The sequence below is a fragment of the Harpia harpyja genome, chromosome 20, assembly GCF_026419915.1.
Source record: "Harpia harpyja isolate bHarHar1 chromosome 20, bHarHar1 primary haplotype, whole genome shotgun sequence".
NCBI lineage: Eukaryota > Metazoa > Chordata > Aves > Accipitriformes > Accipitridae > Harpia > Harpia harpyja.
In genome coordinates, this window is record NC_068959.1 from 4,651,954 (window position 1) to 4,796,132 (window position 144,179).

General features: G+C 40.4%; 1 protein-coding gene across 2 annotated transcripts; it reads right to left on the reverse strand.

Moving 5' to 3' along the window:
• Nucleotides 1-10,017: 10,017 nt before the first annotated feature.
• TRPC7 (transient receptor potential cation channel subfamily C member 7) lies at nt 10,018-90,435 on the reverse strand. 2 transcript variants are annotated; one of them, XM_052772125.1, is made up of 13 exons: nt 89,942-90,435; nt 81,394-82,171; nt 58,880-59,062; nt 42,390-42,554; nt 36,238-36,454; nt 30,531-30,764; nt 28,353-28,617; nt 21,735-21,930; nt 18,684-18,905; nt 15,622-15,702; nt 12,475-12,528; nt 11,068-11,143; nt 10,018-10,323 (listed from the first exon to the last, which is right to left on the reverse strand). In XM_052772125.1, coding segments are annotated over exons 1-13 (2,616 nt in total). In that variant the 5' UTR covers nt 89,944-90,435; the 3' UTR covers nt 10,018-10,180. The 2 variants fall into 2 exon arrangements, with proteins under 2 accessions (XP_052628085.1, XP_052628086.1); XM_052772126.1 differs by lacking the exon at nt 12,475-12,528.
• Between the last annotated feature and the right edge of the window lie 53,744 nt (nt 90,436-144,179).

Sequence of the window (144,179 nt, forward strand, 5' to 3'; positions counted from 1 at the left end):
TTCAAACTTGGAAAAAATTAAATTTGTAAAGCAACGCTACCAGAGGAAGGCAAAACCCAGGTGCTGTACTAGGGTTGCCTATGTCCATAGTGTAATAGAGTAAAATATAAATTCACAGAGATGTTTTCCAGCCCGCTCTGCCCAAACTAACGTGCTTGTTTAGTACTTGTACTGAAGTGCCTGGTAAGCGCAGAGGGGTGTGCTTGATTGCTTTTAATGGGCACACTCAGTGGGATGGCTTTCAGCAGCATTTGCTGCCTGAGTAGTGAGGAATTGTCACAAGGTCTGTCCAGCTGTGGAATACTGCAAGGGTCTTGTTGGCTACCGCCACTGCTTTATGATTCCTGACTTTACTCCTCAAACCTCAAGCAAAAAGCTTTCTGCAGGGAACACCTCCCATAGCGTTATGGAGGCTGCTGCAAAGTGCCCCCCCCCGGTGCCAGGACAGACGGGAGGACTGGGCATCCACGCTGCCCTGCTGCGTACCTTATACGGGGCCCACTCGCATATCGCAGAAGCTTCAACTGAGAAAAATACCACCTGAAACTCGGTTTGTCCACTACACACCGATTTACATAACTAAACTTTGTGCTAAAATACAGACTGAGTAATAGCGATTGGTTGTTTTTTTTTTTTTTTCCCTGAATGCAATTTTTATTAGCTGTGAAATCAAGGCCTTTCCCTAGCTGGAAGTATGTGAGCAACCTTCATGTATAGGAAGGTTGTAGTGGTATAGCAGAAAAATAAAACTATTAGAAGCTCTTGAGGCATAAATTCAAACCCTCATTAATCTCTGTGGGCTGCATCTTAAATCTGAATTTTTATAGAACGTGGGTGGTATTTTCAAAGCGAGTTGCTGGAATTGGGTGGCTTAGAGGATTGACTTAGATGATAACAATGTGTTTCTGAACCGCAGTCCTCTGCCTGAACAAGATGCAGGCTGTGGTTTATGCTGTGTACGTCACTGATACACGGTTGTGCCCGTGGCGTGGGGGTGGCTCCAGGTCCCTGCAACTCTAGTGCTGGAGAGCAGAAGGGCTGTGGGGAGCACATGAAGCCGTAGGAGTGACAAACAGAGCTGTTGATAGACTAGTTTTGATTTTTCCGATATTCAGTAATGCGGTTATGGCATGCTTTTTATGTGTCTTTGCTTTATTCTTTTCTTCAAGAAACAGTTGAACTTCCTTATCTGGGACAACTCGCCTTTTTTGCTGTGAAACCCCAATTAAAATTGAAGTGTACGGTGGATGTGTCATCCCAATAATTCTGTATCATTCCTGTCTTTCACCCAGCCCTCAGAGGAGTCCCTTACCACTGACATCTTGGGATCACTGGAGACCTAAATGTCAGGAATGAGGTTACGCTGGCTTCGGCCCAGGAGAGACACACTTGAGTCTCAAGCTTTTGCCTGTCTCTTAATTGCATCTGGGAGCATCGAGTTTGTTGGTTTAAGCTGTCATAACGCAAAGGTTTCTGACTCACCACTGCCAGAAGAATAGCAAGAAATAAACTACTGTACTTATGGAAGTTTAGGTTATGACTGAAGTGTTGTCTTTAATCAAGGACAGACTTTGTGCCTAGAAAGAGTAAAGGCTAAAGGCTAAATTCCAGCTCCAAGAAGGATGCATGCTGGAGGGATTCCCTATTAGAATTTGAAAAGAGCTGTCACTGACTCTGCTGTCACAAGTGTCTTGGTACCTCAGATCTAGGAATTTTCCACATTTTGTTAGCCATGCTACTAAAATTTGAAGGATGGATGAAGAAAACCCTGCTTATTATGTGAGATGATAGCAGAAACACGATTTTGTTTCCAAGTTTATGGCAGTTTGGTTTTGGCTTAGGTAGGTATGGATTGGAGGAGAACCTAATCTTCATATTTTTTAAATAAATGTAAATAGCTGACTCCTCACTTTGGGGAAGCAGCACGTGGTGATTTGGCCACGGTAGGTCCTAAACACAAAGTTCAGCTGAAGGGAAAATTTTGCTTATGGAGCTTTTTATCTTTACTTTGTGCAGGTGTGAATGAGTGCGAGATACTGAAAGATGTGGTCCCCTGGGAGCAAGGTAGACATTTACCCGAAAAAAATGTAAGCCAATACAAAGAAGAAAACCTATCCGAGTAAATCAAAGTCAGCTGAAGAAATATTGCCTTTCCTTCTAACAAGAAAGCAGCAGTTCAACATTTCTTTGGTGTAATAATACAGTTTAATAAGAGCCAGATCCTTGTGGCTTTATGCGTTGTTAAAGCATGTAGGCAGGTTGCTATAATGAGCTGAAGAAAAACCCTGCAGAAAGAGGATTTTTATTTTTTTTTTCCTCCTGTAGCTTTGGTCTTACTTCAGAGCATCACAGAGGCTGAGCTGTGCATTAGTTGTTCGTGAGCACAGCCTGCCGGCTCCCACCACAACCAGCAGCCACGGGCAGGAGTCTCCTCCATCACCCCCCCCCCAAGTTTGTGTTTGAGTTTGGGAATCCTTTGGGTTGTGTTTTCCCCTTGGGAATGGACGTGCTCGCTGAAATCCCTATGCGATACCCACAGCCTTTACTCCGAAGCATGGAAAATATATAGGGAAACACCTTGCAGCTCTCTGCAGGGACAGGAGGTTTGAACTTTTATGGTTAAAAGCCAGAAAAAACTCCTGAAACAATAGAAAATAAGTAGTTTCTTTCTCTCCTCTCAGACTGCCAGGCTACTTGGAGGTCTTAGGGATTGTGGGGTTATTGCAGGCTGTGGCATCACTCGACATTACCAGGCAAAATTATTCCTGTTAACTTATGATGTTCTCTCTGAGCTATCCCCAGCATTTAGGTTCAGGGCTGGCTTTTAGCAGGTTCTATAGGTATATATCTATGCCTCGTTGAAACCCCTGACTTAGCTCTGAGCTAGCTAGTGTGTCTACACAGCTTGGGGAAAAGGTGTTCAGAGACAGCAGTTCATGCTGTGTGGCTGTAACTCCAGTTGAGGAAGGGCTATTATTTTAATTTACGCCTGCTGACATCCGTCTGTAACACTTTTTCCCTTAATTTCATTGTAGTTCAAGTCGCACCTTTTCCTCCTCCTCATTTTCCCCTTAGGAAGGCTGCAGAACACAAACCCCACAAATATTTTTTTTAAAAGTTAAAAAAAATGAAATCCCAGAGTGTACGTGCTATAATTTATGCAAAAGGCTGATCAGGCACAGCCAGGAGATGTACACCACAGTCTTCATGCTACAGCTCAGCTGTAGTGGGTGCAAATCTCCTGCTCTCATTCCCTTGGCTTTCCTGCCTGCAGACTCCTGCTCCCACGCTATTCCGCTGGAGGTTTGTGGTTCAGATCCATAACATCATCTCTTCCATCCTCCCCTTTATGAGAGCTGTGGCTGGTTTGCTCCAGGACCCCGTTCCTCTCTGCAGCTCGTGTGCCTGCGATGGGCTACCTCTGCTGTCACGCACCCGCACCGCATTTTCCACGACACCTATTGCAGTAGAAATGGTGACTGTGGAGCATCATGAAAAATGTGGTTCTGGTGCGATGCCTAGACGGTGGCAGGGACTGAGTCAGGTGTTATTAGGTTCACATCATATGGTTTAGAGTGTTTAATAAGTACAAAAGTCTCCCTCGAGTTGTGTCTTTTTACTCTGCGGTGAATATTGCTTCTGATGAGGTACCTGTTATTCGTTCACTGTCGTACTTCAATCTCAATACTCTTGCTTTGCAGACATCAGATACTGCCAGAAAGCCATGAGCTGGGGTACTGCTCTTAGATGTGCTTAGTGACTCCCCCTCAAATGAAATCAGTGGCATCTCTTTAGCTAAAGGCTTGCCTAAGTGTTACTTCTACAGGCTTCAGGTTTGATGGCCCTGAGAGCTGTGACATGGATATGGTGTCCCTGTGGATTTTGGGGGAAAAAAGACCAAAATAAAAGTAACTAAGCTGTGAGCTCACTTGCCTGGCTGCAAATGCAGAGCCGGAAAGATGAGTGTGGTCTTCTGAGTAGCTTGCTGAAGCACTGTCTGTTTGTCCTGGCTGGCTGCAGGAATGACTGATAAAATCAGTCAGTGCTGTTTCTAAATGCATGTGCCCAACGACCTTCCTTATAGGGTGACTGCACTTCTGTTATATGTGTTTAGGAATCATCATGCAGATTTGGCCCGAAGCATGTTATTGCACAGAAAACACTTTTGCATAAAATCAGCTTTTTAATTTGGTGGAAGCTTTCATCTTCAAATGAAAACCTTGGAGTGAGTTATCACAATCCCTGCGGCACAATCCTTGCAGTCAGAAGTGGTGCTGGGTACCAGTATAACAATACTGGGGGACCTGCTCCGAGCGGTGAGCATGGCTGCAGTGCACGATGCTGTCAGCCGCTGGGGTACAAGAAGAGGTTTCCTTTCGGGATTTGTTTGCTTGTTTTCAAAAGCAACGTGCTATGGAGCCTGTGTGCCACCCGTTTGGATGTACAAGAGAACAACCTTCATCCTAAGGAAGATCTCAGCCGTCAGTCTCCCGGTTCCTCGACACGCGGGCACGCTGTGACACCCAGAGCTGTGCCCACCGCAGGGGCAGGTGCCGGAGGAGACCCCGGTGTTGGGGCCAGTGACTGCCACACGGAAAGTCATCTCAGCACCAGATCCCCCCCCACACTCCTGCTGTGTGAGCCCTAATTAAACCCTTGCAGCAGAAGAAGTAATCATTAGTAAGGGAATTAAATATTAGTCTGTATTATAGTAAACATTAGTTACATATTAACAAGCTCGTTAGCTATTCATTAACCTTTTAAGCCCTTCCAAACCCCATTTATCACACTGCAGGTTTGTGTTAAATATCTGTCTCGAATGACCTTAAGCGAGTGCCCTTTTGCTTGCTATTAAAGGCATTACAAATTCCAGAACCAGTTTAGTTATTTTGCCCCTTTGGTTATTATCTCCCTTTCTATTTGGCTTTATTTAAGTTCAGCTATAGTGAAGACTTATCTCATTATTGATATGGAGCCATTAAAACCTCCCAGAGATTGAAGGAATCGCTTCCCAAAATGATGTATGGTAACTGAGGCAATGCTTCTTTTTTCCCATTGTTGCTCTTGTGCCGCTTGCATCGGGCATTGGCAGAGCTTATCCCTCATACTGGAATATGTGCCCTTCAAAGGTGCAGAACAGGGACCAAGAGAGGGCGAAGCTAATGGGTATATGTAGCCCCAAATAAAATTCAGAGCCACAATCTCATTTTTGGCCCCTAACTTCCAGCTCATTAAGGCAAATCCCTGAATTTCTCTGCACCTCCCTTCTCTCACTGGAAGCGAGGGCTATTTCTCCTGTGCCCTCTCTACCCTTTTTTTACTAAAAATGTGAGTAAGTTCCTTAAGGCCGTAGTTTGTGCACGCTGGCATCCAGCATCAGGTCTCCCACCTGCAGGGTTTACAGCCCAGTCCCTGGCAAGGTAAAATGATGGGCACGAACCAAGTGAGAGAAGAAAGGGAGCAATGGGACCTGCTGACTGCAACATCTAACTCTGTAGTGGTGAGAGATTTGTGGCCAAAGCAAGGGCAGAGCTGCTTTTAGGGGTCAGGCTGGGTCACAAAGCAAGTATTTGTAATGTCTAGATAGAGGAAACATCTATCCTCCCCATCTGAAAGCCATCTTGCAGGACAGTCCTGGCAGCCTTGGCTATGAAGTTGTGCCTTTCCTTCCCCTACCTGTTGGTTAGTCAGGGAAGCAAATGCAAGCCAAATTAGGAATGACAAGACCTGTTTGCCAGGTCCCTGCTTGCAGCGAGAGGTTCTCTGTGACACGGTGCTGCCCACGATGCCCAGGGCTGGAGCCCAGACCCAGCCGTGGTGTGGGCAGAGATCTGCTGCCGGCTGGAGATGTGTTTGAAACCCTGTCCGTGCTGCTCGGGTCTCCTGTGTTTGTGGTGTCCTGGCTTGTCCTTGCTGAGTGATCTTTAATTTCTTCCATCTTTTAATTAGGGCAATTTCTTTTGGCCTGCTGGAAATGTTTTTCTCATGAAGATTAATTAAAAATAAAGCCTAGCTCTGACAATTTAATGTGCTGTGAGCTCTGGTCAGGATGCAGGCAGTATTCTAAGCCATTATTCATGGCACGGTCCTTGCTTCTTACTTACTTTTAAACCATGTTTTGTGGGAACTGGGGACAGTAGTCCTTAGTCGTTCTCTGTAAAGTTACAGGCAGAATTAGTCCAGCTGTGAGAGCAAAGCCGTGTATGAAACATCACCTCCACCCTGTGGGCTGCAAAGCCCATCCCATGCTGCTGAAAGTGGTGGCAAGACGCCAGATGCCCTCGGGCAGCTCCTTTGCTTCAGGTTTTGCACCTCTGGTCAGCAGGGGTTCCTGGCTTAAAACCTGGCAGTTCAGCTATTTCGAGTCACGTTAATGCTTTCTGCTGTTTGCGCCCTTTTGTTAGCAGCAGCTGACTGGTTTGGTCTCTGCAAGGTGTGAAACAATTGTCTGGAGACTTGGGCAGTCAAGAAATCAATATTGGCTCGTTAATGGCTTTGTTCTGATCTTCCTCAGGGTGGCTATTTAAGTTCCAGTTTGATTGGCCTGTGACATTTGCAGAATTAGGACGATCTTTTGGAGAATATTCACCCTTGTGAAGGATGACTTCAGGTTAGTTTCATCTTTGCCTGACCCCTCTGTAACATATTTCCTATCAAAAGTAATGATTCTGTATCTACAAAGAGTTTGGGAAAAGTTCCATTCCTTCACAGTATGAATTTGTCCAAGGAATATTAAATCCTATATTTCAAAGCCCAAAGTAAGAGCTTTTACAGACTGGATCCGATCTAACTCGGCAGGTGGGTAGGTGTGACACTGGCCTGCCATGAGGTCCCACTGGTGATGGGAGAGGGCACCTGCACATCTCAGGTCTAATCCAATCTGGGACCCACCTACTTGGATTTTTCCTCTTCAAACTCTCTAAGTTCTTTCAGGGATCTTTTAGCAAGGCTTCTTAATTTTAATCTCTTATAAACAGAGCTTGGAGAATAAACCATGAATTTAACATAGTTTCTGCTGATAGCACATTAATACATGGTGTGCAGCTTCCTTGGGTGTGTTCCTGGGACCAGATGAGAAAAGCGCTCTGATGAAGTGGGATTTTGCTTGTCATGAATATTTATATAAGAAGTCTCCGTGCCTTGATAGTTCCTGGAATGTAAATGCAAAAGGGGAGGAAGCAGATTTTTTTAACAGTACTTTTTATACATCTTTTAGTCTACTTTAAAGTCCCAGAAAATACTATGCTCTTTCATAGCAAATTCCTGAATGCAGAGCAGCATGCTAACTAGCTGATTTGATGCTAACTAGTTGATTTGATTTAGCTGTGGCAGGACTGCACTGCTTCCCTTATATAGATGCTATAAGGGCAGCAGGCAGTAGCTGATGGGGCACAACTATACCTGGGCTCATGTAATTCAGCAAAGCTATTCACAGTACGGTGTTATTTGTGCTGACCGGAGCATGTACTGACTGCAATATTCAGCAGCAGGAGGACATCCCTGTTGGCATTGCTGGACTTTAGGACAGGCCTGTTGCTGAGCTGCGTTTAAATGTAGAAAATGTAAGCGCATCATAGCGTTTCTGCTTAACCTTCTTGTGCTACTTGGCATGCAATATCGTGAGAAATGGAAATTATGGTGGTTATTGTATGTTGTACCTAGAATAATTCTGCTTAAATTCCTAGGGGATGCTAAAACACTGAATGGGAAGGGTAAAGCAATGCTTTGATCAGGAGCTAGGTGTAGAGCTGTAATGAAATAAATTTTTAAGACAGTGCTTGTGGCAGCAGAGCTGGTTTTCCAAATTGAAAAAAGTTTTACACGGTGGTTGCAAAGGGGGGGGAGGGGGAGAAGCAGTATTACCATGAAAGATATTCCTTCTTCTTATGGGGAAAACTGAATATTTTAAATTAGCAGCATTTTCTGGTTTAAGTAGTGGAAGAGAGCCCAAAGCAATGAGTTATCATTCTTGCAAATATCATTACCTGCAGTGTCTGTCTTTTACCCTGGCATTTGGTACTCTCTGCTGAACGTGGACATTTAAGTGTTTCATCACAACACTACAGTGCAAGAACTATCATGCAAAGCAACAGCTTTCCCACATTTGCAAGCAAGACCTATGGGAAATGCTTCCCTGTGCTGGAGCACTGTAAAGTACCATTGCCCAGACCAGGTAATCGGGGGCAAATGCCGTTTCGGTTGTTTTGCCAACTAAAGCCTGTAAACTTCAATGTTGCTCATTTGACTTTTGATTGCACACTCAGTACCAACGCTAGGCTTGTCTGAAGCCAGCCAAGCTGAATTTCTATTCTTAGAAGGTAATTTTACAAACACAATAAGGATACAATCATTTCAAATCAAGCACCACAAATAAGGAGTCATTTTTGCAGGCTATAGTTGCTCACAGAACCTTTAATTTCTTAGTTTTATTCCCTTTAAATGTATTTGAGTTTAAGTTTTGTTTTTTGACTCAGGCTTCAGAACTCCTATGGCAAAATTGCTTCATATAATGTTTTCATTGTTCACGCATCGCAGAAAAGCAAAAAAAAAAGTCCCTGTATTGGATAGTCAAAAGATCAGGCAAATATTTCACTCAGTGTACAACAAAATATTATGAGGTAATTTTATTTTTTTTCGCGTTTTTAGGTAAAAATATTACAGTATACAAGATAATCTTATTAAAGGTAAAAATACAGTATTTTGCTTTTTTCTCTAAACAGATCTACGTACAGTACACTTTTTTATTTTGTTTTCTTTTTTTTGTACAAATATAACTATTATTCTGTTAGGATATCTGTATTCTCATCTGGCACTTAAGAACTGATCACAGGTCACCTTCTGGTTCTGCTTGTTTTTCTCAGCTGATACCTAAATGTCATGTTCATCTTATAGGTGTCTCTTGTAAACAAACAGTACAGTTCAGTGGCTCCCAAGTAGTAAGGTGTGCTTTAAGTAGTTGAAATCATGTAGCTAAACGTAAAAACCCAAGCAATCCAAGTTTGCAGTTGTGTTGCGCAGACTCATCTCTTTCCAGTCAGAAAAGTGCAATCCAAGTACTTGTATTACTGCAGCCTTTAAAACAGTTTTAATCCCTTCCTGGTCCTTTGTAAGAGCCAAATAGATAAACCAATAATTTCTACAATGATTTTTCCTTTTCTTTGTCAGAATGTTCTCGGTGCAATTGAAGCCTTTTCGTATTGATTTAAAGGTTTGAAACTACTGGGCTATGTTCTTTGTGATTTATCTCACCCTACTGCTTGCTGTTTAACCTCCGGAATCCAAAAAGCTGAGCTCAGTTGCATCGCTGTCACTGCATTAATGTTGTTCCTTGAACTGAACACATTAGCACAATACATGTTATTTCTGGGTATTCCTGGGAAGTGAGTTTTACATCATTATGAATATTTCAGTACACTGTTGTTGAAGCTGGGATCATCTAAGGATAAAAGAGAGGCTAGGTGTGTACAAAGAGACTATATCCATTAGTGGACTAGCTAATATAGCTGGAAAAGGTGGAGAGGAGTTTTTGGCTGGGAATGCCTTTATCAGGTTGTAGCGGAGGGGTCAAAGGATGCTTTACCCAACAAGCTTGGTCCATTTTTTCCAATGCTGTTATCCAGTCTAAAAGGTAGATGACCTCTACCTGCCATAATTTGCCTTGGTAATTTTGGCAGATCATTTCTCATTTGTTTAACTCATTAACCACAGTGCTCTTCAAAGTTATCTTCACGGATGCCCGCGTAAACATAAAAGGAGAGTACACACCCAAGGATAGGAATTTGTAAAATTTTTCTGGGAATATGCTTGGCACATTTTTTTTTCTTCAGGTTTCACCCAATTCTGATCAGTACAGTCTCAGTTGGTGTAAATGAGCACAGTTGCATCGTCTTCACTAGAGTCAGATGGGTGAAGATCTGGCTTTTTACCTTTAACTAGAGGTGCCTTCCCTATGGTGCATCTATTTCTCATGTCAAAGGGCATGTAGTTTTACCAGTAAGTCACTTGTTTAACTGGTAACTCACCAAGCACAGGAGTAATGGAAAGTGCTCCTACCAACACTTGCTAGCTAGCAAAAGTTGAGTGTGAGGTACCCATCTTTTGCACGGTTTTTGCCCTACTAAGATGCTGGTTGAGACTGAATAATGTTTAGAAAACCAGTTGCCTTTCTCCGTGTTCACCATCAAATGTCCTTATTTAAGTTCTTCCCAAATTTGTCGCTCAGCTGCTGTATTAGTCTTGCCAGCTCACCAGTAGCTTGTGACTTTTCCTCTAAGAGTTCATAGCGGAGACTAGAAATATCTTGCTTAATCTCTTTAAGTTCTCCTAAAAGGAGGAAAATATTCTTGTTAGCAATATGGAACCAAATAATTAACCTCTATGGTTTTAAGATCTGAGAAAGCGTTAATTTCAATGACCTTGGTCATGAATGTGTGTGGAGCTCCATATGATGTCCCTGCATTTATGCACTTAATATTTGACTTATAAGAAATAACCTGTACTTGCAGTAGTGGTACTGACAGCAATAGCAAGTATGTATGGAAAGTTCATCTTTTTTCTCAAGTCTGTTATCTCTCCACATGCAGATCCCCACCTACACAGGGCATTTGCAGGAGGGTAGCAGCTAAGAGGTGTTAGAAAGAGGTTCTTTTCCATCTGCATATAAATCCTACATGATACCATGGCTGTACAAATCCTTATCCAGTTCAAAAAAAGTCCTTGGGGCAGGAATGGGCAGTACAGTCAGAAATTGCTTTACTTAGACCCCAAGACAAGGTTAGGTGTTGGCAATATCGTGGGTGTTGTAAAGCAAGGAGAGGTAGAACTATAGGGCAAAGCAGGATTATGTAAAGACAGATCCTATGATATATGTCTTCTCCTAAGGAAAATTAAGGACCCAGAATTTAAAGAGCATAAAAGTGGCTCAGTTACCACTGCTCACCTTAGCGTGAGCATGAGCATGCTCTCTCTCTCCAGAGGACATTATCTAAGCTCAACCCTCCTACTGGCTGTATCAATAGCAATAACATTACATGCTCTAATCTGTGTCAATTATAAAAATCCACTTGCCTTCATTAACCTCATCATTTTCTCGGTCAACCTGAGCCTTCAGTACATACCGCTTAATCAGACGTTTCATTATTTTCTGAAAAGAGAACAGAAACACTTATCTTAATGTGAGCTTATCCACATTGCCTTAATTCTAGACTCATTAGGAGCAATTCAAACACCTGACTTCACTATGGATAAAACCTGGCTTCAGATGATGCAAAGAGAATTTTTTATTGACTTCCCATTTATTTTATACTTCATGTTATGAACTTTGTACTACAATAGTTGATTGACAGCCATTCCATAATAAGCCCACATACGAGGCACTTTGGGGTAATTTGTGGGATGCACATGAATGTAGAGTATGTCCCACAGACAGAAAAAAAACACAGATGAACCAATAGCAAGCTAAGAAATGGGATCCGGAGCCTTCCTTTAGCATGTTGCTGTTTAATGTATCAATAAAAGATACTTTACAGGAAGAAATAAATGGTTAATTAATGATGTTAGCAACCTCACTCATGATGATGAACTAAACATCTGACCTGAGGTTAATAGAAAGACTCTGTTTGCCTTGCAATTGGGGTTTTAGGAGAGAAAACAAATTTAGTGAAGGACAGAGAAAAGACAGTTTGAACAGAAGTGGAGAACTTGGCTTAAGGGAGAGAAGTTTCTTAGGGAAATGGCAGATTTTAAGGGACATGCACAGAGGAAAAAATAGACCCATGTAGACCTATAAAATGGGAGATGGTTGTTAGTAAGGAACAGTGTATATGGAAATAGAAGAAGATGACTATGGATACGAGCTTGCAATGTGATATTGTTCCAAAAATGCATAAATTACATTTATCTAGAAGGAAAGTAACTTTGCAGTCTTGGGCTACGCACTGGGTTACAGCTGAAGGCCTGTGTCATTGCCAGTTCTTCACTACAGAAAAGACACTCATCAATGAGGAGAAAAAAAAAAAATCTTAACTATGATAAACATAAAAAGGGTTGCTCTGTCAGAGGCAAATTTAGGTGCATCCTCTGCAAACAGAGGAGAGCTCAGTGAGCATCCAAGAACAGATACACAAATGTCTTTCATCAACCAGATGGCCACTGTTAAGGGAAAAGCCTCTCCCAGCATGGGCTCACTTATTCACAGAGCCATCATATGTCTCTGCTTTGAACATCACTGAAAAAATGCTGCACAGAGTGTGAAATATGAATTAAGAAATCAGTACACCTGCTCTTTTTTCTTAGTAGCCAAATATGGATTATAGCAGCGCAAAAGGCATGTGAACATCAAAGAAGGATCCAGTCATTTGTATATGTCATGCAGCCATGGAATATGGGATGTCTAAGACTGTCCTTGTATCAAAGAGGCATCTGGCTAACCGGGTGAGTCATTAAGGCAACAGAGATGAGGCAGAGCGCACGTACGGTGTGTTGAAGATGGCCAAGGTAGTAGAATCCAGAGGGAGGTAGGGTTGTCACCTGAGAAAACATAAATGAAGTAATGTTTGGGGAAAGTAGGGAAATCCTGGATCGAAAAAGAAATTATTTTTTCAGAATAGACGACAGAGGAAATTTAGACTAAACCAAGGAATCATCACACAGTGAATGCTCTTATTACCTGGAAAAATGTGATAACATAACATCTATCTACTCCAGTTCCCATAGAGCTTGTATTTCTGAGGGACGCTACTCAAATGCTATCCTTATTAACCACTATGTGTGATGGAAGTCACTCATTTAAGGCTGCCTAGTCTATCAAATACATGTTGTAGTCAGATTTGTCCACAGAAACTAAATACTAAAAATGTGACCACTTTTTAACAAGAGTCTACTTAGCCACTTAGTAGACATCTCTGCCAATAGCTTTAGGAAAGTAATTAATTTTTGCCTTAATATTGCACCGTGGCTTCTAAGCTTTCTTCTCCTCTTCTCCCCAGTACTGCTCCTTTTAGCTACAGTGGGTGAAATAGCCTCTCGGCAAAATAATCCTGGTTCCTGCAAGGAAATACTGAACAAAACTTACAGAAGTCTCGTGGTAATGAATGCTAAACTTGAAACAATTCAAATACGTCTGATTTCTATAAAATACTGTTCCTCCATTCTCTAAAAGTTAATTGAAATTCTTCAGGTCTTAGAATCTTTTATACTATGCAACACTCAACTACTGAGTGTTGGTCTTAAAATGGTCTTAAAAGAATAGGTTCTAGGAACAGGTCAGGCGTTTGTAAATTATAACTCTGCACTGAACTAAATCTTTTAAATGTATTTATTGGCACAACCTCCAAGCTCTGCATTTGTCATCAGCTATCTGAATACCTCCTATACCTTCTAGCACAGAGGGAAATGAGAAGAAAAGGACAGATTTGTGGCCAAGGGACTGAAGTTTGACTCATGAGATGTGGGGCTCAATTTCTCATTCAACCATAGGCTTTTGGGTCTGATAAGTCCTGCTGGACCTCAGTTCCTTGTCCTTAATGTGGAGGCCATGATGTCTTCCCACTTCACTATTTATAGTGTTTTATTCTGGACTTCACTTACATGCACTGTTGAAGAACACATTGTTCCAGACCTTAATACTGCTGTTCAAGTCACAGGTTTCTTCTTGATGCGGTGTTTGTGGGCACTGCAGATGTCATTTGACGTGAGTGTGGGAGGTCCCAGGGCAGCACTAGTGGGAGGAAATGCTTTGTACCTTCATGTCCCTGGCCAAAATCAGACGCAAGTCAACAGTGATCAGAGGGGGCAGCTACTCACTGGGGCATCAGATCTCAAATGTGGTGATCTCAAATGCACACATTATCAGTTAGGCAGCAGAAGAGCTCGAGAGTGAAGCGAGCAAAGGAATTTCCTTATTTCTCACCTCTTTGCTATTTTGTTTCTCCAAACAGCAAAGAAATATACTGCTTAGCCTTTAAAAGTAAAAACTATTCCTTCTATTTTTTTTTTTCCCTGACAAATCCTTTCATGAGTTGTTGATAGCATGGCAGACTGCAGTGCTGAAGGTGGGAAAAACTTGTGAGCTTAGCACAGCATTTTAGCAATGCTCCATCTCAAAGTCTCAGCTCAAGGGGGTTTGATAAAGGTATCCTTTTGCCTGGACTAGTTTATTCCCAGATCACAGAGGCTGTGTGTTGACTTGTTCTCCCTCCTTTTCAAATGATTGCATGTTTAGGTTCTGTATATTGTTATCCCTTAAGAGCACTGTCTGTATGTAGTCCAAGTACACAGGCTGCAGAAAAGCTACTGCTTCAGAGGTTTTCCCAGTAGTAGAAGAAAGCTTGCTGGCCAGATTATCAAACTGTTTGTTCTTCTTTATATTTAGATAATCAAGACTATTACACTCTCCTTATATGATCTGGGCAATTTCTTCCTGCAGCGACTGAAACTTTCTAAGATCATTTGAAGACAAACGTAGTAAGAGCATTATTAAAGCAGAATAACAGGTAGTTATCTTTTTCTATCTATTTTTCACAGCTGCCTTTAGCTTTTTCAACCTTGGAAATGAGGGTCTAATTTACCACAAACATTAGGCAGTCTCATTTAGAATTAATAGCTCCAGGAAGAGAATGAGTCCAGCAGAGGCTGACACATCTTTCCATTACCTGTGGGTTTGAATGGACAGGAAAATGCCAGAAACGCTGAAATGCTATTTTGAGCAGGACACAATCATCTCTTCCCTTTGCCTTTGATGGTATCAAGCCAACTAACTCCAGATGCCAGAGTGAATGTATCCCATTTCTAACTTAGATTTTTAGATACTCCTCCTATCCTGGCACAAAAGCCTGAACAACTTTTAAAACCAGTAGAAACTTATTACTGGTCTGTTGTACAGCCTTGGAGCCCATTGTGCTGGATACTATACCAACACAAGACAAATTACTTCTAGATTTGCCATTGCACACATTTTATTCAACTTAACTGCTACTTTCCTAAACTCTTTAATGTCGGTTCCTTCAGACACATCACTTGCTGTCAGATTCCTTTTCACTTTATGGTAAAAAATAAGGAAAAAATCCCGTGGGGTACATTTTGCTTGTTGTGTTACTCTACTACACGTGTTTGCACAAGAAATAATACATCTGCTGGCATGAACGCTCCAGCTGAGACAGACAGTTGTGTTAGTTCGTGCGATGGCTGGGGTACCCTGTGCCACCGCTCCAGCCACAGGTATTTTTGAACTGTACCACATTGCAGGTTTAGCTTGGTAGGACAAGTCACTGCCAGAGAATGCACGTGGAAATGTTAATGCAAAGGCTGGAGAGATGATGCTATGTCATGACAAATGAAATGCTGTTGATGCAAGACTGGAGGATCAAAGCTTGAATGATATTTCTTGTATTAAATTAAATACCCTCGAGTGGAATTAATTAGTGTGACAAATGCTAACACCATGTGTATTTCCATGGGTGATAGGTTGTCTTTGTCTCTGAAGTGCCCCAGCACGGTCCTGTGCCCGTGCCTGGTGTGTCACGGGATAGCATTAACTGGAAGAAAACGAACATGACCCTTGCAGGTAAGAGCTGTTCACAGACAGATCTCTTCCCTGGCTCTTGCTTTCAATGATGTGATTACCTGATATCTTGTGGGCTTGTTATAAGCGTTCTTCCCAGAAAAAATGTCTGTATTTCGAGCGCTAGAGTGAAAACGAACTTTCTGAAATTATAAAACATCATGATATAATTAAATCAATGATAGTTTCTCATACCCAGACAGCCCCAAACTAAACAGAGCTTTATAAAAACAGTAGGAAATGGTTTAATTTATGAGTAGAATAAACCCCAGCACATTCAGGTCTAAAAAAGTAAACTTTTGAAAGACAGAAAAGGGTCAAAACCCACAAGTTACTGAAAAAAATGGACTATAAATTGGCTAGACAAGAATGGTATTCTCACACGAGTTTTAGACAAGGTGTTAAGTGGCACAAAACTTGTTAATCTAAAATAGATCGGTGATTATCAATTTAGAACACAATTTAAGGAAGGAAGAAGAATAAATGCTTATGTTTACAGAGAACAAATCAATGTGGTACAAAAACAAATTTTGAAACAGAATTGATTTTCATCGGTCCTTTTCAAAGAGCAGTACAGTACACTACTTCTTCAGCTCAACAAAAATATGCTTTTTTTTTTTTTTAGATAGAGCAGTATTTTTTATCAGAGGACATCACAGCTACTAATTTTGTGCTCTAGAAGCTTCCAAGGAGAATTTTCTGAAGACTACACACAGTATTTGTAACAGATTTCTTTGACTCTGTTATCTACCTCTGAACATTTTGGTTCAAGTGCTAATGAAAAAAGGAATTAATTCATATCATAGACCCAAAGGACCCAACACATATCGTAGGCCTCTGAACCTCTATGCAAGTGTATGTACAGGGAAAGCCCTGGTTAAGGGTTTTGCTTCCCTGACTGGACCAGAGATCCTGAGAAATAGGTGATTTTTTTTTTTAAAGTTATTATTATTATTTTAAAATCGGGATGCTGATAATGGTTGGACTAAAAGTCTGATGTAATCATGTAATTATTTTTTTTATTTCTCACTCATCAGGTGTGCCATGGTTTTACAGAGACTGTTTTGAAGATGATCTGTGAACAAAATCAACAGGCAAGCAAGAAATGACTGATACCTTTAATTGTTTATGTCAAAGCCATGGTTACCATGAATTTTGCATGAGTTCCATGAAAAAGGGCAAGCCAGACACTTTCACTCATGTGGCTTGGGGAACAAGGGGCTTGGAGAAAATTTTATTACTTTAGTTTGTGCTTTGAAGCAGAAATTAAATTTCAAACAAAGCAAGCTTTGTGTGGTTAGATTCAAATACCATTTAAAAATACTATTTTTTTTAATCATTATTTGAGATAGTTAAAGGACAAACATGTCTTTTATTTCAAGATTCCACTGTTCTAGTGGGTCTTTAAGTAATCAATAGTAGTGTTAAATGAATTTATAGAGTAAAATGCCTCCAATGCTTGTCTATCTTGGCAATGCTCACTGTGTTGGGTAGTTAAATTAATTGCTAGCATGGAGTAGACCCCATGGATACGCTTCTCCCTTCAATTTAGGCTCTGGCAGAAACTGAATGAACATTGGACCTGAGCAGTCCTCTTAAATTTGTGGGATCATGATCTCCTCCAAGGCCATGGGCATTGCCTGGAGCCAGATGGTTCACTACGAGTTGTGTTGCTCAGCTGTTTGCTCCTTCAAAGAGAGCCAGGAGATCCAGATGAAGCCCAAAAGCAGGCTGCACATTACAAAGGTGAACTGTGTAAAGCCTCCTCCAACCTCCCTTTCCTTCTCCTCTGTCTCTCTTATTACACCTCCTCTCTTTTGCAGGCTTAAAACTGGGGGTTGGCTGCCCAGCCTCAGTTGGAGAGTCCCAGTGTCACCCACTTCTTCCCTCTCCTGTGCAGTGCCACGCAGCTGGGGTTTTAAAACCTGGATGGATGAGTCTGAGACCAGGCTGAGGGAATAGCAACATGCCCCAGAAAGGCTGGCCAGCCTGCCAAGGAGCCACACTGGCCTCTCACGTGCAGTGACTGTAGGAAATGAGAGACAACACATTTCAGAGGACTTTTCCTTTCCCCCAGGAATGGGTTCCCAGTGTTGTTCTCTTGTTTCAAACCCAGCTTGAGCTGAGAAAATTAAATAAAGGCCAGGATGCTTTTAAGCAAAGCTGCCTCCTCCCATCTTTGAATCCACTGAATCTGATGATGGCAGCTGAGTGCCTGTGGCTTAGTTCCTGTGAACATTTTGGGTGTTTTCTTCTCCAACGTAAAGCAGGTGGAATTGCCCTGTGAGTGGGATGATGTTTGTGACAGATTTATGTGCTAGGAATGCTTCATCCCAGTGACGCTCAGCGCTGTGTTGTAGATGATAATTTCTGCAGGCAACATCATTTTCTCTAATTTCTTTGGCATTTTCCCACAGGGGAGCAAAGCTAATTCTGTTGGGAAGGGTCTGGATGCTAACCATATTCTTGCATCTCTCTTGCTTTGTCACGCAGACACTCGCTAGTGCTGAGGAAAGCGTACTGCTGTATAGCCAGTATTTCCAAAGCAAATTTCTATTTCGAATGACCAAAGGGGCGGAGGCTGAGGCAGGATCTACTCATTAGTGGCTACACATCACTAGGCAGATGTAAGTAGAGAGGTTGTTAATTATAGCTTTAGGTATCTATGAGGTGTTATTAAGCACTGCTTGGAAACTTGTTCCCAAACCTGGAATGGTAGTAAATGTAATGACAGTAAAATTAATTTGGAAATCACTTAAAGGGACGTGGATGTTTTGAAAAGGCAAAAGGCCTGCTGGGTAGATGAGGAGTCAGACAAGTTGGGATCCTGTTTGTGCCTCTGCTTCTGCCCTTCATCTTTGACCTTGCTTATTTGACATTGGGAAACTCCCTTATAAAAGTGCCTGCTTTTATAAAATTTGCTTTTTTCCAGGTGTCCAGACAGTGCCTAGTATAATGAGACCACAAGTCTGGGAGGACCCTCTAGGTGCAATGTAATAAAAGTGACATGCCATGATGAGGCTGAACTGTCTCTGATCTACTTGTGTACCATGGAACCCCCTCCAGAAGGTTCCTGGCACAAATCCTTTCTACAAAGAAGGCGAAAAGTGAAGATACAACATACCCGTTGTTTGGAATTCAGCATCCCCATCTCAAGATCATTTTCACAGTTTTTGGCCTTAGATTTGCAGAGTTTTATGAGGCACATTTTCATTCTCAGTATGAGATAATAAAATGATTTAGGGCTTGGCACTAGATTAAAAGGAGCAGGTAAAGTCCTTCCTTCGTCAAAGTAGGATAGCCAGAGCTTGGCACGTGCAAACTTCCACTCCACATCTGCATCCTCCTTGGGAAGGGAAGAGAAAAAAAGAACACCCAAATGCATGATTAGTAAATAGGAAGGAATTTACCTGTGAGAAGGACAAACATACAGGTAGGATTTAACTAGAATCAGATTTCTGTTTGCCAAATGAAGACCTTTGCGCACAATGTGTCTTTGTAGGTGGTTTTGTGATAACCTCAAACTAAGGAAAATTTGAACAAAACCATGGATAAACAGAGAGTAGAAGTCCTCCAAATACTAGACTATTTCCTGTTTCCTTGGCTATGAAAGGGGTTGTCTTTCAGTAACGATCTGGTGCTTGTGCTATGCTGATAAAAGAATATGTCAGAACATACACAGAGTCATGGAAACCAGAAAAACTGTTACATGCACAACAACAGCAAAGACTGTCTCTGATTAACTAACTGTTACCACTGCATTTGTCAGGAATCCCCCATAGAAAAAGCCAGGTTGCTGATTTCTTCTACCATTAGCTGATTTCCTCATGAATCCTGTTTGCATTCACCATCACATATCCCTAGATCACTACACCTTAATTCTCTTACTATTCACCTCAGTGGATGAAGGTGGAGAAAAAAGGCCATCACTCAGTGCCTGTGAACCTCCTTTACGAACTGTCAGGGTGTGCCAGGATCACTTCCATGTACAAGGGCAAGCTTAGCACATACTTGATGGATCTGCTTGGCATTTGTATGGGAGGATGGTCAGGGCCGTGTATCAGGATCATTTATCAGGCAAAAGAAAGGATGAGATACAGCTGCTCTACAGCTGTTTTCATTGTGGTTTATACAGAGGCCAGCAGCATCAATAGAAGCGTGGGTCTGCCAACACCCCGTACTCATGTACATCTGTGTTCTGCTGAAATTAATAACCTCTGATTAGCCCGTATCTCTGACACCCAGTCAAAAACTGGCATAACACAATTGAGATTAATTCTGTCACAGTTACAGCAATATGTCTCCACCAATGGAATAGCATTCACTTCTGCCACTTGGTCTTATTGTTTGGGGTTACACCTCACAGAAGCCTTAAGCTAAATTACAGTAGAAATCACTTGTGAACAGTTTTAATGCTTTTCTCTTAAGCAGGTAAGTAGCTACTGGTGGAAGTAGGTTTGGTTTCTGGCTGGCAAAAGGATTTTTTCTTTCCATAAATGCAAAGTTGGCAGGAAGCACTAATACTTGAGGCATAAACAGAAGAAAAACAGAAGTAGCTCAAGAGAGATGTCCAATGGAAAGCATGAGAATATGGTCTTGTCACTACAGCTGACAGTAAAACACGTTCCCAGTGACCATAATGGAATTTAATTCCTAAGTAATGACCAGCCTCTGTTGTTATTGACCTTGATGTCACCAGATAAACACATTGGCAAAAGGGACTTGCTCTGCAGTCAGTAGGATGACTCTGTCTTTAACCTCCCTGCTCCTGAGGATTGAAAGGAACTGGTATGAGATTTATTAGTTTTTCTCAGTCCTCAGGTAAGAGGATCTGAGCCAAATAGCTCACACTTGTTTTGCTTGCTGATAGTTACAAGTAGTCTTTAACAAAGTTTTGAAAATTTCCACGCAATCAAGAAGGATGATAAAGCATTTTTCCAGGAAAATGGTCATCACAAAGTTTAGACTAGAAAGTTAATATAGGCCGCTTATTCTGGTATTTTTAGAGATTTTTCTTCTGAAACTTTCAAGAGTATCTCTACCTACTACAATAAACTAGAAAATGCAGTAAGAGGCTGAGACCCCTTCAGAAGTAAATCTTGTTTCAGTAGAAGAGGATTCGGGAAGATGCTTGATCTTAAGTGATTAGAAACCTTTGGGGAAATGACTCTGTCGTCTGCATGCAGGAAAGCTTCTGGGGCAGAGAACATATGTAAGGTCTCTCTGACATTTAGATTTAGTTACAGCATGCACAAGATAGAGTTATATTTGCACTACAGTACATGGATGAACAAGACACTACAGCGAGAAAATATTTTCAGCTCTGGCCTTTTGCAGTGTCAGCTTCTGAGGGGAGATTACAACAAATAATTAATACAAACCCAGCTACAGAAACTTGACATTTAACGAATCAGAAAAAAGACGTGACTCAGCATATACATTATCCAAATAATTTTTTTTTCTGCTTTTATATATATTAGCAGGGAGTTGTTTATGTCCAAAGCATTTAGCAAATCCAGTCTGCTAATAGAAATACTACTGAACAAGGTTGGGTAAACCCTGCAAACGCCTTTCTGCAGAAACCTATTCATATTTCTTGAGGGCTATGTTCATGTCCTTTAAAAGTTGCAGTTATGTTTTACAGACCTATACACTCCTCAGAAAAATCTGTATCAAGGTTGTATGCCTGGTATTTGGAAAATATGGATTTTTTAAAATATGCATACATGAGTTTCAGACTTAGATGGGCTTGGGCGTTTAACCAGTAGAGAACAGGGCAAGAAAGTCAGATGAAATATTAGTCAATCTATCATAAGCAAACAATGCAGCTAAGGTAACACACATGGATAAACGATCATAACTGACAAAGGTCATAAAAAATATCACAAACTGCTTTCAATAAATACATGTAAAGGAAATTGGGTTTACTCACAGACGGTCATTAAAAAACAAGGAAGTTGAAGTTGTTCTAGAAATGATTCATTGTTAATTATTAATTCAATCCTAATTTAGGGAGGACAGACACAGCCTTAAGTCTTACAAAGTGTAAGATCTGAGTTTCTACAGCACTCTAATCTTGCAGATGGAATAAGCTACAGCTTCCTTGTTTTTTTAACATTTTCATTATTGGTGATAATTAAGTACATTAAGTTTGTAATCTAATTTCTTATCTTACCTCAATTTCTTGATAGGAGTTGTTGATCATGGCTATTAGCATATTAAGCAGCACCACCACCATAGTCACATTATATACTCCATAGAGTACATATCCAATATTCTCAATGAATTTATGATCGTACTTCAGCACCACAGATATCACTTCAGATAAGCCAAATATTGACCAGAATAAGGTTTTAAAACTTTCTTCTACCCTAAAAGCAAAACAAACAATCACTTTATAGAGTTGACACCAGGTTAGCCAGGCCAAATGCTAATAATGAAAGTGGCAATCCACCAACATAAATATGATGCCTTGGCACACTTATTGTAAGCCATTATCCAGCACCCAGGGATGTAGCAAATCATATTTCCTGATTTGATAAAGAAATATGATTTCTGATTAATACTATAAAGTTAGAGTGACCCCTCATTTGCTCCATCTGTTCTTCTCAGGTACACTATTTGTCACTTGGATTTTGTGTCCCTATTAAGGACTTCTCCATGGACAACTTGCAGTTTGAAACTTTTTGCATAGGGCTTTTTAATTCTACTTACGCTTTTCTCATCCAGAGAAGACAGGCAGAGGTTATCTGGGAAAGGGAAGAAGGAACCTAGTTTGACCTCCTTATATGATGTTGTTTCCAGGGCAGAAGGGAAGCACTACTTGTTACCCGGGAAAAGTGACTGAAAAGTTCTGATTAGTGGCATTAATATAACGAGCACACAGTGCAAATATAGTCAACCCATAGTCTGATTTTTCTTCCCATCCTGCTCTGGTGCTGCAAACAAGTCAGACACCCAAGCATTTGGAGCAAAAATCTGAAATTAAGGAGCGGTAGAAGATGTTGCAGAGAGGCATTTTGATATGGTTATTGCCCTTGCTTGAAAGTAGAAAGGAACCAGAGGAAAAGAAAAAGGTTGCAAACAGGAAAAAAAGAGGAGAATAAGCCAATGACAGAGAGAAGTGTGGCTGGAAAGGATGCGGCCAGACTGACAGGCCAAAAAGAGAGTCTGATGCAGAGGAGTCGAAGCTGTAATTGGCAGGAGGGGAGCAGCCACAGCTGAAAAGGAAGGAAGGAAGGAGGAGGAGGGACGCTGGTACGTTTTGGAAACAGTTTGCTTAATTTTTAATTTAGAAACACTTTTGCCTTCACTGAGCAATCCTTAGCATGTTAACGGTTACTTACCTCCACTCTCTCCCTGCCTGCCAGGAGGTAAATGCCTTCTAAGAAAACAATGCCATTTACAAATTATTTTGATGAAATGTTTTTTACTAGGGTGGCAGCCTAATCCTGCTAAATCTCTGCCTAAAACCAGATCATAGACACAAACTACAACATATCCTAAGGGAACAAAAAGCTTTACATCAACTCCAGTATCGATTACACCATGCATAAAAGCAAAAGAAATTAGTTTCACCCCTTTGAAAGGCTAGTGCAGACCACTGGGCAATTCCTTTCTGCCACAGCAAATTGATATTTATCTCCCATCATAACTTATGGTATTCCACATGCCATTTAGAAGTAGTAGTAAGACTGCAGTAAATATTTAGGTTTTATTTTCAGCCAATATAACTGCATTGACTTGTGGGGAGTAACCCTGAGCGGTGTTTCACATAGATGTTGCACAACTTATTCATTTAAAATGTGGCTTTCTATTGGGTCTCCATATCAGGGACATAGAGTCACTGATCCCATGTTCACTCCCCCTTGCTGCTTTGCCTGAGGCTGGGACAGCATGCAAAGATCCACTTGTGGGATGAGCTACGACTGCGCTGCAAACAAGTGCCATCACTTTTCCACTTGCTGGACATTTCCTCTCCTGTAACACTCTGCTTTTGTCTCCTGTCCTCATCTGCAGCCAAAGGTTACTGGCGTTAATGTGTCAGATGATAGACACCCTTTGCTTTTATGGTAGCAATCTGGCCAGTGCTTATTCTGTAAATGTTGTACTTTCCACTTAAAGAACACATGTAACTCCAAAAATCTCTGGCTTTGAAACCCACCACCTAAAAGTCACTTATCAAACTAATAAAAACCATAACCCCCAGCCTTGATCCCAGCGGCACCCTGCTATTAACCTTCCTTTTTTAATTTGGAAAGGTTCCCTTAGTTTTCCACCCTCCCAGCAGATTTTAATACAACCTGTCAACTCTGCTCCTTTTCCGCAGCTTAAGCATTAACCTTTGTTCTGGCGTCCTGTCAGATTCTCCTTCAAAAGTTAATTAAGGACTGCGAGCGGCCCTGACCTCCCTGAGCACTGCAGAGGAGGCAGGCAATTGCTCCAGTGCAAACGTCCATAGTCCTTATTCCCAGGGTCAGGTGAGGGACCAGCACCCACGGTGGTGGGACTGGAAAGGTGGTGTGAGAGGTGGACCTCACCCGTAGCACCCCAAAATGGTGCTTAGCAATGCCCCCAGGCAGACACAGGTCTCCCTCTCGTAGAGGAAACATTTCTAAGGAAATTTTGTACTAGTCCATCCCTACCCTCCAAAAAGGCTGGATGGCTCTTTCCTTCTCCCTTTTAGATTACTGCCAAATTGCACGCGATTTGGCACAGGTCACAGGGAACATCAGTTGGCTGGGTTTTTTTGTTTGGTTTTTTTTTTGAGAACGTCTCACTAAAACACGAGATGAGGATGTCTGGAGCCAAGTTTCAAAGATTCCAAGATGTTGATGTGCCTCGTTGTTGCCAGCTAAGCAATTTACCCCCTTCCTGCAAGGTCAGCTGGTGTTTTATCCTTCTGAAAGGCAGACAAATGAAGGAATGGAGGAAGGCAGGAGTTCTGCCCAGACCGACAGCTCCTGGCAGCAGCGGGATCTGGCAGTGGCAGATTGACTGATGCTCCTTGTGGAGATGGGTACCTGCACTCTCCCTCTGCCATGGTAGAGCCAACAGTTGCAGTGAGGAGAGAGCAGAGATTGTTTTTGTTTCTATACAGGCAGGCTTGTAAAAGTTAAACAAAGTTTAAAAAGTTAAATATTTTGCATCAAGGAAGAAAACAGACCATAGGCAATCATCGAGTTGCAGATTTTCCTCACTTTTGTAAACAGCAGTGTGCTGTTCATCAAAAAAGATCATGGCAAGGCTATGATTTCATGCCAATCTTGTGTCCTCCTCTTTAAGAAAGCTTAAGGCATCCTTTCTGACTGAGTTATTTCCTTAAACTGATTGGTTGAGACACAACACTGCCAAAAAAGCAATGCAGTCAATATAATCTACAAAAAGATCATATTTTGACAAAAAGTAAAATGAGAAGAAAAAAGCCTTCAAGCCTCGAAGAAGCAACATTGGCACTGAAGAGTGAGTCACATCTCTCTTTGGGGAGAGTGAGACAGAAAACCTCGCGTGGTAGCCTTCAGCCTGATTTGCGATGCAGAAAGCAAGATGAATGCAATCAGTCTTGCCTCCATTTCGATTTTGTTTGCATAGCATGTTCTTAATTACAGGCTCTTTCAAGAGCTGTGTTCTGTACACAGCATACAATAAACAGATAAACATAGCTGCGGTCGGTTGCAACTGTCGTGGAAATGGTCTACTTTTCAGCATTGAAGACCTTCAAAAAATTTTGGAAAGTATAGCACGGTTAGCTAAATAATCTCTGTATTTAACTGTGTGAAATAAAGTCCACTACATCTTTATTTCCTTTGCATCCAGAACATTAGAATGGAAGAAGTGACAGAAACTTTGCATGGTAACTCATTTCAGAGGCCACTGGGGTGCTACGTGCTTGCTCTGTAGATGATAGCAACACAAGCGAAACTGAGCACAAGATTTCAAAAGTGCAATAGCAAGGGAAGGCGAAAGCTAAGTTGCACCAAACATTCACTGATGATTACCATTAGAACTAAGCAAGCAATTCCCTCTTAGTGTTGTCTGGACAAATGTACGCTCTTTTTTCTGCCTATGTACTGTCCTGGGAAGCTGTGGTTTTCTTAAATATGTAATTCAAAGTTATTTCAGTGAGTAGCTCTTTGTCTGTGAGGTTTCTCACTGAGGCTATCCAGTGAGCTGTCAATTCATTGCCCTTTGAAACTGGCCACAATCAATTACTGCACAAATCCAGCAGGTCTTTTTCTGTCATGACTAGCCAAGTGATCTCTGAGGATCAGGTCCCATAGTCAAATAGTCATATTTTTGAGTATAAAACTTGCTTACTGTAAAATTTCACCCATCCTCATTAGAAGTCACAAACAAGCCCACCAGGAAATGCATTCAGTGAAGTCACTGAAGTCACAGAACGGTTATGAGGACACCAAAGTAAGCATTATTTTTCTTTGCCCCAGTGATTTTTCACAATAGTCAAGCTACTTAGTTATAATATTGAAATTTTCCTTCCTTTCATGAATAAGTTAATGGCAGCAGGAGCCCACCATGTTCAGCAAGGCTCACAGGCAGCTCACGAAAAATAGAGAAGGAAATGTTGCTAGAATTGGTAGCTGCCCATCTGCCAATATAACCTTGTCATTAGCTTATTGAAATTGTTTGAGACTGTATATCTCAGGGTTTCTAGCTTGTTGAGCGAGATGTCTGAGAAGGATTTTCTGGATGAATGTTAATCTATTCTCTTTGTTTCATATGATGAAAGGGCTCATTTTCACTGATCATCATTTGACACTCCCATGTGTTTAAATAATCAGAAGAAAGTAAGTCCATTTTAAATCTCTTCCAAATTCTTAAAAGGAAAATTTATGCTCATGGAGAATTTGCTTCATAACAACATGAAGTCCCTCCAGGATAAGTAGTCACCAGGCTGAAGTTAAGGAGGAAGAGCACTGCCTTTTGACAAGACTCACGAATCCAGACATCCCTTGGGCATTTAAGCAATCTCTACCAGTGAGCAGTCATCATTTTAGTCAATGTTTGCTCATTATTTCCATCAAAAGATAGTAACTACTGGAAGATCCACTTAGGCAATGAGTGCTAATGAGAGAGTTACTGCACGGCATTGCATCAGAGAGTGGAATTCTTCAGTGACGTGCTCTAGCAACGTGCCTGGGGGATACCATAACTGAAGGTTACTGTGCCACCAGGCAATCAAGGATGGTATCGACTCAACTTCTCATTAAGCCTTGTGCTTCAAGGGCATTTCCTTCTCTTCAAATAAGAAGCAAGTCACATCCCACACACTCAATTTTCTTCTACCTTACTACCGAGCACGGATAAACGCAATTGCATCTGGCCTCATAAATCCTTCCATTAAAATGTATCCTGAGGTTAGAGGAGAGGTCTAGAAGGCATATTTGGCTCAATTAGAGAAAGTAAACATTATGTTACAGGATACATGTCTCACAAGAGGGTGGTATGATAAAACTGGCTCCTGTGCATTTGGAAGGAAACAGCCACTCGCAGGACAGAAATTATGCTGAAAAGGTCATTTCTCCTAGAGGAGCTACGAGCTAAGCCACCAGCTCACCATGTGACACGTTAGAGAAATGACACCTCAGATGCCGGCTGTCTGCTCTGCATCTGGTAAACACCGTGGGCTCACGCATTACAAGCGTGGCGTGGCTGGCTGGAAGTCAGACCACAGCAAAGGGAAACCATTATGCCAGGCTTTCCTCTTCCTTCACAGACAGGTGTGTGGGGAGGGAAAGTCCCCACCATGTCCCTAAGACAAGTCACGGTGGGTTTGCGAGACACAAAGCTGACTGCCGCGGTGCTATGCTGGTGCCACATCGCAGTGCAAGGGAGGAGGTTTTCCTGTGGATGTTTGGGACACCTCCCTCAGAGGATGCTTGGGGGACATCCCTCAGACACAGCAAGACACCCAGGCTCTCCCCTCCTCTGAAAGCTCCTTCGGGACCTCAGCTGTCCCCCTCAGGGCTGGGTCTTGGGTTCCCGGGGTCCCAGAGAATCAAGATTGCATTTTCTCCTACCTTTGAGCTGTAGGCTTTCCCCTTTCAAAAGCAGCCTCAGTCCGAACCTCATTCCAGAAGCATTTGCCAACCTTTTTCTCTTCCCAACATCCCTGACAAGGTGGAGGCAGGACATAAGCACAGCCACCGCCGCAGGGCTCTGCGGCCACCCAGCAAGCGCTGGCAGGTGAGCACGACCCAGGCAGACCCACTGCCCTGCGTGGGCAGTAACCTGGCTTGATGCTCTGTACAGCTTTCACATGGTCTCTGCCAAAAAGTTCCCTGTCGGGATTTAAAAAACACAGCCTAGGCATCCTGGTTTGTTTTGCTTTTTTGAGCATCACAACTAGCATCTGGCTCTGCAGATGTGTACCTAATAATCACAGCTGTGCTCAGGTGGTATCCTAAAACAGACCCCACGTAAGCAAAATCCTCCCTTATTTTACACACACTTCGGCTTACAGCTTTAAGAACAATAATCTTAGGTCTAACCTCTTCTCCACTGCTTTTCTGGACTCATTAAACTGAACATCTCACAAAATATTTTCCTGATCTGTTATCTTGATTTCCAGAAATAATAGCTATTTCTGAACTACGCAACTCCCTGTGCTCAGGTCTTGAGCTGGCTACCAGGGCTGGAGGCTGTGCTACAAGTTTCCCAGGCAAAGTCTGGGTGTGACTTCCCCATGCAACTGGAGTAGAAACTATCTGACAGCAGCAACAGACCAAAATGGATTGAGCCCTGCAAAAGCAGCCGCTTTTCCATAGGTACTCACGTTGTAAACGCAGGGTTGTATTTTGCACCAAGGTAGTAAGAGTAAAGGTTGAACATTCCAATCATGAAGGCCAGGAACACCATGATGAAGATGACCATGAACTTGAAGATATCCTTCACAGTCCTCCCCAAAGAGATCTGCAGGGGGCCGAAGCTTTCGTTGGCTGGAAGAATGTAAGCAATGCGGGAGAAGCTGAGTACCACAGCTATTGCATACAGTCCTTCTGAAATGATCTGAGGATCCGAGGGAAGCCACTTGTTCCTGGCTAAAACAATACATGTACACTAGGTATTAGTAACAAAAAGTGTTAGATGGAAGTTATGACGATAAATGACCCCTTTTCAAGACTGAATCTTGGGTTTGGCTGGGAGTTAAAGAAAAAAAAGCTTTGGAACAACTGGTCACTGAAGTCCTCAGCATGCTGTACAAGTATGGGCGAGAAGAATTGTATTTTTCACATGGTAAAGATGAGAAATGAGCAAGTCACTGGGATGTACCAAAGTCACACAGCAAATAAATAGCATGGCTTTAAACAAATCTGATATTTTCCTTTTCCTAGTCAAACATCAACTGTGCTGTGCCTTTTCCATCTGAAGTCCTTGAGATGGAGAACCAAAACCACAACCCAGTGGACTTCGGCTATAAATTTGGATACATGGCACTGTGTCAATATTTGGAAAGGAAGCATGAGGGAGACTGAGATCTCTATCCCTACCATTAGATAAGAAAGTTAGGATCTGTTCAGATAAAGCAGATATAACCATCAAGTGTATCATCTTCATGTCATCTGAAAATTAAAACCAATTCTTGCAGTATAGTCACTCTAATATTTTTACTTTATAAAGCTTCTTGATACCAGATATGCATCATTTATTTAATCTACTGAAAATTTGAACATTGTTATTAATATGGCTTATAAGTGTCCTTGCATCAACTGAACTTCTTGATGAAAAGATTGTGACTCAGAGCTAAAACATGTGACATCTTTAAGGACACAGCAGTAAACTTAGGCATTATTTTCAGTAATCTGAACCAAAGGAAAAGCAGCAGATGGAGGAATTCGCAGGATCTGGTTGCGACATTCTGTTCCAGACCCTCTGCACCTTTGTATCATGAACTCGCTTTAAATGGGTCAGCGGCAAACCGGCGAGAGGCAAACCCCAACATCACCTCAGAGGCCTCTTGCTTGCCTGGGCAGGGAGAGGGAAGCTTACCTTCAGATGGGACACACCAAGCAGGAACCTGAGCTGGTGTGACCGGCTCACGGACCCACCAGTGAACATGTGGTCGTGCACCCTGGTGTGGGCTCAGGGCGTGTGTCTCTGGTGCTGAATGGTGCACATCTACAGTGGGTGAAGTCTGCTGCCCCAGATCTTCCTCTCCAGCCCAAGCCCATTGCTAGAATAACTACCTCACGACCCTAGGGAGCAAATGGCACTCCTCTGTGCCCAGGTCTCTAGCTCCTGCAGCCGCTCCATGAGCCAAATTCCCCGTGGATTTTGCTCAGGATTACATCTAAAGCTTGCAAAAGCATGCAATGAATCCAGTCCCCACACTGGGGTGCAAAGCTCTATTCATTTGTGAATATCAAAGAAAAACCATTTCAGCCATCAAAAATAATGTTGTCAAGGTTATGCTACTGCTTGCACTTCCAAATGTTAGCACTTACAGATGGTATAGGCTTTCCAAAAATAAAGTTTTTCTCTTGGAGGAGCAGCAGCTTATGGGTGTAATTGGTGTTTCTATTTCCATTATACAGGTGTCGGATGTAACAAAGGTGCAAAGTGTGCCAACAGTTAGAAATGCAGCTCCAGATCCTATGTTTGTTCACACATCTCCCCCCTCTCACATTTGGAAAACGAAGCAGGTTCATTCGTCTGTAATTTAAGTTATATTCTGCTCACTCCTAGTTCCTGATTATTTGTTGCTCAAGCTATTTTGTCAGGATGTGATTGACCTGAATGTAGCCTTAGCACAAGATCAGAGACTGAATGAGGCTCAGATCTCAATTCCTTTCTGACTGCTTAGGAAGATGGCTGGAATGGGTAGATCTGAGAAGAATAATTTGGTTTAATTAGAAAAAACCTACATATATATCACAAAAAGAAAGCTGCTCTCAGCACTGCCACACATTAGCCTAAAAGAACAGGAAGCATTAGATAGCAAAAAGCATCTTACCATAAGTAAAGTAAGCAACTTCAGGGGGAAGGGTGACATTATTGAGGTCATCATCTTGAACGTACTGATCTACGTACTGTTGTGCTTCAGTTGCTTTGAGAAAAGCCATGAACCTGGCGGTGAACGATGCCACGAAGATGGACAGCATCCCGAAGTCCAGCAGGTTCCAGAGATGCACGACGTATTCGCGTGGACCCTCTTCCCAGATCTCCTTGCACTCTGACCATATCATGCCTGCGGAAAGGCCAGAGCACGTTTAACCGGCAAACACAGAGGGTGCTTTTTGTATTCCAACAGACACATTTCCTGGCTAACAGTGGCTTCTAAGACAGAAGCAAATAACTCTTCAATTAAACTGAATTTCTTAAGAATGGCTCGTGTCATCTTTTCTTAAAAATTATTAAAAACTTTAAGCTTAGATGTCCTTTTGTGCATATGAGGTAGAAGTTTCCAAATTTTCCTATATGAGTCAATGGTAGAGTAGATTTCTGGTGATGTCAGAGAAAGCACAGTTCAGAAATACTGAAGACATTAGAAAATCCTACTGCTGATCTGTTTGGAAAAAATGTAGATTTCCTCTCCTGTCCCCCAAATCTCCTTGCTAAACTGTGCCACTGAAGATGGTATTGCTTGCTCTGCTCGTGTTTTCCTCCTTCCCTAAAATAATGGGTGGGTCCATTTTGAGAATGGAAACAGATCTTTGCGAGAGAAAATTGGATCCAGGAGTAAATACAGTATGATTAGAGAAAAGGGAAGGCAGAAGTTCTGCCCTTGAAGTTTTATATATTAAATAATAATGAATTTCCATACATGAAAATCTGATCTACCACTTTGAAAACGCTGAGTTTAGCCTGAATTTAGGATCTTTCTGCCAATAGACTTACAGATAAACCTAAACGCCAAACTCAGAAAATTCAAACGTTTTGACATTCATGTTCTACTGGGGAGTGCTGGGGAGGACAGGTAAGTTCAGTGGGCAAACTGGAGCTAAGAGCTCAGGTCAAATTCACCAACTTGGCCAATTTTCAATCACAGCAGGGCTCCAGGGCCAAAATCTTGCTTCTGAATAGCTAAAATATTGGAATATTTAACCCACTGATAAATATTTCCTGCACTTTACCCAATTCTGTTTCCATAGCAGCAGCAAAATTCACGTTTAATCAAGCAGGAGCAGTGCCTGCCAATTTCCATGTGGCCTCCTGCAACCTTGTCCTTTTTGTGAACTCTTCTCCATCCTCTTTACTGGAAGCTCTCGTGGTATGGCATGTAAATGCATTTGCCTGGCTACTTCAGAGACTCCTGGAAGCACATGGTGTGCCAAGAGGCGCAGTTGAAGGCTGGGTTATAGGGAAGGAAACAAGACAGTGTGAATCTAGCCGGAGGGTGGGGGAATGAAGAACTACCGCTGTCAGTCCTTGTGCACAGGGAAGGATTTGAGAGAAAAAGGAAAACTAAGCTATCGATACTGCTGTCGGCCAAGGCACAGCTAGCCTGTGACCTCCAGAGCCCTGGAATCTCCAGGCAGGTACTTGGAGACGTACCCTGATATAGGTTATGCCCTGTATAGATCTCTTGGGAGAGAGCCTGAGGTCTGCTGAGCGCTGAGCAGAGCCAGAGGGAGGGCAGGCGAGGAGCCTCCCAGCTTTTCTCCTCGAGTCTGCGGGTGCTTGGCAGAGTAAAAGCAGGAACTTCATTCTAAGCCGTCATTCACCAGGAGTAACATTTAATAATAAATAGCCTAAGGGAGAAGGTGGAAGAATTGGTTTCTCAGGAACTGTCCTGGAGCAAGGATGAAATATTAAAGAAACATTTCTAGCTTCAAAAAAAAAGTATCCCAGAAGTGATAGAGAGGAGACATTAGCCCTACGCATTATGTATGCGTGTCAAATAAAAGTACCAAAGCACTTCAGGAAATACCACATGCGTGGTAACATTGCCTACCAAAGCACTTGTTCACTCATGCCCAGAAATGTCTTTTCTGGTTTAAATATTAACTCTCCCATCCAAATTTTTTTCTAATCTTGGTCACTTAATATACCTAAGTCACAGATTAATGAAGTAAGAGATGTCTAAAACTGAGTAGACTGACTAAAATTAGAATCACTCCATGAAAGTATCACACTATTGGCCTATAATTCACATCATTCTTTTTGCCAACTGTGTGGCAATCATTTTTTATCCATACATATGGAAAAATGTCTATTCAGGACAAGTAGAAAAGTTACAGTAATTATTCGGTCAGTACTGCTGGGTAATTGTATATACATTGTGAGAGAGTAATTCAAAGCTTCTCCTTAAGTAAAAATACTGAGAAGAGAAAAAGCAGCTAAAATTCAGGGGCTGGGACGTAAGATGGGATCTAAGATATAAGGGAAGGCAACTAGGCAAAGCAGATTTGCCAGGATGTGATGACATTTCAATGTGGTGTTTCTGAGGCCCCCAATGGCTCTGGGAGAGGTCGTTTCCCTGAGTTTGATGGACAGAGAGGTGGGATATGAGCAGCTTCTGCTCTCCACCTTCTGCATGTCCCTTGTACCTGTTCTCCCACAGCAGGGATAATCAGAAATGTCACCTTGATGGGCATTTCTGGTTTCAGCAGGGGAAGAAGAGTCAAGCTACAGGCACAGCCTGTCTGGAAGAAAAATGGAAGCGTGCAACAAGTGCTGTTCACCAGCTGTGCACAAAAAGGAACAGTTTGTCAGATTTTTATATCCACTGGCCTGGTACATAAATCACGAGCAGCTGATGTTGCAGAGCTGCCTTTGAGCCTTCCTGGATCCACCAAAGGCTGATGGATTAAGAGACAGAGTTGTGCTCAGATTGTATCTACTCAGAGCTTAAGTGCTACCTCAGCTGCTTTTGCAGTGGGGATTTTGTATCTCTAAATTAAGCCTCCCTGCTTCCAGTGCACGCTTTCCTCCATATTGCTCATGAGGAAAATCCCAGCCTTCCTCACTTGAAGGCAAGAGATGGGAAGACCTGGCCACAGCAGGAGAGGCAGCCAAGGCATACAATGAGCCATAGATGCATGAGCTGACATTGCCGTGCCCCATGTACAAAGGGGCAAGTTCTCCTCTCAGAGCATCACGGTATTTCTCTGCGCTAACAAACAGGTTTATAATCTGCAACCCTTGGATGTTCATTTGTAACGAAGAGGAGTGAGACCAAAAAGGCATTCTCCCACCTAAAATGCTATCTGGCTGTTCCTGGCGATGTTAAATGGGCTGCCAACACTACCTAGCTGATCCAGTGATGCTCTACAGCCATTTCAGAGGTGCAGGCTAATGGAAAGTAAAGCCTCTGATATGGATTTTTGGAGCAGGATGAAGTGTTTGCCTGGTTGAAAGTCATTGCCTCTGCGTGGGTTTATTCCATTACTTGCCTGCATTACAAATAGTTGGGAGCAGGAGATGGCAATGGTATCTTTTTGCATAATTCCAGTCTGAAATTCTCCTTCTGGTAGTTTTCTCTTAAAATATATACATGTGGATCAATTTTCATATCTCCAGCAAGATTAACTGCAGGAACTGCTATCACAGGTTGTGCTCACTCGTGGCCATACTATGCTATGCTAATGTATCACATTATCCTCAAATAATGCTATTCTGAACGTGCATCATAATTTTATCGTTGCGAGCCAGAAAACTCAGCCAATTTTCTCCCCCAGAATGAACCAAGATCAGGGACCTGTAAACTAATTTCTCAAAAATGGTCTCCTATGGTTGGAACAAGTAATGTGTCACCAGCATTCATCACTGCTGCCACAGTATGAAGGAGAAAAGAGAAAGAACAGAAAGAGAAGGAAAGGATTTACAAGCTGAGAATAAATAAAATTACACTTTTTGATTGTACTACGAATCGAAATGTAGGTAGCACACCTACACTGTTGAGTCTGAAGACAGCAACTTCAGGTGTTGCCAAGTAATTTTAAATATAGCTATGTATATTTAGTACACAGGAGTGAGATTCATTATACTTTAACATGTATTTACTGTCTACTTACATTTGCCTCTTTGGAAAAGCATGTCTTGGCAACTTAACCTGTGATATTTATGTATAGCATTTACTTTTATTTAATTATATTTCTACTTACATATAGGTATTTATAATACCCATAAGTTTTTTGCACCAAAAGGCTGGGCAGTCCACCACCCTTAGTGCTTTCACAGTCCTTAAAGTTCAGGGTCACATAAAGGGCTCAACAAGCGCCCAAGCCCCCGTGTCAGCTGTCTGGAGGCCACATGCACCAAACTTGCACCTTAGTATTGCTGAAACATTATTTGAAGCTTTATGTAGGCAGACAGGTAAAACGGCCAGAGAAGATTGTCAGTGCTGATGTAGGCAGTCATTAGAAAATCTCATTATATTCAGAAGTCTGTACAATGAATCACCTTTCTTCTCCCAGAAAAGTGAAAACCTTAGCTTTAAATGAAATGTTTTCTTCTTCATCTCTCAGGAACTCACTGGGCAGACAGATACCTACTTCTTGTAAGGAAAGAATACCTAGTCTAAAATCTAATCATCTTGTTCAACTGCTTTAATATCATTTTAAAAATATATCTTACAGACTTACTCTATCCAGTCTGGCATCTCTTCTGTATTTTCTAGCCTAATATCCTGTATGGGATTCTGATTATTGCGGGGACAGGGAACAAAGAAATGGTGGCCAGGAAGTCATCAGATAGAGCAGCCCTATCCTATTTTTCAGGGGGGTTTAATGCCATCAGTACTTATGGAACAGTGGAATTATTTGCTGCAAGAAAAGAATCAAAATCATGGTGGTGAGTAAAAATAGATACAGAAGAGGTAGACAAAGACTCTGCAGAGTTGATAAGCTCAGTTTCCCAATAAATCCTTCTGAGCTTGTTTACATTAGTGGTTCAAGGTAGATGACCTACCAGGAATGAATTATGCCCATAAGAAAAGTAATACATCTGAATTTGCCTAAAACTCCTTGGAATTTTAACTTGTGCATGTGACATACTTTTGCACTTGAAGCATTCATCCACATGAATCGCTACTTTATAATTCTTGGATAACTTAATTTCTTTTAAAAGATTTGAGTGCTGTGCTGTCCTCTCACCAGTAACAACTTCCTACTATGAATTTCATAAAATCCAACTCTTATTTACCTAGCAGTTTTCATCACTAGATCTCAGAGTGCATTACGAAAAAGTAAGTAACAATATACCCATTTTGCAGATGAAGAAACTGAGGTTCAGCAAATTATAACAGGATCTCATGGCAGGGTAGTAAAACTGGCTGGTGGTCACCTGTGTCCCAATGGACACACTTCTTTCTGCTCGCTTTAGATAGAGCAATGTCCTATAGTGAAGCTGTAAGTTTCTATGACTATATTACCTTCTTTAAGATGCAATGATTAAACCAACAGAGGCAGACAGACAACATCTCTAGCATTCACCATGGGAAGTGGAAAATCAAGAGTGAGGATTTGTTAAGCATCACTCAATATTTTCAAAAGCAGTGACCAAGATCAAAGCCTTCTTTGATCTTGTTTTAATCAAAATACTGCCATCAACTGCTAATTTAGCCTCAAGATGGGGGTTTTTGTTTGTTTGTTGGGGGGGGGGGTGGTGGTGGTGTTTGGTTTGGCATTTTTTTCCTTTGTCTTGTCACTGTCTATCATGCTATTCCTAGTCATGTTGAATTTCCCTGGAGGACTTGTAGATATTTTGGTTTTGCTTACCCAATACCCACTTCATGATCAGCAATTCTGTCCACGAGAACTGAGTTGTTTTGACTCTAAATATTTGTTTTGGATGATCCGTGATCGTCTCGTTGGGGAGATTTTTTACTCCTTCAAACCGATCTGAAGCATTCACTACTAACAGTCCGAGGAAGATTGTGAAAGAAACTGCATGTGCCACAAACTTCATGAAAGGACTTCGGAGGGTCCGTCCCAACTGCAAAGAAACATACACAAGACATAAGATTTTTTCCCTTATCCACCTCCTGGAAGTTTTTTTCCTATAAAAGTTTGAACCATTTACCCAAGGTGAAAAGGATTCAGAAATGAATTCTAGATCTTGAACTAAATGGTGTTTAGATTTGTTCAAGTTGTTCTTTCCTCTTACTAGACATTATGCATTGCAGTTCAAATTATGCCCTTTGGATGATTTTCTATGCACGGCAGTATCTCATATTGCTCCTTTATACCCACATATAGTATCTAATTGTCCTGGCCATATGGTAAGTGGAAAATGAAGAGACAGGACATTTATATGAGACATGTTTGTGTGTATATGTGTTATATGAATGTACTTGTGTGTGTCAATATAAATCCTAATGATGGGCCCACTTCTCATCTTTACATCATTGTTATATATTAGAATCTTTTATTAATGCTGAATTCTTAGTTCATTAACGATGTGTAGGAAATAGCCTTCCATTTAAAGATTCTTTAGTAATGCTTTTAATATGCTTTGGTATGATAGTCTTCCCTCATAATTACTACAAAAGCTGGAGATTCACCCCCCAGAACACAAGGATTTATTTCAAGACATTAAGCCAAGAATCAGAGCAGCAGATCTCTTCACTATAGATAATATTTGTTCCATTCTTCTTGAAAAGCTTTCTTTGTTAATTAATTTAAATAACACTTTTTTCATTTTACATTTTCTGTGATCTAAGACAACATTACTCCAGAAAGATGTCATAGTAAAAGCATTTTTAGGAGTGCAAGGACCGATGCCTGCGGTGTTAGACACAATGGACAGCAATGGAAGTGCCAGCCTGTATATGCCCTTTCCAAACCCCCCTCAAAGCAAATGGGATTTTTTTTGCAGTATATTACTCCTTGATTCATTTCCCTTGATGACAAGGTATCCTCAAAATTTTCTTAGTATCTGACTTGACCATAAAACTTCATAGGAAATATGAAAAAGGACTGAAAAAGGAAATTCCTTGTTTTCCTCCTTATTTCCAATAGCAGCTTTGTTCAAAGGAGCCCAGGCCTCTCGTCATTGCAGAGCAGGAAATATTTTAAAAACAGGGCTCTTTAGGTTTAGCAGAAATTTAAAGGAAGCCTTATGATTCTGGTTCTTATTTCTTCTTCTTCTCTGAATTTTTAAAATGTAAAATAAATCTTTTATGAAGTTGACAGAATAGTAAATCCTATTGGAAAATTTGCATGTTTCTAAATGCCAGAAAGACTTTCCAATAAAGAAAATGAAAAAAATCTGCTCTATCTATCTCCAAGCCCTTATTAACATGCCTGCTTTTTTCTGAGGTCAATAAGGATGTGTTTCAGTGGGTAGATACTGCACTGAATCAAACCCCAAGTTTCTTTAATCTTGTCCAGGAATATTATGGCAGATGTAGGAGTAAATGAAGTGTGTTAAAACCAGTCCCAACACTTGTGATGCTGGTTCACTCCTCTGCTGTAAACCTTGGTGTAGTGTTAGTTCTCAACAGCTTTTTATGACTGGTGTTGGGTAGATTTACACTTTGTAGCAGAATTTATATTTCCAGCACAGAGCTGATGGGGTGGTGGGATATGTTTGAACAATGTCCCATGCAGTAATAATCTCTGATGTTTTCCTTGTATGACCTATCTGAGAGAGCTCAGATTGCAAGAGTGAAGTGGAACAACAACTATGGGTATATGGGGCCTTACCAACAAAGTTTTTTAAAAGTGCATTTGCAATCTCTACAAGACTCATTTCTACCCTGAATTCACTAAAAGAGAAAAAACACTGTCTATTGAACCCTGAGTTGTCTCCAAATAATTAGACTTTTTCTGCTGTCTATAGAAACTTAAAAGAGACCTGAGATTAAAGTAGCACAGCCTCGGTTATCAGAGAAATAATCCCATGTATTACAGAACCAAATGAATTCTGTGGGTAATTTCACTTAGTTCTCTACTGATTTAACAAAAGTCTGCATTTAGTCAGTGTTACATCAGCATTTTATCCCCTCTATTACTGCAGAAAGCTTACAATTTTTTTCTTGAGCTGATGCTTTTCGTATCTTCTCAGAAATCTGATTTTTAGCTAAGAGCTACAGGAGGTGAAAGTGTTGACTAGAATATTCTGTAAAAAATCAATGAAGCGTTAATTTCTCCAGCCAGCCTAACACTTTATGACAGTAAGATATATTTTTCAAGCAACATGATAAAGTTAAACTCAAGGTGTGTAACTACTTGGATGTATCAATTTCTCGATTACTTTTTAAAATCAAATTATCATCTTTCATCAAATCAGGACTGCAAGGAAGTGCCTGGCTCTCACTATTAAGACAGAAACACTGACAGTGTGTAGATACAAAGGTTCATTCTTAAGAGAATAGCTCATTTCATGACTTAGTATCCTATCTGTATTACAGGAAAATAATGAAACGTGCAGACGTGTCAAAACAAAAACATATAAAATGTGATACTGAAACAAAGTTTTCCAAGTGCAAATTAATCTCTACTCTAAGAGACAGGAACAAAGAAAGATAGAAACATCATAAAGAAAAAAGCCATTACTACTTTCAGTACTATACTCATGGCAGAAGCATGAAGAATATTGTTGTAGAAATTTTATGTAGCTTACCAGGGGAGGAAAAGACCTAGAGTAAAAAGGTATTGGTACAGCTTTAGGTGGAGTGAACCGTTAAAGTTCCAGTGCTTAAACGGATGCTGAGTCTGTCTCAGCGGGAGCTACAGTCCATAAATCCCCAGCATGGCTACATGAAAGCCAGAGAACAACCCAGGCAATGAGAGCTGTGTACAAATGATCTCTGTTACTGTTGTAATATCTGAATGTGCACTTTAACCGACCTGAGAAGGAAGAAAATACCTCTTGAAGTTCTGCAGGCAGTCCAAACAGTCCTGCTTGCTCTTGTCATTATATTTTTGGACAGCAGACTGTGCAATTTTTCCATTCTATCTCTTATCTTCTCTTTTGATCACCAGTGAAATAAGTTTTGGACACCAACATATAAAGCAACGGTTCATTTCAGAGTCATGGCGTGACCTCCATGAGATGGATGAGTCAACACAGATATTTCAGGATAGGATGGGCTTACACTCCACGGGTTTTGTCAACAGTTTGTGCATCCAGAGGTGAATGAACGACTCGCACTAAAATTGGTTTTAATAAAGACAGCTCCGTGCAACTGAATGCAAAAGAAGACTTAAGAGTTCAGTTGCAAACTCCAGTTAATACTATTTACCAAATTTTCAAGGCTGGTATTTGGCACAGTGTATTCTAACCCCGCAAAGCTTTATTAAAGAAAATCTTCTGTTAGGAAGTAAAGGCTTGAAAACATATTCCTTGCCAAGATAAATCAGTGAAGGAATTATTCTGAGATATGAATTACTCTATTACCCTATGTGAAACTGCAGAATTTGACTGATACATCTTAAGAATGTGATACACAGTAGTATTGGTCAGGACAGCTCCTATAAGAAGTATGCCACACTGCAGAGATTTCCTTCATTTTTCTCACTGTCTTAGTCCAGAAATGAGTCACTGACTCATGCCTGGGTATCCATGTGGCTTTTAAGACAGGCCTGATTTGATTTAAGTTAAATATCTTGGCTGATTGTTACTATGGAAGAATTATTTCATTACCCAATTGTGTAACATCAAGATTGTTTCCATGACTTAAAATGGAACAAAACACTTGTAAAATTGACCAGGACAAAACCGGGCTGCTCAGAGCATCACACGCAAATCGTCTGTTAACATCACCATCCTTTCAGCGGATATGCTGCCTATGCAGAATTGTCTGCAATAACACCGTGAGAGGACACACGGCTCATGTATCAACCCTCAGCCTTTGAACCGAATAATGACGATTTTGGGTGAGGTACCAATTCAGGGGGGAAAATGCCTTCATTATTCTGTTATTTCTATCACAGGCCCCAATCAAAAATCAAGACTACATTGTTCTGATCAACGCAAATGCATGCATTAAAAGACAATTCCTGCCTGAAAGAACTTTCAATTTGACTTTATGATAGAGGGTTACATATGGATTTTCATAGTCTAAAGTGGGTTGAAAAGAAAGGGACATTTTAAAATGAGAATTCACGAAAGGTTTGGTGTAATGAAATCACAGTCGATGAAAAGGTAAGTCCCCCTCCCTCCATTTTTTTCTGATTTTAATACACCTACCTCAAGAAATTAAAACCAAATAACATTCTCAATCATTTCTTACTTCTGCTGTAAAACTGATTTATTTTGAATTTTTGCCTCAGTTTTTTTCCCCTTAGTTTTTATGCTTTTCATTTAAATTCTCCACTTATTTCTAGTCTAATTGTTCTCCCCATCTATTGCTATATTCAAATGCAACCTCTGTAATCCTGAGAATACACCACAAATGTTGCTGTTGGCTGGTGTGCCAACTCCCAGCACATTCAACAGAGGTGAAGGAAATTAAACAGCTTCATAAATCCCTGCTAGACTGAGGTCTGACATAACGGAATCAACATGGAAATTCTACACACGAATTCCCTCTACGACCTAACCAAAACCACCCACAACACAGCCTGGCTTTCACATGCACTTCTCTGTGTGAAAATCCTGAGCCCTGTCCAGTATTCATAAAAGCTGTGGGGTTTTGTGTTGATACAAACCTTGAGAAAATGAAGTAACATTCGTAATTACTCTAAGAGAAAGTACTTGGAGGTATTTTGGAGACCACCAAGACTTAAACATGTTTTATTACCTCAGATGTTCTGGAAGACTGTTTTCAAAAGGTTTGTCTGATCGCACTAACATAAATCTTTTCAAATTATAGTCTTTCCTTAATACCCATTCATGGATCTATAATTTCTTGGGCTTGACAAATTTCGAAAGGATTTCTCACTGGCTTTTAAAGGAAATGGGAGAAGATGCTTTTAAGACTGAATACACTACCAGCACCAAGGGTCATTTTGATCAAATTTAATTACCTCTGATAAGCCTCCTGCTGAAGACCTCTACCTCATAATGGATGATGTTGTTGGCTATTGCTGAATGTGAAACGATCTTCTCCCCTGCCATCCCTTTCTTCTGTGGCAAGAGTAGTGAAAAAGCTATTTATCGCTCAGCCACACACCTATTTATCTCCACTTGTTTGAGCAGACCCTTTCAGGATGGAAACCTCACTACAGATTTCATACCGCAGACAACTCAAGCTTTTACCTAAGCTAATGGTTGGCTCTGGTCCTTTGACCTCTAGGTCTCGGCAAAACTCTCTTGCTCCGTCTGATGCTGTGAGACATAGCACAGCTGTATTTAGGTACATGGCAGTTTTCCGAGTTTCGTCATCTTTTCCCTCAAAACCATAAAGGTTGTATGATTAAGACTAGTCTTCTGTGCAGCACTAAGCAGTCCCCTGGGGCTTGCCAGAGTTTCAGGCACCTGTGCCATAGTAATGCTCCAGTAACTAAAAATACAAGATCAGAAAGAAGGAAAGGGAAGAAAGGAGCCCTGAAGCAGGGAGGAACCTCCAATAAAAAGTACATAAAAGGAACTAGAGTTTAAACATCAGAGTTAACTAAAAGAGCAACAAAGCTCTGCTGTTTTAGTTATTTGCCATTTTGTAGCTTCTTCTATTCTTTCTTCATCCCACCCCCCATGTTGTTATCTCCTATCCATTTCTTGTCCCTATTCTTTTCTTGTCACCCGCTGTCTCAGCCTCTTCTGCTACCACCCCACCTTTTTTACCTGGAAAGATGATCCTCAAGCCATGCCTAATAGCTCCATTTGTCTATATCAAGCAACACCTCAAGCTTGCTCTCCTTTGGGGCAATCTTAGACGATAGCATGAATCGCATCCCAACAGCATTACAGAAAAAAAAGTGACTTCATTCCAGGCCCTGGATAGAAATGACCATAAAAACCATGCACCTTACTGAGTTTGTACCTTGCTGCAGGGAGCAATCCAGTAGGCTATGGCGAGGAAGGGCAGGCCAATGGAGACCCCAAAGACAGCCAAGAACTTCACAGCTATAGATTGCTGCCGTAAGCCTGAGAGGTTTTCGTACCACATGGTGAGCAATTGCTGCTGGCAGTTGGGGTGAGCAACAAACTGTAAGAGAAACAGAAACAAAAGTATCAGTAGCACTGTCTGAAGAGGATGAGGTTTCAGTGAATAACCTGCTGAACTTGCCAGGGGAACAAGACAGGGCGCGTCTCTGTTGTCCAACATTGCTTATGGCGTCGCAAACAGAAAACTGCAAACCAGGCACCCAAAATCCCCAGGTACTGGCAAAACGTGTTTCACTTCTGCTTCTTGTCTTCTCCAGGTAAAAGTTTTGCTAGATAGCAGACCGTCTGGGCCAAACCCCAACATCCACCAGCGGCCAGCACTGACAAAGTGCCTCTGTGGGCAAGTTACCTTTTGAGGTAAGACGGTCTACATTGAGATTCAGAAAAGAAAGAGAGGCACTTTGATGTCAAGCTGAAAAAAACCCTCTGATAACTTGCTAAAGACATAGGGCATTGAAATAGTAGCTCAACACAGCACTAGTGTGGTATCGTTCTATTCACTGCATCCGGACCCGAAGAGAACCATTCTGCACGGTTCTCCTTCTCCTGTTAACTATAAGAGGTCTGGCTGGTATTTTGCTACTTTAAACGCTTTATCTCAGAGAAGCTTTCAAAAAAATGACAGCTCATTCTTCACTGATCAGACAAAAAAGACAAATTTAAAAGCAGGAGGAAAAGCTGTGGTGCTCTGGTACAGAAAGTACATGTTTTGTATCTGTAACTGAGACTCTTCTTCAGTTTATTGTTCAGAGGAAAAAGAAAAGGCGAGCAGCAGACAACTGAAAAGGGCAATTTCTTAATGGTAAAATTACAGCACCACTGGATCTCACAGAAGAGTTTTATAATAGAAGATTAAACTTCTTTATTTCATATTGTTCTTCAGGGTGATTGAATTTAGAATGTGACTGTCTTTAATCACAAAGGAAGATAATTAAAAGGCAAAATAACTGAAAGAAAAGATGAAAAATAAATATGTTGCTAATGTAGCTGATTGCATTAGCAAACCTGAGTGTTTCATTTATGAGTTTTGCGGCTGAATAAATGTTCTTAGGAGGGAAATGTAAACCCCTCCGCTATTTCAAAAAGCAGAACTTTCTGGAGATGAGGGGGAGGATGAAGGGGGGAGAGAAAGAGAGGAGGAAAGCAGAGGTTACCAGGGGACTTGGTGGCTGCTGGTGTCCCTGCCTGGCGGGGGGGGGACATGGACCATGTCTGGCAGCTGCCCCATTGCCCTGCTTCAGCCCTTTAAGTTGCAGCCACCCGGGGGGATTTCAGCTGTAGTCTGTAGTTTTATTGGGACTGAAAAGTAGAGGAAATTCTAACTGTGCTTTCATCTTCACTATCTATGAAACGACGATCAAATCGGGACTTTAATGGACTCTTTTCTAGATGTTTGCATAATAACAAAACCGTTACTATGAGTTTAAATGATTGGTTCATTGCTAGTGCAGAATGAAATACAGTTGCACAGTAATTAGGATTGCCATGGAATAGCGCATTTCCTTCTTTAACAGCACATTAGCAGCTATTTAAAATGTGCTTCTTCAGATGAATTAGGCTGTGGGGCCTGCATTTCTCAAAAAGAAAAAAAGTAGAAAATAAGACTTTACCCCTTCCACTGAATAAATCAATGAGAGTGAAGAAATTTGATAGGTACTTTTAACCTCTTCTGTCTGTAGAATTTTTTCCTGGAAATATTAACATTTTAATATGCTTTCTTTTAAGCTGCTTTCAAAAAAAGAAAGCTTTCAAAGAAGATCATCTATAAATCATCAGTCCTATTCCTTCTGAGCATTTAAAGTTTAAGGTTAAGGTGATGACAGCAGTATTGCAAGGAGGCATTTCCTAATGCCCAGTGTTTATGCTTGCGCTAATGCTGCTAGGGCTTATTATCTTTCTGGCAAATGGGCAGAAAGATGAAGTGGAAGGAAGCTAGAGAGAGAATTGATTCCCTTTGTAAATTTTATTTTCTGATATGATGAATTCAACAGCAATCGTAGCAACTCATGGAAAGGAAAATTACAGTGGTTGATGTGAAGACTTCTGAGATGAGGGGCCAAAGCAACAGCCAGGCTTCCTCTTGCTCTTGGAATTGTTCACTGCATTATGAGAATTGATTCAGATAAAGAAATGCAGTTGTCCTTGGCAATGAGACAGTCGGAGACTTTTGCTGGTTGGCATTTCAGAGAATTCATCAGACATTTTAATCTGTTCATTTTTTCACTCTGTCTGGAACAGCTACAATGAAAATACAAATATGGGAAAATTGAGGAGGAATTGCCGTAAAACCCAGTCCATTGGAACAATTTATTTTGTACAAGGCAATAAAGATGGGCAGCATGCCACAGAGCCTTGATGGTGTTCATCTTACTCTGATTATTACAAAAATGAGGGAAAAATAAGATGAGGATAAGAAAGATCAGAGCATGAATGAGTTTTCCATTATGTTTGATCCATCAGATATTAATGAAATACACAGTCACCCTTGGACAATGCCAACCCTCTCTCTATCAATATTTCGGAAGTTGATCTCAGATCTCCTCAGAGACATTACAGACCCAGTTAACTTTCTCTCTTCTCTGGGAATGGGCACCGACACCAAGTTAAAGATCACACTAATGCTTTGCTTAGTGTCGTAGGCACAGAAAAGAACAGAGTTTGAGACAAAAGCTTCAAAGCAGAACGCTTCAAAGCGTAATGAAAAATGGTGTTACAGTATATTGAATTTCAGAGGCTTAAATGCTGCAATGCTTTTTCAAAGTTCCCATTAAAAGCTATTTCCCTTTCTTCAGCACTGGAAAATGAGGCTAGGAGGCTTTTAGGAGCAAACTGTGACTGCTCCTATGCTGCATCCCAGAAAAAGAGAAAGGCAGAAAGCGTTGCAACAAGACCAGCGTGGCTGGGGTTGTGCAGAAGGGCAAGATATTGCTGATTGAAATGGAAGCACTGGCAGTGAAGGCGATTGCATAGGTCCAAAAAAAGCCATTTAAAAGCATTAAGTGCTTTATCTTACGGGCAGAGTGAGTCCCCTCCAAGCTGATAAAGGAATGCATCGGGATCTGGGAATTCAAGCAAAATGTTTTCCAATGCTTCTGCATTCACAAACCACAGTGGGAGCTTTTCTGGTCCCATGGCACAGGGACCCCAGTAGATCATGGTGGTTTTTCCTTATGCCATGCATACCTCTCTGATTTAGGAAGAAAATTATACTTCCCTCCAGCCTATCAGTTACACATTTCTTTAAGTTTAAAAATGGCTAAAAAAAAATTAATAAAATCACACATTAATCTGAAGAGACAGCTCAAGCTGCCAAAGTGGCATTTTTGAGAGCCACTGAAAGACACAAGAAAGTATTGACACCTCCAGAAGCCACTGTTTGGTGCTACAGGGGATTAAATGAGTGAGATGAGTATTTGTCTAGAATATGGAAAAAATCTCTCAAAGCTTTCAGTGGGAATTGAAAGGGCCCAAAGGAACAGTTTTACACATAGAAATAAAGAGAATGTTTTAGAGACCACTGTGGATACCACATTGAAAGATAACTTTTCCACATTGCTATCTAATTTGATGTATGACAGCTCTTTCTCGTAGCTTATCATGTATGTGCATTGTGGGAAAGGACTTTACAGCTCTCATGACAGAGGGAGATTTTTTCCTCAGCATACTTGTTTAAAAATGCATGAGTTTCACTAGGCAGACAATAAAGTACCTTTATATCTCTATAACTGTATAGGAAGTTACTTCCCATAGAAAATACTGTAACAAAGACTTTCATTTTTTATTTTCTATTACACTGGACACAGAGAGTCTGTGATGAGGACCCTGGTCACTTCTGCTGTTCAGTATTAGCACTGTAGTTGCCTAAGCTGTCAGTGGTTAGGCACTGTTTAAACCTAAATCCTCTATCCAAAACACCCCATGGTCCCTACCTGAAGGGCATCTCTCTTATCCTGTGGCACATAACAGAGAAGCTACAGCCAGGTGACAAAAACCCAGGAAATTCTTGAGTGTCAGAGAATGCTCACACATCAAACGGGGGAAAAAAAAAAAAAAAAAGGAAAAATTTATCTCTCTTGGACAGAAAAATGCTGTCAGCAGAAATAAGGAAGCTTATGGCAAGACAGGTAAAAGGCAGAGGTCAGCCTCAGATGATTGGAATTAATCGTGCAGAAAAAAACCAGTATCTCTTTTATTACTGAAATAATTCTAATTCCCTTATGAGTACAGAAATCTACCACTGAGGCAAAAGAATTAACTACTTGGACAGGATCGTCTTGCTTTGCTAATGCACTCTATGCTAAATAGCCAGGGGTTGAGGTAGGAAGGAAAAACTCATCAGTGAAACAGTGAAAACACTTTAAAAACCTGCATGTCAGAGCTGTCAATGTAAACTTGTGACTTTAATACCCTGCTTTCACAGAGATACTCCTGTCGTGGCTTCTCCAGCTCACCCCTTCACTGTAAGCTTTATAACAAACAGTGGCAAACCTCAGCAAACAAAAGCTGCAGTTCAGGTGAGCAGCGGCGTGTTTAATCAGCGAGTGAGAGCTAGAAAAGGCGCTGCATAAATAGATTTTCAGAAGAACATTGGTGATGTCAAGAGACACTGGCAGGGGCAGGGATGAGCCATTTTTCTTTCCATCATGTAGCTGTGTTCATGTCCTTCGAACAACCTTTCAGAGTTCATTATTAAACATTTGTCTTTTGATGTAGCTCATCGCTTCTGCAAGCCTACATTGATTAACACATTTTAGGTTGCAGCACCTGCTCACAGGAACCCCTGGTCGGGTGCGTAATGCTTCAAATGCCAGAGATCCTAGCGAAAATGCCGAAACCGTTTTGATGACTCATTTGAGTCAATCGTCTCCCTGTGCCTCTGAATTACAAGGGAAAATGAGGGGAGTGTCAAGTGGATTGTATACATGGCTTTTCCCATTTTGCCAGGGCTCTCACCAGGGAGCGGAGCAGCAGTGCTCCTGCAGGGATCCGCACGTTGGAAAAAATCCAGGTGGGATCTGAACCACACACATTGTGTGCTCTGAAAGGATGAAGGTATGTAAGTATTATTAAGACGACTTCATGGCACACTTCACAGACAAACACAACTTGAGCTGAGCTTGCTGTGCTGGTGTTGCCAGTCCTGGTCTGGAAGGCAAGCTGGCATTTGCTGGGCAGCGGTGCTGTGCTTGAGCAAAACTCAGAGGCAGGGAGGGATGGAAAGCTGGGCTTGCCCGTCTCCACTTTTGGGTAGGTAATGTCATGTTTCTCCCAGCAAAACCTTCATTAAAGGAGATATGAAATCACCCTTTTTCAGTGGGTTGCTGAAGATGCTGTGGGAGTATCAGCAAACATCCGCAGGGGTGGAAGAAACTCAGGGAAAGGTTGAAGCAGGATATTACTGCTCTTCCCTTGAAGGGTAAAAAAATATATTGCCATTTCACCAAAGAGGATGAGAAGAATTAAAGGGTAAATGTATGCCCAAGTGCTCACGACAGGAAAAAAAAAAAGGCAATGAAAATATTAAAACAAAACATAATTTCTTTGCTTTTAAACCACTTCTCACTTTGGAAGATTCCTTTAATATTTTAAGCATTTTTAAGACTCAAAGCCTAAATAATGAGTCTGGATTTACACTGAATAAAATACTTTTCTTGAACTGAAACATACTTTTTTGGGGAAAAAACCCCTAAACTTGAAAAAAAAAGTGGAAAATGTGTTGGAACAGTTTTTTGATCCAGGAAAAACCCCCACCTACTTACAGAGTCATTTCACCCAAAGCAGAGCAGGAGACGAAAGAGCTCAGTGGAAATTACTGAAGCTTGGTAGGAAATACACAGTACAAGAAAAGGCCAAGATATGCATATGCCTTTTCTTATCTTCACCTTGTACTCTTCTGTGAACCTCCAAGTGAACAAAGAGCCCTTGTTTTGAAGAAACTATTCTGAGACACCTTAACAGAAGCAGATGGGATATAATATATTTCATGATCCAGAGAGCGGAAAAAAAAAATCTGCCTTTAGCAAGTGCTTGTGCTATTAAACTATGACAAATGAGGTTGTCAGAGGGTAAATACAGCTGGAACTTGGCTTACTGGTTGCTGTTGTGCCTGATAAGAGGTGCAAGTAAAACTAGAAAGTTTAAGAAAGGAATAGAAAAATACTTGCCCTATTATTTATGAATTAAAAATAATAAGTAAAGTTCCAATCTAAATACCCATGCTGTGAGACTGTGACCTTTTCACAAAAGAGACCTGCTCTAATTATAGTTAAATTCTATCCATAGCCACAGGCCCATTTTTTAAAACACTTTGCACCAGAGTAACCTTACAAGGGAGAGTAAATCAGCAGGTCCAAATTCCTTCATCCAGATGCAAAAAAGAATTTCATGGAACCCTGTTCAACTCGGATGAAAGAAAATTCAGCTGATCAAGACTCATTTCAACGGGATGTGACCATTGCATAAAAATAAACGCTACATGAGGAAAGGTCCTCGGAGATACTGCAGTTGCTGCAGACACACACAGAGAACATGAAGCAAGGAAACGTCCCTGCCCTCAGGATTTCTGCAGCTTTCCCTCTGTCCCTGGGCTTCATTTGACTGTCTAATGGCATCACACAAATATTCATGAGGTTCTTGCTCATCCTGTAGATGAGCTTTATGACAGTCTTGGTGAATATTCAGACCTGATATCTGGAGTCTAACATCAGCATTTATAAACCTGGTAGCAAAGGGAAAAGGTTTCTATATGTAGGCAGAGCCCAGATGAGCTGGAATTATCAGGAAAAAGACCCAAACCCAACAAATTGTGCAACCTCAGTCTCTGAGTTACTTTTAAGGCATAAACCCAGAAGCATTTATTATGGTTTTACTAATAAATTACACCTTTTGTAAACCTTTCACATGCACCTTTCCGAACCAAAATACCTTTCCAAACCAAAATACCTTTTATATTAGAGCCATTTGGCAGTGGGAAAATACTTTGTTGCATCAAATCCCAAGACACTCACATATTGCCCAGTTTTATGGAAATCCAATATCTGGATCCACTTCCTGGTTGACCTGAGTTATCTAACCCAAAATTCTGATTCTGAACACTTAAAACCTTAGCACAGCTACAGTTTACAACCACATCTCTTTCCTGCGACTCAGTCCGCTCTATAAAAGCAAGCCTGTTGTTTGGGACAGATCTTCTGCTCTCTGCTAAATCAGTGAGTACATTAACAGGATTGGGATCTCACTTTGCAAAGGTGACAAGAAGACAGAACCAAGGCAGCGAAGGTCATCCCAGCATCCCAATGCTTGTGTAATTGCCCAAAACCATCTGTGGGGTGCAGCTCTAGAAAGGAGACGGCGTGGTCCCATTAGACTGAGCAATGTGGATAGAAATGGGATTTGACCAGCCACCGGATTGTTAAACAGGCACAAAATAAAAACCAATAAAAACCGATTAGTCTAATAGAAAATGAAAATAATTGGGTAAATAAAACTGCCAGGACCATTTCAAATGCAAGTTGCCCATTGACAGAAATGCTCTCCAGTGCTGAGTGAAAACACAAAATAATCCTCTTAGTACTGGAAGGAACGGAGGGGGATTTTTTGTCACTCTGTTACATTTTCAATTCATGTGGTATAAAATTACATCTGATATATTTGAGGTGTATAACTAGAAAATGTAGAGTTTACACAAATTCTTCAATTGTTTCAGTTTAAACCTTGTTCTGCCTAAATTTTCTTTATAATTTCACTTCCCTGAGACAAGGATAGAGGCTCTTTTTTGTGCTAAGCATTCTTCTATAGGGTAGTGAATAAGGTGGTTGGCTCTTGAGAAAACTTCAATTTCATATTCTAGTAGGCTGCATGTTTTCTGAAGAGATTTATTGCTAATGCCTGCATTGTCCTCTTTGTACATGTATGAATAAATCTTATCACTGAATTATTTATCTGAAAACAAGCAAATGAATTGGAAGTCCCAGCCTCTAACATTCCAGGGTTTTCATATCTGTGCAGAATCAAAACCACTTGGAAATCCTTATTATTTAATTATTCATCTGAAAACATGCCACAATAAAAAGCTACCAAACAACAAGCTCCCTTTGGTATCTAAAAAAAACCACCACAGTGGGCAGAGAAGGAGAAATTTAAAATGCTAAAGCTTCTTCCTCCCCCAGGAGAGTCAGTAAACTATTTTCCCTTGGCTACGTGGTGAGGAAAGGCTGGGCTGGTGCTCAAACCCAGATGCCTCCAGTGTAGATGGCTTTCCTCCCAGCAGAGCTGATGGAGATAAAGACTCACTCATAGGATGAGACTCCTCTCACCATGAGGTATAGAGCCCCCAAAACATACTCATATGTAAACATCTACAGGTGTGTGACAAGAATCTCAAGTAGGAGAGCCACACACACCCCGGGTCAGTACCCACGCAGACATCCGAACCTGAACACGGCTTAGGAAAATGCCCTCAGTAACTTGAAATACTGAATCTTATTATTTTTTTGAAGGGTTGTACTCATCCCCATCTGACTTTCCATTCAAAATGCACATTAGCAGGTCTACTGCCTATGGGGAGATAGATGAAGCCAAAATTGGGGGCAACTAAGGTCAGGTTTATAACAGACCATATTAATCGCTCTTTTCTAAGAGAATTTTATTATTAATAAAGGTAATTTTAAGTCCTTTCATCTGTGACAGACATCCATGCAATGGGTTTGGTGTGTTCCCGTGCTCTCTTGTCAATGTCTTGATGGACATCTAAGACCCTGTGGCACTTTGCAAATGAAAATAATTAAGTCTGCATATTACAGTGAATTGGGAATATTGCAAACACCACTCACGATGGAGAAATGATTCATTCAAGTCTTGAGAGGATGGATGTATGGGCAGGAAATAACAAAATGAGATTCATCTTGGGAAAGAAAAAAAATTATAACATCTGGGCAAAAGGAAATCATCAGAACCACAGATTTTAGTGGGAGGAAGGAACCTTGCTAATGAAATACTCAGAGACACAGCAACACTTTCTGTGAGGAAGAAAAGTAACTCCTTCCCTTTCCAATCTCTGACATAACATCTGTAATATGCAATTAAAAATGTAAAAATTACATGGATAAGCTTGAAAGTCCAGGATGACCACAGTGTTTCTACTGTTCACATAGATACTAAATTACATTTGGACAGTATTGACTGGTTCTCCAGTGATGGAAACAAGAGATACTTTTCTTCCCACCACCACAGTCCAAGCTGTCAATGACTCCACAAGACCTCAGTTAAATATTCCTGAAACTAAAGAGTGGAAAAAAAATTAGCCAGGGATTACAGAAACAGAAGCAAAAAGCCAACTTCCTGAAAGCCTTTTTTCTTGAGGAGTTCTCCTCCTTGAGGCTTCGCATTTAGATGGCAAAACATAACCCCGTCTTGCTTCAAGCCATATCTGTGCATGTGACAACCATTGGGGTATAGCAAGATCAATGTTTGTCCCATGGGAAATTCCTAAACTTAATTTTGTTCCAAAGAAGGACAAACAGCCGCAAGAGATTTTCTGTGACCTACACAGCTCCGAAAGCTGCGGAGCTGAAACATTTCGTTCAGGTTACTGAAATGTAGTTTTCCATTCGTGTCAAGGCTAATGCACAGGCTGTGTGCGAGGCGGTGGGCGGCGTGCCCCGGTGTGCCCTCTCTGCCTTTCCCCTGCAGCGGTCCCTCCCCAGGGCATGGCATTGCAGGATAACTGCAAATTGGAAGGACACAGAGCTCGCTGAGCCATCGCTACACACCCTGGCACATGGCACAGATATACTCCTTGCTTTCCAAAGGCAGGAGCTGCAGAATTTCTTGTTGTCCGTGGGCTTCTCCTGCCCTCTACTCTCCAGCTTATTTTCTCGTGCTTCTCTTGCAAACACCAACCTTTTCCCATTAACCTTCCTAAGGATGAGCTAGCTGAGCTCTGCCCCAGCCTGTGTTTGGGGCAGTGTCTGTAACTGCACATTTTGAGGCTCAGGGCTGTCTCCTCCGCAGGAGCAGGGCTGGCTTTTTTGCCCGTTCAGAGACTAACCTTCTCTAGCTCCCGTGCGGGGTGGAAACGCTGCACGTGGGGCCCCATTCAATGGTGAGAAGGACCCTGGAAGACATTTCGTGCACAAGATATTGGGCAGGGTAAAATCGCATCCTCTGAGCAAATGAATGGGGAGCACAGGTTATTGCAGCAGTTGACGAGAGCTGGGACTTCTCATGCCCTTGAGTATCTGAGTCGCGTGACCAATGCAGTGAAAAATTGTAATCTAATGCGGCCATGAGTATTCTGTTTGGAGCATCCTCCATATGTTAATTATTAATAATACAGTTATGAGAAAAGTTCCTGTTCTAGCTCTCTATTAAATAGGATTTACACAGCCATCTGGTGTTCTGTTTAATTCTTATTAATTTTTTTTTTTTTTCAAACCCAATTTGTGTGTCTTTAATTAAATTAAAACTCGTGAAAGAGAAAGGTGCTCTGGCTCTGTGATGGCTATGAACTGAACTGCTGAAAAAGCTGAGGTGGGTACTCAACACTTGCAATTAAAAGAATACAGCAACGATAATTCTGACATTGGGAAAGAAGGATAACGAATGTCACCTCTTACAGAGACGCAACAGCTTTAAACCAAAAGGTAAATGTTGACATATAAGCCCCTCGCCAACATTAAAGGATGACAAGAAAGGAGCATAGAAATACAGACAAAAATGAGAACAGAAAATATGAAGGGCTCTGTAAAGCTGATATACACCAATAAAATCATTTTGTTGTAATACATCACAAACTGCATTTTCTCACTATCGGCTGTCCAAGGGAAGACTCCAAAACAGAGTTGTCCTGGCCTCTGTACCTATGCCTCTCACAGGTAGAAATCATACCCTGGCTTAATTAGAAATGACTTCACACACAGGGAAAACCTGTGCTACCCTTATAGTTCCAGTATCTGATTGAAACCAAAATTGTTTAATTGTTTCAAGAAAAGAAAAAACGTTATTCTGCAACGTTCAGTCAAGAACATGAAGTAAACTCTCACTTAGGTGTTGTAAGCTTGCATGAAGAACAGCTGAGAGTATCCTTGCCTCAAAAAGCTCAAGATCAGTTTTATTTTCTTTCCTTGGGACCAGAACTCCAATTAGCAACTCAAGCCACTTTTGGCTATAATCCACCAGAAACACCCAACCTAAATAATTCTGGTTTCACCTTAACACTGCTTTTAATTTTGCCATTTCCATGAGTATCTGCTGGACCTCGCCACAGTGTTTGCTCTCACACTGTGACAGTTCCCCAGCCTTCTCCTACAGAATCCAAAGAAACCACCTGAACAGCCTTGCTACAGCATCAGCAGGGTGCTCTGCTACTCTTCCTGCACCCAATCTTTCTCCTCCCTTTGCCTGAAGCCCTGCTCAGCTGGAAGAGAAAGAAATCAGTTCTTGACTGGAGTACGCAAGTGCGAAGTATAGCTAAATAATATCAGGGGAGACAGTAGTACATTTGCAACAATCCCATAACATGGGCTAAAAGTCCATTTCTTGGAAACAATCCAGGACTCAGTAAATGCTCAAACGTTTGCAAACTGTTTGTTTTACTCTTGACAAACTGTTCCCATTGTAATAATTTTCGAGGAATCATGAATCATTTAAGACAGCTAATTTGAAGGGAGAAAAGACTCTGGAAAACTTGAACGGAGGACATTTGAATGCAGTTTTCCAAGAATCCTAGGGTACAGAGTGATTATTTAGTTCTTTCCGGAAGGGTAGAGAATTAGAGTAATGCAGTGCTTTTAAAGACCACCTTGTAAGCTACTGTAATTTTAGCTTTCTCCTTGCTGTGAAATACGTACAAGCAGAGTTTCTTAATTCTTCAATGACCTTCTATATAAAGTCCTTCAATTATATTAAGCCTTAAACTTGCTTTCTTGCCAGCATCTCATATGTGCTAGTAGCATGCTTTGCAGAGAAAAAAGGAAAAAAAAGAGGCAGACAAGTAAAGTCCGGAACTTTTGCTCTTTCTTGAACGACTTTCCAAGATTCATCTCAAATTTTGTAAATTAGGAAAAAGAGATAATGATCAATAAAACTGTGTCTTTTCAGGTGAATGGAGAACTGCTTTTTTTGGAGTAGTGAAGGGGCGAGGTAACAGGGAATTCTAATGGGAAGCACAAAGGAGAAAGTGCAGAGAAAGATCATTTAAGGCCTGGACAAAAACCTGTTGTAGGATACCAGTTGCAGGTTTACTGAGTAGAGGAGATAAGAAGGCTTCAGTCCCCCTTTTAGCCCTGATGTTAATACAAGGTTTTCTTGCACCGACAGAGTGTGATCAATGAACAGGTCTGTGAACATTCAGCTCAAGGGCAGGTTGCCCGTGGACTTGGGGATTTTCGAGCAGGGATTTGCCCTTCAAACATAGAGGCACAAGCAGCACAATGTTTTGGGCTAAAAGCTGCCGCAAGGCTGATGGTTTGAGCTCCCTGATGTACAGGCATGACGTGCACTGCACGTGCAAGGGAGGTGCAGCCTCTACCTCCAACCAAGTGTGACTTATTGGGGCACGCAACTGCTGTATTCAGGATCAAGAATATACTGTGTTGGAACCAAAATTAGGACTTAAAATTGAAACTGTAATTGTAGCATCAATTGCATCCCTAAAATTTTCAGATGGGCACATACGAAGAAAAAGACAAAAGATGGCAGAGGCAATTTAAATCCTTAAAATGCAATGTGATGGCTCTCGGTTTCAAAATCCTGCTCTCTCTGCCTCCTCCTGACCTCCGTGGCCGTTGGCCTTTGAGGGGGAAGACAACTCCATGAGGGCTGGGAGCTGGGCAGGGGGTGGGAGAAGCTTGTAGACCAGCTGCTATTATTAAAGAAAAATACCATTCTTAGACACTGTGGCTGTGGCGATTGCTGTGTGTGAGGACGATGAAGTAACAGGGAAATTTAAAAGAACAAGGAAGATTTTTTGAGTTTGTGCAAATGCCTGATGAAACCCTACAGATGCAATTGCTCTCCTGCCTGAGGATGGGAGCCCTCGACATCTTTCCCAGACTCTGGAAATAAAAATGTGATAAAATGCAGACTGCATCAGCAGCCGTAAAAGTAAAATCATCGATATTAAATAATAATTTTCAATATAAATTGTTCTCTGCAAATTTTCATCAAAGAAAGCCTACTGTAGACACTTAGAGTACTAATATGGAAATGTGAATTAAGCAGCTAATGGTAGAAAGAGATTTTTTTTTAAACATCAAATATTTCTTAAAATTTCAGATGTGAATGCAATTATTTAGTCTGGATACTAACTTAATGAAAAAAACCCCCGTAACAACTAACTCCTCTTTTATTTTATTTTCTCAGACCATTCTGAAGTCCTTAAAGTTGTCTTGTCTAAGATTCTTCTTGCTGTTCATGGGAAAGAACAAATTTAAAACACTTTAGGAGCTCTATACTCATTTAAATAAGAACATCTTTATTTCCCTGGTTCATCTAGAGCTTGCTGAGCTGGAGAATGCAAAACTGACCATCTGAATGTTGACGCTAATGGTAGAGGTGGGGAGCAGGGGTGGCAGGCACCGCTGTAGCCCCTTCATTAGTCCTACCCTGCCAACTAAACTTCCAGGACAAAAAAAAAAAATGGCAAACACAACTATTTCTGTGTCATTCCAGTCCCAGAGTGCAGTTAAAGAACTGGAAAGGTCTCCACGTCCCTGGGACTGTTTCTGGGTGAGTTACAGCCACCCACGTCTCAGCACCCAGACTTGGCCTGGGCAGGGAGCACTGTCAGACCAAGCGATGGGGGTTTGGGTGCTGTGGGTGCGCCTGCCTCGCTCTGCCTTTCACACTTGGAGGGCCACATGTGATCTCACTTACGCCTATGAGTCATTGCATTAGCTTTGAAAAAGTGACTTGAAATTTACAGAATCTGTCCAAGAATTGATTTATTAAACATGTACAATAATTCACCCTCCATCTCACCCCTCTCTATTATAGGATTCTCTTGAAATGAAAACAGATTTCAAAGCACAGGGTTTGTATATATAAGCCTAAATATCTCTCAGCTGGATAAAAACCTTGTACCTGAAATGTATTGCCTCTTAAGGAAATCATTCCTGTGTTACCATAACACAATCTCTTTGTTCAGCAAGTGTGATAAATATCAGTCTATTATCATAAGCCACTGCCAATAACCAAAGCCATTTATCTGAGTATGTCTCTGCCTCCCACAAATGGAACTATCTTACTTTCGAGTTAGCAGTTAAATGCTCATCTTAAACATAGATATATACTGCCTGCTTAAAAGAATATTCTGAAAAGTGCTAACCCGAGAGCCAGCGTGAGGTTGATGAATGCTTATGTTTATGTTCTGTAATCAGTTTAACAGTTATTATCAGTGTACAATAAGTTGCTGTGATCCAGAAGGGACACTCAGCTTTCCTGGCCATAAGAAGATATTTATACATAACAAGATCAACTGTATATGACCTACCACAGATGCTTTAGGTCAGTGTTCATGCATTACAAAAAGGTGCACAAGTATACAATGTAAGAAATGGAGGCCGTGTTGCTCTGAAACCAGCTAAGCTAGGATGAATGTGCTCAAAGCAGCACAATAACTAACAGCAATTGAGGTCTGGCTAATGGTCTTGGTATCTAAAGGGTGATGCAAATATTTAGAAGAATAAAGAAGCAAAATAGTGGAAAAGACTTCATACATTGAAAAGGCTTGAGGTTCCGACCAACTTCATGATAATTCTCAGAGCATAGGTCACTGGGGTCTGTTCTTTGATGAGGTGCTATCAGTGTCTTTCAGACGAGTTCATTTTCTGAAAGAGCACCAGAGCAAGTTTGGCCTCCTGTTATCAAAGCAACAGCTTCAATAACTAAACTTGACCCCACTTGCTGAAAGGCATCTAAGAGTGAACTGAGATGTTACGCTCAGTTTTGGTGATGGAACGATGCAGAGACACAACATCCTAGGAGGAAATATTTGGCTTCATACTACTTGCTCCTGCATGAAAGCAATTCGTTTCAAATAAGAGTTTTAAGATTCTCTTTAATTAATGGCTTTCATAACAGGAAAAGACCTTCTCTAGCCAGCACAGCAGTACAGTCAAGAGGCAAACTGAAGCAGGTGGTGGGTTTGGGAGGGGAAAGAGAGAGCAGATGTTAGCTTGAAAAATTGGAACGCTCTTTGAGTCCCGTAGCAGGAGCCCAGTTTCCATCAATGCATATTGTAGGAGCAATTAATTGGGACCACCCAGGCCTAGGATTTGCCAGAATCAAATTTTCTATTCACACAACAGACTTCCGTAAAGCTGGATGTTTGTTTAAAATACTTCTAAAAGTCATTCAGTCTTCATGTTTTTCCTTAAAATATACATCTTCCTTCTGTTTTGTAGATTTGGGGAAATCTGAACTCTTAGAATATGGATGTGGAGCTTTAGGAGAGTAGAAGCTGGGAATCTATCACTTTTTATTAATGTTTATCTACTTTCACATGCTTTCAAAAAAATCAAAATTCCAAGTTAATCAGAAATTTATTTTTGAGGTTTTGATCTAGTTCTGAATAAAAATTAGAAAACTTCTTTTTTTTTTTTAATTTAGATTCCACTTTTCATCAGACTGTAGTAAAGGGTCTTGACAATGACAAAATTGCTGCTTTTTGTATATGTTTTTTCTGTAACATTACAGAAAAAGAAACATTTTTCATGGTTGCAAGTGGCTTTGGAGACTAACAGGAGATGTGGATCAGAGTTAAGTGGTCAGGGAGCATTTGAGAGCAGACAAGTGAGATAGGAGACGGTCTGCTGACTTCAATCAGGCTGCAGGGACCAGCTATTTCCTCAGTCAAAGCAGTAGATGTAGTCTGAAGGAAAGACGGATGGTTTGGGAACGGTGAGGATCTGGACTAAATTATCTTCTTTTATAATTTGTGGCCAAAGATGCCACAGCATCTGCTAGGTTCATCCCTTACCTTCATGTAAATCACAGTGAAGGAAGGAAGACCTTCAGTGTGTTACAGTAACAACTTTTGGTCCCTGCTGAAGTCTTCAGAGACTCATAGTCATGATCTGCACAAGAAGCACTGTGCTCTGTGGGCAGTCCCTTGGGCTGTCTATACATCCGTGTCCATCATTTTAAAATAAATGCCATACCTGCTGTAATATGCCCCTTGCAAATAACCTTCTCCGTATTAAAGTATGTGAGAAAATGCAAATCAAGCCATAAAACGCTAAAATTCTAGGGATAGTCCTGGTCCCACAGAAATCTATCTTACATTCATTATTTTTCAGGTGACATCAAGGCAGCATAATTTAGATGTGAAGACATAATCACCAGGGACGCAAAGAAATAGCTTACCTTTTTGACCTCGTATTTAATAGCAAGCTTAATCCTGCTCAGACTTGGCCGGTGGTGCTCGGGGCACAAATGTATGTTCACATCTCCGTTCAGAATAGCCTCAACTTCTTCAGTGTCTCTGCACAGGTCCAGCACCCCCACAACAAAGTCCTTGCATTGCATAGATAGCTTTCTATAGTCGTTCTAAAGGAAAACAGAGAAAAATGAATTATTTAATTGCACACATGAAAGCATGCCTCGAACAAACAAAAAAAGCAAGAGAGCGCAATTGTAAGCAAGGTTACTTCTGCAAAACTACTGACTGGAATAGTAAGAAAGCACTTGATTTCACCCAGGGTGTAGCTAGTTTTTCACAGATATACATGAACTCCTCCAGACTTAATTAGCAATGTTTCTATCAGCAACATAGTTTACATTACAATGGAGCACGCTTTACAGAACAAGAAGTAAATAATTTATAGGGAAATTTTGTTTTTAAGCAATCGCTGGATCTCTCTTCTCTGGGTGGCATATCATCTAGGAACGTGAAAAGATGGCCAAACAAAGATCCTGCTAATGGCTCAGAATTTACAGCAAATTTTACAATTTAGTTTCTTTGCTAATAATTCTTTCTTTAGTAACTTTCAAGGAGTTTCAGGCTGGCACAACAAACTGGACCATCACATACAGATGTGTTCAAATGAATTATATAGTTGTAATATCAATTTCAGTTTCAAATTTATTACCTACCAATTTGGTTAAGCAGTCCCAAAAGAGCATCCAGAGGATCATTTTTGTCATAACACTTCTCCAGCAAATGGGACTTTAGAAACTCAACATGATTTCCTATGAAATAATTTCACCTTGCAAACCTAAATTACACTTATGGGAAAAGAGATAGTATGTAGCTGTCTTGACAAAGGGCTAGAAGAGCAGTTTCACTGCCTTAAATTAAATTGTGATTGATTTTCACATGCTGACACTTAAAAAATTAGGAAAATGCCACCATCTGTGTAAATGCAGTAAATTAGAACACAATTAAGGCTACCATTAATATCCTAACAAAATGGTGATATTAACGACTCGATGTAACAAATAGAAATAATAAGCATAAGACAAGCTCTTACTGACTTGAGAGATCTTTTCAAATTAGGTTTGATGAGTTAATTAAATTCAGCAGCTTATCTAATTAAGCCAGCAGCCAAAAAAAGAAGATAGTTAAACCTGGATTTGATGAAATGATGAAAGTAACCTGGCTTTGTACTCCTATATTTTCTAAATTATTAATTCTAACATTTACACATAGCAACGTATTAGCCTTCCTTGTTAGGCAAACATTCATTAATTAAGCAGAACAGTGCTGTCTAAAATATGATGTTATTAGAGGTGGCTAAATTTCTTTGGACAGTTTTTCCCCTTCAGAATTGAGATGCTCTTGATACTTAATATTTTTTAAATAAGTTGGTTTGATGACTGTGTGATAGGTTTGAGGTTGCTTCTAATGTGTGTGTCCCAACTTTGCTTACTATGCTGTCCTGTGTGCTGAAGGCTATGAAGAGCTGTTTCACTCAGCACAGAAAAATTCAATAGTCACAGGGAACCAGAAAGCCTTTCGGAGCTGGGATTAGACCATTCTCCCAGAAACAGGGAAGATGCCATTTCTGATAGGTGTTTAGGAGAAGGGGCTGAGGAGCTGAGGGATAGCCTGTGTTTTAGTGGTGACACCTTCTGCAAGGCGGAACTTGTACATTTACATCCTCTTATCTATCAAAAAGGTTGAAATCTGGGTTTCCCTTTTCCTCCTTGAGTGCTGTAATCAGACCGCATGTTCTAATTGGAGTGTTCATAAATGGAGATCAGCAGGAACTTCAAATCTTCATTAAAAGGAGACATAATAACAAGCAGATGTTTATCTCTGGTAGAGCAGGTGCATGTCCCACTGCAGAAACTGGGGCACCAAGACTTCTATAAATATGCCAATTTAGTGCATTATGATTTAAGATGTCCTCAAGGTTCAGGCAGAAAATGATTGTACATTTGCATCTAAATCTAGTACCTAGGTATTTAGTGGAGATAGGGTTTGTAGAGTGAATGTGATGAAATATAGGGTAAAGTAAGGTCTGAAATGTAAATGAAAAAAAGATTGTATTTTATGGATTCAAAGCGCTCCTCACTAATCAATTTTGTGCTTTAATCTTCACCATACCAAGATGAATTTAAATAAGTAGAAAGCTTGCCTGTTCACTGAGAGAATAGATGTCCAAACAAAAATATCAGCCTGGAAGTAACTACAGGAATTGTGAAGGACAGCAAATATAGATAGATCTGAAAACAGAGGTAGGCTGGGAATGAAATACCTAGCTGCCACAGGTAATGGAGACACATAATTAGCCCAGCAGGTTTAAAAAATACAAGGGTGAGAACTCTGCTAAGCTTTAATACCATTCTCTATGTACCCTTTACAAAGTTCACAAGCTTATCTGTTAGCCAGTACATATCAGGTAATTCTCATCATTTCCACATCATCTGAACAACTAGTATGTATTAGATCAGATTATTTTTCCTCTTCTGCTTTCTTTAAGGAAAGCAGTTTAGTTAACAACTAGGAAAGTGCTTCTAAAGCAACTGTAAATGGCAGGCTCCCAGCTGGCAAACTCCATCAAGACCCAACTTTATTCACATCTCCAAGCCTAATGTTTTTGCTTGTTCTGTACATTTGCAGGGACTATGAATGATTTTTCTGTTCAGAATTATTTACTCCAATTTTTAAGTAGACACAAGCAGCAACACAATCTACCCAAGATACAGGCTGTATAAAGAATAAAATAAAATAAAATAAAATAAAATAAAATAAAATAAAATAAAATAAAAGTGCCTTCCAGCCAATCTGCAGCCAGGCAGGAGAGCAGCTTACTGCTCTCATGAGGCTCTGCTCACATGTTAAGACAAGCCTCAATGATCACTGAACCTGCTGTGTCTTCTGACGATCCCTTTTACAAAAGCATTTGTCATCTTTGTTGTGGCTTCCTTAATGCTCACAGTCAGCATAGACAATCCTGTTCAGTCTGATGGTGAGAACACAGCGAACGCAGCGACTCTCCTCATGTCAGTGTCTTTCTCTTTGCAAGCACAGGTTATTGGCTGTATCTTTACTAAAGACTGAGATTAGCAGGAGACTGACAGCCAAGCTTCTCCTGACCCTGGCTTGCATAGTGTAGCTTTGATGACGCAAGCACAAATGACCTACCTGCATATAAAACACTGAATTGCAAGCCATGACGCATGCTAAAAAAAACTCAGGGAAGCCAAGAAGATTTACAAGCAGCACACAAGCTATATTGGTGGGTGTGCCAGTGCTGTATAAATTGCCTGTATTTCACACATTTGGAAGTATCTGAGATCCTGCATCCCCTGCACAAAGGAGTGCCCTGGCAGTGGTGGGGCTCGCTTTTTCACAGGACAGAAGGCTGCAGCCCCAGGGCAAGGGTTAGCGAGGGGTGGAAGAGTCTGGAGGCAGAGGTGAAGGAGAACCAGGACGCATTTCCAGTTACTTTTTGTTACACCAAGGTTTTTGACGATCAGAGCCCTGAGGACTCCTGGTGACTTTGCCAGGAGGCAGAGGGGCAGACGGCCACTGGGCCTTGGGGCGCAAAGGGCCAGCCCCCGCTCCACCACAGCCTCTGCCAGCTGGGTTTGACCCCCAAACCAAGTATTTCATGGCCCTCCCAGTCTAAATACGTTTCTGGGTTGAACTATTCTGGTTGCAAGCCTGGGCAGGCAGTGGCCTGCAAGCGGAGGTCCTCCTTCCCACCGCAGCAAGGAACTCACGGCTGGAGACACGAAATCCAGCTCGGTCCTCTCGGCAGCCTTGTGAAAACAGACACAGGCAACAACAATAACCCAAACCTTCCCGAGTACTCCGATTAGCTACCACGTTATAGAAGTCTGAGGATTACAGGTTTCATAAAACAGAAGGATCTTTACAGTAATGAAAACCGCAAATCATACGTGAGGGATACTGGGGCCTCATCCTGACAAGCTGAGTGCTGTCAGGCCTCAGGGAGGAAGATGAAGGATACAACTAAGTACACAAGAGAGCCAGTCTGCTTCAAATAACACATGGAACAGTATTTTATTTCCTATAGAGACAGCGAGCAGAGAAGTATCAGGATAATGCTTGAGAATGTTACAATATCATTTTTTAAAAACTAGAACATAATAAAAGGATTCCAAATTAGTCATTTCCTGCTTCTTCTAACACTGTTGTGCATGTGGAGTTAAAAATGTCTAATTTTGCTGTTTTGAAAAGGCTGATGGTACTTGTCATTCACTGCAATTTCTCTGAATACCCTATTATTATCTGTTGATTATGTTCTAAATGAACTCTGTCGTGTCTCCACATCTGTTCAAAACCACCCAGATTTCTTCAGAAAAGAGCTGTTTCAGGTCAGAGGCAGGCAGTCTGAGTAAAAAGTTTAGTGACGAGAAAAAGTAAAACCAGCAACCTGTCTTGACCAGTTACTGAAAAAAAAACCAACAACCCCTGCTTAAAAAGCAATCACAGTCAAGCACTGAAAAGGAGCTTCCTCCATGGGAGCCTACCTCTGAAATGCCAGCATTGCAGGTGCATTTTGGATGGCACTTAGAAACGTCTGGCCTCGATGCTGCAACATACAGTGAGCAGGTCTGAGATTTGCTGAACCTCTCAGTGCAGATGAGTTTTCACCAGAAACTGGAGTGTGGACAATGGTTCAGAAACTAAGAGGATCAAACCACTTTATATGCAATTAAAAACTACCTTCCCAGTCCCAGATTGAGGAACACACTTGAGTTAATGTTTCAGTCCTGCTGATGCTGATGAAATGTTTGCAAGCATGTGTTTCAGTGAAGCACTGAAGTAATCTTCTTTCGGGCTTCAGGAATTTTGAAGTGGGATGAGTTTGTCAATCGACCTGCAGGGTTTTTTTGTTGTAATCATTGTAGATTAATCACTGCACAGCTGTTACTTGAAATGGGGCCACAGACCCGCAGGATGGTGCATGGCACACAAATACAGAACAACCTGTACAGGTGCACTATTAATGAAAATCACTCCGTATGTTACCATTTAGGACCTTTAATTAAATTCAATCTAATAATTGCTTCCAAATAACACCCTTAAAGAGCAGTACAGGAACCACAACCCATCAATAGATATTCTAAGCAGAGATAATTCCAAGTTTCACAGTTTTTACTGCTATCCTGTATACAACTAATTGTTTTGTTAGCCTATACTAAAGCTTCAGGGTCAGACTTCTGATCAGAAAAACTAGTATCACAGATGAATTTCCCTTTGAATATGTAACCATATATCTGGCCCAGAATGATTTAATCTACAGACCTTTTTCTAGGAAAAAAAGCAACCTAATGCTGCTTATCAATATACTTTTTTTTTCCAAATAAAAGGAGAAAAAGGGGAGGAGACACAGGATGATGGCTATATACTAGAGTCACCATTTCTCTAGGGCTCTGTCCATATTGTCTCTTATAAGTCTGCTTCACTGGAATTTGAGGGCTTCCATACAAATCCAAGATTTCTGGAACCAATGGACATGAACGCCCAGCATCTGTGACTGGGGCTATCATCGCACCAGAAAGCCTCTGCGTGCTCTCAGTGTGTTCGCAGATTAACTGCACGGCACAAATCTGCTGAATCCAACCTCCTGTCTGTGAGCAATGCAGGAGCTGTGTACTCGGCAGTAAATCTGGCATTTCTGGGTAGCATTAAATTTGCTGTGCAAATGAAAGCTGTAGGCACATTGCACAGAGCCTGTCTTTCTGTTTCCTTGAAGCTCTTGGCTCTTTGTATTTGATCTACATCACACGTACACATATATCACGGGGACAAATATTGCATTGCTTAGATTAGCACTGTGAGAAGAAGCAGCAGAAATAAAATGGAGAAGTAATTCTGTAAGCAGGAACAGAAAACTCCCCCAAATAAAAATGCTCATAGATAGAAAACAAAGGTGAGAGAAAGGAGGGCAGCAGAAAGCCACTAATATTACATGCTAGTTTTGAAACGAAGTTTTTAAATAGACCATCATGTCAAATATACAAAATGCTTATAAATATTTACCAATTAGATATCACATGAAATATGCACAAGCCAGTCTAGAAGCTGTTGGACAAATTTCCTTCTGGGTATTTACAGTCTGTGACTGGCCATATGTTTAGGAATGAAAAAAGCACAAGGCCTGTGGGAGGGAAGGTGATGAGAGGCAAGACTAAGAAAGGGCCCTGCACTGATCCTGCTCCTGTAACCATGTTATCTTCTGAAGTGCCCTGAGCATCCCTTCCAAAGAGCTCTGGCGACTGCGTGCGTAACTTCTGACACGTTTGACTACAGCCGAGTGCATTTCTATTGTTTCCAGACTAAGTGCCTACATGCATAGACTATGCCAAGGCTGTACAGTTAATATTCCAGAAAGCACAACATCAAGTTGATTTGTGTTCTCTTGTTTCTCAAGTGGCAGCTCATCAGTGATTTTTTGGAGCTTTGGGTGTAGTGTGTTATATTCAGTGGGCATGGCTCTGAAAATAAATCCAAGTTCTCATTTAAAACACTTCACTACTCAGGTGCATGTTGTGAATTATGTCTGGAGGTAGCAACAGATGCCACTGGTTCGTTTTCCCAATGATCCAGACCTTGACTTCTTCACCTCCGGTGAGCATAATATAATAAGCAATCTGTTCAAATACAAGAGTTTGACATTTCAAAAGTGCGTGTCTGTTGCTTTCCAAGCAATTCGGACCTTTCTAAATGGAGCCAAGAGAAACATGGCAAGTGTTTGCTCACTGCAGAGTGCCAGGCTGCAGCATGGTGGAGCAGCGGGGCAGTGCCTCCTGGCAAAGGGTGACTTTAAATCCTGTGAGGGAGTGTCAGGGGACACCAAGAGATGTGTCCAATAAAAGAGCCCAAGGACAAAGCAGACAGTGCTGTCTGTGTTGACATTATTTTTGGCCAAAGAAGTCCGGAAAACAAGTATGCTTTGACTGAGGACAAAAATTGTGTGGCTTCCAATGAGCCATGAAAATAACATTCCTTGCATCATTGCAAAGATTTCAATGGCAGCTGCATTGACTGATTTACCATAAGAAATTTTTTTTGGTGCCTCTTTTTTCTCCTCAATGAGTTAGGCTTTCTAGCTGCAATTCACCTCTTCATATGCACCCCAGAAGCTGATCTCTGAGAGAGCATACCCCTTCAACAAGGGCTAGAGCAGTAAGAAATCAATCAAACCACTGACTTTGGATTTCACCTTATACCTATTGACTGGTAGATATATCAAATCCTTAAGGATTTGATAGCCAAGGTGGTGTTAATGGTTTCTGTGGCAGAGTTAAAAAAATCCCTTAAAATTTGTTACTGTGCTTTTACAGCATCCTTCACAGGCCCAGGCATATGTGTAACCTTCAACAATAACGTTCCAAGAGCTTTAAAGTGGGAACTGCCAAAAGCAGCAGAAAGGATAGGTTTGCATCTCTTTGTTTTGGTTCTACTCTTTTGTGCTCTAGCTGTTATGTATCTACCAACTCTACTGATAACTGCTTCTGGGAAATTGTTTGGTTTTGTCATAAACACAGCTTCTGTGGAACCAAAACCAACGAATAAATTTTGCAAGCTCTTTCCGTCAATAAAAACATTGGAAAATGCAAAATACTTCACTTTGATATCCCCTTGAAACAATTCTTTAAAATGTATTTTTTTCTTTTTTAATCTAAAATTAATGGATGGATTATTTGGGGAAGTAAAGCCAGGAATCCATTCACATAATTCTAGAAGGAAGCTAAGGACTGAGACTGAACACAATTCTTGACTCTTCAGCCAAAGTTTTAGATTCCTTAGCATAAGTAATTGCAGGATCAGTCCACTCTCAACTTTTTTTATTACTTATATTGATTTTTTTCTATTTGAAACTTAAAATAAATTTCTTGTACCTGTGAACTCTCTCTACACTGAAATTAGTGAATCACTTGACTTATTTAAAGTTCTCACCCTGAACAAAGTACAGTCTTTTTTTTTAAATATGCATTTAAGAAGTTGCCATAAGAACACCTCCATCTCCTCTACTCCTTTCCCACAATGTCACCTTCTTCCTGACAAGTACCATTACTGAGCATCTCCGTAGCATGCATGTGTGCAGAAACATCAGTGCTATTCAGCGTAGAACTAAAACCCTATTCCAAGTCTCTGAAGATATTTAAATACACTTAGAACAGAAATTATGTTGGTTGACAATAATTTTTTTTAAATTAGAGTATTTAAATTCTCAAGGTTGGCATAGCAGCTTTTCAGCATAAGATGGCATTTGATGCTTGATGTACTTCTCTTTCACATCATCTCAGCTGGCTTTCAAACCCATGTCACAAATAAGCCACATGCTTTTGATTCCTCAGCTAATTAAAAGGTGGTTTTTTACCTTCTTGCAGATTTTCCTAAGCTCATTTGAATGTTTATGCTGAAACACCTGTTTTCAGAAGATAAATTATCAAGTCCCTGGATGTCACAGAAACAGGACAGGCTATACAGAGGTGTTACCTAAATATTTTGGCATGCAAAATGTGGGGAAAACACACGTTCAGTGAAGGAGAGGGTCTGTCTCCCTGTGTCCTGTCAACAGCTTCTCTTTATTAAATACAAACTACACATCTCAAAATAATACTCTGCTAATTCTCTTGGTGAAGAAGACTTTAGGATCTGTTAATGTCAGCAGTAAAATCAAGCTCATGATGGTATAGTGCAAGATTCCAAATCTCTCTCCATTATTTTCAAATATTTGCTTGCTCCTTGTGTGGGAACATGACACTGAGAAATGGCTTTTCTTATTTTTAAAAATGCAAATGCCTCTTGCATTAGAGGAACATTTATCTCAACCTTACTTTTATCATCATGCAGAAGAATTCCTCTTTTACCACAAGACACATTTCACAAGGGCAGGAGTCCAATGCAGTGTTGGGGTTAACTTCTTTTTCTTGCCACTTATTCTATTTTCAACAGAGCACACACTTACACACAAGACGACGGGCAGCAAATCTGCCGCTCTGATGTGATAGATGTATCAAAGCATGAAAGTTACCTCTGGGCCAAGCTCCTCATTTCACATGCCATCCATACTTCTCATCTCTGGCATTTTCCCATGTTTATTACATTCCTGATCTGTCTGTTACAAGCACCACTGGGGAAGATCCACATTTCCTATACAATTTGAGACTGAATAGATAGTTTCCTTGCACTAAATGCATTAGCTGCTCTCCTTCAATTGTGTGGCTCTTTTCAGCTCAGCTGCTTGAAACCCCTATGTTTCCTGAAAACCAGATGGGAAAAAAAGGCAGAAAATAATGGATTTAAATTTAAAGCAATTATTTGCTTAACACAGCTACGTCAATCCCCTAAGCTGAGCTAAATTTGGCACTTTCAGCTTGCTTAAAGAACACACTTGTATGTTCAAAGGTGCTGCGAGTCCCATTTCTCATGGGAATTTTGGCTACAAACTGCATCTCCATATCAGGAGAAAGACTGCTTCTAAATCCAGCCTGCAAGTGAACGCTGGCTTAACTGAGAGCCATGATGCAGCTTACATCAAGAACTAAAATAACTATATGTCTTCCAGATCTCAGACAGACGACTACCACATTTCCCAATGTCCAGCAACAACAGCTCCTTGGAAAACTAGTCACAAGCATCAGAGTGGATGAAATTCTGGTCCCCGCAGCACCAAAGCAGCAACCGAGCACTTTGGAAAAATATGATCCCAGCTGCAGAGTCCTGGCACAGAGCACTCTTGACCGTATGGACATCATCCTCGCTCTAAGAAGAGCACTTAGAAGTGATGCTGCAGCACTATCTTCAACAGAAATACGAATATAAAAAGTGTGTAATTACATTTCTTTGTTCTGAAATGAGTCCCAGTCCTGGGGGTTGGCTAGTGACAATGAAATGACACACTTGGCAATGAGCAATTTCCACGCTGCACTGGTGTAAAGTTCCCTGCAACAAGTTATATTCCAGGACATTGCCATTTTTGATCATGTAAATGCCAAAAACCCATAGACACTAAAGTACCTAGCACCATTTTGTGGCAATGTAAAATTGTTTGTATACCATTCCTGTTTATCCACAATCCAGTGGATAGTCTGCCTAGACGCAGTGAGGATGAGTTCATTATAATTATCTACAATAACAACAATTAACAACACAATGAAAGATAAACCAAATCACTTCCCATCTGCATCCTCTTTAATGTTGGACTTGAGATCCTCAGAATATGTTACTTCGTTTACATTCATTAATACAATATTAATTCCCTACAGTGCCTTGGATAAACGTACCTGACTCCGTTCTCCCATCTGCTGATCTAGTATTATTATTCTATTCAGAGTAATAGTCCTAATTATGCTCATTTGTAGTTCCAGTAGATATCCTTGCCCAAAGAGAATAATGAGCGGCAGTCTTTGGAAACCAGTCATCTTGCTCATAATAAACTGCCCAGGTCCTAACTATTCCCTAAAAACCAGTGCTGGTTTTTAGCTGAATGCTCGGGCATTTGAGGTTACTAATTAAACACAAAGCTTATCAATATCATATTGGACTGATATTGCAATAGTGATATCATCACCTTCCGTCTGCTTCCCTCACCAATAATTTGATTTTGTCTTTCTGAAAAATGTCTTCGTCTTTGGCGCTCTAGAGTATACCCATCTTCGTATCATTTTTTGCTGAGGGGAGGAGGAAGGGTAATTGTATTACTATGTAATTTTATATCGGTAAGTGCTCTGAGAAAACTCTCTGAGACAAATGGTGAGTGTGCTAGTAAGGGCAAGCTCAAAGTCATACAAGCTCTGTACTCATTGCAGAGGATCCAGTGACTAGGATGGAAAGGACCAACATGCCTTTCCTTTCAAAACGGCCAGCTGCAAGTGGCAGGAGCCCTCTCTGCATTACCATCGGGTAGGTGCACCGGTTTTGGATACCAGGACTCATTTTGTCTTGCACGCTCAGTGGGTAAGAAAGGAAAACACTCTGTCACTGTTAACTAAACACAGGCAACTGGCCAAATCATTCCCTCTATTTATCACAGTGCTACTAGCAGCTGGCGGCAAACCTGGCAGAGAAAGGCGAGCTGCTCCTCTCCGGAGCGGCAGCGAGGGCCATGGCTGAGCGCAGTCCTGGGCTGTTCGGCTCTGCCGCAGCAGAATCCAACTGCCTGCACAAACAGAAAGTCCTCTGGCACCTGGGCTGGGCAGCCAGCAGAACAGCGAGAGGCGGCACGGAGGAGTTTGTCTCCCCTTTATTGCTTAGAGACTGGAGAGACAAAGGTAAATTTCTGTGGGATAGCCCAGATCGTTGGGAAAGGTTGTGGTAGAGCATAAATCCCACCTAACTGATATAACTGCTGATCGATTAGTTAGCTGTGATGGATCTCTTAATCCAAGATGCGATATGTTATTCCTCATCTGTATAAAAAGAGGAATCCATGAGCAGTGGTCAGCCTCGGATCAGACCCACCGGTTAGTCCACCAGCTTCATTGTACGTATTTCTTTCAAAGGGTGAGGATGAAATCATCTTCGGGTTCGACAAACCCGAAGATGATACAATGGTCAAATGAGCCTTGATTTTGCCAGCTACTGGGGCTTTTCTCCCATGTTAAAGTTGTTATAAAATACAAAATGTGAAATTACTAACACTGTGGTAAGCTGAAGGTTTTATGTGTAATTAAATTTTGAAAGTATTTCTAAACAATTTGTTGCCTGTCTGCTGGGTTTGTGACAGTCCTTATGTCTGTTAGATTCATCCTTCCAAGCATCTGTACTCAAAAAGCTGTTGTAGAACAGTGCTTGCACACAAAAGACTAACACAACGCAGGCAAATCATCTTCATTCCTAAAATCAGTCATCTCTAAACCCAAACAATTTTCTTCATTCCTTGTCTCTGAGAAGCAGAAACAGGGTGAGGACCAGGTATCACAGCCTCACTTTTGCTAAAAGAGCTCCCAAAAGCCAGTTAAATACCACTTAAATCTTCATACCAGCTACCTACTGTCCTTTACTCAGCTATATGTGGCGTATATGACTCCACAACACACATGGGCACTATATTCATTTAATTTAACCTTATTTCACTTGCTTTTCTATCACAGTAACTTTAACTTAATATAACTCTGTATTTAACCTTGCCTTCATACAGATTCCCTCCACACACAGCAAATTATCTCAAAATGTCAGTTGTTTTTTTCCTTCTACTTAGTCAAAATGCTTATATTCCTCATTAACATGTTACAAGCTTTATTATGCTTCACCCTGACTACAAAATATTCAGAGATTGCCTGTATCAAAGGTAAATGACTCTCTCCTTGTATTCACTATCAAAAGTTCAGGTTCAAGAAGGATGAAAAGGAGATCTCTGAACTCTAAACCCCTTTCTTCTAAATATATTCAGTATGCTCCAAGTTACTCTATGTAAGATGTCACACACACAAATATATTTCCTGAAAATCATGGCTCAGTAAAATTAGTTGCCACTAGGCCTTGGCAGTTCAGAAGGATTTATAAAAGTCACCTTACATAAAAATTAATTTCTAAATTCCTCATCGTACCCAGGGTTTAAGAACTATATGGAAAATCTGGACTTAATATAATCACTACAGCAGGCTACAAGAGGAAGAAAAATAAAAGTCACCAACCATTTATGCAGAGAAAAAGCACACTGACAGCCCCTGTGCCACCCATTTACTGGAGTGTAGAAGCTTCAGATTCAGAAATTTAGTATCAGACGTTTCTGGCAGGGGAGGAACAAACACATTAATATTGCTGGGGTTTCTCCTCCTTTCCTACAGATTCCTCCCAGGATTATTTACATGTAAGGGAGTTAACTCTGCTCACCACCCTTACCAACTCCTTCCCTTAGGGTCCCTTAAAAATGTGTCCGTTAATAGGGATTTTTCAACCTGACAGAAATGCACTCCTGATGGAGGATGGGCTGCTTATTTGTAAGGAAACACTGAAATCCCAGGAGCAAAATTACCTTAAAGCAACTGAAATATGCTCAATTCCATCTGGTTCTAGATTTTGCACTTGTCTCTCTACCTGGCTAAAATGTCGCATTATTTGGCTTAAAACTTATCTACGTGAAAATGCTTCCAAAATACTTGACAATGGCGGAGCAGCTGCTGTGCTGCTTCATTATGTGAACGATTTCCATTGCTCTCCCCTTCCCACCCTGCTTATGGACCCATGTGTTGTCTCCTATTAATGATTATTGATAATAATTAGTATAATACATATAATAAATTATTATTATTATTATTGTCCCATGTTATTTTATACTTTTATGATTATGTCTGTTGCTCACCTGAACTGGAATCCTGCTCTAATATTAGGGCTGTTATGTGCAATCAAACTGGAAAGAATATGCTGTATGTACCACAGTTGCAAGGCTGTTCATCCTTAACTGAGTAGACTAGAAATCGCTTCCCAAGGATCTGTAAAGGGTAATAAACATTGCACTGATGGTGTGCAAACTGGCATTGCCAAAAGTCTCACTTACAGTAGCCTCACGGGAAACAAAAGTATCCCAGCTGTGCTCTCTGGGATATTCAAATATTTCCAGGGTTGCTTCTGTCTTGCCATCTCCAAATACCAAAAGTTTCCTCCAGACAATTTTATGAGGAGCAAAACCCTTAAAGGAATTAGCTAAAATATTAAATTTTCTTACACTGATGCATTGTCTCTGATTTGATGTGTTGAAAGAATCTTTTTTCCCCTCCACTGTTTCAAAGGAGAGACATGGGCTTTTTCTTCTGGGAAAGTGAAGAGAACATTTTCCTGTAGAATGTGTTTTGTCAACTTTTAAAGAGGTTTTCTTTTTCTTTTTTGACCTAAGTTAGCTCGGATATTTTAACAACACTGTCACTCTATCACCCACAAAGTAGGTTAAATGACCTTGTAGGCAGTGGCCAGGATCCAATTTTATGTGACTGCTCGGTGGCTAGTACTGTCACTAGAGTTACAACTTTCATGAATAATGGTCTTATTTTATCCAGGTGCAGGTGTGGGTTGTAGATGGCTGAGTTATACCCTTCACTATGAATCACAACATCTACTACTCTGCTTTACTGTGAATAGACATAGACAGATGCTAAGATACCTTCGCATTCGCAGATACAAATATATTTTTTTTCAAGACAGCTCCAGGCATCACGGCTTTGGCATCGGTTCTAAACCACTCTGAAAAGCTTTGGAGATTTTCTTCTCATGCAACATTTTAAAACCATTTTGCTTGGGCAGTGTGCCAGGCAGAAAATGATTTAATCACAGAACAGGCATAGAAAGAGCACTTACAAAAACAGCTCTCAAAATATAGAGGATATTTCTTAATTTATAAATATTTGAAGAGAACAATAAGGGAGTCACAAATTTGGTGTTTTTTTAAGATCAGAAGGGTTCTCTACATTCATTTTCCACAGTCCCTGCTATATATCCATGCAAAACATATCTGCAATTAATTAATTTAGCTCTCAAGACAAACTTGATGTAGCATCTATTATTGGTGGATTTGTCTCTGAAAAAGAACAGCATGGAGAATGAGTTCCTCATGTACAGAGTGAATCCCACTCAGTGAGCCAAACACAAATTTCGCTACAAGGCTTCAATATATTCTCCTTCTCCCAGGCTATTTCTGTGATCATTTTTAATTTCCTCTCTTACTTTAATACCTAATTTGTTCCAACAATAAGTTAAAATTTTAATAATAGGAAATTTGTTTTCCTGCTTTACTGGGACTTGATTCTTTCCTGTATTATGAGTTGGGTAATTGGTTGTACCTGCTTATGCATTTGCTTTGCACAAGTGAAAATTGAAAAAAAGAATTGTAGCTTCTAAATGCACGTTTTTGAGGCAGTAGAGAAAATTGGCTTTCAGGTGAGGGGGGGGGGGGAGAACAAAAAGTTCTTTTTTAAGGCTAAGAAACACCAAACCACATCCCTGACTCCATCTCTAAGAACAAATAATGTTCTTGTTAAAGACTGACCTGGAAAAGTTCATATCCAAAAAACTTGAAAAAAAAGATTATAGATTACTAGCATATCTTTACAAATAGCAGTTTTCATCATTTCTACAGAAGTGCTCAACTCTTTTGACTGTGCACTAGCAGTGTAAATGCATTTAGCAATGTACACATTTTTGTTCTTTCACAGGTATCATGCATATTTAGGTAAAAAAAAGTCAAAAAGAGAGTCACCCTTTTGACTTTGAGTATCAAGATGGGTTCAAAGGCAGCAGGGATCTCCCTGCGAGAAGCTGAGGGTACAGAAGTAGCATAGAGCCAACAGGAGAAGCAGAGAACAAGCTGATTAGAACATAAACTGCAACACAAAAAGGGTCTGAAAGGGATGTTCTGGACCAGCCTCGTCAAAGCCCAGTGTCATCAGGCATTAATTTGGGATAAAGCTGAGTGACCCAGTGGCCTGCTCTCTCAATTAGAAATTTAGCAATGAGAGTCAGAAGAGGTAGGAGAGGAAAGGGATGCAATGGGAAGAGGTGGTTTTCATTCCCAAGCAGCTGCTTTTTGGAGTGGTTGTCAGAAAACTCACAGGAGGAGAAATAAGAGTTGCTTCGCAGCTGTGTACAGGAGAGCCGATCACCTGGGAATAGTGGCCATTCGTATACTCAAAAGTATTTATAACAGTGATACTTAATTTTCAAAACAGGAACAAGGTAAGATTGATGATACTTGTGCAGGAGAAAATAAAAACAGTAGTAAAAGGGAGTCAATATATTCTGCCTACCAGGCCAGATTTCTGAAGCTTCCTTCTGTCTTCTCTTCCTAAAACCCAGCAAAGTGAAACAGCAGAAAAAAAGGAAGATGCATGAGTAAAAAGACATCTCTTTAAAAAATACAAGTCCTGTCTGGAAGAAAAAATAGAAAAGAACAGAAAATCTGGAAAATTAAATGAAAACCTAAAGAAAGGCCAGATAAAAACACTAAAGCCTCAAAGAGCATCTTGCTGAAATAATAAATATGAGTCTTAAAAGGTGTTCCCAAATATACCAGAAGCAAGATGCCTGCCAGAGAGTATGTTGAGGCAAGAGATTACAAAGGGATAACAGGATGACTCAAGGAAAAATGGGTCAGAATGGAAAAATTCAGTGATTGATTTACAAGAGTGTTCATGAGACTAATTAAGGAGGTTCCCACAACAATCTCTTTTTTTTAATGGGACATGAGTTTCAGGGGCTATCTCCAATCAGTCAGTTCTGAGAGCAAACAAGTCTAAGAGTTTGTTCAGTTTAAGTAGGAAGCAGAGTTTCTAAGTACAGCCTTAGTGGTTTACAGCCTGATGGTTGTCAAGAATTTTTCTCCTTACAAGTCCACTGCTATCCTCCATTCCCACAAAATATTTCCCCTTCCTACTATTTTGCTTCCCAATGTTTTCTGCCCTTTCCTAGTTTTTTATCACTCATTTCAAAAAGCATTAGTCTAATAATGATTTTTTTAACTCCATGCAGCATGTATTTTTCATGTTGAAATGTTTCCCAGTCGGGACTGCAAAGTTCAACTTTTGCAGTCAGCTCTTCTTTCCAAGTTTCCTTAGGCCTTCACATAATTTTCATATATTATTTTCTCTATATTTATTACCATCTCCTCTTATTTTCTTACAAATTAAAAAATATCTCCCCCCCCCCATTTATTTTGTATTTGAAGAGTTAGACTTCTTTCGTTAAGTCATATTTCACCAAGTTTAGCAATCAGTATGGGGAAAGGAAGCAGTTTACAATCTCTGATGTATTTATCCTCAGTAATGGCCATGATTGATTTGCAGATGGCCTGAGAAATGAAAAGGTTAGGAGGTCTTCTTCAATGCTGCAGAGCCACGAACCCTAAAAAGCTGCAGCTTCTCAGCAGGATATAACTAGATATGTCAGCGCTTATTACTTTGCAACAGCAGTACAGTGTCATCCTCAAAGTGCAGGATCTGGTCCCAGTTTCTCATTTGCAGAGATAAAGCCAGAAATACTGGGAAAATTTACAAGGTCATTTCTCTTAAGAAGTTGAGGCGAAGCACATTCTGTGAAGTTAACAATTTATATTTAGGTAGAAAAAAGGTGGGGCTGACTAACTGGAGCAAGAGTTGTGCTGCAGGAATGCCACGTTATCCCTAATGGATACAAGTCACTGACTTTCCAGGGTTGTTTTGCCACTCTTTCAGCATCACGAGAATTTAGGGATTTGAGCCTCCGCTGTTTTACATGACTGCAGCCCCAGTGAAACAACAAGCAGTTCCTAGCAGGCACATCTCTGTAGGCATCTACACACTTGACTTGCTGCCACACAAGCCATCACTCCCCACAAATAGCATAGCAGCCAGTTGCAGTCCATCAGCCAGCTGAGCCTGGACATGATGCTCACCTGCACACAAGAGCAGGCTCACAGCTAGGGTCTGCTTTTGGATCCCAACATTTTTTGGAGAAAGGACAATAGTTAAAAGAAAAGGGACAGCAAGAAGCATATAACTTAGAAACAAACCATGTTACTCTGTAGTAAATGAACTGACAACGTTGGTAGGATTGGTAAACAAAGACCATGCACCGTATGTGTTCCAGGTGGTGGTTTTGATCATGCCTTTGATAACATTTTAATCAGCAGGAGCTGAGATCTTATTTACCACTTACGGTTGGTGAGATCTTTTCATAGCCTCCTTTGTGATTCTGTAATTTAATTTGTCTGGATTGGTAAATGGAATGAATTGGCTGATTGTCTTCATCACAAGGACGTTTCCTGATGTACACAAGCATGTAGTCTAATTTGAGAGTGTGCAAGGCTGTAAAACAGACCTGGGTGTAGAGCGGGATCTCACCAGGAACAGGAATGCACGGTCACAGCTTTAAAAAACAGTAAAGAGAGCTATTATTCTGTGCTTCACTCACTGCTTCCAGGATGCGGATAGTAACATTAAGCCTAATACTGTTGTTAAAGACAGTTGCAAGGGCATTTCCTGCAGACTCTTTGCTAGAAATGTAATCTCCTAAGGAGTTTGATGGACGTATAAAAATGATTCTGTTGACTCGGCTTTTAATATTCCAGTCTTAGAACCAAGTCACCTGGCTGTGGACAGCTGGCAACTGTGAAGACATCTGCATATGGTTTCACGCCAAGGTGACACGGGGAAGATCGATTTCTCTGGACCAAAGAGGACAGCACTTCTCATCAGCCTGGCTCATGGGTGAGGACTTGTTCATATGGAAACTGGCTATGTTATTCATACTGGAAGTGACATCATGCTTACTAACATGAGCAAAACAAGCAGAATACACTGGTAGATGAGAGAAGAATTATTTGCTTTATGACTCAGGCCCAGGGTCTGCCAACTTTGAAAGAAATGGGAGTGTACGCAGATTTTTTTCAATTTGAGTAAAAGAGAGAGAAAGAGAGGGGAGCCTTCCTCCCTGGGTGGACTAGAGGGGTCCTAGCTCTGCTAGGCTGACATTATATGTTTTCTCCCTTGAAAGAGCTTCATATTTTAATCACTGGCCTAATGGCTGTTTTCCACGCTTTACGGAAAACCACGAAGCACATTAGCTTTGTTCTATATTTCTGTTTTAATTCTACTTTTGATTTTTAATTGAAATAAACCCCTCAGTTTCCTACCCAGTTGTGCCTCCAGTCTGCAGAAGCATGGTCGCTAGGAACCCTCTAGTCCATGCTGGGAGGAAGGCTCCCCTCTCTTCCTCTCTCTTTCCAAGGGCAATACAGACCAAGGGCCTAATCCAGTGGAATAAATGAGGCCCCAAATCTGTATTACCCTTGCTCCTGTGGATGTTGATTTATTTTTTTTAAACACAAAATGAAAACTGGAAAGAATGCGAAAGTCATGAACCGGTTCTTAATTTTATGCTTTCAAACAGGATATACAAAAAGGGCAAAGGACTGAATTAAGGTTGTTTTTTCAACTTGGGCTGCCTCCACTATGGAAGGGTATCATTGCATAGAGACCTGCAAACACACAGAGTGACTCTGACATTTACTTCTCTCTTTTCTGAAATTTCAAGAATCCACCTCTGAGGGGGGTTTCCTACCCACCCCATTTCTAGGCTAATTGCCAGGACATTTAATGCAAGCACATTGCTAGTATTTTCAGTAGAACTGACCAGTTCAATATTTTTCGTCTTATTTTGGGGAATGGGGATTATTTATTTCTAGACTCGTGGACTACATCTTTCAAAGCAACTTGTTTTCTCCCATTAATAAGAAAACTTTTTTGCAAGATTTTGGCACTAGAGAATTTAAGGGAAAAAATGAAATTACTTCTATGTGAATGCAACATTATTCCACTTTTTTGCCCCCTCCTCTTCAATAAGCATTGCAAAAGCTGACATTTGCTTGAAATAATGGCATAGCAACATCATTGATCCAAACATTTATTCTAAATACTGGGACAAGTCCTCATCTTCTGTGGCCTCATCTACGCTTCAGTGAAAAAAGCACTGATTTACCCCAATAGAATATCTGCTTCAGTAAAACCATCGGCATTGATCGACTCTGACAACTTCCCTCTTTCTTCCAGCTCCAAGTCTCCACTGTTATTATTCTTTTCAGCATGTGGGAAGCCACATAGTAGCTGACTGTCTTGACCTTGTTTTTGAGCCAAAATCAACACATCAAGAAAGGAGTTCAATAGGGCAGTATATCCACTCCACACCGATAGCCAGAACATCTACTCTTGCTGTTAAAGACCTATTGATCAGTCAACAGAAATGCTGCTAAAAGCCAGCAGCGTGATCTAGCATATGTCCAGACTCCCATTTTCACCTTAACAACCACTCCCATAGTAGTCCCATAGTAATGTGCGATGCTTATGCAAAGACATTTCATAAGAACTGCAGTGTATGACTGAATCTTAGCAATTTAGGGTGAGAACAATCTATTCAGCTTCCACCACTGTAAAAAAGTATGGATAAAATGATTTTCACCTAGTAATCTTCATTGGAGTCTCTCTCAAACTGTGGCCAGCCACAGCTAATGCAACTTTTCTCCTTGGAAGTGGTTCATGTGGCTGTTTTGTTTCACCTTTCGTATCTGTACAAAAAGGCAACTCAGCTAAAAAATTTCATGTTCTCTAAAAACATAGTGCACATACTGGCTCCTCAGTCCGATGTGCTGAATGGTGCTATTGCGTAAGAGGTTTAGGGCAGCAAGCAGCAGGTGAGAGGTACTGCGTTTATATTTTAATTAGCTCTTGCTAGGAGATTCTTCAGAGGTTACTTAATTACTATTTGTCCACCTACATTATTAAAATCTTACTCATGTCCTTCCATTTCAAGGACCTTTTGTACCTCGTGAAAACTGTATTGCTAAGATTGCATATAAATAACTATTCTGAAATAATTCCAAGTGATAATTTTATAAATCTGCTAAGCACCAATTGCAATTACAGAACTTTAGGAATAAAACCTAAAAATTCTAGGACAGTATTATTTTAGGCACAAAAAAAGTCCTCATGAACTTGTCTGATTTCATAGATTTTCATAATTTGTGGTCATCTTAAATACATTTTCAGCAATTGCATTCTTTTACAGAAATGAATTCCCAAAATGTCATGTTCTGTGAAAAAACCCGTACTGTTTTATTAATACCCTATTCCACATCACACTGATTATATTAATAAGAATAAATATTTTTGCATAAATACATACATCTGATTTTTTTCTACAGTGAGAATACATTAAAATTTCCAGACTTTTCTTATTTCTGGAAACATTAATATACTAAAGGAATGTGACAACTTTGAAGTAAACTAGTGGTATGGGTACTTCTGAGGTACTTTGCTAACACACATACTTGTATGTTGCAGAGACCCTTCCAATAAGGCACTGAAATTGGAAAGCCTTCCTGGAGATACAGTAATTTGGCAAAGGGTTTCTAATGGTTTTGCCGGTATTGATTTCTTTGCATCCATTTGCCAATGCTGGGGAGATATAACCACCATGAGACTATTTAACATTTGATTGCTTGTTTGCTCCTAGAGGATTCATGTACCTGCCAGTGCCAGTCTAGACCACGTTGGCAGCTCTATGAACAAAAGGAGGGATTGTGGTAGAAATAGATTTACTTTTCTGCAGCAAGACACTTATCAGAACTGACAGGCGTGCAATAATGAGGCTGCTTATGCTCCACACAATATATATTTTTCTACTGAAAAGAAGCTGGAACATAAATGAGATATTAATGTTGTTAACAGTGGGTGTGAGCCCACAGTACTTTCACACTGGAGTAACCCTCACTCAAGCGGCCAGATTCACTGAACCCAATGAAGTTGCTTCACTAGCACTGAATGCCGTGCAAGTAAAAACTCCCTTTTAAATTATTGTGTCCTTGCAATTCTGATTCACATGGATAAAAAGAGTTTGCGAGATTTTGCCTAAATTTTATTGCCAAAAGAGCTCAGTGGTTTGGGCATTTTTTCCCGTTAGAGGCTTACTAAAGTGTTTCAAAGGCAACAGCCTGAAAACATGCATTCTTCTCACTTTTAAATTGGAGAGCATATAGCCACAGATCCTGAAATGGATGCTTTAACACTTCAATAGTTTTCTAAATTAAAAATAATGGATTCCTGGCAGGCATCCTACCCCAGTTTACTCACAACATAGATTTTATTATCCCAGTGTCACTGATTGAGATTGTAGCTGCACAACAGTCATAAGTCAGAAAACAGTCTTATGTTGATGACTGAGCCACTGAGAATGAGTTTTTTCATGACTAATTTATTTTAGAAAGGGAGACAATGCTATTTATGTCATGTAAATGACTTAGAGAAATAATGCAAATGACATTGGACATTTACAAACTCATTATGATAATGGAAATCTTGAATAACTTTTAAGAGAGTTCTGCAAGTTCCACTGTTATGTTTGTCATGATGATAAACCTCATAACAATCTCTTGATCATTTCTCTCTTTCTTTTTCATGGAATTCATCATATACAGATGCAGTACCAAACCATTAAGATGCAATGCAATTTAAATTATTTTACAGAGAACCAAAAATGCTTGATATATACCTTTTATCATTGTAACAGAACTAGATGTACTGGATTCTTAAGCCATTAAACCAACCTTTAGAGCCCTGCCTCTAAAATAGATTGCTCAATTAAAAAGACTTACCTTTCTTACAAAAAAATGAGTCTCCATTTTTGTAATAATCTAATTTTTATTCCTGCTGCAATCTAGAGATTCTAAGCAATCGCAGTGTGGAACATAAAATCTCCAAGTAAGGATGTCCCTGCTATGAAATGCAATATTCAGTTCCAAATATTTATTAACTGGAAAATGCACAGTGATCTCAATCTATGTGTAGTTAACACATCTGGCAGTTTCTGCAGCTTCTGTTTCCTCCACCCCGCCCCCCTCAAATGGCAAACCAAGACTTGATCAAACATGTAAAACATACAGTACTCGGAACACATTCAGCCCAAGGAAAAAGGCACAGTGGCAAATTACCTTAAATTCAGTTTCAATGTTGGCTAGTCTGGCCAATTCATTGCTTAGCTCTAAAGCAGTAAGGACAGGGTCTTCACTGGAAAGAGACAAATAAGCAGCACTGGCTAATCCTTTGTAGGCATTCATTCTCGATCGAGAGTGACTAAAGGAATCTTTCCTCTGCTTCTCAATACATTCATTGCACTTGCAAAAATAGTCATGTGGCCTTTCGATCCGCGCGCCTTTTAGAAGTAAGATGTGAACAATTTCATACTCCTGGCAGTGGGCAGCAAGTATAATAGGGGTAATGTCATGGGAGAACCGAGTTCCATCTTCATCATAAGCATAAAAATCATCATCTCTCAGTTCCTGCTCGAGGGGGCTGAGCGTGAGACGCTGTCCTTGTGCAAAGGCTGGATGGTTCAATATTGCTTCCACAATGCGCACGTATCCTTTACTGATGGCTAACAAAAGTGCATCTCCAACTCGAGCGAGGTTCTCCTTTTTGAGGAGGAGCTCCGTCACTTCCAGATGCTCATTCCCTACAGCTAACTGAAGGGCGTTTTGTCCCATATAATCGACGCAATTAAAGTTCAAGGTTTTGGATTCCTCCAGCATTTTTCGCACAACAGGAATGTTGCCATATTCTGCAGAATCGAGAAAGCGTTCCTCTTCCGCAGTCAGGCTGGTGCCTTTCTCGTTGAACATGTAGGCTGGGCCCCGGATGGCCTGCCTCCGGCCCTTCTCCCGGAGGGTTGTGTGCCTTCGATGCATGTTTTTATAATTGCTGTTTCTCAACCTGCAGAAAACAGGAAAGGAAGGTTGGTTATATTCTTGGAGAGTCATAAACTCACATAATCTGAAATAAGGTTAGAAATGTCTCATTATGATCAGATCTTACTAGGTTTCTATAATCTGGGCCAGTTGTTTGAAATCACTTAGGATACGTGTAGAATAAAGAAAATTAGTTTCCTGAACAACAGACAAGTTCTATTCTGACTTATACACCCTTCTGGATTTCAACAAGGATACACAGCACATTCTTAACTTAAGAAATAGCCAAAAAAAAATGTATGAACACATTGTTTTCCATTTTTATTGTTTAGAACTTAATTACACAGTATTTAGGAATGATATCCACAACATAATATTTCTCTGAATTACTCTTCTTGAGTTTTATACTTGAGGCCACAAGCCCTAAAGAAAGTCACATACTCCCCAGTAAGCATCTTTCAGAGAGCTACTGCAGAAAGACTAGAACACAGGTTTCTGACCACAAACAGAGGGCAGATCAGAAAGGGTCATTAGTTTCCCCACTGATTATGTGGCTGAAATATCTTCACTTGGAGTTGGTGGGTTGGAGACAAACTGTTCTTATTCTGCCTTCTCTGGAACCCCCAAAGAAGACTATGCAATGTGCAACCAGCCTCAAGGGGGAGTAAACACGCTGTTGTATGAAATTAACTGAAATCCTAAATCTATCTGTGGTTTTAAAACTGTCACACTTTGCATTCAGTACCATCTCGACGTTGCTCTTCTGTTTTAATTTTATTGCAGTAGCATGTCAACAAAATCATAGTCCCTCTTTTAGAGTCTAAGCACGTGGAGTTAATTGCTATCCTAAGCCCACAGAATGTGCAGCCTGAGTAAAAGGTAAAACCAACACCTCTTTCACAAAAAGCATTTGCGCTCAGTCCAAATAGCAAGTCCTAAATCACTTGGGTAAAATTTTCAGGAGCCTCTAAGATGCAGTGGGCAGATGTAACAAATAAGCAGGTGTTAATGCTCAGTGGGTGGCAAACGTTCATCCTTCTATGCTCCATCTGTTCTCCAAGTCAGTTTTGACCTTCAGTCAATGAACAGTTCATGTGTTGCTCTGAAAAAATACTACTGGACTTTGAAAATGCTGTTGTGAGTGAGGAGAGGGAAAGGTGCCAGGAGTCAAAGTGGAGTAGATTATATTGCCTTCAATAATATCTAGGAAAAGAGTAATGGAATTAAGCAAAAACCCAGGAAAACAAAGGGTATTAGAAACCCCAAATACCTAAAGTGCCAGGGCACAGAAATTCTGAAGGTAGCTGTTCTTAGGGAACTAAATTATACATACGTATCTATCATTTTAATTCATCATCTTTTACTGATCTAGAACAGAAAGCTAGTACTGAAGAATTTCAAGCAAATTTTTAGCAGCTACATTAAAATCTGAACAAATCCTAAGAAAGCAATTTTGTGACCATACACGTTTGAAAGAGAGGTTCATAATTAAGAACCTGTCCCCTTAAGCTTTGATGCATCAGTATAACAACTTAATAAAAGCTGGAAGAAACTGAACGTATCATCCTATGCTCCACTGAGAGATTAAGTGCTATATGAATCTTAAAACCAATCTCTTCCAGTGTGGTTGAAAGTTGAAGAAGTACACAGAGATGAGGGACATAGGAATAATCAAGGAGATACGGTTAAGTAATTTAATTCCCAAGATTGCATGAAGTATTTTATAAGAGAAAACAATAACAGCTAAAAAAATATACCATTAACACATCTAACACTGACAGGGAGACAGGTCTCTAAAGCAGCAAAATGCCTTGGGTAAATGTGGGGCCCCTTTGAAGTCAACAGTACAAGTTCCATTGATTTCAGTGAAGTCCAAATTTTGCAAACCCGTATGCATGTGCGCGCGCGCGCACACACACACACACACAATGTCCCCAGCAATTAGCTTTCATCTCAGAAGCAGTCCCAGTGAGGCCAAGAGAACTAGTGTGTTTAAAATGAAGTATTTAACCATATGCAGAAGTGCTTATCTAAACTGGAGCTCATATCCTTTAGCTATTCAGGACAGCATTTAAGTTTTAAATCTGCACTGAAGTCTTACTGAGTTCAAGTAAGGACTATACATACAAATAAACACTTCTGAACTGTGACTTTGTTAAATGGGGACTTAGAGTACCAGAAAGCACTTCACACATTTGCAGTCTTGGGATTTCCTGGATGTTAAATTAAACCTCTTAAAACATTAAGCAACTCAAAAGGATGAGCTGGTGATGGCTTAAGCAAACGTTGCTGGGATCAAGTGGAAACGAATCCAGCTCCTATAGCTGCTCAGTGATGACCAATGAGTGTGGCAGGGCTGCACACACCTAAATATTTTAGGACAGTTAATTGCAAGAGCTGCTTCAAGCAGGAGGAATTCCACTGGGCTTTTCTGATGTTCAAAACCCACGTATGCTAAGATATTTGGCAACCTTATATTTGTTGTTATATTTAATGGTCAGTACTGGAAGCAACTCAGAAATATGGATCATTTCCAGCAGTGAGGAATCTATTAGATATTTTGCCTGATGTCCAAGTATAATTCTTGATACGGTATTCTTTTTTTTTTAGAAAAACTTTTCTCTCTTGGTATGTTATTACCTCTAAAGGATGAACCAGATAGGTGGGACAGATAACCTTACAATCACACCCAAAGTAACCATAAAACTACCTAAAATATTACCATTGGCTCATTTCTAAGATTTTTGTCTGAGAAAAGAGGTTAGAGTTTGGCCTGGAGCTAATTTGCACCAGTTTGTTGCATATGTAATAACATGCCAAAAAAAAAGACCTTCATTTCACTTTCTTCAATTCAGAGAGAACACTGGTTTCGTACACTGTTTCCAACAACAGAAATTGCATCAGAAAAAGAGGAAACAGAGAAGCATACCTGCCCTCCAAAAAGATAATTACTATACAACATTTATCTTGCAATAAAAGTGCTGTAGGGATGTCCCTACAGCACAGAGTTGATCTCTGCTGCCTGCAGGTAAGGGCAAAAGCACCATAATTCAGAGGGTTTCACCTCAGATGAATTATGACCCCCAGTCTTGCTCATGAGCAGAGAAGATCAATATCTCAGCTATCGCACTTTATCATCTTTATAGAGAACAAGAGATGAATAAAAAATTATACTTTTAACTTTGAATAATTTCATGAGAAATGCTCAGCTATCAACTCGTGTTCTGAGAAGAAAGTTATAATTATGTCTGACCTAAGCACGGAATCGTGATAGAGAAGTGGTAGTGCAAAGAGTAATATATGCAGTAGCTGAAGATCTTGGAAACTGAACCCTACTGTAATGTCATGACTGTACTCGGCAAATTTTTCTGTTCTGCTTTTCAGTTATGTGCTGGCAGGTTTAGAACTAATCATATTTACTGAGCGTGTGTAATGTGCCCTCTTAAAAAGAAGTAATTGTAACTTGATTGCATTTATCTTACCATTTTTGTTTAAAGGTGCTTTGCATTGAAATGACTCTGTATTTGCATGTTTTATTGAGACAGCTAGTGATCAAACTCATCAGGCACTGCAATTAAATATTGTGTTTTTCTAGGAAAGAATGCCAATGTATGCAGCGTTGTTGGAGAGAAAATGGTCTGGGAAAAGAAAAACAAAAATTTCAGGGCCTAAGCAGTGCTTGCAGCAAAGCGCATCCAGCTTTATGCAGCTGAGGGAGCCATAAGATGTTTAGACTCCTGTGGCGAGTTGAGAAGAATAGCAATTTCTGAAAGGTGGCTAGGCTTTTAACAAATCTTCCTCTGGGAGCACCTCAGTTTCTAATTAAAGTGGCTAAGAGTAGGTCCTTGCAACTTGCACTGATGGTACTAGGTGCTGAGACACTCAACATCTGAAAAGGGAACATGGCGTAACGTGAGATTTGTTCTTCATGTGGTGTCACTGAAAACACTGTTGAGGCTGAAACTCTCCTTTTTTGCAACCTGTCCTGGTTTCGGCTGGGAGAGTTAATTTTCTTTCTAGTGGCTGGTATAGTGTTATGTTTTGGGTTCAGTATGAAAAGAATGTTGATAACGCACTGATGGTTTCAGTTGTTGCTCAGCAGTGTTTATAACAAGTCAAGGATTTTTCAGCTTCTCATGCCCAGCCAGCAAGAAGGCTGGAGGGGCACAAGAAGTTGGGAGGGGACACAGCCAGGACAGCTGACCCAAACTGGCCAAAGGGGTATTCCGTACCATGTGACGTCATGCCCAGTATCTAAACTGGGGGGAGTTGGCCCAGGAAGGATTGCTGCTCAGGAACTAACCGGGCATCAGTCAGTGAGTGGTGAGCAATTGCATTGTGCATCACTTATTTTGTATATTCCCATTCTTTTATTATTATTATTGTCATTTTATTATTGTTATTATTATCAATATTATATTCTTCCTTTCTGTTCTATTAAACTGTTCTTATCTCAACCCATGTGTTCTACCTTTTTTTTCCCAATTCTCTCCCCCATTCTACTGGGTGGGGAGTAAGTGAGTGAGCGGCTGCATGGTGCTTAGTTGTTGGCTGGGGTTAAACCATGACACAACCACACTCTCTTAACTGGTCTGAGTGCCAGATGTGTAGGAAAGGTAGACAGAGGAAGGAAGCTGGGCTGCTTCAAATTGAGGTTACCCCAGCAAATGTCCTTTCTCCTTGATCCTCCTTTCCACAGTGCTCCAGGCTATGCCACACAGGACCTTCTGCTGCCTCTCTGGTCCCACACAAGAACCTATGGACAGGCAGAGCTAAGGCTTGGAGGAAATGTTCAAAGGCGTAAATTGAAATTGGAGCTTTTACACATGCCGTTGAACCGGAACCTTAAAAGCATGTAGGACAGGCTGAATAGTATCTGCTTCAGTTTTTAAAACATCTGAAGTCTGAATAGGTATTGAAATCAATGGGTATTAGGTACTGCGGCAATTCTGGAATTCTCAGGTGATGTCAACCTTTACTTGTCTTAAAGCCTAAAAATTGAGCAGGGCATTTACAAAGGCAGCTTTAGGAACTTATGGTCTCTGACTACACTTTAGGTTTGCTTTCACTCAGTGGAGAGAGGTTGGCAGGAGTGTCCCTGTGCCCTTGCAATGGCCCCCTTTGTCCAGAAACTACAGAAGAACCTTAGGGTATGTAACCATTACTATGCCCCATGTTGGGTAAAGCAACCATCAGTGTAGGCATTGATGAGACATTGACTCTGTCTTGTAGAAAAGGCAAGTTTCTGAAAGCCATTTTGAAAGCATTACCCTCGGTTCCTGCAGAGCTTCAGAAACTGTCAGATTGACGCTTTACTTATTATTTTTCTTTCTACTTACATCAATATTTCTAAAAAGAATCAGGGCACATAAAGGCTGCAGACTCCCTGAGGCCTCTTTGGAATTGACACAGCTCTTATACATCAAATGGACCACTTTCCTCTATTAACCCTCGCTTCCACACAGAAAACCTGATCATCCAAGACATGCTATAAACATGAACAAAAATTAAGGAAATTAAGTTATACAAGCAGATGCAAATTGATATAGAAAGGAATCCATTTAAAAGAGTAAGTCAAATTGTTCACAACAGAAATAGTAAGGTGTTGCATCTTTTAGTTTAAAAAATTGTAACATATTTTGAAGCAGACTCCAGACTTCAAGTCAGGAGCACAGACTGAACACAGCTGCACACATTTATTATCCTATATGCAATAGGCTACTCTGGCATTCCAAATGCTGCACAGGCATATACTACCAGAGCTCTCTGATACCCTCTTTTTCTCCAATATCTTAAACAGCCTTCTAAATCTTATCTTAAGTCAAGATGTTATCCTCTAAGATAAAAGTTTTAAGTATCTTTTTTCACATATTGCTGACTTACTATGTATACAGACTCAGCATCATTTGGGGTGGTTGCTTTTGATTAACAGCAGCTTATTCCAAAGTTTTCTATGCTTTGAAATGCTTACATGTCATTTTATTTAATCTTGGCATGTCCAAAGGGCTAATTCAACACTATTAGCAACATGGTCATTCTCCTACATGAAAAGTTGCCTTCTCCTACATGAAAAGTTGCATACATATCTAGGGACAATTAACAGAATTTTTTAGCTCTATTCAGATATTTGTTCACTTGCAGAGTAGTCCTACAAAGCAGTTGCAGGAAGTAATATCCCCTCCCCACCATTCCACTGCTCATAAAAGAAAATGATAATTCAAGGTCAAACTTTGAAAAGAGGCCTCTATCCTTGTGGAATTACAGGTGCAGTCAGCAAAACCACAGCTTTTCAAATCCCTTTAAGAAATGGCAGCACGAGATACATCCAGGAAGACAACCCAGGCCTCTCATGTCATTAAAGGATGCTGATGAATATTACATACTAACACTCCCATCATCTTCTTGTCATGAAGCATAAGGTTGGAGGCCAATAACCGAGAAACATTGAGGACAGACCACCAAATCCTTACCAGCATCTAAATTTTCATGTTCTCCCTGATCTCTGTTAGAAAGAAGGCAGCTCTGCCTTGTGGTTTGAAAAAAGGAAATGGAATTTGGCTTTCTACCAGCTATGTTTCCGAAAAACCCATCCACTGCTGCTCAGTTGTCTCACCCTCCCCCTTCTTATAAACTAAGCATCAGCATTTTCTTTCCCATTCCAAAGCAATGTCATACACCAATACAAGACTTTTACAGCAGAAGAGACTGTAAAATAATCACCTTGGTTCTTGTATTCAATTTCTTCTTGTGTTACAATATACGTACTGGGGGTCTTTTCCTTCCTTCCTTCCTTCCTTGCTTCCCCTTAATATATGGTTGTGAAGATAACTGATTATTACAAAGGTATCATAGAACACATGTGAGATAGCTATACCAGAATCAAGACTATTTTTACATTCTTTTCCATTGTCCATTCATTAACATGTTTGGCTATCAAATGAACTGCCATGACAAGAATGAATCCTACTTTTTTTTTTAATAATCTAGCTTTGGGAACTAGGAATAATTCACCCTCACTCTTGAAGCACTTCAAAACTCAGGCTCAGATCATACTGAGAACACAACAGAAGAATACCTGTTCATTCATAAATTTTTACTACCGACGAGAGCGACAAAAGATATTTCTAATTGTGCAAGCAGGGGGCAGTGTAAAGCTGATTTTCAACAAACAGTTCTATTGGAAAGAAAAAGCTCTGAAAAGAACTGGTAATCTCCGTTCTGGCTCTATTTCGTTTTTTTTCCCTATTGCTGCACCCTTTTCATTGCTTACTTCATAGTTATTTCAAGACAAGAAAAAACGTGGAGAGAAGGACTCCTGACAACCATTAGACCCAGTAAGCCGCAACAGGCATGATACAGCGTCCCGTATTTACACCTTTAATTTTTCCTCATTTTGCCTTGGGCACACTGTTTCCAGGAAAAACAAGCCCTTAAAAAATTCACCCAGCTACAAGAGAAGACAACAGCGTGGCTCCAAACCATGTGGCCAGTAACAAGCAACAAGCCCTTGGGGGTACGCTGAGGCCAAGCACGTTTGCACAAACTCCAAGGGTAGAAAGCCAAACCAGTTTCACACGCAGCCACCCACCTCACTCACGCCAGCCCCTTACTCGGGCTTGTCGGAGACCGAGTCGCACCGAGACACCTCTAACCCCAACAAAACTTCCCGCTGCGTAACAAGGCGCTGGCGTTAGAGCCAGGGCACTTCTCAGAGGAGCTGAAAGCACAGCCGGCTCTGGAAGAGAGGCAGAGCCCCCGCGGCTGCCCGCCGCTCCCCGCAGGGGCAGCAGCTTACATGTGCGCGTCGGGGCCGGGTCCGCTTCACTCTAGAGGCGCGGGGCGCTGCGCGGCGCTGCGCGGGCGCGGCCCGCCATGGCGCTGCCGCTGTCCGCGGTGCTGAAGCGTCGCTGTCCCTGGTGCTGAAACGCCCGCTCAGCGCGGCCGGACGGGGCGGGCGCTGTCCGCGGTGCTGCAGCCGCCGCCGGCGCGGTCGAGGCGGCGCCTCATCCTTATCCCCTCGGCGCAGCTGGGGCAGAGCAGCCCGGCAGCGCCGGGGATTCGCTTCTCGGAGGAAAAGCCTGCTGCCCGGTCGGCATGTGGGTCGCGTTGTCCTCCCCGTCTTCCCTCCCCCTCTTCCCGCGCCGTTGTCTTCCTCTAGGTGTGGATTTGAGGGTGGGTTTTTTTTCGGCGCGCCCCCTTCTCCACCGGAGCTGGGCGAGTGCCCCTGCGCCCTCCCAAGGGCTGCCCCAGAGCAGGCGTGGCGAGAGAGCCTTCCTGGAGAGGGCAGGGCTGCCTGCAGGCTGCCCAGCGGGGCGGGGGGCTCCGTCGGGGTCTCTCCCCCTCACACGCCGCACGCCTGCCTCATCCGGCTGTGCCGCCCCTCCGCTGGGAGTGGTTAGTGCCGCTTCTCCCCGTCTGCCGTGCCCAGGCTGAGATCGGTTTCTGCCTTCCCTAAGAGAGCTTGTCTCACGGGGGGTGGCCGAGGAGGGGTGTATATGTGTGAGTGGCGGGAGGGAAAGGGGGGGGGGGAATTAAACCAGCACGCAAAATAATCGGTCAATGCAATCAATCTCCTCTCTTGCTTGGCAGAGGAGAGCCGCCCGAACAACTTCAAACTGCACCCGGGAGCGCCGGTGTACCTTTCTGCACTCTATCCCGAGCGGTAAGAGCTGATGTTCTTCCCAGGACCCCCCCCCAGGATGCTCCCACCGCCTCCCACATAACTCCAGCCACACGGGGCTCTCCAAGCCCATGACCTTCCCTGTCCTTCCCCATCCGTGCAACTCCCCTGCCCACCCGCTCCTCCTTACCCGGACGCGGGGATCCCCACCTCATCACGCACCCCATTGCAATTACCAAATAATGCCAGCCCGCCTCACCTGGCATATCTCCGGGAGTTTAAGCCTGGAGGAAACTCTCTGCTTGGAGAGGTGACGGTGGGAGGCAGTGCAGGGCTCTCTGAGCAGCACACGCGAGAGGATGGCAGGCTGTTGATTTGCCCCCAGATTCTCCTTCTCCCACCCCCTTACTGCACTGGGTGAAGCGAGGGCACTGATTAAAAGGAGATTTTTCACCAACTTTCAGTCTCGATTCTGTGTAATCAACTTGGCTGAAGATGTTATTTGATGTGAACACCTGAGGGAAATGATGGGTGCAGGCACTGACCATTTCAGCAGGGACCACTGAGAGCTTGGTGTGGCTTCTGTAGCAGAACTATAAGAGCATCCCAGACTGTGCCTTTCAGAAACCCTTAAAGACAGCTGGTGCAGGGCTTTCATCCCACATCCCCAGGCAGCTAAGTTACCTTCACCAGCCTGAGCTGTACTCATGATTGTGAGGAGGGTGAGCCTTTTCCTACTAAGAGCTTTTATGGCTTGAATAAGGGGGAGAGTATATTAACCTCTATCATGGGAGGCACCCATACCTGCACGATTCACTGCACTCTGTTTTGACACTGTCTTCCTGTGCTGATACCTCCTGTCCTCTAAAATGCACTGACTGCTTTGTTCTTGCCCCCATTCATGGCTGCTTGGAGTTCGCTGAGAAAGTCAGGAGGGCCCAGATGAATAAACATATGAGAAGGATGTGGATGCTACCAGGCTCAGGGGAGAACAGCATTCTGTGGGGGAAGACATCCTTTGAAAAGAAAAGAAAAAAAGAAGAAGAAGAAAAAAAAGAGACTCCACAGCTATATACTCACTTATGCTGTTGAAATAAAATGGAAATGATATATTGCTGCACAGACACAAATCTCTGCTTTAGGTAGTTAACACAGCTTGGGGGTAAGAGCAACCCCTCTCTTTTGCCTTTGGACAACTTTTTCTCTAAGCAAAAAAATAGCCCTCCAAGTATCTTGGTATTTGTCTGGCTCTTCCCCCTGCAGGGTTTTATTTTCTGCTGTTCAATACTTGTCTGTCACCATAACAAACTAATTAAGAATCAAATATGTTTACAGGCTCTTGCATTAAAAGTATTTATTTACATTTCCTTTCTAAGGCTTGGGAATACTTGCAAAAGGTCAATTCACCTTTTTTATTTTTAATTGGGTAGATGGAAAGTGGAGATTAGACAAATCCAGCATTTTTTCATTTATTTTATTTATAGACAGTATTGCCAGGTTACCTGAAAAATATTCATTTTAGGGTTGAATATGCGATTGATTTGACTAAACATGGGTAATCTTTCTCGCATATATATCCTGGAAAAAATTCAGGTATGGAATCAATGTACTGTGTTACTGCTCCATGTGTCTGTTCAGCTGCAATTATGTGCCCTGATCCTTCTTAGTTCTAACTCCACTGGAAAATATTTACCACTTACTTATATTTTCATGCACATCTTTTTTCCTAAAAAAAACCCAACACACTCAAGCCCCAGCAATGTCTAGCACTCAGAGTTGTCAGGAGGACCTTCTTAATAATCTTAATAATCAACAGCTTACCCACTCCATAAATCTGCAACTGATAAAATACTGACAGCACTCCCAATTGCAATTAATTATGTCTGGTTAACACATGTGAAGCAAAAAAGTGGGAGGGAAAAAGGGGATGGAGGAAGTCTATAGTCTGTTATTATCAATGCACATTAAAAATATTCAAACTACTGTTGTACGTTTCTGGTAAGGCACATCTCAGAATTACTGGAAACCCACAGCTACAGAATCAAGGAATCTTACACCTGGCTCTCTTAAAAGGCATTTATCACAAGGTTCTGAACTTCTACAAGTTGCTTTTCATCTTGATTAGCTTTACATTTTGCTATTGCAACAGTTTCACATGAAAAGAGTGTGCTGAGATATCTATTTCTAATATTATATAACCCCCAGCTGACTAAAGTCTTATTGACTAAAGAATTACAAAAAACTTGGGTTTTTTTCTTGCACTTCTTCAACTATTTGCGTTGTTTTACACTGAACCAAAAATGTCCTTACCTCACTGGGGGCAAGAAAAACTCTTGTATGAAAGAATCAAGTTGTTATTTGCTTCATGTCACCTGTATCTTTAAAACTAAACAAAACATAGTAAATGTTGCATCCTACCAAAACCAAGCAAGCACACATTTCTCTGCAGGAACTAAAATGTGGAAACAATTAAGCAATTTTAGAAGTCGTGGAATCATACAGTTATGACACCGAATGAATGAAATATGGAGACTTTAAATTCCCCTAAACATTTGTAGTTCTGAAAGCTTTTGAGTTCTTATTGAGCTCAGTATTCCTTACCCTCAAATGTTATTGTATTTCCAGACACATTGCAGAAAGAGAATTGCATGAGAGGGCCTGAAAATGAATGTAAAGTTCTACTTTTGTTTGCTCAGGCCTGATGTTTCAGTTATCCTTATGCCACCAAAAAAGACCGAAGAAAGATTTTTGGGGGGAAAAGCTTCAATGAAATGGAACAAAAAGACTCAGAAATCATGGTATTAAGCTTCTGATTAATTTTCAGAGTAGTTAATTCTCCAGTTGCTCAGCAGACTCCTCTCTGCTGTCTCTTAATCATTTCCACTGTTCAACCCCTTTATTGCTGTCACAACCAGAACAAACCAGAACACAAGTGGAAGTTCAGCAATGGTTTCTCAGAAGACTTTTGGCATCTATTGATAAATATTTTTTTGTTACAAAGCCGTTTTGTCCAGAGACTACTGTTTCATTCAGTCAGTGATAACCTTGACTTGATCCTTCCTTCAAACACATGCATGTGTGTCCTGGTTTCAGCTGGGATAGAGTTAACTGTCTTCCTAGTAGCTGGTACAGTGCTATGTTTTGAGTTCAGTATGTGAAGAATGTTGATAACACTGATGTTTTCAGTTGTTGCTCAGTAGTGTTTAGACTAATGTCAAGGATTTTTCAGCTTCTCATGCCCAGCCAGCAAGAAAGCTGGAGGGGCACAAGAAGTTGGCACAGGACACAGCCAGGGCACCTGACCCAAACTGGCCAACGGTGTATTCCAGACCATGGGACGTCCCATCTAGGATAGGAACGGGGAAGTGGGGGCAGGGATTCGCCGCTCGGGGACTGGCTGGGTGTCGGTCGGCGGGTGGTGAGCAATTGCACTGCACATCATTTGTACATTCCAATCCTTTCATTATTTCTGTTGTCATTTTATTAGTGTTATCATTATCATTATTAGTTTCTTCTTTTTCTGTTCTATTAAACCGTTCTTATCTCAACCCACGGGTTTTGCTTCTTTTCCTGATTTTCTCCCCCATCCCACTGGGTGGGGGGGAGTGAGTGAGCGGCTGCGTGGTGTTTAGTTGCTGGCTGGGGTTAAACCACGACAATGTGTTAAGCACCAACTTTTCAAACTAACCATCTCAGCTAAAATATAAACAATAAAGCAAAAGCATTAACAGTACAAGCAAGCTTGGTAGGGTTCCATCTTTTTTCCCTTTTTGCACTGCTCCCTGCACCTATTCCCCAGACTTGAAATGACAACCAAAGGATCAGGAGAAAAGAAGTAGAGTTCTGCTGTGCTTTTGAAGAAGCCAACGCAAGAAAGGTGGGGAAGGAGGAAGGGCTGAAACCGGCCAGCACTTATAAAGTGTGAAAGACATGGGCAATCAAAAGCATATATCATTTCCTACCAAGCCCACGTAGAACTAGCTGTACCAACATCCTACTACTTATAACTAGATATTAACACATAGGCCTATCTTGCATAATCTTTAAAAATTCAAGAAGATAATTACAACACATATAGCATGTATTTCTAATTATTGCTGGAATGGTACCCACCTGAACCAGCTTTGTCCCAGGGACGAAAGGCAAAATATTGCTTTACATCTTTATATTACTTATACCATCTCATGAATTTTCCATTCTCCAGAGCTATTGGTTGTGATGACTGGCAGCTTACAAGGGTATCTATGAATAGTAAGCCCATTGGCTGTACAATCTCATCTAATATCCTTCCATATGAGAAAAGTGAAATAAATGCCAAAGTGTCCTCATATTAGAAAACATAATAAGCAGAATACATTTTGATTACTCACACTCTGTCTAGCTGTGAACCATTATCTTTAAGATGGTTTTATTCACTTCAGTGACATTTTTTGCTCTTTTAACTAATTCTTTTACTGACCTAACTACTTCAGGATAACTGTACTAAGACTAGCAGCAATCTAGCCCCACAAAGATAAATTTGATCATAAGTAAGTTATATCCCTCAGGTAAGAGAAGCAGCAAGGGAACAAAAGTAATGGGTTAATTTAAGATACTACCAGCAATAGGATTGGTCTGACAAGTGCCTATTTCTTTTAACCCATTTTATTTCAAGAACAATCTATATGATAATCAGATCTCGTGCAATTTTTTTCCATTAAAAGTAAATGATCCTTACATGTCAAGAAAGAAGTCTTCTGTTAATAAATCGGACAGTTAACATTTGAATCAGAAGAAACTCTGGAATACAAATAAATGTGTTTAATTTCTTATAGAACTTCATTCCCATTTATAGAGTAAAGCTATAAATATGGAAAAAAATTATTTACAAGTTTAAAAAGCTAAGGAAATTTAAACTGGAAAGATAGAAATTCTGTTCCTTTCTTTTAATTAACATAACCTGTGCCCTTCCTTATATTACAGACTCATTTCCTTCTAAAAGTTATAAGTAGGTTTTGTCAAGGTCATGTCATAGACAGTGGTATTTCTATACATATCTTGGTAGATATGGCTACAGAGAGCATTGTACCTTTATTTTTTGATGCTCATTTTAACAGCGGTGACTGTCCTTTATTCTCTGTGTAAGACACTACTGACTGTATATTCTTTGCTGCTTAGAGAAGTGCATGTGCACATATTTGAGGTTTTGCTGCTGTTTCCCACCGAACAGTAGAATGCTGAACCTCTGCAAACCTCAGGCATTACTTAAAAAAAAAAAGTTTCAATTTCTCCATGCTTGCTTAGACTCTCATTCAACAAAGCAACTGAACGGATCCTTAACTTTAAGCACCTGCTCAAACCCGTACTCATTCCCTGCCCCACTTTGAGCTCATGTTCAAAGCCACACAGATACACACCTGTGACTACCACAAATATGAAGAACAGAGCTTTCCTCTGTACTGGCACCAGTTCCTTACATTCTGAATTCCTGGTGACTCTGCAGTTCAGGGTCACATTGGGGTCTGGAAACACACTGTACAACATCTTTTCCTTCACTTTCTTTTCATACAACAGCAGCCAGAGAGATGGTCCTGCAGCTTTGTTAAAGATTTTTAAACAGAAGTCTGAAAGGCTACATGCTTACAAACACTTTTATCTATCCACCCTTCCCCTTTACAATAGCCTTTCTGTTCTCCTCCAGCTTCATTTCTTCTTCCCAAACTTTACCAAAGCTTTCTAGAGCCTTTCAAATTTTCTTTATCCTGTTTCTATTTTTTTAAGTGTTTGATTATTTTTGCTCATCTTTTCTGCATCTAAACCATCACTTCCTTTCTCCTGAGGGTACAGGTTAGGGATGAGTTGCCAGATGGCCACTCTTACACTTGGGCATATATTAATTTAGCCTTGAACTCTTCCCATTTCCCTTCTGAATCCTTTCCCTCTGCTGTCTTTTCTAATCAGATTTTATGCAACGCTTCCTGCATGCTTCCCAAATACGTTTGGTTACAAAACCCATGGCCATTTTTCCCCATGATACCTTCTCCTTCTGGATCCCACTCTAATTGCATTTAAAAGTCAGAGCATATGTCTTAATCTCACAACAATGTCCAATCTTAACATTTCTGCTGATGTGTCCTGAATTACTTATATTTCGATTAAATATTACTCCCTCCAGAAGTATCATATAACAGAACAAATCTGGAAGGATTTAGTCAAGCACAGTTTTTCCTGAGGAAGGAAGATATAGAAACTCAGGAGCAATAGGATAATATCTGTCTCTAATATAAAAAATGAAGATTTATTTTGTGTCCAGGTACAGTTAATTATGTGTTTCATTAGTTTATTTCCCTCTCAGACATTCTCAGTTTTTTTAATATCATTCTGTTCCTTTTTTTGTTCCTCTGTTCACAGTATTGTAAATCGGCATAATTTCAAGGAAAAAGGATTTTATTCTAATTGCACAGTCGAGAACTTTTACGTCTGTTAATGCCAAATCTTCCTTTACTCTGTGAAATGAAATAACTACCTATGTGAAAAGAACTTCACAAGGAACAAAATTGCATACGATTGTGTGATTACTACAGAAAGAATTCACAATAATTGTGTGATTTTCTCGTATTTTTATTTCCTTACAAGTATTCCCATGGACAAGATTATTGATAAGACTCTTCCCTAGAATATTGTACATACAGAAAAATCAACATAAGACTTACTGCTACTTCATTTTCATGAGAATCAATGCACATAATGAACAGCTGAAATAAGAGCCCTGAAAAAGAAGAATATGGTTTTTGTTGTTTGGAGTAAAAAATCTCTATATACTGAATATTTGAGAGGGGGAAAAAGACATAAAATAAAACTAGATATTCCATGTAAGAAGCAGAACATAATGGGAAATTCTCTTTTCAGAAATTGTTTTCTTGCAAAACAAAAATAGAGATTTAGAAATTCACAACTCATTTTTTACATGCCATTAATTATAGGTCAAAAGAGGCATTTTTGTTTCTATGATAGTAAGATACTTTATACCTACTTTCACTATCTAATTCTAGAGTGTAACCTGCAAATATGACATAATTTTAAAGTGGAAAAATGCAAAATATCAATGCTAGAATACATTTTTAAAACAAATGTTTAAACGTGTTTTAAAGAAATGATCACTCCATGGAAAATGTTATGTCAACACTACATTTTCAGTTCTGGTTCAAATATTGAGCACAAAAATGTTCTTTGACTTTTCAAACCCTGGAAATACGCACTGTTCCTAGCCCTTTCAAAACACAGTATTTTTGATGCCTCTCAGGACATGAACACAAACTCTACCAATGACAGTCCAAACCCTCCGTTGCGGCATGCTTATGCTGTAGGTATCCAAAACAATCAGAGGTTAAACAGGCATGATATCAAAGCTGTTTTTCTCCTCACCCACTTTTCATCAGGGGTAATTTAGAGTGGCTTAGTGCTGCAGGGTAATAAGAGTAGCTCTGATCTCCCCCGGGGACCATCCCCAAGGCCAAAGAGCAAGAGGACACAAGTCCTCCTTACGGCCAGTGCGGTCCTGAGGAGCCTCTTGTGTGGCGACAAGGTCCCGAGAGCCCAGAGACAGCTATGCTTCACAATTTCTTTCTTTCACAGAATAAATTAGATAACACCTTGGGATAGCTTTTCCATTTCTTCAAACATTTGAAGAAGCCAAGAAACAGAACCAAGATTAACTGCATTTGTCTAAAAGAAGATTTTCCACCTAAACGTTTGTGCATTGGAAACCATACACAATGTAGGACAGATGATGACCTGCTTCATTCAATCTTACCTTAATTCAGAAGAGCCTTAGGTAATACCTCAAGCTGCAAAATGAAGAAGCTTCGCCCTTGAAATCAGGACTTCCATTAAATTTTCACTTCAGTACTTGTAAACACAGAAGGTTCAGACTGTATTGGTAACAGCTAAGTTGGTACACTTCAGCACCAATGCAGTGAACTTTTATAGTTAGCAGCCTGTCTGTCCTAAAGCATCCTGCTACGTGTCCTGGGCGTGAAAGACAACATCTGAAAATATTGTTCTGAATCTGACTTGGTTTTGGCCTTTCTTCCTCTCTGGAGCATTATTGTAAACAGTGTTATCACTAGACCTAGCTTGTCTAAAGCACATCCGCTTATGGATGCTGATGTGATGCCAGTACTTTCGCAGTTATCAGCTAAAGCAAGCTAGCTGAAGGTGAACTTTCCAGCAGTACTTAAAAAACTTTTAATCTCAAAAAAAAAAAAAAAATCAGAAATAGCCATTTAAGATAGTTCAGAAGCAAGAAAGTTGTTAGAAACTTTTCCAGGACTGTCAGTAACCAGTCAAAAGCAGTTACTCTTGGAAATAGCAGTGTGATCAGCAGTATTTGAGAGCAAGGCCATACAATGGTCTTTTTTGGCTTTGAGACAGTGACAGTGATGAAGTCTCAGCTCATACACACATCAATCTCTCTATCTGAAGGAAACAAGTCCTGAAATAACTAACAATTTCATACAGGAGACTAAAGTCCCCCTCAGCAGCCTCTAGAGTCAACAGGAGGAAGTAAAAAGATCCAGATCTTGGGTAGGCAAATGGACCACTGAAAGCTGATGACAGAAAGAGTTATTAAGTAGACCAAATTTAACCTTGAGAAATCCCATGCATTTTCTGAAGTGTTTGACATAATATATCTACTCATTGTTTGAACAAAAGAGAAAATTAGCAAAGGTGTCAGCTCAATTCACAAAACCAGTAGTAAATTCCTTGTCCACAGTATGTTGAATGAAGTCAACAGGCTCCAGGCACTGCATTTATTTAATTCGTTCCTTCTGTCTTTGATCTTCCATCCCAAATGCTTTCATCTCTAATAATTTTTCTTTCCTTAAACTAAAATCCACAAAAGAAGGGCTATTCCATATAACAGTGTGTCATGTTCAGCATGCAGCTTAGATTTGTGGATCCCTTGTCCTATTCTGCATTTCCAGCACAGAAGAAAAGATGAAGAAAGAAAACATGAAACAACACAGCCCTTCTGGTGAGACTCTGCCAATGCCCTTCCACATTGGCTTTGTCAAGTTCACACGTGAATGCTGTGAGAACAGTAGGCAAGAATAGCATCACCAGCCTGCAGTAGCTTCATCACCTTCCCCTGGAAGTTATAACAGAGTTTCTCACTGGCACCCTTCTCAGCTTTTGTAGCTCAAAAACAAAAACAAAAAAATTTTTTGTGTGTGTGACTTAGTGCCTCTTAGCAAAATTAATGTCATCATTGTTTTGCTATGAATTGTGGCTGGTGTACTAGAATCTCAAAAATCCCCCGCCCTCAACAGTGTCCCCCAATTTGATACTTGCGTAAAACGAACATAATAGTAGCAAACATATATGCCAAAGTGGAACCTGCCTGTGGTTGAATCCAGCAAAGCTGGGAAATTTCCTGCTCCTGGTAAATGCAAAAGGGAAATGTGGGGGAGGGCTCCAAGTCCTCCAAGTATCCTCGCTACAAAGAAGGCAGCTCACTTTGTCCTCCAAGCTACCAGCTTGCCCACACATTAGTGCTAAAAAAGAATGAATAGGCTATATGTGGTATTGAGGGCAGAACCTGAAACAAATCCCAGGACAAACTGAGTGAATAAAATATTTTCCAAACCTTGAGAAAATTCAGATTAATCTGTGTTATTATGGAGACAACAAAGAGCGTTTCCTTCTGAAAACCTTCATTCATGAGTGTATCAAGATGGTGGTGAGAGAGGGGCTGAGGATCTCACTCTTTTGTTGAAAAACAATTTCAAAACATCTGAAATACTTAAGTAGAATGTGGCGGTGTGAGGAAAGAATCAGATATGTTGAAATGTATTTGGGATGACTCAAAGGCTGAGGATTTATTTCATGCAATGGTTATCCTCTAAAGGGTAAGCGTTTGGGTATCTTCTTTTGTCAATGGTCAGAAATAGTTTGCAGAAAATAGACAATTGAGAGGCCTTCTGAAATACTTTAATAAAGAATATCCATGTCATGACAGCTAGACTGTGAGCTTCAGATGTGCCTAACAAAGTCCTTACTTTCAGTGATAAAAAAAATCAGCCTGAGAGACATTTTACATCGATAGATATCTTTCTGGGTGTATTTCCTAATTCAGCAAAGTCTATTTTTCTTCCAAGGACAAGTTTATTTGTCCAGTAAGATAACCTCATATCTGTCTGAAAAACACCCACACAATGAAGGTATTACATAAACATTAATCTGGAGACTAATTTAAATAGTTATCAGTATTAGATACATGATACCTGGCTTCCAACATTAAATTCTATTATATGCTGTAAGTGAAATAGTACAGATAATAAATTCACATCAGATCTCTTTTTGAAGGCTAGCAGTCAATTACTTGCCTTACTTAAACACCTATTTCTAGTTTGGCTACTGCCTTTGCTTCCTCAGTCCTGGATAAGGGAAACTCAAGAAAGGAATAGAGCTCTTCTTCCTTTACCTCATCTTTTGCACTGCTCACCAATACTTAAATTATAGAAGATCTCTCTTATCACTCTCAATGCAGTCCCTGCTAAATGAAGTGAGCTCAGAGATAGGAGTTTTAAGCTCACAATGAGTTTTGATATTTGGATTAAGAAGTTGCAACCTTAATCAGAGTATCTTTCCCCTATCTGTTGCAAACCAGGACTGCACCCAGCAATGCAATGCCCTGCAGTATTGATATTACCATCTCTATTTCTCTCTCATCATTCATGGTTTCACCATGGATTCAGCACAGGCACTGTGCAGAATGAACTTGAAGCACATATCCCAATATGCCACAGTATGCTGTCAGAGATGGGAAGCGTCATATTCAGCACAGGGAGTTATTTAAATCTACCATAACATAACAGTTAAGAAACTATGTTGCACAAGTCTACTCAGAAATATTAGGTGTGAAATTTTACAATTCTAAAAAGTCATGATCAGCTACACATTGGCATTATCGCTAGGGTTCTTCCTTGGTACCCAAGCAAATCAAAGCCAAACAGCCTCTTAACATCTATTTAGCAACCTGGGGATTAAGGGGTTAAATACTGTGCAAATACCTTCAACATCAGTTCAACAGGGGACCAATGTAATCCAAGTAATATTGCTAGGCCAGGGCATGCTTTGCAGTAAATCAGTGTGTATGCCAATTGACTTCAAACAAGTTTCTATTCCATTGCATTAAACTACCCCTGATGTACTTTGTTTTCTTCATGTGCCTAGAGCACATATTTCTTGCTGGTTACTATTCTAGAAAATGAGCTTTTTGAATGACCCCCTCAGAGCATTTGAAATGCACTTTATTTTAAAGGCAGCAGCATTTGAGCATCCTTGAAACTGCATGCTTTTTTCATGATAAAACCAAAATGTTAATACTGTCACCTGACAGTCAGGGAAAATAGGTCTTTCAGTCCACCATGGCAAGTACAGCTGTAATTCACTTAAAGTTATACTTGGCATGCTCCTATTTTGCAAGGAAGGATGCAAGAAAATCAGATTTATGAACAATAGAGACAGACCATTCATGCTACATTATCACAAGAAAATGGTAAAAACATTAAATACCTTTCAAGCAATGCTGAAGGATTTGGAAATATCTCTGGCCTTTCACATCCTGGATTTCATGTCATATCTTCCGTGAACTTAACTGATATGATAGATACTTCATGTTATACTCTGATTTTTAATCTATCGAATAATCAACTGTGACAGTTAAGAATCCTGCATGAAGTGACTGAGCTTTGAGTAACTTTGTTTCCATTGTTGATAGGTAAAAAATACGCAAATATTTTGAGCAAAAGAGGATTGACTATCACACTAAAAAAATTTTCAAACATCATTACTAAAGTGTATTGCATGCTGAGTATAAGGCAATATAAACTATTACACACTACTATATTACATTACATTATTTAATGTCTCTGCTACATATAGCCTTCCCTGCTCTTCAGAAAGGGATGGTACCAGTTAAAGGGCACAGGTAGGAGAACATTTTCTTCTTTTTTAACTAGACATTTCTTTGGGGAAAAAAATGTGATCATTGAAACAGTGGTGAAAAGCAGGTTCTCTGTGTCCCTACTTATTTTCTTTTCTTATCCCATTCAGCTTGGACTCAGAGATCAGATAACTGTTTATTCTTCAAACAGTGCCAGAACTACACAAGTAGGTTAACGGACTGATGCATATGTGGTAAGAACAGGAAAAAATGAAAGAAGATTCCTGTTACTCAGACATAGGTCAGACAGATGACAGTCTGACAATGTATGCATTGGTTTTCCGTCGCAAACTTTTGAAATGGCAATTTTAAAAATTTCAGTCACTGCTTTTAGCCAGTCTGGTTTATGCTCCTCTAACCTGCTTTGTTTTGACTATATATGAGCCTTCTCACTAGACCCCAGGTTTTAATTTCTCCCCAAATTAAAGCAATGAGCCCAAAGTGTGAAATTTATAGCATCACATGTACTCTATACTCACCGTGCTCTACCCAAACCTGCCTCAGTATGCTAGCCTGGGAGCATCCTTATGCTATGTATTCTTTTCATAAAACCTTCAGATCACATTTTAAGCTGGTTTGGGCTCTTTCCTTTGTACTTACAAACAAATGGTCTCCCGACCAGCCCATTCCTATACCCTGGGGAGAACGGTCATGGTAAGAAACCCCCTTTCCTCCCCAGCCTGACCCCAGTGCTGACTGCATTACTGCACAGTTCATGCTCATTAATGGGAATAGGCCACTTACCTGTTAGAGTTTGTACTATTTGCCTCCCTCCTCTATTTACTGTTCGAGACAAGCAAGCAAGACACGCTATGAATGATGAGGTTTAATTAAGCTGCAACTCCATTAACTGAGATCCTCCCGGAATTACGCAGCAATCATTCACTCGCAGCAGGTCATCCTTCCTTCTGTCTTTTCCACCTAGTGAAAGGAGCTTCCATTGATCCCTCACAACTCAGCTGGAGCTTTGCCTTTCCACTGTTTCTTTCTGCATGAGAAGCTTGTTGCTGGAGCAAGTCTCTACCTCCTTTCTACACCTTCTAAGGGTGGGATTCGTCTTACCTAACTTTCAGGTTTTACAGAGCAGAGCGTGTAATCACAATCTTGACTGGACATACTCTCTCTGCTGTCAAAAGAAAGAAACAAACACTCCTGGGGTGAGAGATGCTTTGCTTAGATGACTCAAATCTGCTCTCAGCATACCTATTGTCCTCCTGACAAGAAATTAATGTAGACAATGATTTCAGGTATAATTATAGACACCTGAGTCTGAAAGGACAAATCCCACTTTTAGAGACTCAAGCTACTATTTATAAATTATCTAAACCTCAAATAGATGATGCTCAGCCTGAACACTTGCCACAAGGTGATTGTCCCACATGAATCCATCCAGCAAAATGTTCCTGAATTTGGAGAGTTAACAATTGCCTAATATTAGCAACAAATTTATTCACCAGATGTAGACATGCCTCTCATCTTCCATAACTCCAGAACCCAATATTTAGGGGGTTTGGATCATTTCCAAATTTCTCTCAAAAAAAGCACAAGATAATTCACAGTCTATCCATCCTATTGTCTTCTTGACCCAAATCAAGCCTGACAGCTCCTTTTTGCCTTGGCTTTTGTTCCAAACCTTTAGATCAGTTTAGAAGCCTTTCCCTGAAATATAGTAATCATAATCTCACCCTAAATCTTTCTCTGTCCTGATGCTGAACTTTAAACCTCAAACTGCTTTCAGTCCTTCTTGTTAAAGCCAACAGTCAATGACCCATCACTTTTAAGTTCCTCTTTCAAGCTGAGCCAGAAAAATTGCTGTCTCACTTCGAGAAAAGTGAGACCCAACTAACTGTATGAGCAGGAAACCTTATTATTCTAACTCTCCTTTTATCCCAACCAGTGACAAGTCAGTGTTTTGCAAAGCAGCTGCCTGGGTAGATCTCTGCTGCACAAAAGTATTTCCTGAAAAAATTACCCAAATCTAATTACTGTGGATTTTGCACTAACTATCACGGTTAGCAATAGACTGTGGGTTTGCATTGCTTAATGAATAACACATGGTTGCTCATGTTTTATCTATTCTTATGGTTTCATGGTGGTGACGGGAATAAAGATTATTAAATGGAAATCCTCTTTCCAATGATCATTTAAATAAACAGGCAGGCCAGATTTTCCTGGTCTTTACAAGGCTTGTCTATGCCTTGTTTGGAACCAGTACAAGTTTTGTGACAAAGTCCCCAAAAATCAGCAAAGTTTCAAATGAAGCCAGATTAATTTTTTTTTGTATCTTCTCATAAACACAAAACAACTGAGCATTATGGGGGTAGCACAGATTAACCTGACAGTATAACACAGCTTTTGGTTTAGCACACCCTAACACGGCCAGTGTGCAAACAGGAGCTGATGCTTTCTGGAGTAAACCAAATGGACCTGTCTGCCTTGCTCTTGGAGTCATCCTCACAGACCTGGGCTGGACCATCATCTGGAAAACAACGTCAACCATGTCAGCAACCTCACTGTAAAAAGGCTGATTTCATCAGTGCTGTAATTTGGATGAGGCAACTGGGACTCATCCCAGTCTTTAGGAGAGGCTTCACGGTATTAAGACAGTCTGTAGCTGAGACTCATAAACTATAGCATTAAGTAACCATCTTTCTATGATTAGGGTTTTTTGTTTGCATATGTGTATCTTAAAGCAGTAGAAAAAGAATATTCTATAAATTTTTGCTATATGCATTCAGTCCACAACCAATTTTGAAAGCCAGATAACAAAACCTTATCTCCCCAAAACACAGATAAACTGTCCTGTCAATACGAGATGATTCATGAAAGCCGTTTGTCTTACACTGTTCTTCTGAGAAACTTGGAAGGGCAAGAAGGTGCATCTTAAAGAGATTTATCAAGGTGATAATGGGAGAGGGGAGAAATCTGTCTTTTTCAAAGTTCTAATGGAAATTTAACATTATTTCCTCTACCAGTTTAGAATTTTAAGAGAATACTCAAGGGATAATGTGTGGGTTTGTCCATCTATTGCAGTACATACAGTACATAGGAAGCCCAGGGGACTATTTAGCAGTATCTCTGGCTCAGTGGCACTAGGATATGACCAAAGGTCTAAAAGAAACCTAAACCCAGTAGTTAGAGAGACCACTGAGTTTACAGGGCTTCCCTTGAGGCTGATTATCCACAGCACCTCAAGACAGTGTGAATGAATGATGCTCCTCCTGAAGCTTTCCTGTCCATCTTTTTCTCATAACTAAAGATTCTGAGTTGATAACTGGAGACAGATTTATGTATTTTGATTCACATTTCTGACCAGTGAAATTTTTTTTACAATTTTTTTCCATGCTTATTTTGAAAGAGGCTAACCATAGACAAAGAGTCTGATGCTTCCTCTGCTAACAGGCTTCCGTGGAAAGCTTTAAAAAGTAGCACTGAGGGTCCTGCTCGGGCTCGCATCAAGGAAATATGTCACCTTTTCAAAATGGTTTTCTTTCAGGAAGAGGAAGTGGTTTTACCTAAACCAAACCTGAGTAGTTTGTACAGACAGAGGTCACTCTGGCCACTTTATACTTTCCCATTTCATTCAGTATTCAAAAAGTGAGCATGCTATCTGGTTCTCCAGTCTGCTGCTTTAACTATGAGAAGGTTGAGAATCTTTTGCCCCTACTTACTTTGAATACTGAATTAAACAAAAAAGATGTCATGGTTTTGTTCAAAGGAACTCTTTCAAATCAATCTGTTTAGGCTGCAGAAAGAAATAACAAAAGAGTAATTTTTCCTTACAAAAATGCGGAGATTATAAAATTGTTTCAGTATGTCAGAACCAAAAATAAATGGGATTCCAAGGGAAATGCTTTTGCAGCATTGGCAAAATCCTTGTTGCCTCAAATTTGATTACTCAAATTACACTGTTAGTGTAAAGGTATCTGCAAAGCCAGTTCTTGTCTTTAAGCAGAAATCCTGAGTAAACATGCAACCTCCCTAGCAGCTTGTCTGCGTACTTCATCTTGTTACGCAGCAAAGGGAATCCAAAACGTCACTACTACAACCTCATTACTTCCTGAGGCCAAACTCAATGTACTTCAGTACCTGCTGTGTTGGGTATAGAACCAGTTCTTCAGCTGTTGGAAGTAAAAAGGAGAGTCTATGCCAGTAGACTAACTATCCCTGTGTAGGTAGATAAACATAGGGATGCAGTTGCCAGTTATGGCAACTTGGTGATTTTTTGCTTTAAATTGTTTCGCTAAAATGACCAGAAAGCAAATCCAACACTGGAATATTTTGGGGAAATTGAAGGGAAAGATACAGCTGCAGCCCCTTGTAAGCCTAATGGGAAAACAAATTTCATATGAAATGAGGAATGGATAATTATGTGTTGCCTAAGAAAAAGAAAACTGTTCCCTGCTAAAGCTTATTTTGTTTTGAACTTAAGTACTGCTGGTGAATTTCTATGCAAAATGATTGGAACAGAGGAAAGTGGTCAGGACAAGCTACACAAGAGTCCGTATACAAGAGCAAGCAAATGCTCCAAATGAATTTAGCTTTTTCCTATTGAAACATGGGTATTTTGGAGAAGGTAAAGTAGTTATCCAATAAAAGAGAAAGCAACATGCCTGTTAAAAGAGGGATTTAGAGTGTTACATGTGGGTCAATGGATTTCTGAAGGGAAAAAATTAAGTGCTTTAAAGGAAAAAATACAGCCTGCAGTTTCCTAATCAAGTTTTAAAAGATAAATACGTCAATCATAGAAGGACATAATGGTCCCTATAAACCAACAGCAGTATCTACACAGGGAGATTAAGCAAAACTGCAGGAGGCTTCTTAATGGTGCTTGAAATGAAAAGAAAGAAAAATAACAGAAAAACAAAATGTCCCTTTTAAAATATCCCTTTGAAAACATGCAGAGATTGGAAAGAACACGAAATTCAGATTCCTCTTAAACTGTGATTACAGTGACAAGAGGATTTTTTCTAGGACATGCTATCCCATGGTCTGCTCTGGAGGCAGGCAGAAGTGAATGAGTCAGGCAGAGTTACAGTGAGGACAGAAACAAGCTGGCTCCAGGTATGAAAACCCTGAGGTAGCTCAGGGCAAAAATCTCACATAAATAGTTCAGCACTAGCCTGAATGAAAAGCAAAGGAATTTCTTGGCTGAACAAAAAAATGAAACAGGACACAAAACCCAAGAGAGACTCGTCACAAGAACTGTGTAATTAATGACAGCAATTTTTACAAGGATTGCTATGTTCATTTTAGGTCACACATTTTGAATTCACAGAATAAATGACTGGTTGAGGTCAGAAGGGACCTCTGGAGGTCATATGGTCCAACCCCCTACTCAAGCAGGGCCACCTAAGAGCCAGTTGCCCAGGACCGTGGGCAGACAGCTTTTCAGTATCTCCAAGGACGGAGAGTGCACAACCTCTCTGGGCAACCTGTGCCAGTGCTCAGTCACCCTCGCAGTAAAAAACCATTTCCTCGTGCATTACCAGCCACTTGTGGGTGAAGGTTTGGCGTTGGACTTGTCTTTAATTCCAAAGGTGTAAAATATTACCTTCAGTCAACTCGACAAGCATTTTTCTTCCAGAATTTAGTCTTCAAACCCTGCAAATCTCAACAGCAAGTTCCACACACAACTTTAAAACTGGGCAGTGGGTAGAACCTGCTGCTTTCAACTCTCTTTTAACCTTTGCTGTGCTGCTGTTCTTTAAACTGCTGCCACAGCCACTTAATTTCCCTCCCCAGTTGGTGTGATTTTCTTTTGTTTGTATGTTTTGGCTTTTTTTTTTTTTTAGGAGTTATTGTTTGGTTTTTTATTGTTATTTAATTGATTCTTCTCTTTTGAATGGTGGAAGATAACAGCCACATCACAGTGATGTAGCACTAATGACAGGCACCAGCCCTGGCGATGTCATGGCTGTGTCACGCCAGGCAGAACGTTGGCAGTGGCTGTGTCACGGGGGGGCTGGTAGCATAGGTGGTCCAGGACAGATATAAAAAGGGCTGCTAGGACTGCCAATGTCACAAGAGCAGCTGGACGACTCTCTGCTCCAGCGAAATAAGCTTTCTTACAAGACCGACAAATGCAGCACACTGTGAAGTTGCGTGTGAGGACTTGTGCTTTTACAGATAAGAACATACTCCATGGCAGGCAGCTGACCTACATTTACAGCTGAAGAGGTACAGCTGACCCACAGGGAGTTGCATCTAACCTACCAACAAAGAAGGAGTGCTAGTCAAATGGACTGTGCCTTTTAAAATGGTAAACTGAGCAGGAGCAGCTGCATGGGGACAGTTTATCTCCTGCTGACATACATAAGAAGCAAATGAGATCAATACTTAATTATCAAGGATTACCTATAATTGACAATACCCATTATCTAAGATGAAATTAGACAAGTCTGTAACAGTTTCCAGTGCAAGACTTGCTCCTTAGTGACTACCAAAGTTTTTTCTTTCGCAACCTCATTTAAGCAGTGCCTGCCCCACTGCTCTCCTGGTTCCCGGCAAATGGGTCGGTTGCTCCAAGATACAATTACTGCTCAGAACTAAAAGAGTTTTGCTCTATTTACAATTTTAAGGCGAGTTTATTTTCATAAATACTAGACTTGCCTGTTTAAAGGTTTAACATTTTATTGACAGCCATACAAGTTAGGTTATGCAGATGGAACAGATGCTGCCATTTTTAGGTATAATTAGCATTTCATTTCCTTTCAGACAATTTCCCCATCACATTGAACACTACCAGGGCAATAGGAACATTCAAAAGAACACTCCACTGCAGTTTTATGCTATTAAAAAAAAAAAAAAAAGACCTTACTAATTTCTGAACTAAGGTTATTGGTTTTGGGGTTGGTTGGTTGGTTGTTTTTTTGTTGGTTTTTTTTTGTACAGTGATATTTTACTGAGTTAATACCAGGTAGCATATCTAAAGCTTTAGAAAGGCTTGAATTCTGTATCTTTTCTAGTGTTATTTAATTTCTCTCACAGACTTAAAAAGTTACCTTATTGAAACTTTACTTGCAAAAGGGAAGTTTTTAGTGAATAACATGATAGAAAGAAGACCTGGAATCTCCCTGGCTTTTGCACAAATGGCTGGGGATGATTTCCCATCATCCCTGGCTCCCTGCTGCATACATACAGCAGCCCCAATCACAGTCCCGGTGAGCTTCTGAGGAATGTAAAAGGGGAGATGAATCTCCTGTTAGACCTGTGCCAGGCTGCATTGCTATTTGGGTGGACTGCTGAGGAAAGGGATGAGGAAAGGGATGATGGCCAGCAGCCCATCAGGGCACAAACCCAACCCCAAGTGTCTGAATCTCTCACACCTTAAATAGACTATTGCAGGCAATTTTTAGCCACATCTCCTTGCTTTGAGAATCTTTCCCAGGGAAGTCATGTCATAATTGATGTATCTCCATAAGAAGTTTGGGGTTGTGGTGATGCAGCCCCCCCGGGTCATGTTGTCATGTCAGGACCAGCCAACACTCTGTTCTTGTGCAGTGAGTTGGGACAACCTCGTACTTTCTTATCCTGGCTACGGTACAGTGAGTTAGGACAATTAGCACTCCCTAACCTTAGCTGAAACTCCTGCTGCCTGGATCATGGCCCACCTTTGAGGGTGCCTGGCAAGAATTATGGCCAGAATGGAAATAAACTGACCAAAGCCAATTATCTCGCGAACCTATAAACAGTGGTCCTAAATGAGGTCCTTTGAGCTCTCCTGAACCACAGCAGGCTGTGACCAGCATCTCCCTCTGAGTGGGACACATCTCAGAGCTCATGAACTCTTCAGTTTGCAAAGTTTGGAGGATCGTCGGTGAAAGCTGATGACAGGACCTGGGCTGAAACCCTTCACGCCTTGAGGCTCAACCCTCACCCGTTGAGAAATGCCAAGACATTTGAAGTGAATATTTCACTGAGCTCAAGGGGAATTTTTAACAGGTATATCTTTGTTTATCTATCTATCTATCTATCTATCTATATCTATATATCTTTGTGTCTGCGTGCATGCATACGTGAATTGACCTCCGTATCTGATATCAAGTATAGTATAAATATTGCCATTTTGAATCTATAATTAAGTCACTGTTGTGATAGTAGTAAATTTTATTGAATCACTTTGTAAATGTTAAATCAGTCAATGATTAAGTGTTGCTAAATCTTGTGATCCACCTTAAAATGTGAATGAACCTTAGACTGCTGCTACACCCATATAATCCCTTAAGACATAAACCATTGACAAAGTCTGAGACTAAGATTGGACCTAGCCACACCTAAGCTCCGTCAGGAGTTTAGAAAGCAAGGGGGTCTTCTCTGAACCTCGTGACTCAACGGGAGGGTCTCCCTTACCCTTTTGCATCTTTGGTCTCTGTATAAATCACTCTAGTTTGATTCTAACTTGATTATCTTTTGTACGCTTCATCCATGTATTAAGTAATAGAGTGAATCTTGCCCTCGAACTTTGTGAAGTTGTGCTTTTATAAACTCCTATTAAATCACTTTTGCTAATACCCTTGGCAGTGGTTCTTTAAGCAGCCCAAACTATTCATTCATGACAGGGGTTTAGTAAGAGGTTTTCTCACAGCTTCCTCCCTGGCCCCCCCTCTGTGAGCTGAGATCCTCCAGTCTCTGGCTGGATAGCAGACCAAAGATGACACCTTCATGTTAGAAGGCTCCATGATAGTTACAGTGCTTTCCTGATTACTGGGGGGGGCTCTCTGAGGATATTAAAAATCAAGCAGCCTGATTTCTGCTGAATCCTAGCCCAAAATTTGTGATCCACAGAACGTCTCAGCATGGCAAAAGAGACCAATATCTGACACAGTAATTTACAAAGCTTCTCCCTGACAAGATTTAACTACAGTTTGCCACCGACGTCAGCCTCTGCTTTAATAGACCTGATGTGTCATTTATGCTATTCTTGCCTCCCACAAGTTCTCTGCAAAACATGAGGAATATTCATTTTGCTGTTCAGTGACAGCAGGAGAATGCCCCAACCACAGTGTCTGGCGTGTGTCAGTCTAGTCATGGAGATAAATACACCAAGAAAAGCAGCCTGTAGATTTAGAGTCTGCAATAGCGGCATTTAATGCTTGCCAGAGGTACATTGCCATGCAGTGGAACTACAGGATCTTCACGTCGTCACATTAACTGAAATAAGTTACAATGGAAAAACCAGCGGTATTTTCTGTGCTAAAACAAAGTTTCTAGAAAGTCATTGTGTAACCTTGGCTATCCTTTGCAGAGCAACTACAGAATAAAAAGAACAAATGCTTGTGGCCACTAAGCATATTATTTTTTTCCTTTTAAATACATTAACTACTTTGCAATTTAGATTTTCTGGTCATGCTTTCATTAGAATAGAGGTGAGTGGCTGTCATCCCCTTACAAATAGAAATGTCCACATCTGATACAGCAGGACGCTTTTTAATATCCTGTATGTAGTGGCTGAGATTCTGCAAGACATGCTCTATAATTACTGTCACTTAGTAGGAAGTTTAAAAGGTTTGTTTGCAGAGCAACCAGTTACTTTCTGCTTTAATAATATTATTTACTGACCATTTGCTATTATTTGTGTGTCTTAACCTAGCCATCAGTGGAAAGAAGTTTAAAAGAGACAATTTAATAATACTTAAGGAGCAAGAGTTCATACACCCCAAGTGTATTAAGTTGAAAAATGAACTGTGAAAGGTTCTAGCAGCAGGGGTTTTGATTTTCATGGTAATCGGATGTACACAATAGGATTTTACTTGTGTGAGAAATTATCTGTAGGATTGTGGTTTCCATGCTAAATACATGCCTGATACTCATGTAGTCGTCCTTAAGCAAAAGAACAAAAAAATCAAAGGGCTTTCATGCTTACCTGTCACCTTGAGATAAACAGCAAAACTCAACTAATTTCAAAGGGAGCCTGACTGAGCCTGAAAGAGGCAGCAATAAAACGAGAAGTATGGGCAACCATTCATATTTATTGAAAGCATAAAAAAGATTAATTTTCTGTATAATCAAATCCACACATAAGCATCCATTTCTACTATTGTAGTCCAATAAAAGTAAATTAAATGGTGCCAGAATTGATGGCTTTTCCTTGTGAGACAGATAACAGCCACAAATGAGGCTATGGAAACAAATGAAACTATGAGTGCAGTTCACATTGTTTACAGAGAGCAGGAAAAACCAACAGCCATGTAGGAACAGACTATGCGACAGTAATTGAAAAAACAGTAAATTTTGCTTCATTCCTCTGACGCTAAAGAAAGCATTAATTTCCTTCTTTAGTTTTTTCTGAGTCTTAAAAGATTAGGAATGATAATGTAAACCAGTGGCAGCCAAAGAAAAGACAAAAAAAAAAATCTCGTGATGGGAAAGTTTCAAACATTGACAAATCTCTGTCAGTTCCATATACGAAAGCATTTTTAATCCAGGCTGTTTCTTTGTACTGCACTGCCAGATGAGTCACTGATAGATGGAGGAGTTTGTAGTGCAGCAGACATGAAAACTGTTCCTTATTATAAACCAATATAGGAAATCACATACAGAAGAACTATATTTAAAGGCAGACACACAAAAGAGTTTAGTGAAGCTGTTCCTGCAATCTCACTTCAGCCTCCCCAGGCACAGACATTTCCTCACTCCTACCAGCACCACAGAGACGCACTGACACAGCCAGCAACAGAAACACCCTTTTGGGGCTCCACTCCCAATCACTGAACCCTGAGAGAAGACTTTGTTTTTCTTTTTTTTAAAATTTCTGCCTTAATTACTATTCAACCTGTATATGAAAGGAGACAGTGACCATGTTCAGAGGTCCCTGTCCAGTACCAGGCTGGATTATAGGGCTTGCACAGTATATGGCACTGCCTTAAGGCACTTACTAAACATGCTGCTTGACTTTGCAACCCAATGCTCTCAAACTGGAAGTTAACCATTCTTGCACCAGTTTTTCCAAAGAGAAAAAGACTTAACCTTGTTAGCATGTGTGGCCCAGTCAGCTATCCATTGAGTCCATAAGAAGAGAATAAGTCCAAGCTCTAGTCAAGTCAGCAACAGACCCCTCTTTGGACTTCAGTTCGCAGTCCATCACTACAAGAAAGTTGAAGAAGCAGGCGGCAGCAAGGATTTGTGTCTCCCGTAAACACTATCTGCTGCCCAGGGAAGCAGCAGCACACAGGCAGGTAGAGGCTCCTACAGCTCTTCACTAGAGAGCAGAGGAGTCTGGAGCCCCGTTCCAATTTGGGGTGAAGGCAGTGACGGTGCCCTGTAGAGCTGGCACCACACACCTGCCCAAGTCCTTGTAACATGGGAAGAGGGGCACTTGTTTGGGAGCAGGAGCCTGAGGACTTTGGCCAAAGCAATGTACTTGGTTAAGCCTGTGGAAAATTAGGGACTTGTGACTCCAGACCTCAGTAATCCAGGGGATCCTGTTCCAAGTAGCTGTCCTCAACATTTGGCTCAGTAAAATGTCGTGCAAAGTGCTCAGGAGGAGCACTTGTCAGTGGAAAAGCCAAGGTCTGATGGAAACCCTGGTAGAGGGATGAAAGACGAGAGCTGCTGCTGACTACCTCTGCCAGCCTACTGCTGGGACTCCAGGCAGGAAGAGAGAAACAAGATCACTTGGACATCCAGATATTTTAAGATCTTAGAATAAGATATTTTAAGATCTTAGAATAAGATAAACAGTATCAGTATTATTGCTTTTATTTTCAGAAGGACTTGGCCCCTGTGCAAAGTTAGTGGACCTAATGAAAAGCACAGGGCTGTGTCTTGTTTTCTGTTCTCCTGCTATAGTGCTGGGAATAACAGGCAGCAAGGGCACAAGAGATCTCTCAGATTCTCTTAAAGCATCTCAAATGACCTCAGAGATCTGCAACAAGGGCACTGTTTGTATTTTGATTAGATAAGGCTAGCCTGATTGCCCTTTTTAGGGAACCTTTATGTTTTAGAAATACACCAGCATTCATTTACCCCTTCCAAGACCTCTAATACAGAAGAAATTCTGACAAGACTGTTCTAGTTGTCATACAACAGCAACAGCAAGAGCTGAAGCTGAAATTAGGAGCCAAGTAAAAACATAAATATATTTATGCAATGCCAAAAAATGTGTTTCTCTTTAAATTGTTAATTTTCTCCCTTGCCATATTGGAAGCTAATTCTGAATCCAATAAAGCAAAACAACTCACAGTAAATTACTTGCAAGTGAAAGAATCAGATCCAAAGTTTTTTTTCTCCCCAACACAAGTTAATAAATGGAACAGCTACACTTAGTAATAAAGAGAAAATATTTCTAATATGAAATGTTACAAAAGCTATATCCATCAAGTTACTCTGGAGAAATGGACTGTAGTAATAGATTCCCTTTAAATATAGCCAAGAAGGAAATTAAAACTGGCTTAAAATAGAAATAGAATCCCTCACTATAAAAATATGTTGCTGAATGACAGTGTCCAGATCAAAAAAAAAGTCCAAGTCCCTATGAGATAAATGTAAGACTGACTCATCCAAACTATTTCGTAAACATATATGTTAGAAGAACAGCTCTATTCAACAAACGTGAGAATGCCACAGCATTATGTAGCCTCCAGCCCTTAAATGCATTTCTGAATGTTGAAGATGTCACACACATCTCTCTTTCTTTAAGGAATAATTATTGTGTTAGTACAACATATTACTTGAAGTATTTTTGATGCTTGACTAGCAGGACAAAGAGACATGCTCCAAGTCACAACCCAACTCTAGCGAAGGTAGAAAAAAAAGTCAAACTTTACACATAACCTTCACATTAGCAGAGTTTGCCATAGCTAACTGAGCTGGTCCTTCTCAAGGACACCAAAGCTTTCAGCTACTGAACATTTTGAAATGCATGGCATGAGTCCTCAGCAAGAACTGCTTTGCTCTCCAGATCTGCCCTTGTAGCACCTCACCGTGTGCTAAGGTAGACACAGAAACTCTTCCTAAGCTGGAGGCAAAGAGTTCATTGTGCAAAAAAAAGCTGTGAAAAAGTTACTATCCATTTCTCATCACTTCCCGCACACCATGAGATCCTTGCTGCAAAGCTTAGTGGTGGTTTTTTGGAATGGGGACACACACACACACACATTGTTTTACATTAAAAGAGAGAATCATTGGAATGACTTGTAGGCGATAGTGTTATATGTCCTAGATAGTTTGAGTAGTTTTGCAAAATCTTCGGTGTAAGTAAAAGTAGGGAGAGAGAACACAGTGGAATTAAAGAAGTGAGAACAGGAGAATGGGAGAACGAAAGAACAAGAAAATAGAAGTTATCCATATGTTTGCCTTTTACGTACACAAACTAAAGTCAGCTTCTGTAAATTAAAAATAACAGAAATTTAAAATAACTTTTAGGTTATGTTCCTAAAACAGTGACTAGAAATGTATTTTCCTGATCATCAAGCAAGGCAGCACACTGTGCACTTGAACTAGCACACTGGTAGGCAGAAAGTTGATCCAGTACCCAAGAATGGGAGAATTAAGCTAGTTAACCGCTAGTTTTCTAAAACCTCATTGTGTCCTTTACGGATTCTTCCCCTGATGTTTTTTATCCACTCTTTCAAGCCCAGTATAGCTACAACCAGAAGTTTCCATAATCTTCCAAATCTTCCACTGTTTCTATCACTGTGGACAGCAGTCATCCAGTCCTGCTTCCCAGGTAATACCTTCAATTCTCCTTCTACATCATGGAGATTCTTATGCATCTCACCTCCAAAAATGAAGGTTTTCCAAAAAATAATTCTTTTCCCAGCTTTCCTGAGGCTAAAAGTTCTTTCTCAAGTTTTCATCTCTTTATTACGAAAGTTTTTTTCCTTGTCCATTCTGAATTCTGCTGCACAGATGGTTTTCCTTGCGTGGCCTGGTGGCTGTGACATCTCTTTTCACTTTATACTGCCTTCCTCACTTCAAGCTCTGCTACCATGAGCTGATTGTCCACCCTTTCATGGTCCTTCACAGGCCAGCTCATCCATCCAACACCGAGCAGTTAACACAGCTCTAAACCATCCATGAGCCCTCCCTCCATCACCTGTGTGTCAAATTTTAAAAGACACATCACCATCTTGCTTGCCATCCTTCCTCCTTACCGAACTCCCCAAGTATTTGCTAGACCACCTCATTGTTTATTCTCAAACCCCCCCTTTTTTTCCCCTCATAAGGCTTTTAAGAAATCTTGATAGGAGTCTGCCTACACCCCTATCATGCTGACAAATATCTTCCTGTTACCTTGTTTAGTCTCATCTGTCTGTCAACATCCATCATATCCAGCACTCGTGTTTAGACTATAACATTTTTCAGCAGGTGTTGTCTTTTTCTGCTCAAGAGACCAGTATGGCTGCGAATTTTAGGAGTTCTTTCCCTTCCCAAAAGGGTCAGGCAAGTTCGTAGCAGGCCAGGTAAATTGACTTTAGTTACTCTCATTAGGAAAGGGACCAAAAGGCTTTAATGCAGGATTTTTCTTAATTGAGGGCTACAGAAACAGGATAACAAAAATGCAAAAGAAATTGCAAAACAATTTATATTAAATATGGCTGGATTTTATCATCGGAAAGCAAAATGCACTTGCTTAGGTTGAAAACAGAAGAGATGGAGGGTGGGAGAACGTGGTTTAGTTTCGAGCTGAGGGGCAAGGATTGCTCCTGTACAAGGAGCTCTCATCTCAAACCCATGAGCTGCTTTGTCAGCCCAGTGCTACACACAGCTGGGAAATGCAGGTCATGCTTCATCTGCAAAGCTACACTCTCATGCACATACGGTTTCCCTTGATCTTTTACCTATAGTTCGTAATTAACTTTTCAAATTAGACAAAGCATTATCATTCTGATAAGAAGGCTAGATAAAATGGATAAAATAAGTATTTTAATTCTAGGTTTTTCTCAAGTTATGTTTTTATTCATGACTTGTATTTTTTAATTACTTCTGATTACTGTATCAATAAAATGTCACACATCAATCCCTAGAGTTTACCAGCTGGAAATCTGAGGGTGTATCTTTAAAGGCAAAGAACTGAAATCCACATTTGCTGCACTATGCTACATCTAAGATTCACAGTGAAGAAAAACAGTCAAAGGAGAACCCTGACTGAAAGGAGACAGGCAAATAGTTATTCCCAAAATAATAATAATAATAATAATAATAATAATAACAACAACAACAACAACAACAACAACAACAACAACAATAATAATAATAATAATAATCTGAACTTCCTTTAGAAACAATATCCTAGGAGTCCCTTCCTAACACATCCTAGGATTTCCCATCTCTGCAAACTCATAGGATGTTCTTGTCACCATCAAGTACAGGCTGCAGAGCCAAGCCAGTGCATTGTAGTCACAGATAGTACACAAACACACACACAAAGATGACAATTCTTTCCAAATCCAATACCTCAGCACAGCCAGCTGAGAGGGTGAGAAGCCCAGCACCTTAAAAAGTTTAAAGTGCTCTTCATGCTCTTCACATGAACTTCCAGCAGAGAAAGGCTCCTTCAGTACTAAATTACTGAGACCGAGTGCTGAAAATACAGCTTTTTCAGTAGATGAGAATTAAGCACAATCATACAGGCAACCTCTAATGCCTATATTTAATCTTTTGGATTGAGGCATACAACTATAAATTCCTCATTGGAGTCCAAGACAAGCCCTTAGTAGTCACAGTCAAAAGTACACAGAAAATACTAACCATGGAAATCACTTTAATTTTCCAACTGGTTATTATTTCCATACTTTGCTATGAGCTGTTCCAAGTGATAAATAAGATTTTTGCTTCACCTCCCCAGGTCTAGTTAGTAGATCTGAATCTCTTCACAAGCTCCAGGGACATAATTCATTTCATAAGAAAAGTAGTAATAATACAAGAAATAGAACCATTAGGGAGAAAAAAGGAACATTATAATTACTGTCAACAATATAGATGTTCCTCACACGCTGAATTCCCCTCAATTTCTCTACACACAGAGCTATTTTTCATAGTTTGCTTTTGAGAAAATATTGAATTGATTACATAAATGTAATGTTCAGGTTTTGCATATGTTTGTTTGGATTTTGAAGAGGTGGAAAGAAGAGAAAGGCAGCCACTCTTGGGGAAAAATACAGTTTGAGGCCTGATTTTTCAAATATATCATCCAAAAGATTGTGGTAATGAGAGATGAGTGGAAAGAGGACAGTGAGTAGCAGCAAATGCTGTCCACAAATCCTGACTTGCTTAAAACTTGCCTGGAATTTTAGGAGATCTTTTAATGTGTTTGGTAAAAACAGCCTTTTCACATGACTTCTCCAACCATCTTACTACTAGATAGTTTCACTGAATATTGAAGATTTTCTGTGTACTTATCAGTTGAATCTCTTTGTAACATCATGCTCGATTACTCCTACCAGTGGTCTTCTGTTTCCCACTTTTACATCACGCCCGCCACACAGACATTCCCAAAACAAGCTAACAAGTGTAACAAAAAAGATCACATTATGCCTCCGTATTTGTGTATGATTTTGATAGCACACAGTAGAATTTTTAGCTCCAAAGCTTAGGGATTTTTATAATCACCACAGATGTTATATTCAGTGCAGACGAAACTTCTCACTCAAAACCAGACAGGTCTTGCACACTTATAAAACTGAACCCCTGCAAAGTGTGTGGAGGAAAAAGCTTTCAAGCCCATTTTTTCTTGCAGCTGCTCTCTCACACGTCTTTGCCTGCACCCTCTAGAGAAGACAGATCCACTGCAGTAGGGCTGCCTTGACAGCTAGCAGCGTCCTCCTGCCAGATGAGTGAAAATTTAGAAAGGAACCAGTTCATATTCAAACAGCTTCTACAGATTGCATCTGGAATTATACCATCCGGGCCAAACAACTGGATTGTTCATTAAAATCATCTGATTGCCATGCACTTATCTTTGTGCTCGCAACAAAAGAGAGAAAAAGAAAGAAGAGCTGCTTTTTTCAGTCCTTTGTACTATCATCTCTTTCTATTAGACTCTGCCTATTGGACAGAGATTTTGCCATGATTGGTTTCTTTGACATGTATTTCTATTGCTTTTCATCTGAAAGGAGAAGGTGGCTAAAAATTAAGCGAATTGTTCATTAAATAGCCACCCCTGCTTTGAGAAAAGGTTATTCTTTCTTTGGATTCTTTGATGCTGCGTTAACGATGCCTTTTCTTCCAGAGGCTTTGTGCATAAAAGGCAAGCTCTCGGAGAAAAAATTGGAAAATAAACCTCGGCCCCGTCCTTTCCATGATGGTAATTTAAAAGATAACTGTTTTGAAGATAAAGTTGATTTCTGATAACAAAAGACCCACTGTTTAAAATGGGAGCCTGCTACTGTTAGCAGATGATTGACTTGAAAAATGGTCCAGCAGAAGGAGTGGCCAGATTGGCTGATGGGGACTTGCAACGATGAAAAAATAAAGCAGCAATCATATGTCAAAGTGACTCCACTAAACTATTTCTGGGCTAGAACCATATTTTCTTTGTTTGTATTTTTGTTTTAACTATGGGTGCATTTAGACACAGCAGGAATGTAGGTCACCTCACATGAAATTACATCCTAAAAAGAAAAAAAAAAATAAAAATCACCCAGCTCCTTGCTTCATCCATCCTCAGTCTGTAGTGCTGAAATTCTGAATTGTGGGAGTGCGAGCTGTGTGGATTGTGTGGTGTTTTTTTCTTCTCCTGTCTTTCTTCTATTACTGCTAATATAATCAAATTTACTGGTTCTTACAAAAAAAGGAGAAGTTAGAGGAACAAAAATAAAGATATGCTTGGGATTACCATTTATTATTTCTTGAACCCTGCCTTATTCATTCAGGAATATGTACGTAGGAATTTGTTGGTCTAAGACCAAGAACAATTTCTAGGCATATGAGAAATTTTCTGCTCCTCTCCCCTAATACGAAGGCCAGAACACACATAAAAATGAGTTAAGGTCTTAAAATGAGGTGTTGGTGAAATTTAAGTAATGTATTAGTTTCATATTGTTTTTTGCCAAGGGATACTTTCATACTCAGCTAATTACTGAAGTCTATACAGAGCAAAATATCTAACAACTCGAAAGTGTCAGCACCTACGATCTCACGGCAGATGTAGAAAAGTGATGCATGATTAAGTTCCTTGCCTTGAGACAAAGAACACATGCCTGGTTTGTTTTTTTTTTTAATTATTCTGCAGCATTGTTCACCAACTATGAATATATTGTCCAAAGAAGAGGCAATAAATGTTACCCAAAATCTCCAAACCCCACCAAACACATTAAATATGCAGCCAGCAACACTCAGCAGAGTTCTACAGCTACACACTACAGACCTCCAGCAGCACTAAAAAGCACTCCTAAAAACATATTGGGGATGATCTTTTAATCCTTACTCATATCAGTAATCATATCAATCTCAACAATAACACAGATATGAAAAAGGGCAGCCAGATAAAGCTTTTAATTATACAGAGGTAAGGCATTTGAAAGACAACAGCTCAGAACTCCATTAATTATCATTCTGGTTCCTCTATTCAATTGCTCTCATCCTCAAAATGTTTATATCCTACATGCAAAAGCCATTATCATACTCTACCAGGCTAGGGTGGGTGGAGAAGTACTGAGTAAAAGAGACAGAAAAATACGTGAAAAAATATACCAAAGAAATAAGACTTGGCCAGGAGGCATTAATACTAAATAGGCTGGACAAGGGACTCTGGAAAAGTCACTTCAAGAAGAGCTTGGGTGCAGTGCAGCAGCAATACACTCACAATTACACAAAAAATAAAGCACCTGCAGTGTGCTGCCTGGGGAGCTGCTCAGCTGGTTTGTTGACCCTTGCACTGACTATGTACAAGCTGTGTTTGCTTTTTACTAATGAATGCATGTTTGGCTGGTTTCACAACAGATTTCAAAAGAAGGCTTGCCGTGGAATTTCTTCATTTTAGGTGGTAAAACTACCTTGGATTTTTCTTTCAGTTCCATATATAATTAACCCACAGAAAATGTCCCTCAAAAATTAATTCTGGGGGGAAAATCAAAAAGGACTGAAGAGTTATGTGGTGCTCAACCACTGTCCTGTCAACTTATAACTAGCTGTCAGATTTGAGACCTCCAACACTTGCACTAACATAGCTTAGTGGTGACCAGTGTATAAGACGTGTTTAGGCTTTCCTGGACACTGTGGGGAAAAGTGTCTCCTTTGTCAGTGCAGAACCTTCCAGTCTGCTTCACTGACAGCGGGAGAACGATGAGTTGAAGCCAACACCAGGGCAAACTCCTGGAGCATTGCCGCCTTTTTGTCAACATGTAGCTGACTGCCACTCCACATATACTTCTATTTAAGTTCCAGGGACACCTGGAGAGCACATCTGTTGCAGAAGACATGTACAGCTGGGTGTCCGCTGTGTATTGGAGCAAGGAGACCCCCAGAGGTCTCAAATATGTGTTGAAAAGCAGACCAGAAAGTCCAGTACTCATGAGGGTCCATATGCCAGGGCCACAAGGGACAGGAGCAGCAGATGTTTCTCATGCTCCTCTGGGGTCTCCCAGTCCTTCTTTCTCTCTCCCCTTCCTCCCAAAATACTGACACTGCTGGAGTTACAGGGGATTTACAGCTGCGTATTGTCCTGAGGTTTTGTGGATTATGGATAGTCAACATTGATTTAACTTTTTTCTCCAAAGTTAGTTGGTCATCTTGTTCTGATCATCCTTTCCTCCTGCTGTTTGCTGCCAAGGATGCTACCGGAGCTGGCCCTGTGAGGACAGTCTAGAAGATGGTAGTCATTCCTGAGCCAGTTGGTAACCCTCAAAGTTTTCAGAAGAACAGGATATATTTACAATGGCTGTCATGAGCTGTGAGCCCAGACACCACACACGTGCTTCTGTCTGGCTACTGATGAATTCTAGAAAGGTCTGAAAAACTACAGCTTCAAAGTAAACCTGAAATATAATTCTGAGAGGTATTTGCAGAAGTAATCAGCAAAGATAAGAATTTTTAAATGATGACATCTTTTTACTTACTAAAAAAAAAAATCACGGGAGCAAATTCAAGTAGAAGGAAGAGACAGATAAATCAATACAGCAGGTGGAACCAACAGTCACAGGAAAATTATAATCACATCTGTTGCTCTTTTGTGCTGTAAAGTGATTTTACAAACCAGAGAGAAAGTTGAACGTAGAAATTCAACTCAAATTTTAGTCACCCTAAAATTTGTTCTCCATTCCAGAAGTTATTTAAATGACTTTTGCTGGATTTCCTTTTTTTTTTTTTTTTTTTTTAACTGAAAGCTTTATAACCCATCCTCACTATGGTTTTAACTTCATAGATATCTCCCCATTCTGGTATCAGTGGCCTTACTCCTTTCTGTGGCTCTCCTGACATATGGTTCACAGTGTATGATAGAGACTGAAAAGTTCAACTTTCTCCCAGCTTCGTTACTGTTCAACCTCGGCGCACAGTGTGATGAGCTTAGCCGCAGATGTCACTGTACAGCTGTTCCACCTGGGAGAGACATGGGGGAGAAAGATGAGCTACTGAAGCTCGCAGACCAGGTTATTTATGGTGAGAGAGTCTAGAGGCAGCCTCGATTACATAGAGCTGCATCCAACCGAGTGCTTTTTTCTGCAATTACTCTCAATTGAAAAAGAGGGTTATTGTGTCTTAATAAAATGCTTTTCTTATGCTGTCATAGTCTAAGCAGTACAACTAAAATAAGAATGTTAACACAATATACGTAAAAACAAAATAAGAGTGAAAATAAGAAAAGAGGATTTTTAATTCTTGCAAAATGTAAGAAAATGGAGGTATGTTAGGTTGACATCATGCTCTTCTCAGAGTTGCAGTAGATGAACTCTGGGAACAGAGAAGAACAGGAAGATACCCATCTTGTGAAATTTCTGAAGTAACAGAGACAAGGTAGCAATCTGGCTCATATCATGCATATGCAAGTGTAGAAAAAGTATAACAGTATATTCAGATACGTAAACTGGAATATTCCTTGGCAGACACAAGAAGTAACCATTCCATTTTACCCAGCTTTAACTAGGAGTTAGAGTACGAGTCTCAGTTGATTGCAACTTATAGTTTCATCTCTCTCAAGTCTTTAAAATTAAAATGAAAAGGGTGGATGACTGTACATGTAAAAAACATGACCTACAGTGAGCATTTGAAGTAACTGGAATCAATTAGCCTAGAACAGAGGAGACATGAGGGGAAACAACAACAACTCTCAGATAAAGAAAGGAAATTATATATCATGACATGCTCCACAGCCATATAGTATATGTGTTGTTTCGACAAATATTTTTTCCATATGATTACAGTGAGTTTTATTAAAATAAGGAAACCAACATTTGGGAGGGAAGGGAGGAGGACATTGATTAGATGTATCTCATTTTCTGTCAAATTTCTGGATTTAAGAATCAGAAGCTGAAAATAGCACGATGATGACAGATTTGTTTAGAAATTATTTTGTAATGGCTCATCTCACCTTAGGTGGGTAAGGAATAGATTTTGTCACTTAATTGTATGTATGAAACATCACTCAAAAAGGCTGCAAAGATTCGATGGAAGCAAGAATATGTTGAGAAGTGGAGGGAGTAAGCTGCAGATGCACAGAGCAGATTACAAACCCTGTTCTGCTAACAGTACCCAAGAGAGACCTCTTCTGAAGTCAGTAAAATCTCACTAGTTTAAGTACGGTGCTGCATGGGATTCAGCCCTATCACTCCATATGTCACATTTTGTTTTGTTATCTACTAAATTATCTCCATTTTTAGAGTCCATAGGACTTGGAACAGGAAAGCAAAATAGGAGACTAAGATTCAATATATTCACTGTTAATATGTATCTCATGCACATCTCAGGCATTTATTTTCACCTCCATATAAAGGTCCATTTTTAGTACATTTTTTGCCATTCTAAGGAATCAGAAAAATATATGATCATTAATCAGCTGAAGATACACCTTCCATCTGAGACAGTGAGACATACAGAAAGCCTTCTTTGAGCCAATCAATCATATTTTATCACAGTAAAGTACTTCATTATTCCTACAGAGTTTTAAAACTATACTCTGTCATAGTACTCTCTTCAAGTATTGTTTCAAGGAACAAATCTAACATACACAAAACTTCGATAAAGAAGAGAGCTTACAGCCAGGAAGTTTGTGGGCTTGGTTTTGTTGTTTAAAAACTAGATTTTGCAAATTCTGAAACACGTTTGAGAACCAAGAGAAGTCATGTTGTTATCACCACTACAACTACATATATATTTACTAGCTTTACACTTTCACTTGTAAAAAACTGAAGCAACAAAGGAACTCTAAGTGAACCAGCCTTTTTAACCTCAAAACCAAAAAAGTTAGGAAGTTACCTTGAACAAAACTGCATCCTTGTACATGTCAGTCAAGCTCTTAAACCCTGGAAGATAAAAACCCGCCAGTGATATTTTCAAAACAATTGCAAACAAAAGTAAGGATACTACTTCATTGCTATGAAATAGGCAGTATTTCAGTTACTCAGAAAGTACCAGCAGAGGTAAGGACAGCTAAACAATAGTTGAGCAGAACATGAGAAATAGCTGAGATCTACCCATCCCTTTTGTTATTCAAGATGAAATTCAGCTACAACAGGGGAGGGTTAATTTCCCTTCAGCCAGTAACCTGTGGGAGGAGTAATCAGGCTCGTCCTTGACTTCCATCAACCCTGGCAGTACAGGAAAGCATGCATTTTTGGGGAAAGGTTACCTGATTTTCTCTGAAGGGTCAAGGAAATAAGGAACTGTCATGGTTTAACCCCAGCCGGCAACTAAGCCCCACACAGCCGCTCCCTCATTTCCCGCCAGTGGGACTGAGGGAGAGAAGCAGAAGGGTAAAAGAAGTGAGAAAACTCATGGGTTGAGATAAAGACAGTTCAACAGGTAAAGCAAAAGCTGCGCACACAAGGAAAGCAAACCAAGGAATTCATTCCCCACTTCCCATGGGCAGGTAGGTGTCCAGCCATCTCCACAAAAGCAGGGCTCCATCACACCTAACAGTGACTTGGGAAGACAAATGCCCTAACTCTGAATGTCCCCCGGTTTCTTCTTCTTCCCCCAGCTTTCTATGCTGAGTATGATGTCGTATGGTCTGGAATATCCCTCGGGTCAGTTGGGGTCAGCTGTCCCGGCTGTGTCCCCTCCCAACACCTCGTGCCCCCCCAGCCTGCTCGCTGGTGGGGTGGGGTGAGAAGCAGAAAAGGTCTTGTCTCTGTGTAAGCACTGCTCAGCAATGACTAAAACATCCCTGTGTTATCAACACTGTTTTCAGCACAAATCCAAAACACAGCTCCATACCAGCTACTACAAAGAAAATTAACTCTATCCCAGCCAAAACCAGCACAGGAACACAGAAGATTTCTCAGCTCTAAAAAACCCCCCTCACACCAAAAAAACCCCAAAGAAACAAAACATACAAAGCTGAACATCCCTAAATATAAGGAGGCGATGGTATCTGCTGTATTCCAGCCAAGAACTAAGACTTAAGGGTCTGAGCAGCAGCTGACATTCACTTGATTTCCCTGATCCTTGTCCTGTCTGCAGCTGCAGAATGATGCATGCATGAGGATCCCAAGGTTTCTCTCCTTACCTGACAGCTGTCAGTGTGTGACAGACATAAAAGTAGCTCACAGGACACTTTCTGTTTATCTAATATCTAGTAAGGAACAGAGCGTACATGGAAAGCTCAGTCACTTTCTGTTTTCAATAATCATACAGCCTTTGCCAAAGGACATTGCCTCAGTCATTTGCACATGAGCACAAATCCGCTCCACTGCTCCCTCAAACACACCAGCACTTCACCTCTGTGCCTTGCTCTGGGTGATCGTTGCGGTACAATCTTTGCTTCCCTCCAGTGTTGTACAAGAGAAGGGAAAGTGCGGGAACGGGGAGGGTATTCACTCAGTGGTCCAAGGTGGATCACGTTTTTATAATTGATTAGTATTGCTGTGCCATTGCATTTCTCATTAAAATCCCTTTCCTGAAGCTAGGTACAATTTGCACCATGTTTTCCACTTGTTTAAGCTTTAAGCTGTCGCTCAAAAAATTAATTTTAGCTGGGTTCATCTTTCCATCACAATCTTATTGTCACAGTGGTTGATTAATTCTATGTCATTGTTTGCTCTTTTACAAGATTAATTGCAGGATGAGAGAATATATGACATTCTGGTGAGGGCATATATCAAGTTACTGTAATAACACAATGCTGAAAAGCAACTTTCCCCCACCCCATCTAAATTCAGGCAACAAGCAAATAATGTAGTGAAACTGGTCTGGTCTGTTATTGGATAAATAGCATTGATCAAAGGAAAGACCTTCTATAGTTGTTTGGTTAAGACTTGCAACCATAGTGCTCATTTCCCTCCAGTTCCATTCTAGCCAAGCCCTTAAAGTCTGAAATGTATCTCCTAAGCTTGCGAAGGAGGCAAGCCATTTTCACAGTACAGATAGACTGTCCAACAGTGGACAGCTGTAGGGAAAGGTCTAGCATTAAAACAAATATTTCCTCTGGCGTTTTATGCCAACACCGAAAACAGCCAAGACTAATAGATTTACCAAACTGCAACACAGGAACAAACATAGAAACACCATCAGTTTTCCCATCGGTTGTTGTAACACCAGGTAAGTTCAGAAGAGACTAGCCTATGCTCAGTGCAATGCACAGATCCTGGGCTCTTATTCAAGGCTTGTACAGCCCACGTTTCCTTCCCTTGAATTTGGTTTGCTTTTCAGGATTTTTGCTCAAAGAGGGGAGCCCCTGATAAATCACAGAATGGTCACTCATAAGCTTCATATTTCCTGCTAGGAAACACTGTGACAGAGGTATTCCCCAAATGAGGCTTGCCCCCTTCCAGTCCAGGTGAGCTGACACCTCTGGTTTTAATGCACTCAAGAAGCAATACATGTATGTGAGGTAGGGACATGGAGGGGGCTTTGGGACACTTTTTCTTTAGTCTGTAAGATAAACAGTACTTTGTATTCAGTTAACCTTTCATTGGCTTACTTTAGTACACATTTATTTCACCACAGACCTGCTTTGCAAAGCATATCTTCAATACTGTATGATGTAGTCAGACAGTTCTTTTCTATACAAACTTTATTTATTCAGTTTTTATTCTGCTTACTGATTGTTTGGAAGAAATACTATCCACTAGTTAGACAGCTGAATGGATATTTCTCTACTGGTTTTCATTTAAGGTTGAACATAGTCTTTCTGTTCCTCATTTACCCCATTATATAGAGAAATAAAAGGTTTTCCAGAAATGTCTATGATCCCCAGATGTGTAACATCGCAAAGGCTTGTTTCCTCCTGCATTGAAGCCAAGGAGAACATTCTCTCCAATTTCTACGAGAGCCGGTTTAGGCAGTGCTTCTATAAATTACTTTCTTTAATAAAGCAGAATGAATTGCTTTGCATCATAATAAATTAAGGCATCCAACCCAAAAAGACATAGCACTGCATAAATGCAATAATATTGTCCATAATCCGTGAGATTTTTATGATTTGAATGAAATCAATAAATAAAGATAGACTGAGAGTGAGTTTTCACAGTGCGTAGTAAAACTGTGTGAATAGAAAAATGCTTTATATTTTACTTTTTTATTATTTTTCCCCATTTGGCTCTGCTTTTTGTATGAACAAAGTAGGTTTTTTAGTATTAGGGTGTTTAATAGTCAGTGCTCATTTGACATCATTACACCTGATTTGGGGCATTTTTTTTCTCATTCTCTTCTACGGGTTTTCTACTTGCACATCTCTTCCCCTCCTTGTGACCCAACAGAGCACATTCCATTCATGGAAATCCCTCTTCAAATTTTACTTCGGCTTTAGTTGTATCAGCATCAATAAACAAAGACAAATACAATACAAATTAACCTGGTTTGAGTATTGCCTGTGTATGTGTCAGAGATGAATCAAAGTCCCGTTGACCCTTTTAGAGATGGGGCTGGGTGTGCAATGCCAGGAATACTAATTTTTTTTGTCCCATGCCACCTGTAATCAATCCCAGTGAGACCAATGGGGACTATTCATGTAAGAAAAGATGAGACATATGACTTAGCTGGTGTTAAACTCTGTAACAGAAGTAACAAACACCCTGGAAAGAGCATCTACTCCAAACTGTCTTGATCTGCATGAATATATGAATACAACCTGAATGTGAATCTGAATTTTGCAACTGTCACTGAAATAGATGATGGGCACTGAAAATAACTCCACAAGGAGATAAATACAGCTTTGCTTGTATTAATTCTACTTTTGTCTGACTTTACCCACAGTTTTTAAAAAAATAATCAATATTGTAGAGGAATGTACTTCAATGGAGTATGTACATTTTTAGTCATTGAAAGCTATGCTGCCTATTTTTTCCTGAAAAAAACCCCACTCTAGTTTATCCAAGAAAATACACTACAATGTTGGAAATGTGTGTTATGGGTTTGTGTGGCGTGGGGTTTTTTGGTAGAGGGGCAGGGGCCGCAGGGCCGGCTCCTGTGAGAAGCTGCTGGAAGCTTCCCCAGCTCCAAGTCGGACCCACCGCTGGCCCAGGCCGAGCCCGTCAGTGATGGGAGAACAGATTTAAGAAGGGGAACCTGCAGGAGTAGGGGGATTGGAATGGGAGAGGAACCCCTCTGCGGATCCCGAGGTCAGTGAGGAAGGAGGAGCGGGCTGTCCCCCCCCAGCCCATGGAGGGGAGCGGAGGCCCCCCAAGGTGGCGGTGACTCCATGGGAAACCCGCGCTGGAGCAGGCTGTGACTGGAAATCAGCCCGCAGAAAGGACCCGCGCCAGGGAAGTTTGTGAGGAACTGCAGCCCGCGGGAAGGAGTCGCGTTGGAGAAGTTCGTGGAGGACTGTCTCCCGTGGGAGGGACCCCACGGCGGAGCAGGGGCCGAGCGCGGAGTCCTCCTCCCCCTGAGGAGGACGGAGCGGCAGAGACCAGGGGTGAGGAACCGACCCCGACCCCCATATTCCCCTGCACCCCCGGGAGAACCGGGAGTGGAGTTGAGGCGGGAAAGCGGGAGGGCTGGGGGCAAGGTGTTCTGAGGTTTCAGTTTACTTCCTAATATCCTTGTTTTGATTTGATTGGTAGCCAATTAAATTGATTTTGTTTCTTCCCCAAGTTGAGCCTGTCTTTTGCCCGTGACCATAAGTGGGGAGTGATCCCTCCCTGTCCTTGTCTCGACCCACGAGCTTTTCTTTATATTTTCTCCTCATCCCACGGGGATGGGAGCAGGGGCAGTGAGCGAGGGGCTGTGTGGTGCTTTGTTACCGGCTGGGCTGAAACCACAACAATGTGCTAGTCTATTATAATTGGGGCTGACTATAACCAAAATCCACCTCTCCCCAAAGTAAGAATATAATAAAGTACTTAGAGTTTCTATAAACTGCATTAACCTTCTCATGCAGCAATCAGGGAAACCTACCGGAGTAACTGGATTCAGCTACTGAAACAAGTTTTTGGTTGCTGCTTGTGTTGGACATATTTAAGTCTTCCCATAATGAATTCTGCTTGCAGAGGATCACTGCACACAGAGAGAATGCATAACTGACCACCCGAAACTTCTGTGCCTAGAAAACAGGGGGGAATAAAATCCTATAAACAGACATTGTAAACATGTTGTTACCTTAACAGCATGCGATTGCTTCTTGATTTATGCATCAGTATTGCTTTATGAATAGGGAATGCGTGCCCAAGACCAAAACTCAGCAGCCTGTCTGGTTTCTTCTGTTTACTGCTTTCAATATTCAAACTTTTTCAGTATGTCATGTCATATCTTGTGAGGCAAATCTGCCTTCTAGAATTCAGCCCCCAGAGGAAAGTAAACCCGATTTGCCTTTTCCAGGTAAGAAAAATATATGCTGTATGGGGAACTGATGTATCCAACTGAATGAAATCATTACTGACGTTAGACCATCAAGCCTGTGATTTTGAAAGTCATCCAATGACCTTGGGGACAGACTTTGTAATTTAACAGGAACTACATGACTAAATTCCATCAGGAAAATCCCATGATTAACTTGGAAAATTTCAGTATAAAAGTTGAAATTCAGTGAATTAGTCTGGGAAAAATCTCTGTTCCTTATACCCAGGTAGCAATGGTGAAAACATGCCCTGGGCCGAAGAGACATAGAAAATATGTGAGATGTTGTAAGTTATGAAGAATAAGCCCTTTCTAAAGCTGTTCTCCCACAGGAATATTCAATATATCCCTTCATCATGACCACTCCAATGCCGCACTGGTGGTTCAAGGTGGTTGAGTAATTTCTACAATTCCTTTTCAGTCTCAGCTCTTTTAGCCTCCCTGCACCACAGAGTAACTCATTCGGGGGAAAATTTGCAATTTCTTGTCACAAGGCAGCATCTGATAATCAAAATGTCATCTGTGTTGTAGTCTGCAAGTAAGGAGAGGAATTAATGAGCCACAACACATACATAAGGAGAAATGCATACTTAATTTTAACAAACGCACGTTTTTCTCCTTCAACGAAAAGCTTTTCTGAAGTATTTACCAAGGCAACAGGATTTAAACAGGATTACTCAGATGTTTGAAGCTTGCTATTTGTTTATATATCTCATACCATGAGGAAACTAAAGTTAATGCACAAATTGCTCTCATGTTCACAATATGCAATTCTTCCTAGTCTTGGGGCTCTTGGGTATTGTATTGAACAACGTTAGAGAGTATTATTAATTAGGTAGAATTGCATGCAGAAAGCATATCTGGATATATAAAGCAGCATAGGATTTTACAGGGTTTTTTTCCACCCTCCCAGGCCATAATGCTCATTTAGCAAAATCGTGCAAAATGAAGTATACATCAGTAAATCTGATGTGTAAATTAGAGAAGTCTCAAAACAATTTACATTTTTATATACCTCTGAGGAAGTAGGACACTTTTATTAGCTACTTTCAGGTAGCACATAAATAACTGCAGATCCAATTGCCTGAATTTCTGGAACTTGTCGAAGAGCTTAATCGAAAGATTTATGAGAACTTCAAGCTTTAGATTTGAAGTCCTTGGTATCTGTCAAGCTAAAGTCTTAATACTAAAATTCTCATCCCCAAAACTGTCTGTAAATCCAAAGTGAAGCTATAAAGAGTTGTTAAAGGCTTTTATTTTGCATCTTAAATTCTGTTCTCATGTTCTGTTCAATATGCTTTATTGCTGGGAAGTCCTTTGTGCTTTGAAGTAATCTTAGAGCTCCTATCAGACCAACCTACCTTACTTTTCCCTAATATGTCTTTAATTTTATTTTGAGCAGAACAATGCTGACATTTCATTGTATTACTTAATGTCAATAATTGGGATGACTAGATTATTTTCCTTCTGAGAAGGGCTGTTCGGAGATTTTGATTCCTGTATTTGTTCACTTAACAGGGGAGGTATCACCTGCTTTGGATGGCAGGACTGCGGTCCCCTGCCAGGGGACTGAGGATGGGGGAGAACATAGTCTGAGAGAAGACAGCAAGTTCCTATCCTTGCAGCTAACACTGGAGTTATGTAAACAATATGGACATATTAGTCCCCTTTCAAGAAACCAGTGTGTGTGTATATATATATACACACACGTACACATACACATTTATCTGCACATATACTATATATACCTGCTGTTACAATGAGCATCTTGCATATACATAATTGAATTTAAGAAAAGGCAAATGTCTAAGTAAGAAAATGCAGATCTGCAGCAACCAAACTCTTGCTCTGCACAACCACAAGATTCAAAACCACCGCAGCATACATTTTCAGGCACCCCATTATTCAGGAAATTGCTTTTTGACTTACAAGGTTTTAATCATAGCTTTTTTTTTTTAATTGGAAATAGGCACCATTGTTTACTTACTAGAAAGGAAAAGATTCCAGAGCGGAGTTATTGCTTAAATAATGTAATTTCTGAGGAAGTCCAGGAAGGAAAGACTTCAGAGGAAACCAAAATGGGTCTAAAGCTTTTCTGGGGAGTTTCTGCATTTTAAGGTTTTGGTTGGTTGGCTCTGTGCAAAAGTTGCGTTCTTTCTTAATTTTGTGATCAAAACCAACATTTATATTAACAAATTATGCTAATAATAATTTAATAAAGAATTCTCATGCCTCAAAGTTACTATCAATTTTATTTGTGGATAATAAAATTCACAGAAAAAAGAAATATAGTAAATACTGTTGACTGTGTCTCTTCAGAAGGTGCATCTTACCAAACAAAGAAACTATTTATAAATTTTTATTTCAAGGAAATTATATTAGAAAAAATATTTAAAGTTTTTATGGGCATATATAAAAAACTCAGCACCCAACATTCAAGAACAAAGCAAGAATTGATTTTTCTGACCAATACCTAGCAACCACTTCTTGAAATTCTTTAATTTGGTAAATTATACAATCTCTGGAAATGTTTCAAGCCCTTTTTAAGAGCTTTTCTCTTAAAAGAAAAGGAAAGTATATCCTTATAAAACCTAGATGATACCTAGCACACCAGAAAATGTTTAAAGTTCTTTCAATAGAAAGTTTGCAGCTTCAGTAGACTTCACTGAAGTACCATGTAGTGACAGATTGCATAGCACAACGTTTTATCTTCTCCCCTGCCCCAAATCACCCAGATTCCTCTTGATGTTAAATTTAAAGTCAACAGAAATTCTTAACTCACAAAGAGGCTTTTGTAAGTACCTAGAACAATCTTTGAAATATTGTTAGGACTCAGCATAGCATTCTGTCAGAATAAAAAAAAAAAAAAAAAAAATTGTTCTGTGTTCAAACAGAGGGTGAGATTTCCAACCTGAACTTCAGTGCAAACTTGCCATTGCTCAGCAGCAGTAATTTCACAACACTTTAGTCAGAGCTGTATTTGATGTTCAAAGTTGATAAAGTGAAAACACAAAAGTTTACTAAATTAGCTTACAGCAATTGGCTTCAGTATACAAGAGCAATGACCATTACCCAAGGCAGAAAAACCTTGGGGATTACACATTGTATCATACATTTAGTTGGGTAAAAGCAGAAGAATAGTTGTTGTTACTGTCTGGAGCAGCAGAACCTGTACAAGCCATTCTTGTACTAGTCAGAAAACTCTTTTCCTATCCTCACTGTAATTTTAAACTCAAGTTCTCTGATTCTTTATGCACAGAGTCTGCCAAGGTGGACTGAGCTTTCAAATCAGTAAGAGCTGAAAGGGTTAAAAGGAAAAATGCTCGGTTTCTCATTTCTAGTATGACCTCAAGTTCTTGTAGTGTCAGTCATGTAAAATAACTAAACTGAGTAAAATAATGGCTTGTTAATGTTTTGGCACTGAATCAATAGACTACTTTTGGTTGTTCTTCACATGCATTAAACTCCAGCCCAGATGAAATACCCTGTGTTTTTATTATTATTATTTTTTGAGTGACCTTTTATAAACTAAACTGTAATTCTAAATGAAATTGTTCTGCCTTTTATTCTAAACATACCAAAGCATATTTTGAAATATAGTACTGAAGAAAGCCACTTTCAGAAACTGCACATTTGAATTACAAGACGCTGACAAGCCATATGGAACCACTAATTTCTAAAAACTCTTGAAGCTGCAAATCCATTTAAGAAAGTGGGAAAGGGAGGGGGAACATTTGCTCCATCCAGGTTCCATCATGAAGGCAGGTGGTAGTCCCAAAGCTAAAACTCTCAAAGGCTTATAGGATTTGAGCAGTTTTAATTATGGTGAATGGAACCAACACGAACCTTAATGTATACTTGACTTCATATCATCTACACAAATTATTAGATTCTGCCTAATCTAAAAATATCTGCCATAGTTTGTTGACTCACAAGTAATAAATCTAAAAGACTGAAAAATAGGAAAGGAGAGGGCAAGTGGAAAATTAAGAAACAAACACAGAAAAATGAAACTTATCAAATATTACAAGACACTCTGTGGGTTCTGGCCCCGCTATCCTTTTTCAGCCTGGAAAAGTGACTACAAGTTGGCATAAAGAGCTACTCACTACCAGTTAGGAGCAGCAGCCCTGAGGCCACTTCACCTCAAGGTACAATAACAGGTTTTTCAGCTATTTGCCTTAGATGCCCAATGCAACACAGGAAAAAAGTCTTACATGTCCTTGCACCAAGGCTGTGCTATCATAACCCCCAAAGATCTCTCAAATGCAGTAGAAAATACTTCTGTTCTTGAACTCTGTTCCTAAACCACCTCCTAAATCTGTATCTTCCTTTCCTAGTGATGACATAGTCCAAGAAGGATGTGAAGGGAAGAGAGAGGGGAGCTAATTAAATTGTTTGGCTTTTAGTTTTTTGGTGTTTGTTGGGGTTTTATCTTGCACTTTGAGCAAGATTTGCAGCTGTGGGAAATCCCATCCTGTTTTTTGGATAGCATCAGTATTCTTTGACTGTACTCTGAATTCAAAGACCCCATCATGCGCACATCCTGGTTACTCTTCAGCAATTTATTCTTTGTGTTTTTCTATGAAATGCTTCAGTTTCTTGCCTGTGTGTAACAACAGTGTTAAGACATATTGACAGGCTCTTTGGAGGAGTTTATATCCCGATATTCATCAGTAATTGGTCAACAGCGGGGAAAGCTCTTGAACTTACTCTGAGCTTCTCCAAGGTGACCTACACCATAACCTGCTATACCAAGTCTGCAATTGCCCTGGAGATGCCTACACCCTCCTTTTCCCCCTGGCTTTACTGGCTTGTGCATGAGGGCAATGATGCTGTTGCCCTCATCCTTTCTACCCATCCTCTTTTTAGTGCCAAATGCCCATAGAAATACTCAGAAAAAGTAATGTCTACTCATCTCCTGGAAGACTGGAGATGGACTCTAAGCACAGGATAAGAGAAATTCCCTATATATACCCTGTTCCCACAATTCTGGTCCCAAGATTAAGGGGTTTTTTTTAACCTCAGAATGACTTAAAAATAACCATGTGCCTCTGGCATCTTCAGGGAAAGAAAAGAAGAAAAGACAAGCCAGAGACAAAATATAAAGATTTCAAGTTTTATACATAACGTTGAAATATGCTCTCTGTGATTTCATTTAGAAATGCCAAAAATTCTTCTAAGTAGAAAGTATTTTACATGTATTAATAAAATATATATATATATAATGTCATCATCTTTCTTTTAATGCCATATATCTTTTGTCCAGAAGATGGCTTTTCCCTACAGCCATCATCTCCCCCATAAGAACATACTCAGTGAGCACCAGTCCTCTCCCCAGTATAGGTTCTGACAAGGGACTGGGCCCCCCCTTCAGCTACAGCAATGAAAATACAAATTCACTCCAACTTTCTCAGGCTGGAAGCAAAAGGCATATTTCTGCTGAATAAAGTATTAGCATCCACAAATGAAGTATTACCTTCTCTAAAGATGAGGACAGCAGTGCTATTGCTTCTCTGGTCATGCCCTCCCAGAGGACTGCAGAGCTTCCCCTGCTGAATCAAATGTCTGTATGGGAGTACGAACCAACCGTGCCTTCATAGATCATCAGACCGGCACTGGCAATACTTCTTACAGTTTCCTACTTTGGAGGAAATTTTACAGAGAAACTATAAATTGTGGAAGAAATAAGAGCACTGGACTTCTCTGTCTTGCTCTTGTTATCCAGGAGTTGTTTTTCCCCTGCAAACACCTACGGGTAGAACTAATTAATAGTCATGATTTGTTTTTCTTGGAAAAATAACAACTCAAACAGCTCTTTATCAAGCCTTTTAAGAACAGGGTTTTTTCCCCCAAACCTTTTGCTTTTTCCTACCTGTATGTAATTATCCATGTACGCAGATCAATTTATTACCCTATGCATAAGCACATTCTCTCTCGTTTTTCTTTCCCTTAGGAGCTTTACATTAAGATGACGACTCAGACTGCTCAAATCGCCCAATTGCAAATGTACTTTGATCAAATGATGACTCAAGGAGACTCAAAAATTACTTCTGCAGGGAAAGACAAGGCAAATTGATCAGTGCTGTCACTGGTGAGAAACAGCTCCTGAAGAAATAGTTCTAAAAGGCATTATCTTTAATGTAATCAAGGGAACATTTCATTTCATTTTAAAATGCCTCGCAATATTTGTTAGTTCTATCGTTTCAGGGGGTTATGGGGACAAAAGTTAATTACACTGATGAGACAAACACTAAATTGTTTAATTAAGGCTATCCTACTTTCTTTGTGTAATATTTTTCTAACTTGGCTTACATATAGTTTATTTTTAAAACAGTAATAGCATAGGTGTAAATAATCTTTCAGGGTAGAGGTGCTGAGACTAAAGATGTAGAGGGTTGGTGGTCTAGGAAACTAAAAAATAAAAAGATATTTTCCTTACCACCTCATGACACATTTTAGATTGAAATGACCCATGGCATGGTTTTTCCAGAAGGCATGAAGTAGATCATAATCCACCCATGGATTACCCAGGCAGCACGAGTGAAAATTTGCTATATTGCCTAGACGCTGCTACCAGAGCCAGTGATTAGGAGGAGTTTGCAGCCTTCTGCCTGTTTTCCTATTTTGGCTTTGCACTTCTATAAGAAGGGGATGTAGCTGCAGCAACGATGGAAGGGGAGAGGGTCTCCAGAGGCAAAGCCCTTCCCTCACCAAGTAGCAAGAGGTACTGCTAACAGAGAAAGCTGAAAGCCCTTAAATCCAGGCAATCTGCACCTGGACCTCACCCAGACAGGATGGCAGATGTAGGCGACAGAGCTGACGCACTGAACGCACCAGAGAAAGCCCCGTGTCCACACGGGACGCAAGGCACGTACACCAGCTAAGACTTGCTTTTAGCAGGCTGATACGAGGCAGGCTTTGAATGCTTGGGCTGAACCAAAAGAGCATATTTCCTCCATTCTTAGGTATTCCCATAGGCTCTAAAAAGCAAGTTAGCATCCAAGCTGGCTCTCCCTTATGACTTTCATTTCTGTGGCAGTGATTCATTACCCTTCTTTTTTATCCATTCTGAGATGATGATGGCATTCACTTGTCAAAGAAAAAGAGAAGCTTGTGAACCAGTGGAAAATGGACAGCTGGATTTAAACAGCTAAGACATATAGCAGGAAAGAGAAGGAAAAACGTGGAAAGGATGTCTTGAAAAGTGAAGTTCCTGAAGTGGAAGACAGTGAGTAAGATTAATGTTATTTTTAGGGATCTTCCAATGGTTATTCCTTATGTAACAATCCACAAACATAAAATGAAAGCTAAACCTTTAAAACCTTTAAAAAGGGAAGAGATGGAGTCTGAAGAGCTTCTGTACGTTCTGGATATCACAGGACATGAGACATAAGTCAGGAACCAACCACAACCCTATAATAGCTGGAGAAAAGATCAGAATAATTACAGATAAAAACCAGGCCTGCACCAAAGGAAAGATGAACTGAACACCAGATAGGCCTGACTAGTAAATCCAGGCCAATTGTCTGTAAACCAAGTGAGAACCTGTCCTCACTGTCCACCATAAAACCAGAATAAGTGCATGGATCTTTGCAGGGAGATTTTAGATTTATAGCTCTTATAAGTAAAAAAAAAAATTTATATCAGTGTGATTTTTCTCCCCCCAGATTTTTCAGATGTCCTCTTTCGTTCAAGCAACTGCATTGTCAATAATTTGTTCATGGCCCTTTGACTGTGAGCTCTACAGCAAGAAATTTTATTTAGTGGCAGCCTTTACTCTTTTCTGATTTGCCTTCTGTGAAATCTACTCCCCCCCAAGAAGCAGACATAAACATAAGTAAATTTTAGTGAAAAAATGCCTGCTAAATAAAGCACTTATTCACTAGCATAACAATATCAAACCATCAGCAAGACCCAGGATTTTGGTGACCGATATAAGTATTTTCTTGTGTTCATATCTTTGTTTTCCTACAATAATAAAGTGTATGAAAGTTTTCTTTTCAGTAACATGGGCAAAGAAATAGTTATTTTTCCAAGATGTCAACCCTTGTTCCACCATTGCTTACCTTCACACCAGTCGTCTTCTCGCTCAAGCAGAAAAGTGAAAATGGAAGTAGCACTTCAAGTCAAGAAAATAAAAAAAAAAAAATGCTCTGAATGTGGCAATTTGAATAAAAGCATTTCTGTGCATCCTCACTCTTTGTTGCAGAAACAAGAAAACGGACACATTTGGTCTGCTTTCCATTTGCAGCTACAGCTGTGGGTGCAGCTGCAAGCAAGAGCTGCTCCCAGAGAAAGTGTTTGCACAGGATGAAAGGCAGAAAAGGTATCATTTTAAGACAAATCACAAAATAAAACTGAGATAAAATAAAGCAGACTAAAATTTACATGAAAACCTATCAGGTGAAAATACAGTATCTACAGGGAAGTAAATAACAGTGCAATGGTAAGTTCCCACCTCCTCTTTGCAGCTATTGTCCACTCACAAAAAAAATCATATTACTTGACATATTTTGATGGGAAGGTAGGGCAAAGTTATGGAGAATGCTCATGGTTACAGTACTTGGTTCATGAAAACACCATTTAATGAGTTGTAACTCTTGCTGAAAATACAGAATCAGACTCTGGCATATGTGCAGTAATAGTGCCCCAGCTATAGTCAGCTATTAAGAAATATTTAGTCTACTCCCAAAACCTGTTACAAAGAAATGGTTTTTTCCTGACTCTCCTAACTGTAGGTCTAAAATTTTCTCAGGAAGCTAGGCTTTAATGGATGTCTTCTGTCAAACAGCACTAACCAGGTTCAACCTGAACTGATTCTTGGGGTCACTGAGGTGGAAAATGCATAGAACTGTTTTAATATTCTAGAGCTTGATTATAGGTTTCTAACTAGTCATGCCACTTACTTGACTTGCAATGCAATTCCCTTCCATCACACACACAGTCTGTGTAATGAAAAAGGGATTAAATTTTCCCATTTCAAATAGCTGCATAATACTATGAGAAGATCTGGTTTGCAGAAAAAAAAATGAGGACATGCTTACACTAATTTCCCTTCAAGATTTCATTAAATTCAACAACAGCAGCAGCACTTAGAAACAAACTTGTCACTTCCCCAGGACAGTCACTCCAGGCCAGACTAAACACTTACAACTCAGCATCATGATCATTTTGTGTGTAAACTGATTTTAAGGGTCCTCTTCCTGGGATGGAAGGAAAATAAGAACAAAAATACACAAACAACTTTTTCTGCTCTTTTAAATGCATTAAAGCATCTTAACTTTTGTCAACCTCTTTTTTTAATATCTTGTACTTGATGTTACAGAAAACAGTGAGGAAAAAAAATAGCAAGAATTTCATCCATTCGGTATTGGGTGCACTCAGGGGCAAGTAACAAGCATCCAGTTTCCAGGATTTATTTGTAATAATCCTGGTTTCATACCACTAAGCACCAAAAAAAAAAATTCTCTGAGGTATGTATTTCATGTATTTCCTACTCAGAGCAAGTACATTGCTGTTTGTTCAAAGCAGCACCTGATAAGTTAGGCCTAAAAGAGAACCAGAGAAAATAATTTCTGGAGGCTGGTGATTTACAGGTGAGCAGCAGCAAGCCAGTTACAGGGAACGGAAACAAGAAATGAGTTGAGGGCTTTGAGACAGAGAAAGTAAAGGGTAAGGAGAGGGAAACAAAACGTGTCCTCAGAGACAGAATTTCAGCAAAAGCGTTCTCCTATGTGCTACTACGAAAAGACCTTGTCAGAGCAAAGCAACAAGACCCCAAGGCATATACATTTCTGGCCACGATCCCATCGCTAACTCCCTCCGCACCCTGGAGCAAGTTGCTCCAGATGAGGCGAGCAGCACACGTTCAGATGACACCTTGGCAGTGGGCCTGTAAAAGTAGGTAGAGGCTGTCACTGGATTATTTACCCTGCTTCTTAGGGGAAGTTTGTGGTCCACGCCACAGCTAGATTTAATGCTCAAGTTAGCTGGTTAAGGCTTATTGCATCATCCGTCACAGACCTGCTCCCTGCCACCAAGTCACCCAGGCTGTCGGTGCCACCAGGTACTGTTGAAAAAACAAGGTGGATGGTAGCAGTGCAGGAACAGGCAAGCAAGCTCTGAACTGGGAGTAAAAGCAGAGCTAATTTAAATGTTTCTTGCACTGTGCTGCAACAGGTCAGGAGAGAAGATGCGAGGATTAACTTTTACTCAGAAGAATTTAGGGTAAGCTAGACCTATAGAGGTCAGATTGGAGGGACCTAAATGGAACTCTTCCCTAAAAAAGGTAAGTTATGGTAAAAAAAAGTATAGAAGACAACAGGACAAAGGGAACAGTGGAGAAAGAAGTTTAAGAAAGTCCCAGGCAAGTAAAATATTTCTTCAATACTGAACCATATGCTATTTGTTTTATACTACAGTATCTTGGACTACTACTGAGTACCCCTGGCTATACTAAGTAGCAGAGCCTCTGAAAGTTCAGAAAGCTGGCCTCTGGATCTATGCAACACATACAATAGAAAGTAAAATACAAAAAAAAAAAAGTGAGGAAACCTTTCTTCAGATAGGCAAGTACTTTCCCATTTAATGTAACTGATAATCTTCCAAATAACACCCATCAAAGAACACTTCTATCACATACAAATCAGTGAAACAAGGGATTCTTTCTGCAACACAGACTGGTCCCCTTTACGTATATCAGTCACAGTTTAGGGTTAAAAGCAAAATAACTGTTGGGGCTTTTTCCACTTGTTTTACACACATTTTCTACCGCAATAGCATCAGGATTTAGGATGCTTAAAGTTTATTCCAGCTTTAATTTTCTTCACAAATTCCTCATCTCTGTAGCAAATTAAAGGAGCAGATGCATCCCTGGGAAGGTTTCCAGACTGATTTTGAAGAAATTGAGGCATGCAGTACTTCCTGAGCTGAGCTGGGGTTTCTGATCAATGATAATACCACACAGAATCAAAGAAGAGCTTGGAGTAAATAACTGATGTGTAGAATTGTTTAAAATGGTTAGGATGCAGATGGTTTCTGTACCTCCCCATGGACTCCTGCTGAAGATATAAACCACTGATCCCCATCTTTGATTATCATGCAGATCATCTATATTGCTTTATCCTTTGATGCAGCTGAATGCTCTGCTTTCCCATATTGGTAACTTATGTTTATATTTATTTTCAAAGATTAAGGAAAGCCTTTCAAAAAATATACACACCTGTAAGCATTCCATGACTAATATTGTTAAACTAGTATGTTATCACCCAAAGCACTTTTTGCAAAGACCTGGCTTTTATCTCCATTTTATGGCATCCAAACAGCAAATCCCAGTACTTCATCTCTGCTTCCCTGGGCACTGCAACAAAGGAAAATAGCAGCTCTTTTGCCTTTACTGCAGGTCCAAACTAACTGTTGCAGAGCATTTCAAACACTAGGTTATTCATCTGTTCAGCTTATTGTATGTTAACTCCCACTAATTTTCATGGGGTAATGAGCATAAAAAATGCATTTGAGAAAATTCAATTACAAAATTAAGCCTACCATGGTACATCTGACACTGTAAAGTAAGTTTAATCCTTTATGTGTAGGTAAAAAGGCATGGATGTGGTTTAATCTCAGAGGGGGTATGTGAAAGCTGATGGAGATAGCACAGTTTTTCTAATATATCTCTGCATAATCACAGGTTTTAGAGCACAGCTCAGTTAAATTAGGTACATCAGGTAGAATACTACAAACAGATGCTTCAAATGCTACTAAATGACTATTTAACTAATGCAAACAAGCGTAAGCTTAGAATAAGAAGCCAAACAAACTCTGTAATTTCTAATACATACAGTAGTATCTCACTTCAGTGGCCAATTTCCCTTTTCACAACATGAATCCTTGCCATTTATTGGAAAAACATATTTCTTGAGAAGATTGTTTTGTTCTTAATCACGTGGATAAAGCTTGTGAGGAAACCGTAATGTAAGTTGTAGTTCACTCATTTTCTTTCAGCTCTAGAATTTATCCTGGCTGAGAGATTGGCCAAGACAGCTTTCATTTCATGCTTATAGCTTTATATTTCCCTTAGTATGGAGTAAAGCAACATTTTTTTGTTGCTCTTGTTGAAGTTATTATTCCTGTGTTAAGATCAAAATCGCAAATACAAAGAGAATGGTTTTATTTATAATAAAAGAAACATAAAACACCCATTTTTCTCTGATTGATTAAGTTTGAAATGTGTGTTCATTCCCTCAAAAGTACAGTTCATTATACAGTATAAAGCAGTATTACTGAACTACATAGCTGGAGCCTTCAGCAGAGCCCTAAAGGCCAGATCTTGCAGCTCTAGCACATAGCTGCTGAATTAAAAAATTAAAGATGGGGAGCCAGAGAGGGGGGCAATGCTGCAGTTTCATTATGAAAAAGGAGAAAGGATTACCAGGCTCTTGTGCGCTAAACTTACACCCAGAAAGTCTAAGTTCATACCCAGTGAAACACTTTCCATACTGGCTTTTGGAAACAGCTATCAACTAATGAAGTCAATTTGCAGAAGAAGTGAGAGCTCTCATACCTACTAAGGAGGACCCTGCCGATCATGGTAGTGGAGGTATATATTTCAATGTAAAAAGTAATTTCAATATCACAGGATTTCCCCATTCTACTGTGGAACAAAAACAAGAGCCTTAGACATTGAAACTGCATGTAAGCAAAGACTTGTTCCAAAATACACATCACAGCTGGACATCAAGGCATTTGACCGTTTTGGCATAAAAGAGCAGATCAAGATAAGAATGTAGATCCTGAAGCTCCTAGTCTTCCATCTGCCTCTAGTTTGCCTACCTCCAAAATGAGAAATGCCCAATTTTAATGTCTAATTAAATTTCCTCAATACAGGTATAATTCCACTATATATTTCAGTTTTGGCAATAAAAATCACAACTAGTGATTCTAGTTCTATGTGGATAATTTCCTGCTAAACACTTGAAAGTCTACAAATTTGGAAAGCTTCTGAAACTAGGTTTTATCGGGGAAAGTACTGGCTACTACAGCTAGCACTGCATGAACTGCCTATAATGCTTAGTAGTGATGGCAACCTACTACGGAGAAAGAAATTAATAGACTGTGAGTCGTTCTTATCACAGTTAATATTTCTGCAGTGATTAAAGTGAAATTCCTCATGGAGGGAGGGGAAAGGTGATACAACCTCAAACTAACTTCAAGGATGCACTCTGTTAAAGTTACAAATGAGGTGGAGTAGAGCATTGGAGATGCTGCATTAACCTACAAGCTGAAAGGCTGGCTGTTCTGCTCCTCATAAAAGTCTTTGAATGTATGGTTTCCTATCCAACTGATGCCTTTAATTCAATGACTTAAAGGAAAGTCATTGAAGGAAAAGTCTCAGTATTGTTTGATTTCATGTTATTATTTAAGTTAAGCTCTTTCTACTGCAACGTCCTCAAGAAAGCAGTCTCATTGCAAATGCCTTTCCATGTTAAGACCAGATGGAAAGGTCTGCCACCATCGCTCATTCCATGCAAGGTGAAGAAAATAACCAAGAAA

Bases quoted from the DNA above. Each gene is read 5' to 3' on its own strand.
- TRPC7 (XM_052772125.1), bottom strand. The intron at 36,455-42,389 runs GTACAAACTCAG...GTTTCTTTGCAG, and splicing joins GGATTGCTCCCTGCAGCAAG to TTGGGACGGACCCTCCGAAG. The intron at 18,906-21,734 runs GTAAGATAAGAA...TCCCTTCCCAAG, and splicing joins ACTCCTATCAAGAAATTGAG to GAGGATGCAGATGTGGAGTG.